We start from the raw sequence: 144,179 nt of genomic DNA, 5'->3' as shown, positions 1-144,179 counted from the left end.
AAGACACAACAAAGGGGAGAGGGATACAGGCTGCTAGATTGCACCTGTATGAGTAGACCGACACCAGATTGGCCCCTAACTTAGGCGCCCCTTTCGGTATTTCTTTATTGTTCAAAAGAGGGAATAAACGTTGTGGATCCCTACAAGCTGCCCCGCACAAACTCGGCTGAATTGTTTCGGCCCGATTTCGGCAGCATAACTGTACTAGGACCCCTCACTGTCAGTATTCCCACGCATTGACTGACTTTCCCGACGCATACGGGCACTTTGCAAAACCTGGCGAGAATCTGCAGCACGCTGAATTCTCTGTTTTCAGCCCCGAAAATGAGCCAGATCACCTGTACAGCGGTCCCCTCGCGTCCCCGAACCTCCTGGGGGTATTAGGGACCGTTTAGGGCTAAAACCCTAAACCTGCAAAAATACACAGCAGGCTGTAATTTACTGTTTCGGGCTCCGTTTCGCGTGCCGGTCGCATCCGTAGCAAGTCCTCGAGCTCCCGCACCTGTAAGGCTACTTGCCCTTTGAATCGGACGAGATTTCTGGCATGAAACCTCTCCGAATCCACCTGTACCTGCGGGGGATTAGCCGCTAGCTAATCCAGTACCTGTGCAAGAGGCTCTTGCCTCGGCAATCGCGCATGAACCCACACAACTGTACATTGGTCAAATGAAGAGCCCACTAGTGGGGCATAACATACTGCCATAGGGGAGAGAGGGCAGTGCGTAGCGTGCAGGGCATCACTCCTGGCACCGCACTGTGCATAAGAGGGAAAGCAAGCACTCCATAGCTCTTAACCTGTGACAAAAACTGAAAATGAGGCTCTCCCAGCTTAAAATTCAGCGCCACTTCTTGTTGCATGAGGAAAGTGCACCAGAAGGTGCCACTTGGCACATTTACAAGCATTTTCCCGTTTCGGGGTTGCCACCTAAAAATCTCCCAACTGGTGGCCCAGTTGACTTCACGGCAGAGTAAGAAAATGTTCCCCTTGTCATTCCGAAGGTAATGACGCAAACACATTTTCAGGTCCCAAAATAGTAGTTCCCTAAATTTTAGGAGATGTTGCCATTGTATCTATCTAGGTCATCCGACCCCCTTTGTACACTGCAGGCACACCCAAAACTGAAGTGTAGCCTCTGTAGCAAAGGATTCCACTTTGGCTAGTCAATGACCCCACTTTGGCTAACCATAGTCCTTGTCCAACCTTAGTGCTCTTTTGCCCTCAGGCCTGGACTCCCTCTGAACAGTTCCACACTAGCTATGCAATGCAGGGCAGTTCGATTTCCCGAGGGGTGTTTCCAAAAAGTGAAAGTAAATAAATAATAAGAAAGAAATCAACAAAAAGGATAGATAGTAGTCACACGCTGGTGACATACCCCCCTCTTGAAATCTCAAACGTCCTCATTTGCATCTATGTCGTACATGCTCATAGTCAACACTGATGTATTCAACACCTGTCGACACATATACGACACATACATGCTCATTGTCAACCCTCGTGTATTCAACACCTCGTCGACACATGTATTGCCTGCGTGTGAACCCTGTCCCAATGACATAGTGGTAGCTGCGCACTCTGCCATTGCTTTGAGTCACTAACTTTCCAATGACAAAATGGTAGCTGCACATTTTGCCACTGTCTTATAGTACACGTTGGATCCCGTAACACTTTCGAGCATACCCAAACCGACAGTTTAAGAATGCAGTTACACATGTACTCTTTAATAGAAGCAATTACTCTATTCTTGACAAACTGACAAGAAATACTCACTTCTATAGCACTAACCAAACTTTTGGACATTCCATAAGAGCAATTGCCAAACTGACAATCTGTACAGCTCTAACATTCATGTAACAGGTATTTCATTTGAGCTCACTTTAAATACCATGTACATCATTTGTTTCAGAAGCCATTGTCATACTGACAATCCATATAGCTTTGAAAGTCATGGGGTCAAGGTAGGTTGCAAATCAAAGGCTTCAAGGTAAAGTGATAACACAGTTGGTGACTCTGCAAGTTCACCTTCTTCCATCCACTTAGCATCCATTGGTGGATAGTTTCTGAACTTCACCAAGTAACGCCTAGCAACCTTGCCTTTCACTTTTCTTTCTTTATGTGCCAAAATCTGTTCCGGGACCAAGATCTCGTCAAGTTCCTCGACTTCCGGCTGATTTTCAGCTGGCATATCTTCTGGCACATCACCCACATAGGGTCTGAGAAGACTCACATGAAACGCATTGTGAATCTTCCAACTGTCAGGCAATTTCAGCCTATATGCAACATCACTGATTATGTCGCACACTTGAAAAGGCCCATAGTAACGCATGCTGAGCTTTGGAAACAGTCTTTCCTTGCCCTTCATCTTCTTTAACCTTGCCTTTTCAAAGCGTAAAAGCACCCAATCACCAAGTGAGTATACCACTTCACGACGGTGACGATCAGCTGCTTTCTTTTGTTTTGCCTGAGTCTTTTCTAAGGCCACTTTGACCTTCTTGTACATTTCATCCATGTCTTGAACATACTTATCTGCTTCAAATATCTTGTCCTTTGTATGCAGTATGGGAGGAACTTTCTTGCCACCTTTAACTATCTCAAAAGGTGCCTTGCCAGTTGATGAATGAACTGTATTATTGTATGCATACTCCACCAATGGCAAATACTGCTCCCACTTTCCTTTATGCTCTAACACATAGCACTTCAACAGATCTAGGACAATAGAATTTGCCTCTTCTGATTGCCCATCTGTTTGAGGATGAAATGACGAAGAGAATTTGAGCGTGGTGCCCATATTCTCAAACAAGCCTCTCCAGAACAAACTTATCATGCGTGGATCACGGTCGCTAATAATTGACTGTGGCATGCCATGATACTTGAAAATATTGCTCATAAACAAGCGTGCCATGTGATCTGGTTTTATCTTCTTCCTAACAGGAATAAAATGAGCCTGTTTGCTAAATCTGCAAATAATGGTCCAAATACCATCGTTTCCTGTTTGCGTTCTCGGAAGATCAAAGATAAAATCCATAGCAATACTTTCCCATGGTTTATCTGGAATAGGTAGTGGTTGCAATAACCCTGGTGCCTTTTGCCTGTCAAACTTGACCTTCTGGCAAATTAGGCATTCTCGCACAAAGGCATCCACATCCCTTCTCAATGTAGGCCAATAGAAGAATGTCTCAACCGCTTTAACTGTAGCATCGATACCACGATGCCCAGCATACGGTGGGACATGACTCTCTTCCATAACTTTGCATCGCAATGGCTTTGTGACACACAATCTGCCATGCATCATCATGAACCCATCTTTGAGAAGATAGTGTTCATGACGTTGCCCATCCATTAGCTGCTCGAAGACCCTTGCAAAATCTTCATCATTTGCATACTGTTCTCTCATATCATCAAGTTCATGATGATAAGAAATTGACACAGCTGAAATTTGTGGCTTCCTTGACAAGGCATCAGCCACAACGTTCTTCTTGCCTTCCACATGCACAATCTCAAAGTGGAACATGGACAAAATATTTGCCCATCGCATATGCTTCTCAGATAACTTTGCTTGTGTCAAGAAGTATCGCAAGGTCTGATGGTCCGTTTGGACAACAAAGTCTACACCTAGCAGGTAGTGTTTCCAACTTAAGAGCGCATGAATCACAGCCAGTAACTCTTTCTCATAGACCTGCATGGTCATCTCTGGCCCTTGCAAAATTCTGCTCTCATAGGCTACTACCTTGCCATCTTGCATTAGCACTGCACCAATGCTACTACCACAGGCGTCGCACTCGACCACAAATGACTTCCTAAGATCTAGCAACACAATGACTGGATCTGAAGTCATCTTTTCCTTTAAGAGATTAAAAGTTGAAATCTCTTTTTGTGTCCATCTAAAGGTGACTGCCTTCTTTTCAAGAGCATGTAAAGGTGAAGCAATCTCAACGAAATTTCGGATAAACCTTCTGTAATAGGAGCATAGTCCCAAAGAGCTTCGGACATCATGCACCGTCTTCAAATTTGGCCATGACTTGATCGCTTCAACTTTTGCAGGATCCATTCTGACACCATCCTTTGAGACAATGTGTCCCAGAAAGTGAATCTTTTCCAGAAAAAATTCACTTTTCTTTGCATTGACGAGCAACTTATGACTGCGTAACTCTTTGAACACAATGGCCAAGTGATGCCCTATGCTCCTCTTCATTCTTTGAGTAGACTATCATGTCATCAAAGAATGTACCAACAAACTGCTGGTGTGGACAGAAAATTCTGTCCATCATCCTATTGAACGTAGCAGGAGCATTTGTGAGACGAAAGGGCATCACTAAAAATTGGTAAAGACCAAACGTCGTTCTAAAAGCAGTCTTGTGCACATCCTCTGATCTAATGCGGATCTGATGGTACCCACTCTTTAGATCTATCCTGCTAAACATAGCTGCTTCTTCTAATTTGTCCATAATATCATCAAATCTAGGTATAGGGAACCTATTCTTGATGGTATTCTTGTTCATTGCACGGTAGTCGATGCACATACACCATGAGCCATCCTTTTTCTGCACCAACAACACTGGAGAACAGAATGGGGATGAACTGGGCTGAATCAGCCCCTTTTCTAACAGCTCCTGTACTTGGCTCATTATCTCTTTCTGCTGAGCCGCACTAACCCTGTACGGAGGCTTATTTGGTGGGCTACTGCCTGGCACCAAATCTATCGCATGGTCCTCGGGTCTCTCTGGCGGTAATTGAGACGGTAATGAATCGGAAAAACAGTCACTATACTGTTGTAAAAACATTGACCTTTCTTTATCTAGCACAGATAAATTTGATTCATCACAATCTGACACTTCACGTGCAAAAACCAAGTACGCAGAAAGATGCTTTTTCATTACAGAAGTAATAGCAGAAGCTGATACAGTGGGAATAGACTCCCCTTTAAGCTTTACATCCAGAATGTGAGTCTTTCCCCTGCTCTGTACAATGATCTTTTTGTTGTAGGCATCCATGATTCCCTGTACACGAAACAACCAAGGAATACCTAACAACACATCACATCCGTCCAGTGGCATGATGTAAAATTCTTCAGCATCTACATAGGACTGGATATGTAGACGCAACTTTCCGATGATGGGTGTCACAGCCTCTGTATGGCCAGGACATGCCAAACCTGCCTCTGCTGTATACCCCATCTCTTCAGGTCTGATTCCCAACTTTGAAGCCAATTCTGGGAAATAAAGTTGGCTTTGGCCCCTGGGTCAAACAAGATAAGCACTGTATGATCCCTGACCTTTCCCCATGCTCTGCAAAGCTCACTTGCATCTGAATTTGGCTTGTCGCCCACCATATCTGGCACTAGACCAGCCATGGGCTTCTTTCCTTTCTTGTCTTCCTTGTCATCAGAATCAGCTGGCCTTTTCTTTGTAGGACAATTGTAAGCAATGTGGCCAGGCTGCTCACATATAAAGCATTTGTTCTCTGTCCTTAGAACCTTCTTTTGCTCTTCTGACTTGCGAGGAAAACGTCTTTTCCATTTCTTTGCTGGTCCCTTTTCTGATTCAGCCGTAGCTTTATCTTTCCCTCCGTTGCCTGACTCCTGAGTCCCTTTAGGAGCCTCATTGGGAACGTGCTTCTTGGCTGAATTTTTCTTACCAGATCCTGCCTTGACGCCAGTGTTAAATTCACAATCTTCTCCCTTGAGCAAACCATTGCCAGTGTTTGCTACCTCGATGAGCTGCGTCAAAGTAGTGACTTTTGTCTTCGTACAGTACTTTCTCAATCCTTTAGATAGGCCACAACAGTATTTTTCAATCTGTTCTGTCAATGGTACAAACCTATAGGAAGTTACTGGAAGTAGAGCTTTCCAAAACTTCCGATTGTAATTATCCAGATTTCTGCAAGTGGCAGCATTAAGCTGGTGCCATTCTGTCATGACATCTGCTTCAAAGTCATCAGATAACCATGCTGCTGCAAAAATCTGCTTGAAGTAAATCCATGTGGACGGAGCTTGCCCTTCAAGCAATAAAATTGTCCACCATTGTCCTGCATTCCCTGTCAAGAAAGTGGCTACCTTGCGGACCTTTGAAGCCTCTGTAAAGTTTCCCCCTGCATAAGCCTTGTCAAACTGCTGGAGGAATGAGAGAGCCTTCTTCCTGTCATCAAACCCTTTAAACGTCGTGAAAGACACACCTTTGCCACCTTCTTTGTACGGAGTTGGCCTCTCCAGCGGCGTTAAATTGTCATATGGAAGTGACTGAAACATGGGAACACTATTAGGGTTCATCTGTGTTCCTTGGCCGCTATTAACTTGACCTGGAAATGCCATATTTCGCTGATGATTAGTAATTCCAGCCATACCAAAATTTGCCTGTGGCATCCCAAATTGGCCCTGAGTGCTCTGAAACCCTGGTAGCATGCCCGTGACACCATACATAGGGTTAGGCATCATCGTTTGAGCACCCCCAAATACTGTTCCTGGCATGTAAAACTGATTTCCAGGTGCATGACCAGCCATGCTCTGGAATACCGATCCACCTCCAAAATAGCCAGGGTGTACTAAAGGTGGTGGGAAGACCTGTTGCATAGCGTGTAGGTTGCTTCCCTGCCCATTAGAACCAGCTATAGGCTGCTAAAAAGTGGCTGGCTGAACTGGTACAGCTTGAAAGACTGGCATCTCAGCCACCTGTTCTTGCACCTTAGGCACAGGTTGTGGAGACTGCATGTTCTCCGTCAAGTGTACAGGTGTTTCCATTGACTGTGCAGTATGAATCACCTGTGCTCGAGCCTTAACAGGCTTTTGAATATGATCTAGTGACCCAACTTGCTGAGACGGAAGAGGAGGTTGCAAAAAGGCTAAAAACCTCGGGTTCTGCATTACTTGTGTGAACATAGCCACAACAGTAGCCAACTGGGTCATGAATCTATCGTCATCTGTTTGTGGTGGTCTTGAAGACTCACCCACTTCATGAGTCTATTGACCCTGTGAAGAGGAAACCTCTTCAGTCACATCATCTGGTCTGTCAGCCATAATTGCAATTCCCTGTGTCTGGTCTATGATCCCCTGTGTCTTCAAGCCCAATCTGACCAAGGCTCACTTCTATGGGAAAAAGTGATTTAATCCCGTCGATGGAACCATGAAACCGGCCTGTTCAATCCAAAAAGGGCGGTAGACTTTACTTCAAGCCTTGATTTAGCTTTCACCCATTATTAGTCGTCTATTGTATCTGTACTTTCAAGACACAACAAAGGGGAGAGGGATACAGGCTGCTAGATTGCACCTGTATGAGTAGACCGACACCAGATTGGCCCCTAACTTAGGCGCCCCTTTCGGTATTTCTTTATTGTTCAAAAGAGGGAATAAACCCTGTGGATCCCTACAACCTGCCCCGCACAAACTTGGCTGAATTTCAACTGTTTCGGCCCGATTTCGGCAGCATAACTGTACTAGGACCCCTCACTGTCAGTATTCCCACGCATTGACTGACTTTCCCGACGCATACGGGCACTTTGCAAAACCTAGCGAGAATCTGCAGCACGCTGAATTCTCTGTTTTCAGCCCCGAAAATGCGCCAGATCACCTGTACAGCAGTCCCCTTGCGTCCCCGAACCTCCTGGGGGTATTAGGGACCGTTTAGGGCTAAAACCCTAAACCTGCAAAAATACACAACAGGATGTAATTTACTGTTTCGGGCTCCGTTTCGCGTGCCGGTCGCATCCGTAGCAAGTCCGCGAGCTCCCGCACCTGTAGGGCTACTTGCCCTTTGAATCGGACGAGATTTCTGGCATGAAACCTCTCCGAATTCACCTGTACCTGCGGGGGATTAGCCGCTAGCTAATCCAGTACCTGTGCAAGAGGCTCTTGCCTCGGCAATCGCGCATGAACCCACACAACTGTACATTGGTGAAATGAAGAGCCCACTAGTGGGGCATAACATACTGCCATAGGGGAGAGAGAGGGCAATGCGTAGCGTGCAGGGCATCATTCCTGGCACCGCACTGTGCATAAGAGGGAAAGCAAGCACTCCATAGCTCTTAACCTGTGACAAAAACTGAAAATGAGCCTCTCCCAGCTTAAAATTCAGCGCCACTTCTTGTTGCATGAGGAAAGTGCACCAGAAGGTGCCACTTGGCACATTTACAAGCATTTTTCCCGTTTCGGGGTTGCCGCCTAAAAATCTCCCAACTGGTGGCCCAGTTGACTTCATGGCAGAGTAAGAAAATGTTCCCCTTGTCATTCCGAAGGTAATGACGCAAACACATTTTCAGGTCCCAAAATAGCAGTTCCCTAAATTTTAGGAGATGTTGCCATTGTATCTATCTAGGTCATCTGACCCCCTTTGTACACTGCAAGCACACCCAAAACTAAAGTGTAGCCTCTGTAGCAAAGGATTCCACTTTGGCTAGTCAATGACCCCACTTTGGCTAACCATAGTCCTTGTCCAACCTTAGTTCTCTTTTGCCCTCAGGCCTGGACTCCCTCTGAACAGTTCCACACTAGCTATGCAATGCAAGGCAATTAGATTTCCCGAGGGGTGTTTCCAAAAAGTGAAAGTAAATAAATAATAAGAAAGAAATCAACAAAAAGGATAGATAGTAGTCACACGCTGGTGACAGAGAATGTGGGGCAGGTTAAGAGATGACAAGGGTCTCAGTAAGCAAGAACAGTGCGGGGGAAAAGAAAGAACAAGGCCTAGATAGAGAGCCAGATATAACTGCTGTCAGAGATAGAGAATAACGATTTAGGCCTTATCTTTTCGGCTATGGGGTTTCATTAACCAGAACGGGCTCCAATTGACAGGAGGAAAACATCAGTGCTGAATCAATTTGAGGAGTCTTTTACAAGAGATAGTCCCAGAAGGCAAAGAGGGAGATTTGATAGTGAGAGAGTGCTTGTAAAAATTAGAGACGGAAAAGAGAGATGCAGTTGAGCTAGTTTAATCGTCTAACAATATCCAATAATCAAAAGATCTATTCGATGAGACTTGAACCTCGGAAATTACAGAGGGGGAGCAGAGACAGAGACAGAACAACAGTAACTGATGCATGCATTTAAACAAGGGGGGTTTTGAAAGATAAGAGCTGTCATGAGGAAGATTTGAGAAGAGGGGAAAATGGTAAGCCAGGGAGAAATACCGAACTGAGGAGGGAGTAATCATATGGTGTTGGAATAGCTATCATCAGTAGATGTGTATATAATTAGGGCGAGTGATAGCACTTAATCCTTGATCCGTTTACCAGTGGCAAGGGAACGCCTTCTAGAGTGACTAACTGGACTACCCCCTGTGGTAAAATCTCTTCCACCACGAAGGGCCCTTGCCAAGCTGGAACCAGCTTCTTTGCTTTTTTCAAATATTTTGCCTGATAGAGTAGCACCAGTGTGCCTTGCATTATTTTCGGCTTTCTGAGGTGGAGATCATGCCACGCTTTGCGACGAAGTTGCTCCGCTTGCAAAGCATGTGAAGGTAAACGGCGGCTTTCATCCAACAAGGTGAGACGGGATATAGAAGCAGATTCCATGCCCCAACTTGCACGCAGACTGCCCACCCTAGGGGATCCGGAGTTGAACTCAAATGGAGCTATGGCTTCCAAACCGAAAGCGAGTTGAAAAGGCGTGTGATTCGTTGTTGCTTTGAAAGATGTGCGGTATGCCCAAAGTGTGCCGTGCACAGCCTGAGCCCACGATGCTGGATGGAGATAACATGCTTTTCGCAGGAGGGCGATCAGAACCTTGTTGGTGCTCTCGGCTTACCCATTGGCTCTAGGGTAATAAGAGCACGACTTGCAATGAAAAATCTTATAATTGGCCAGCAAAGTTGAGATCATGTCATTGAAAAAATGACTGCCCCTATCACTGGTGATCTCTAAGGGACATCCAAATCTGCATAAAATATTTTCATATAAAAATTTGGCTACTGTATTGCCAGTGCAATCTACTGTCGCTAGTACCTCTGCCTACTTTGTTGCATAGTCTGTAGCCACTAGCAGATATTTGCGATCACCTGGTTGAGCCGGGGGATATATTGGACCCACAAAGTCCAAGCCCCATCTCTCAAAAGGTAGCCACGCCATCGAGACCTGCAGAGGACGGTTGGATTGCTTACTTGGCTTCGGCCCACAGTGCTGGCACACATCACAAACCTTAGAATATGCTATTGCATCCTTAAAAACGTAGGACTACCATAGACCACTCTGTAGAATCTTCTGGGCAGTGATGTGACCAAGGTAATGGCCACCAGTGGGACCATTGTGGACATCCTCCAGAATATGCTCCACCTCATGAGGCGAGACACAACGCTTCAGAACACCATCTGGTCCCGATTTGTAGAGCTGGCCCCCAATCAGAGTGAAAGGCCTGGACTTCAACAACAATTCCTCTTCTGCAGTGGAGATGCCTTCTTTGGGTACAGCACAGTAGATAGAAAATGTAAGACCTCGCCGTACCATTCCGGTGTTGTATCGATTTTAAAAAGACTGCTATCTGGAAAGTCATCCGCAATCCCGGTAGCTTCTTCACCTGTGTGAATGCGAGAGAGGTGGTCAGGCATTACATGATGCTTACCAGGACAAAGTACCACTTCAAAATCAAACTCTTGGAATAGGAGGAGCCATCGCCATACTCGACCTGCGACCTGAGGCTTATTAAGCAGATAGCGCAAGGCATGGTGATCAGTAATAATTGTGAAGTGGACCCCTAGCAAATAGTGACGAAATTTTTGTAGAGCATACACTATAGCCAAACCTTCCCTCTTTGTGGTGCTATAGTTGCGCTCTGCTTTGGTGAGCAGGCGACTTGCATAATGTACATGGCGATCCAAGTTAAACTCTTTGCTAGGCTGAGTCAGCACAGCACCCACAACCAGCAGACTGGCATCTGTATGCACATGAAAAGGTAGGGCCCAATCCGGGGCAACTAGAATAAGCGCTTCAGTGAGGCGTTTTTTGAGGTATGCAAATGCTTCAACCTCACGTGTTGACCACTGGAAGGGAACAGCAGCACTGGTGAGCCGGGTCAATGGTTGAGCCACCTGTGCATACATACGTATAAACCTGCGATGATAGCCGGTGTGGCCCACAAAGCTCTGAACACCTTTGGGATTTATGGGAGGAGGTAACTTCAAGATGGCCACTATCTTCTCTGGGTCAGGTGCTAAACCTTAAGCAGACACCACATGGCCCAACAGTGTGCCCTCGGTGACCAAAAAATGACACTTGTTCGGATTGAGCTTCAAACATGCCTCTCTGCACCTGAGGAAGATTGCAGAGAGCTGAGCAAGATGCTCCTTTAGATTTTCGACTGGGGTCGAACATTGAGCACCCGAGAAGGTGGAAAAGTCGTCCATGAATATGCGAAGGTGATCAATAAGCAGAGGACAAAAGTTGAGATATACTATGCGATTGAAAGAAAGCGGTGCATTTTTAAGCCCAAAAGACATTCTAGTGTAGATGAAAATACCCCAGGGAGTCACAAAAGCTGTTTTGACTTGGTCGTCAAGATGTATTTCTAACTCATTGTAGCTGCTGAACCCGTCCATAAAACTATACAGGACATGGCCAGCGACATCTTCGAGGACTCTCTCAGTGAAAGGGGTCGGAAATCCATCCGGGATTGTGACCTTATTCAGAGCTCGGTAGTCGACGCAAACTCGAATTTTGTTGGACTGCTTCTTTGGGGCAATAACCATAGGGGACAACCATTCTAAGTGCTCTACTGGTACAATAATGCCTGCTTCTTGCATTTTTTCCAACTCGATTTTGATTGCTTCTGCATACTTGGGATTCAGTTTGTAAGCCCGTCCTCTGACCGGCTTAGCCCCCTCAACCAGAGGAATCGTGTGGACTCCTAGCTCTGCTGGGATTCCTTCCAAATCGTGGTAAGACCAAGCAAACACATCCTTGAAAGAGCGCATGAAAGAGATTACCAGGTCGAGTAAAGCGGGGTGATCCCATAACCAAGCGGCTAACAAGATGGGCTGATGGTTGTCAGGGCCGCCTAGGTTGACCTCTCTGATTGGGTCAGGCGGTGCAGTGGGCGAGGCTGCATCAGGGAGAGAAGACCGTGCCGCCTCTGTGAGCTTCTGGACATTATGAGCTGGCGTCTGATCAATGTTGAAATCAGCATACTCTTCCTGCAACCATCCTTATGGAAGCTCTGCGAATGGTAAATCCTCAGATACCTCAAAGTGCTCCGGCATGGGTGGAGAGTCAGATGGAGTAGAGGCTAAGGAAGGAGCTGGGGTGTTGGCCAACTCTTGCAAGGGAGACTTTTTCCCCCTTCTATGGTGTGTTATAGGCTCACCCAGGCCGACGGTTTCCATCAAGGGACCCTCTGAAGGATGGTGACCAGAGACCGGTCCACTTGGTTCTGGCGCACTTGGCTGACTGGGATTATTGGCTTCAGGTGTAGCTTCAAGTGTAGGATCAGGGGAAGAGGGTGAATTTGTTGGCAAAGGTTGAAGAGAGACTACATAGCATGGCATCGAAGAGGTAGCTTCTAACCACTGCAGTAAGTCTTCATCGGACCCATCAGGAGGGACCGGTTGCTCCAAGTCAAGGTTGGACTCTACTAACAAAGAGCTATGCTGAACGACCAGATCCATACCTCCTTCGAGACGAATTTGTTGCATTGGAGAGCCAAGAGTATGTATCCACATGGCGTCGTTTCCCCAGTCGTGAAGTGCTTTCGTATGTCGCAACCATGGCCTACCAATCAGCAAGGGATAACCTCCCTCTACCTGGGGAAGATTAACTACCACAAAATCCAAGTTAAAAGTGAAATCTTGTACCTTCAGAGGCACCTTGTCGACTATGCCCACTGGGTAGACTGTTCTCTGATCGGCCAATGTAACAGTGAAAGGAGCACGTCGGGTAGGCTGTAGACCTAAGGCCATCATAGTGAATTCGGGCATCAAATTGATTCCAGATCCACCATCAACAATGACGCCGGATAGCTAGTGCCCAAGAATAGATACAGTGAGACGAGGACTTTTATAATCGGTGAGGGGAGCAGTTGGATAGGAAATCAAATAAGACTTTGAGGGTTGTACAGAGAGGTGCCCGCCACTAGGCCCAACCCCCGGGTACAGAGACTGAATGACTGACAGGGTGTCACTTCTGAGTGTTGCGTTGAGCCTTAGCATGTCGTATAGTGACACCTGCTGAAAAGTATTTTTTAAGATGGCTTCTGCTGTGGGCTTGGCGCCTTCGAACTGGGCTCCCTTTGGGACCTTAATCTGTTCCAAGTCAACCACTCCTTCCAAGAAGGCTCCATCAATGTCAGATAACATGGAAGTTGGTTTGCTCTGAGCAATTTTGAAGGACTCGTCCTTTGGGTCAGGTAGACCAGATTGAGGAAGTGGGGACTGGCTCGATGGACCTGTGGGCAGATTGAGACCAAGAGCTGCTCTTTGTGCCCGAGTAAGGACACCAGCAGGCTCTTCCACTTGTAGTGGCTTAACCACATGAGTAGCAGGTGATTGTTGAGGCACCGTGTTCACAGTAATCAAGTTTATCTTCGAGAAGGTGAAATCTTGCTGGTTCTGAGTCGAGCATGAAGACGTGGATGCCCTTTGTGTGGGACAATCCTTACTGTAGTGATCCTTCGAATCAGGGCAATGACGACAAGGAGGGGACCCCTCAGGTAAAGGACACTTTCTCTGATAATGCCCATATTCTCCGCATCTGTAGCAGAGTATGGGCCGATTGGAAGGACGAAACGGGGGACGAGGTGGTTGCTGCATGGAGTTGGAGGCTGAAGTGTAGAAGCTTTGAGGGGTTGAGGTGGCATTAGCATTATAAAAACTTTGAGTCGGGAAAGTACTTGACATACCTTGGACAGCAGGGGTATTGAGCAAAGGTGGCATGTAGTTGGGATGGCCGTAGTGGGAAACCATGTTGGATGCTGGGGCTAACCCCTGTTGGAGAGTAGGACCAAGACTTTGCTGTATTTTGTGCAATCCCTTTATATAGTAGCAATCCTTATCTTCATGACCCGATTTTTCGCAGAAGTGGCAATAAGAGCGAAGGGGACAGTCCTGTGGAGGGTGTCCAGGAGAGCGGCATGAACTACACCATACCATAGCCTTAGTCTCCTGCTGAGACCTGAGCTCTTCTAACTCTCTTTTAAGTTGATCATAAGCCTCTTGATGTGGAGGCTTCTCCTGTCTGAGAGAGAAGGATCTCTCTTCTTGAAGGGCCCGCTGTAACTTTAGGGCTTCCAGTTCCCTTCGTAAAGAAGTCAAGGGGTCTGATGAACTGTCCACGAGTACAGGGGCAATATCTGACTGAGGAGAGTCAGTGAACAGCCTTCTTGCTCCCTCTATTCTAGTAGCAGTAGCAACAAAGTCCTCCATACTGGCTTCAGGACGGAGACTTTCTCTGAGCTTTTGTTGAGAAGTCTTAGGCAGAGCCTTCTCTACTCACTTCTTCACCATGAATTCCCCTGGTTGCTGAGGCAGCTTGGCGACCAGGGACTTTGTTCTGGTCATGAGCTCTGCAAATGTCTCCTTGGGTTGGAGCAACAGGTTGGCCAACTCATCTAGAATCTTCTCTTGATAATCCCCTGGTCGGAAAGCTTCACAGAACTGCTGTCTTAACATAGTCCAAGTAGTAAAGTGGTTTTCAGCAAACTGACTGTACCATTTATCTGCAAGACCATCCAAGGTGGACGGAAAGAGCACCAGGTATGCCTCTTCTCTGTTGAGGCCACGACCTCTGCAAGGAGAGACAAACCTCCGAGCATGGTCGTATGCATCTTCTGTGGAGAGACCTTTAAAGGTAGGAAACTTGATGTTCACCTTTGCCAGAACACTTGTGAGCTCTTCCATGGCCTCTTGCTCCTGAGTCTGTGATGTGCCAATTACTGAATATTCCTAATTGGATGAGATTGCCTGGGTATGTAATTTTAGTGCATCAAGATACCCGTGGAAGATCAGTACGCTCTCGGTGTGATGGCTAATTTTACTACGCCGGAATATCAAGAGTTTCGACCTGGACGAAAGGAGAAGCTAACTCCTTGATCAAAAGAGCATAAAGAAGAGGCTAACTCCTTGATCAAAAGAGCAGAAAGGAGAAGCTAACTCCTTGATCAAAAGAGCAGAAAGGAGAAGCTAACTTCTTGATCAAAACAGCCGAAAGGAGAAGCTAACTCCTTGATCAAAACAGCGAAAGGAGAAGCTAACTCCTTGATCAAAAGAGCAGAAAGGAGAAGCTAACTCCTTAATAAAAAGAGCAAACTGATTATCCCTCGGAATGTCCCTCGAAAAATTTTGAGCTAACTTGAGTTGTTTTGTAGATATGCTATAATCGAGGACGATTACTCTCTTTCAAGAAGGGGAGATGTAACAAACTGCTGACGTGTCGACCTACTGAAGAACGGAGCTGCCGGCCGAGGGGCCTAAACCCTAAGAAGAACAAGTAATAGAAGAAGTGTCACTAAGTGATGACGTGGTTGCCCGAGAGCAAAAACCCTAACCCTAACTTTTGCAAAAACCCTAACTGCTGAAACCCTAATTCTGGAAACCCTAACCCTAAAACCTGCAAACCCTAATTCTGGAAACCCTAACTCTAAAACCTGCAGACCCTAATTTTGGAAACCCTAACCCTAAAACTGCAGAAATCCTAACCCTAACCCTAACCCTAAGGGCAGCAAAGAGATTTCCGAAAATTGCGTTGGCTGATGACGTGGCAGGCTGTACGGATTGCCGTGATTTACGCTGGCATCTTTTTGGCTTTGCTTTTGGACCAAAAGCTTTTGAGTTTTAAAGGCTTTTTACTGTAACTGCTTTTCAGGCCAAGGGCCTTTAAATATGAGGCTAGGGCTCATTCTCTGGCATGCTTCCTGGAGAAGGTGCAGAGTCTGGAGTACCGGCTTGTACTGTATTGATGCAATATAAAGAAATACCGAAAGGGGCGACAAGGTTTGGGGCCAATACTCTCTGGGGTGGAATTCTGCCAGAAACTTCCTTTGGTCGGGGCGTGACTCAGGTAGCCCGGGCCAAAGTGGCTTGGTAGGTCATCACTCTTCCTTGTTCACAGGGAGGGCTTGGGATCATAGACCGAGCACAGCAGAGCAGAGCCCTTCTTGGGAAGTTCATCGTCAGAGGACTTCTTCCAGGAGAGGAGCCCTAGAAGGAATTTTTGCTACAGCGGCTTCGTGCTAGGGTGCCTCAAGCAGGAGGCCCCTGACGACCTTTGACCAGATGGATCTTCACAGAGATACGGAGAGTTGGTTTGAGAAGGAGACTGGAGGACCGCTTCGCTGTGAGTTTGCTTCGATCTTGGGAGCGTTTGTGGCGAGGCTTGGAGCAGCGACAACCTACGTGCACGGAGGAGCGTCTGCGACAGCCCCTTGTTTGGAACCCCATGGTTGGCACTCAGAGAGGCCACTTGGTTGGTAGTTGGCGTCATGTTTCTTGGGGTCCCATGGCAGCGGGTCCAACACGCTCTTTAGGTGACTGGTTACAATTTTCAAGCTTGTCAGAGGAGCTACAGGGCTTTCAGCTACAGGGCATGAGAGGGGTGCAGAGCATGTGCCAGGACATCTTAGAGGCAATATCAGCTGAGTGGCTCACCTCTCGAGCCAGCAGCGCTCAGATGGCTAGGAGCCTTCACGCGACTCGGGGTTCTCATCTCAGTTCGGGCTTGCTCAGAGACGGTTCCCTCCCTGTTTTTTGAGTTACAGAGTGAGGGACGCTTATAGTGAGTTGGAGTAGAGGCCCCACAGGTGGCAGAGTGCTGTTTTCAGAGGATCCGAGTAATGGGCATTTGTGGGAGGACTTGTGTCATCGATCCTGACCCAGCAGCTCTTGAGTATGGACATTGGAGACTGTGGGCTTGGCAGTGCTGTCCACTGGCACGAAGTGGCTTTGAAGGAACCCTTTCTCTTCTGCAGACCACCCAGGCGTCCCATTCTTTCAGTACATTGTTCAAATGGGACGTCACATACAGGCAGCACAGAGAGAGGCTCGCCCTACTGTAGCAGCTCATTGGCAGGAGGAGAGTCTTACAGCTGAGTTCTTGGCAGCTTTTTGGGAGAGGTTGTGGGACTCCAGACAAACGAGGTGAGTCACTTTGTTTCAGTGGCTGGTCGCACAGAGAGCTACAGCAGTTGGGAGCTCGCTTGTGCATAGTGGTCTCTCGGCCGCATGTGCAGCTTGTGACCATCTTGTGGAGAGTCAGCGTCACTGTCTTTGGGACTGTCCTCTGGCACAGCAGGTGTGGCTTCGTGTTCTTCGGCTGATGCCTGCTCTTTCCACCGCTCGGCAATACAGTTGGGAGGCAGCTACTTGGTCCACTCTCATGGGCCTGGCACTTCAGTTTGAGCTATCTTCCACCAGCAGGATGATAGTGATATAGGGGGGCGACCTACACTCCAGCCTGCCATAGAGCTTACTCCACAAGAGTGGTGCAATGAGAGAGAGAGAGAGAGAGAGAGGAGTGCTGGGAGCTCATCAGTGGCCTGACACTCTGGTTCATCTGGCGGGCCCGCTGCTTCCGCATCTTTGAGGCTCGCCCTGTACCACCAGTAGAGATTGTTCGCGATCTTTGGCTAGAGTTGATCCACACTCTCAGAGGAGAGCTCAAGAGACTCGGCAGCTCCGACCACATGCGGGAGCGCAGAGAGGCATTTCTTCAACTGTGGCGTCCTGGGCCTTTCTTCATCATGGTCCAGGGTGCACTCAAATGGCACTACCGTCCACCTGTGTGGCTTTTCCGTCCTCTCATTTCTTGATTTAGCCTCGTTGTATATATGGTGCTTTTTCATTGGGAGAGTCTCCCCATCATGGTTGTTGTAGCTCTCTCTCGAAGAGGTGGTTGTAGCCCTATGGACACTTTCATTAAGTAATAGAAGGATCTTTTTCTGGAAAAAAAAAGAGGGTATGTAAACATCTCCTGCACAAAGAAATTTTGGTCATCTTTCACATCCCCTATAGTCACCTTTACATTTGGACAAGCTCCGTACAACTCCCCTGATGAGTTGTTTGCTGCACGAATCATCCATCCATGATTTATATCAATTTGGCCATTTTCCTTTTTGATAAAGACTCTTTGACATGAGGTTAATTTCTGACCCATGATCTATCAAAACGCAATGTATGGCTCTTCTAAGTCTCTCACTTTTACGAGGGTCTCAGTAGTTGCTCTTGCCCAGTGACTCTTCAAGTAGTAACTCTTGCGAGTGGTCTCATCATCGTTCCACTTGCAGACTGACAGGCAATTTGAGATTGCCAATTCAATGATTTTAGATTTATTGAAGTCTTGTATCTCGGATCAGAAGACTCAATGGGAAAAGAACTTATCTTTGGTGGAATTTGCCTACAGTAACACGATACACTCTTCGACGGGGAAGACGCCATGTGCGATTGTTGAAAGTGCTGCGAAGGTTCCATCCTTCCTGAGCACGAAAGATTAGATATTGGAAGCGGATGAATATTCGTGAGATTTGGATACGGCTTTTGCCAAGGTTCGCGAGACTTTGCCGGAGTCTCAAGAACGACAGAAAAAGGCAGCGGATCGCCGTCGTCGCGAATTGAAATTGAAGGAGGATGACTGGGTGCTCACCATAAACCTGTACTCCTTGTGTATTTAAAGTCTCTTGTACATGGATAGATTCAGTAAGAGACTGCCGCTTCCTCTTTATGATATCAATTATTTCTTCATGAAACTCCCTCTTTGCTATTCCAAGGACCTCACCCAAGGTAAATTATACCTTACTATTTAAAATCCTCTCTTCCAAAACCTTTTTGAGATCGGTTGCCGCCTCTATATTGGATCGGAGTTTGTAGGCCGGACCCTTTGCTTTAGATTTTGTTGCTTCCTTCTTCTTTTATTTAGAGGCTTCTTGCATAGGCACTTCGGGGACAGGCATCTGTTGCGGGGAAGGCGATCTGGGAGGCACTGTGTCATATCTGTCGCCACTCCTCGTCGCCCGTTTTGAAGGCCCTTCATTCCCATTCTCACGCCTACGTTTCTCTTCGACAATGGCCTCATTGGCTTGACATTTGGCAATGTATGCATGCACTGACAAAGAGTCCACAGGGTCATTCCAACCTGTTTCTAGCCGAATGCAGTCTCCAGCTTCATGTAAAACCTTTGTAGTCATTTTACCCTTCATAGCAGATTCTATAGCGCATGGCCATAGCTCTCCAATACCATTAGATGCTTCTTCTCCAACCTTAACTCCTCTTTGCTTTATAGGCTCCACCTTTAACCCATAGGCAGCTGCTTAAACCATTGAGATGGCATGGCTAGTAGCCATGTCCTCAACTAGCTTCTTCATCCCACCTTTGCCAAAGTTTGTTCCCAAAAGCTTACCTGTTTCACTTAAGTGAAGTTTTCCATCTTTAAAGAAAACAAGCTCCTTTGTCAAAGCGTCTTTAAAACTTTCACAATCCCTACTTCCATGGTCAGTACTATCACACCATAAACATCTATTTACAAAGCCTTCTCTGTTTTGAGATCTTTGCCTTGTAGATTGTCCTGATGGTTGTCCCTTTTCTTCTAGCCTTGTAAGCTTTAACTTTAGCTCTTGCATTCCCTTGACAATATCATCTAGAATGGACTTGTCACAACAGGCTTTATGGGACTCTAAGGAACGCTTGGGGATTGAGTAGAGTCAACTATCATCTTGTCTCTTCGTCGTCGTCGCTTAGCTAGAGGTGAAATCGCATCTTCAACCTCATTCCAATCAGTCTTCAAACCCTGTTCTGCATCCTTGTCCTCAAGTAATAGCTCTAACTTCTCTTGAATCTCTTTACCCGCGGCTTGCAAAAAGAGCTCTGTCTTCTTTGAGTTTAGCGTAGCCTTTTCAGTCCTTGACAATTGATCATATTGACGTTCCAATTCCCTTAGCAGTTCTGTAGACGAAAGACCCTCTTTTGGCCTAACTACCCACTCTAAAAAAGTCCTCTTTGTCACCCTTTAGGAGTCTTCCATGAAATACTCTTCTTTTAAGGCTAATTTGAATGCTTTCCAAGTTGCCCAATGCTCGTTTCTAATTCCCCTTACATGCTCTCTGATCTTGGGAACCACAGCAAGTTCAAAACTTTGCATCATCTCTGCTTTGGGCACTCGATGAAGCTCCATCTCCCTTTACATATCCACAAAGATACTTTATTACATCTTTATCTTTAAATTGGTCCATTTTCTTCACCACAGATTGAAGCGCTTTGGTTGAGGAAAGCTCCCTCCTTTCCGCAGCTTGCTGCTGCTGCATAAACACTGCAAAACATTTGCATTGTGACTGGATCAAACCGAACCCCCTGTTGCTCTTGTTGCTCCATAGCTTTAAACCTTTGTTTTGAGACCTTCAATGAAGCTTTTGAACCCTCACCCTAGCCTACTTCGAGTCGGGCTCACCAAAAATGTTTCAAGAAGTGCGCAGTACAACTAGGAAGGCGTTGGGCCTCTGACTGTGAGGATTCATAGCAAATTCAAGCAAGGCATAGATGATTTAAAGCCAACAATACACTAAAAAAGAACAAAACTCCAGCCATGAAAGCTCCACTTTGAAAATGAACCAAGATCGACTCAAAATTCTTGTGTGTGAAGATTAGGTGTAGCCTCCCTCCCAATTGCACAGATATAGTGCTCATTCGACCTATTAAAAACCCTAAATATACGGTTTGATTCTTCGTCATGACCGTTTCATGGAAGCTTTAGTACTTCATTGGAGAAGCCCAAGTAGTTATTTGAGGAGGGGAAACCCTAATTGGAGGCCTCACAGCCTCAACCATGTAGTGGAAGCAACACGGGATTGCACTAGCACCCTGTAAAGGAATGGTTGTATCTCCTTGCTCATGTACCCAAGGGCCAAATGAGCTCATTCTTGGCTCTAAAATTTCCCACACAACTTGAGCAACGACGGCATTGTCGTTGATGTGGCATTTTGAGCTACTTAGAGCTATTTTAAGGCTATTTTTGACCATTTATGACCATTTTTAGCCCAAAAATGCCCATTTTTGTCCGTAAAATACCCAAACGAGCTGGGAAAAATCCCTAAATTTGTGGAAAAATCCCATTGGTGTCAAATTTCATGTTTAACCTCATTTTTTCACTTGGTAAGCAAGACACGTCTTTTACGTCCGCGCACGAAACCATCTCGGCCCGCATTGAACTTTTTAGGCAAAACGAGCGTGCCACTTCGATACACTTGACATTTATACATTTCTAGAGCAAAATAGGCATATATTTATGTGAAAAAGCATGCCACGTCTAGGGCCTCGCGCACCCAGCAAGGTATGTACACGACTACAACCGTTGCATCTATTTTCGCATATATCACACTATGTACATTATAGCATTCGGTCCCACATAACAAAAGCATTGAGAGTGAAGTAAATATTTTAGTTTCACATTATAAACGTGCCACGGCACGACATCGGGATGAGAATTCTCTCTCTACGCGTCGCTTGCACATGGACTGACTTTTGCAAATCCCGCACGCGTGCAATTTCTCCTCTTTGCGTTGAAATTTTTTTTATGGCCTTTTCTAATGTGGCTAAGACATTTTTTCAAACAAGGTATGAAACATGTGCTTTAAAAAAACTCAGAGACTTGAGAAACTGATAGAGAGCTCACTTTTGGGTCCCTGGTCTTCTCCCAAGCCTCCTCTCTCCCATCTGCTCGCACTCCCGTCGTCACCTGCCCATCTCCGGTCGCTCACAGCAATGTGGAGAGCTTCCTAGAATTCAACTTTGCACGAGGGGAAAGTGCAAAGAAGGTCTATTTTCGCGTGGAATCGGCCCGCTTCCCACAAAAGTCCAAATCGCTGTCGAGACTTTCTTCGACACCAACTCTTATGGTGCTCAAGAGAAGAAGAAAGCCAAAAATGTTTTCATTGTTGATGCGGTGAAAAAGGGAGCTTCTTTTGGTTGTGGTCAGACGGGACGTCAAATTAAAAATTGTCCCAAAAAGAAGACCAAGAAACCACAAGGACGCCCTTCGATTCAAATTCACGAGATCTTAGATAACTTTGATTTTATTCAAGTTGAAATCCATCACTTACCGCATAGTTCACGTACTAATTCTACGTTTAGCATCAAAGTGTTTGATAAGCACCATCTTCTCCCTTTTGCTAGAAAGATCAATGCTCACAACGTGACCGTACTCCTTGATAATAGAAGCTCACATAATTTTGTGGATGCAAAATTGGTACAAAAATTGCAAATGCATACGCAAGACAATGACCATGAGTATCATGTAAAGATGGCTCGAGGTGAAGAGACGGATATATGGAATCAGATGGTTCCAAGCTTGGCGTTCGAGCTAAGTAATTACAAAGAAAACCTGGATTTCCGCATCATGCGTCTCGACAGAGAAGATGTCACAAACTGAGGACATGGTATGTTATAGGACTCTATAAAGTTGTTCCAACTTACGGCTCTTAGCCGAGGGGGGGACTAGGAGACATAAAGAAATAAAAAAAACAACAAACAGCCCAGCTGTACTGACGCTGCGAATCGCGCTGGCTATTGACGTGGCACAGCGTACGGATCTCCGCGTTTCACGATGAGTGTACGCATTTTCGAAAATTGCTTTTGGGACGTGATTGCTTTTGATTTACTGCTTTTGGGGGCTCTGCTTTTGGCATCCCTTTGTAGCGTTTATAAGTGACCCAAGGGACTCACTTCTTAGATCATCTGGACACAGAGTCTGAGAGCGAGCACCCGCGTGCAGTTGTACTTTGCTCAAAGATTAATATAAAAGAAATACTAAAAGGGGTGTCAGTCTTTGGGGCCGTGTCGACTCTCTCTCTTAAAATTTGTGAAGTGTTTTGAAGTGAATCTCTGCTGTGTCGCAAGAGAATCTAGACTTGGAGTGAAATTGATATTGAAGAATCTTCGTTTTGCGGACCCCGGACTTATAAGCCAATCCCACCCTTCGTACATCGCGCATCGGGCGCGTTCCCGTCTTCATCGCTCTATCTTATAGGGCATAAAGCCATGAAGAATCCCAGATTACACAAGGGTTCTCGTGAAGAATCTGATGAAGATAACACCTCTAACGTGAAGGCAAAGAAAAGTTGAAATCCGGAGCGGGAACTGAAGAAAAGAATGAAGATTTGGGCAAACTTTCTTTGGTAGAGAAGTTTGCCAGAGTAGAATACGAGCGTCCACTGCACATTGACATGGGTGTGAAAAGATTGATGAAGTACTCTATAGACCTGAGATTTGCAAAACACCTGAAGGTTATCCAATTGATGGGATTCATTCGAGATGGCGTGAGGCCATTGATTCCCCTCTCAGAACGAGACAAAAGTTGAAAGGACTAGGAGTGCAAAAAAAGCGGAAGCTTTACTCGCAGGAAGAGCTAGAGCAGAACTGTTGACCAAAAGATGAACAAAATACAAGAAGGCCATGTGATTGCTTATGAAAGCAGATTGTTTTCAAGACCAGAATTGAAAGCACAGATTTATGAGAAAGAGCTATTGGCAGTGATCCATGCTCTTACTCAGTGGCGACATTACCTACTCGGAGCCGATTTCACGGTATTTACTAACTATTAGAGTTTACGCTACTTCTTGTCACAAAAGAAGCTTTCGAAAAAGCAAATGCGGTGGGCTAACATCTTGTCACACTTTCACTTCCAAATTGTCCATGTTCACGGACACAAAAACTTAGTGGCATATGCATTGAAAAACGAATACTAGGCATTATTCCTCTGAGCATTGAAAAACTTAGGGGCTATGTTCGAGCATATCTATTCATAAAAAACATACCTTGACAAATGGTCAAGTTTTTTATGAATAGGCATCTTGCTAATTTCAGCCTTTACAGCATATGGCAACTCAAAGTGAAGTAATAAGGCCAAGACATCTCATTAACCCAACTGCTTGAGCAAAATTTTCCATTATAAGCTCAAATTATGTTCTTTGTTTAGTATATAGTATAAATATCCATGAGCTCTCCAGGATGGTTTTAAAGAAAAAGTACCTAGCTCTGCTGAAAGAAAGAGAGCCATGCTTCCACTTGCCTGGCTAAAGCCTGTCTGTAAAGCAGGTTTCACCATGTCAGGGAAAAACAAATTAAAATCAAGAAAGATAAGTCGCCGTTTCTGGAAATGAAAAAATACTTGCCATGGTTTGGAATTGTTCTTCTGTCACAAGAATGAAGAGATAAGCTTGATAGATAACAGAACTAGCTGCTGAGCAAGCCATTGCAACCTGTCAAAAGAAAAACTACAGATATTAAATAATGCATATAATACATGTAACAAGTAGATTTGAGACTACTTCCTATTATAGTCTAAATAACCAATTCTAAATTTGAGTCAGCACAGGAAAATTGAGATGCCGGCACTTAAAAGAAAGCTGAAAAATCCCAAAAAATAAGCTTTTTGAACTTTGTTTAGTCCTCCTGTAAACTTCAATTATTACCAGTAATAACATGACTCTTTTCAAGTCTTATTTTAATGCCAGCATTGTCATGATAAACTTCGAGTCAAAATTTGTGTCCTTTTTGGCTAAAGATGATACTGGAATCGAGCTAAGCTGGCGATTTTTGTACCACCATCATATATTTTCCAACTAAATTGATGCCTCTTAGAAAAAACGCATAAAAAACAGTCTTGGTCTTATCAACCTTTTAATACTAGGCATCGACTTGTTTATAGGTGTGTGCTTGTCACTCACAAGATTGTGTCATGGCATGCCCAATTTAAAAGATTGGCCGAGTGGACCAAAGAGTTAAGACTCTAACCCAGACCAACTTGAAGCCTGGCCAAGGGACCTAACCGCAACAAGAGCAGAACACGGAAATTACCATAGCATGTTGACGTGGCAGCTCAGCCCGTAAGTTGCAGAACTCTACTGACGTGGCAACCAAGTACCGATGGGCAGCTTTTGTCGCCAATTTGCTTACGCTTTTGGAGACAAAAGCTTTTGGTTCAGGAGCTTTGGGGGGATCTACTTTTGGGCATCCCTTGTATTGTTTGTAAGTCTCTCTGGGGGCCACTCTGGGAGAGCATCTAGACGAAGAGTCTCAGGGAGTTGAACCTTTGAGATCGGAAATCAATAAAGAAATACCGAAAGGAGCGCCGGTATTTGGGGCCAATGCATATGGGAACGAAACTCTACCGTTCTGTGTTGACTCTCCTCCTCTCTCTTATCTTTTCACGTTCACTTCAATTATTTGCACTTTCTATTCGTGTGTTGCTATTGATTTCTCACTTAGAATGTGCAAGCCTATAACAGTGGTATCATAGCTAGGACGATTCTTCTTCTACAGAGGATCCAATTCTTTTCTGCAGTGCACATGGGTTCTAGTAGTGATTCCGAGAGAGACGGCACCCCTCCGACTACTCGTTTGCCAAAAGATGAAGAAAATCCAAATCCCAGCGGTGAACAAAAGAAACCAATGGAGATTCCAATGGAAGCAAGGCTCTTTCTGATGATTTGAGAGACCATGGAAAATTTCCAGCACAGGATCTCGACAAGACACTACCAACGTCAATAGCACGTTGACAAGTGTGAAAAGATTGCACGAGTACTCCAAGGACCCGAAGCATTTGAAACATCTGAAGAATCATTCCCTTGGTGAGGTTCACTCAAGATGGCGGGAAGCCGTTTACTCACCTTTCAAGTAGGCAATGAAGACAAAAGTAAAGCAGAGTGCAAAAAAGCAGAAACTGTACTCGCAAGAAGAGTTTGAAAAAATGACAAAGCAGTTGATGAAAAGCAAAAAGCACTCTCGAAAGAAAAGCAAATCAACGGGTTACCCTAGTTATTTGGGCCAAAAGTCGACTTTCGAGGTGGTTAGCAGATTGAGAATAACCCCAATTTTTCTTCGCCTTCAAACAATTCCGGCAATTCTACTGAGGATGAGAAAAAGTGGAAGAAGCTGAGAAAGAGCAAGAACAGCAGGAAAAGCAGATCTGAGAAAGTAGCAGTTCAGAGGAGGAGACATCATCCTCTTCTGAGAGTTCAGACAGAGAGAAAAGGAGAAAGAACACCAAGGAGATCAAGGATGGGGGTCAAGTAGTTAAGTTTGACACGTTTTGAGGCTACAGGAATACCCATCGAGCCCTTGCTTTTATATAGCAATTGACATCGTCTTTTCGGGGGGTCATTTCTCGGAAGCCTCCAAGGTAAGAAGGGTGGTGTCCTATCTGAAAGGTGACGTTTAGACATGGTAGTTTACTTTGTTGTTGTACAGAGAAGCGCATAAGAAGTGGATCAAATTCAAGAGAATTTTCACTTCAGCTTGGTTAACATAAGAATATGAAGATGTCATCAAGGCTAGGCATCTTCTGAGGATGAAAAAAGAAGACACTTTGGGTGACTATTGCATGAGGTTTTGGCATACCTTTTTACTTGCATCTTCTTTTAGGAAGATCACTTTTAAGCAGTAGGTTGAGCATTTTTGTTGCAGCCTCCCAAAAGAGATTCGGTATATTGCATTGCCTGAACCAAAAGTCCAACTCCATTCAGAGAGAGACTTCTGGGACATGCCAAAGAAGGCTTTGATATGCATGCCGACACCCTAACCTATCCTATGAACAAGTTAGTGTCGACCTCAACGAGGCAAGAGTCTTCCAAGGGAAGGCAAAATCAAAAGAAGAAATCCATAGGACCCAAATTGACAGAAGGCAGCAGGTTGAGTACTTCAAAGAGGGCAAGTGTTATGGTTGTGGTGAACAGAGGCACGGCTTCGCGAAGCGTCCAAAGCAAGAACCAAGGAACCAGATTAATAGTTCATTAGAGAGTTCCAACGATTAACACTAGGTTGGTAACCTAACAGGACATAAAAGTGTCCTTTCAGGGTTTTGAAAAAAACCTCCAAAACCATAGTAGATCCACTCATTTTGTAAAATCCTTTCATGAGGTTATAGTTCAAGGCCTACTACACATGGAAAAAATAAGAAACTTGTAAAATTTCTCATCTTTTGGTCACACCCATCCTCCAAAGTTGAGGGACCATTGCATTTTCATCAAAACAGTCATTTCTTACGTTTTGTTGCATAAAAATAACATTAGGGATTTTTGTAGGACTTGACATAAATTCCCTAGTTAATTTCAATGGGTTGGTGATCAGAACATATGATTGCTTCTCACTCACTATTTTTTGTTTTCACAAAATAAATAGGTACAAAAAAGTTGAATTTTTATCATTCTGCAAACCTATCATCAAAGTTTCTATAGCCAAGCTCAATAAAAATAATATATGCATGTTTTCTTAGTTCCCTATTGTCCTTTATGTTCATAAGGAACCATGGATCATGTCAAAAGAATAATACATCTCTTACCAAGGGGAATCTTGGGGACAAAGATGAAGTGCTAAATATAGCAAACATGAAAAAATTGGGTTCAACATTATGAGTTGTAGAATCCCAAAAAAACTATTCAATATCTAGCCAAATTTGATCCTTATGTCTAGATATGGTTACTACCTACAAAATGCATGTAGTTGTCACAAGAAACGAACAATATTGAAAAAGCTATACTTGATATACTAGAATGTTTCGTTTTCTTCTATAATTAAAAACATCAACCATCGTTGTGTACTATGCAAAATAGGGTATTAGGTGCCCCAAAACTCAAGGAATATTAGCTTTATGTACTGTTAGAGTAATGTAAAGAAAGATGAAATGTCGGTGGCACTTTCTCTGATGAATGATTTGATGAACTTAGTGCATCTAGACATTTGTGAGAGATCAACAAGATCTAGATGTGATGGCTAAGTGAATGTGATTCTAGTGCATCAAGATTTCCATTTGGATTAGATGAATGGATATTGTTGTTAGCACATCAAGAGTTCCGGAAGGATGAGATAGCTACATAGAGATCTAGGTGCATCGAGAGTTCTGGACTAGATGAGATGACTAGATTGAATGTTTGCACCTCGGTAACGAGTGTGAACAAAGTGTTTTGTGGGGATGATCATGGGCATGGTTTGCTTGAGATGTGAAAGGGAATAAATCTGATAGTGATAACATCTAGTGAATCAAGACATCCGTCAAAACATCAGCATGGTCTGGATATGATTACTAAATATGTTACAAAGATCATGGTTGTATATGAGACACTCAAAAGAAATGTGATTGTTCGGTGACTAATGTCTTTGTGCTAGTGTTGGATGTGTGCAATCTGATGCATGAGTACTTACGAGTCAGTGTCTACTGAACTAGTTTCCTTTTGCAGGCATAATCCAAGGCAATTACAATTCTTTCAAGAGGGGGGTATGTCACAAGTTTGTGACGTGGCATGCCCAACTTAAAAGATTGGCCAAGTGGACCAGAGTTTTCAACTTTAACCCAAACCAACATGAAGCCTGGCCGAGGGACCTAGCCCCAACAAGAGCTGAAAAGGGAAATTACAGCAGCATGTTGACATGGCAGCTCAGCCTGTAGATTGCGAAATTCTGCTGACGTGGTAGCCGAGTACAGATGGGCAGCTTTTGGGCGCCAGTTTGGCCACATGCCACAAAATGATGACATGGCAACACTGCCTAGACACACACACAATGACCTGCGATAGAAGTGCCCACGTGGCAGTAGTAGTAATCCCGCAAAACGCGCTGACAAGCTGACGTGGCAGATTGTACGGAGTTCCGCGTTTCACAATGGCTGTTGACGTGGCAAGACAATACAGAATTCCGTAAATTGCACTGGTGCTTTTTGGATGTTTTTGAGGACCAGCTGCTTTTGGGACAGTTTATTTTTGAGTTTAACTGCTTTTTGGGACTCTGCCTTTGGAACCCCTTGTAAGAATAAAAGGAGCCCAAGGGCCTCACTCTTCAAGGCATCTGGATGCAGAGTCTGAGAGTCGAGGACCCGCGGGAGTCGTACTTTGATCAAGCATTAATATGAAAGAAATACGAAAGGGCCGCCAGTCTTTGGGCCCAATCTCTCAGGGCACGGAACTACGCCGAGCCATGTTAACCAAAATTGAACTGTGATTTTAAAGTTTCGAAGTATTTTAAGAGATTCTCTCATGTGCCGTGTGCCTTCTGACTAAGGCTAAGATATTTGCAGTTGATGAATTTGTTCAAGATCTAGATACCACTTATACGCAAGTGAAACGCACTATCCTTAGATCTCAACAAAAGCATAAGAAAGCAGTAGATGGTTCGATCCCCGCTTGCTGCTGCTGTCCCCCCTACGCTGCGCCATTGCCCCCCCCCCCCCCCCCCCGCGCTGCCCGCCTGCCCTCTCTGCCTCCCCGCTAGCCCTCGCTGCCCCCCTTGCTGCCCTGCTTGTCCGCACGCTGCCCCACCCCTGCTGTAGCAGCTCGCGACACTCCGCTGCTGTAGCCCCGCCCGCCACTGCTGCCCCCGTCGCCGCCGCCATCCGCTGCTGACCCCCTGTTGCAGCCGCTCCCACCATTGCCCCTGCCCGCTGCTACTAGCGCTCCCGCATTAGCCGTCCCCACCCGTTGCCGCCCCCCCACCCGCCCCGCCTGCTCTTTTTTCTCACAGTTGCATCCTGCATATCGGTACATATAGCATTAACTCCGTTTTGGGGCAGTGCTTTGCGTGCCAAGTTGCAGATTCCACCCGCCATCCTCTTCTTACGCCACAGCAGTAGACACAGATGGAGGCTCCGCCTTCGCCGCAGAGGGACTCGCCTGAAGCCCCCTCGCCCGACCCAGTTGAGCCCACCATTCGACTTGCTCTTTCGCCGACAGAGCAAGCGAGCCTTACCGCAGAGGTAGAGTGTTTGCAGGCGACTTCGGTCATCTGCAAGGTTCTCGGCACCCGACCTAGCAGAGGAGAGCTACGAGACCTTCTCCAGGCCCGCCTTCTCGCAGAGGTGGGCAAGATCTTGGATGTCCAGATTCTCGGACAGGGGTACTACCAGATCGAGTTCGAGACTTCCGAGATGGCCTCCAAGGTCATGGCTATGAGTCCACTGGCCATCCGAGCATCACGCGCCCACTTTCGACAGTGGCGACATGGTTTTGATCCGACTTCGGATGTGCTAGTAGAGGAGGCAGACATCCCATCTCAGTCTGCTTTCCAGGATTGGCTCAACCATAGGGACTGTCCTGGAGACACCTCGTACGACAGCATCAGTAGCTGCCAAGGCAGCTGGCATCCCTTCAGTTCGAGTTTTGGTCAGAGATACCCACACGCTCCCGAAGGTCATCCTTCTGCCTCGGGTGAGTGGGGGTTGGTTTAGACAGAGTGTGGAGTACTCGGGTCTCCCGAACCAGTGCTTCATTTGCAGACAGATGGGCCACCTAGCGAAGGCCTGTCCACGGAGGAGGCCACGACCTGCACCTCAGCCTCAGTCCCAGCCTGCCAAGGCTGGGCCGCAGCCACAGCCACTGGCACAGCGCACAGATTCAAAGCCACCCTCCGAGCCTGGGGCTCCAGCGGAGGAGGGGTGGCAGCAGACCCGTGGCCGTCGACGCCAGGGGCCACAGCGACAGCCTGGCACTCAGAGTGGCCCTCAGGTGCCTACTCAGCAGCAGTGGGTTCCCACGGGGAACCGCTTTGGTCCTCTTGAGCAGGAGGAGCCCCCTACGCCAGCCTCCACCTCCGCTTCACCCTCGCCAGCCGCCCCACCTTCAGGGTTCCCTTCCTCCTCCTCATCCCCCCCCCCCCGCCCTCTGCTCCCATCCACTCCCCACCTCGCCTCCCTGCCTCTATCGCCCCACCCCACTTCTCTTCTCCTCCGTCCCCCAGCTCCTTCTCCCCCTCCTCCTGCTTCAGTACCACAGTCAACTCAGGAGACTGGTCCCTCGCCGGCGGCTAGGAGATCTCTTGGCAGCGCCTTTGCCACGAGTCGCCTAGCGAGAGAGGGTCAACCCTTCTTGCGGCCCCCTCTGCAGATTCAGACATCTTCCCTTGCAGCTATCCCTCGTGGTCTGACGAGCATTGACCTCGGACGCCGCTGGGATTTCTTCAATTACGGGTTCACTCGCTTTCTCGGCGATTCCGCAGCAGACCACAAGGCAGCCTGCTTCAGGGTCCATGCTTTGTTCCTCGCCGCTAGGGGGACAGAGGCCTTGGACTCGGCAGTTGGTTTCTCCTTCCCCCTCTGTGGTAGGACCGAGACAGAGTGGTCCCTCGACTCAGTGGTGGGATGGTTGCATACACAGGTTCTCGAGTTCTCTCACCACATGGGAGAACTTGGAGTTACGGATTTGCTGCAGACTTTGTGGCCACTGGCAGCCTGCTTCAGGGTCCATGCTTTGTTCCTCGCCGCTAGGGGGACAGAGGCCTTGGACTCAGCAGTTGGTTTCTCCTTCCCCCTCTGTGGTAGGACCGAGACAGAGTGGTCCCTCGACTCAGTGGTGGGATGGTTGCATACACAGGTTCTCGAGTTCTCTCACCACATGGGAGAACTTGGAGTTACGGATTTGCTGCAGACTTTGTGGCCACTGGCCAAGTTTGCGGTGACACCCCCAGACGCAGCAGGATGTAGGCACATTGTGGTGTACTTTTTTGCTGATACGCAGTGTTTGCCTTGCTATGTATACATCCATGAGGACTCCTGGACAGAGGAGGTTGCTTTACGCACGACTCGCTCTGCTTGGGCTTGGGCCAGGCACTCACTGCAGTCTCGCCTATCTAGAGGACGCTCGGATGCGGATTACTCCCCATCCAAGCCAGCCTCGAAGATAGCCCGTCTTGCTGCTACGGCAGCATCTGTTCTCTCTCGCTCCCCATGAGGATCGTCTCGTGGAACGTGCAGGGACTAGGTGGGCCCAAGTTTCAGCGACAGCGGGGCCGATTGCGTCAGGAGCTTCAGCGTTGCCTTGTGGGAGGAGAGATTGATCTCCTTATGCTTCAGGAGAACCATTTGTCTGAGAGCCGCATTCGGAGATGTGGTGAGATTTTGCGTGGACGTTATGATACCTTTTGGTCAACTGCTTTTGGACCTGGAGGCATCCAGGGTGGGGTATGTATGACCATTGCGGACTCATTGTAGCAGGCCATTGTGGGCAGAGGGATTATTGTGCCAGGCAGGGCTCAATGGATTACTATGCAGGTTCAAGGTGGCCTTGTGGGCTTCCTGAACATCTATGCGCCCAATGTGGTGAGTGCTCGTGCAAAGTTTTGGTCACAGATTGTTGAGTCTTTGCAACAGGTTGACCATTGGTGTGTAGGAGGGGACTTCAACATGTTGGACCCTTCTGACAGGATCGGAGGCAGCCATGCTACTGTGCATGGAGTCGAGTTAGCAGCATGGGAGAGGTTGTGTATGACTTTGAGGGTCTCGGATACATGGCAGCATTCTGGCTTGGTGAGGCCTCCAGAGAGTCTTGCCTTCTCTAGATCGGACCGCAGAGTGGGAGGAGTGAATCTATCGCGGATAGATCGCTTCTACACTAGTGACCACTTCAGTGACTTGGGGGGATCAGTGGGCATCCTGGCAGGGAAATCCTTCTCGGACCATGCACCAGTGATCCTCACAGTGGCAGACAGGTAGAGGAGTGGGAGCACGATGCTTCGCATCCCAGAGCGGGTCTTGTTGGACTCAGCACTCAGAGAGAGGATAGAGGCTCTCTGGACAGAGGGCATGGACAGCCAGGCTCTACCTGCAAACAGAGTGGCCTTAGTCCTAGCTCAGCTTAGCCACTTTTTTCTCCAAGAGTCTCTGCTCGACAGGCTGCAGCGAGAGAGGAGGAGCAACGTCTCCGACGACGCATTGCTTCACTACAGAGGATGCAGGAGCACCATCCAGACAGTCCATGGTTGGAGGAGCAGTTACAGCAGGCTCGACAGGAGCTTGCTTGCACAGAGGAGAGGCGTCATGAGTTTGCCTTTCATCGACAGGCATCTCAGTGGACTCAGGTGGGTGACAGAGTGACACGTGCTTTTTTTGAGACAGTGGGACCTCGACACTCGCATGCCAAGGTCAATCAGTTGAGGAGACCCGATGGGTCAGCTGTTTGTGAGCCCGAGGATATGCGTGCAGTTGCTACTGACTTTTACCGTGAGTTATTGTCGGCTGAGCCCCAGTCAGAGCGACAGGATGCATGCAAGGAGCAGGTTTGGACACAGATGCCTTGTCTTGTGACTAAGGAGATGCGCCAGAGACTAGAGATGGCTCTTCAGCTTGAGGAGCTGCATACGGCTCTTAGGGCCCTCCCTCGTGGTAGCTGTCCAGGTGAGGATGGGCTGACTCCCAGCTTCTTCTTGGAGTACTGGGACCTGCTTGGCCCAAATCTTTGTAGTGCCTTTCAGTACATTCTGCACACAGGAGTGATGCCGGATAGCATGAGTGAGGGCCTGATTTACCTCATTCCAAAGGAGGGTGGCTCCTTGGATGAGATTCGACAGTGGCGCCCCATCACCATCCTCAACTCAGCCTACAAAATTCTTGCCAAGGCTCTGAGTTTGAGGATTCAGCCACTTTTGGAGAGCCTTATACATGGGATTCAGACAGGTTTTGTCAAGGAACGCAGTATCCTTGACAACATCTTCACTTTCTGGGAGGCTTCTGCCCTGGCACGGCTCCGTGGGGAGGACCTTGTGATTCTTCTTCTCGATTTTGAGAAGGCATACGACAGAGTTGACTTGGACTTTCTAGAGGGCACGCTACGCAGGATGGGCTTCTCAGATGCTTGGATCAAAGGGGTGTCAACTTCGTACAGACAGGCTCACAGTCAAGTGCTTTTGGCAGGAGGTAGAGGTGAGCGCTTCATGCTCACACGATCGATCAGACAGGGTTGTCCCCTTGCCCCCTTTCTCTTTCTGTTCTATGCGGAGGCGATGAGCAGATTTTTGGTGTCACAACAGGTTGGTCTGAGGGGCTTGGCACTCCCTATACGGGGAGATGAGCTTCTGGACGCTGAGTTTGCCGACGACTCAGCCTTGTACTTAGAGGGCTAGGAGGCCAATCTACACAGATATGAGCAAGCTTTGGAGACCTTCCGCTGTGCATCGGGCGCACTGATCAACTAGAGAAAGACAATGGCTTTCTCGGTTGGCAGTGCTCCTGTGCCAGATTGGATGCCAAGAGAGGGTTTCAGGTGGATTCCTCCAGGGACTGCAGTTCGGTACTTGGGTTGTCAGGTTGGTTTGGACTTGTCCCCCGAGCAGCAGATTGCTCCTCTTCTCCTGTCCATCAAGAGAAAGCTGTTACATTGGATGTCACGAGGACGTGGCAGTTATTAACCATGTCACAGAGATGTGGCAACTGCTAACCTTGGTTGTTGGTTTCTTTCCAATGGGGTTTATTTTATTTGTTTTGAGACCCTCTTTTTGAAGTAGCAAACGGTCGGACATTGTATCGCCAATGTGAACGGTACATTCACCCGCAGACGGGAAGTGGTCGGCACTAGAATTCGTATGGTAAGAGGATGTCTAGGCTCAGAGCAAGATCATATAGGTCCCCCCTCCCCGTCGCACTTAGCAAGTTGGTGGATACTAGGAAGTGAACTCAATTAAGGCGTAAAGTCAAGGTGGGACTACCATCTGAAAGTATCCAATACTTGGGCCACATTGCACTTTTGGATGCGGTCCCAATGAGGATAGATGGTCAGAAGACCAGTGGGAGCCCAACGGAAGCATCTCCTAAAATTTAGGGAACTGCTATTTTGGGCCGTGAAATGTGTTCGCGTCATTACCTCCGGTATGACTAGGGGAACATTTTATAACTCTGCCGCGAAGTCAACTGGGCAACCGGTCAGGATACTTTTAAGCGGCAAACCCGAAACGGGAAAATGCTTGAAAATGCGCCAAGTGTCAGTTTTTCATGGACTTTCCTCCTACAGAAAAATGGGCACTGATTTTTAAGCTGGGAGAGGCCTCATTTCAGCTTCTGTCAGAGGTTAAGAGCTATGGAGTGCTTCCTTTCCCTCTCATGTACAGTGTGGTGCCAAGAGTGATGCCCTGCACGCTACACACTGCTCTCTCTCTCCCCTACGAGCAGTATGTTATGCCCCACTAGTGGGCTTTTCATTTGACCAATGTACAGTTATGTGGGTTCATGCGCGATTGCCGAGGCAAGAGCCTCTTGCACAGGTACTGGATTAGCTAGCGGCTAATCCCCCGCAGGTACAGGTGAATTCGGAGAGGTTTCACACCAGAAATCTCGTCCGATTCAAAGGGCAAGCAGCCCTACAGGTGCGGGAGCTCGAGGTCTTGCTACGGATGCGACCGGCACGCGAAACGGAGCCCAAAACAGGGAATTACAGCCTGCTGTGTATTTTTGCAGGTTTAGGGTTTCGGCCCTAAACGGACCCTAATACCCCCAGGAGGTTCGGGGACGCAAGGGGACCGCTGTACACGTGAACTGGCGCATTTTCGGGGCAGAAAACAGAGAATTCAGCGTGCTGCAGATTCTCGCCAGGTTTTGGAAAGTGTCCGTATGCGTCGGGAGAGTCACCTATTGCGTGGGAATACTGACTGTGAAGCGTCCTAGTACAGTTATGCTGCCGAAATCGGGCCAGAACAAGTGTTTCTTAGCCTAGATTGTGCGGGGCAGCTTGTGGGAGATCACGGGTTTTATTCCCTTTCATAAACAATAAAGAAATACCGAAAGGGGCGCCAATTTTGGGGCCTACAGGTTGTCGGTGTCTGCTCGAGGCATTCTAGCTTCCGAGCCGTGAGTGTATTTAAGTGTTAATTCCCGTCACAGGTTCTCTTTGCAAAGTGCTCTGTGTGTGTGTGTGTCTAAAGTAAAGTAAAGAATTTCGGGTGAAAGCCAACGCATACCGCCCTACGGGCCGGTTGCACGGGAAAGTGCTTCTAAAGTATTCAGACACCCGCTTCGCATTCAACTTTCTTCTTGTGCGCAGGCTGTCTGAATGTCAAAATGCGGTCCGACAAGTCTTCATCAGTGATGAGTTCACCACCTCCCCCTATGCAAAGACAGTTGCAGGGATTTTGTGCAAGGATAAGGCAGAGGATCTTGAGTTCTGGAAGGAGCTCAAGAGTCTAGACGCACAGGTAAAACCGGTGGTTCATTTGCTTCGAGTTCTGGATGGCATGGATCCTTGCATTGGCAAGATTTATGAGGCAATGGACCGCATGATTGAGCAGCTTGCACAGCTTGAGCCGAACGCAGAGCGGTATGAGGAGATCCATGCGCTTTGCAGCTCAAGGTGGAATTCATATGCCTCTCCTTTACACGGGGCAGCGTACATGGTGGATCCAGAGTTCCAAGGTGCAGGGCAAGAGACAAATAGGGACGTCATGAACCAATTTACAGAGATCTTAAACAAGATGGTTCTAGACAGAGATGGTCGACGCATTGTCAGAGATCAGTTGAGACACAATAGAGAGATGCGGGGGTCATTTGGCAGTCCAGATGCTCAGATTGATCGCAGGAAGATAGGTTCAGTGCTATGGTGGGAGGACTATGGCTATGATGGCCTTGAGCTTCAGAGATTGGCGATCCGTATTCTCAGCTAGTCAGTTAGTACCTCATGCTTGGAGCAATTGTGGAGTACCTTTAGCCACATTGCTTCCAAGAAGAGGAATCGGCTTGGAGTGGAGAAGGCTAATGATCTTGTCTTCGTCAACGCAAATTTGAAAATGCTTTGCAAGAGTACAGACAAACAGACAGATCCTTTTACACAGTGGAAGATGGAGCAAGAGGCTCCTCAGGTAGGTGGAGATGCACATCCACCAACACCAGGTACTTCATCCGTGGCTGAGATTGAGCCGGACCTAGAGCTCGATGATGAGGAATGGGAGGATGTGCATGATTTACAGCCGGCTACTACGGATTGGGAGGCCTCTCAAGCTAGTGGCTCTTGAGTCTTGAGTCTTTGCCATTTATCCTTACCTTTTTGTATGGCTGCTTGAGGCTTGTCCTCTTTGCCATTTGTAGCTACTAGCATCTTTATGGTATTTGTCACCTTCAGTCTTTTGGTATTGTGGTCAGTGGTCACTGGTTTGCCCCCCTTTGTTTTTATTGTAGCACCTTGGCAGCCCTTGAGGCTTGTTAGCCATAATTAATTCCAAAGTGTTATCTCTGACTACTACTCTTGCAATTATTTGAGAGCATTGTGTATGGGCATTGTGTTTGCTCAATGTTGTATATGTGTTATGTACTCTGGGCAACGCACATCCCAATCAAGTCATAATAAGGTTGAATGGTCTTCGAATCGTGTTTTTTGTGGGTATTAGAGTCAAAGGACTCTAGTACTACTTGTATTCAAACACATAACGCTAAAAAAAACAATATTTGGGTGTTGTTTTAGCCTCCCGTTCCGCGCCGTTCCCGTTCCGGGCCCGTTCCCGTTCCCCCGTTCTGCAGGGAGGCCCGTCGCCGTTCCCGTTCCGCGTTCCGGGTAACTTTGACTACAGGGCAGCTCCGACCGCATGCGGGAGCGCCGAGAGGCTTTCCTTCGACTCTGGCGCCCTGGGCCTTTCTACACCATAGTCCAGGGGGTGGGTGCTCAGATGGCACTACTGTCCACCTGTGTGGCTCTTCCCTCCTCCCATCTCTTGATTTAGCCTCATTGTATATATGCTGATTTTTCATTGGGAGAGTCTCCCCATCATGCTTGTTGTAGCCCTCTCTTGCAGAGGTGGATGTAGCCTTATGGGCAGTTTTCATTAACTAATAGAAGGATCTTTTTCTCGGAAAAAAAAAACAAAGCAATAGATAGACATTGTCGTGATCTCAAGCTAGTTGAAGGCCAAGTTGTTATTCTCAAGTTTAACAGAGCCATACTTAAGAAACAAGACAATCAGAAACAGAAAGTTGTACAACTTTTCAACAGATATTATGGCCCGTTTAAGATTACAAAACTGATAAACAAGGTCACATTTAGACTGGATCTTCCATAGGCTTGGAAAATCCATGACGATTTTCACATGAGTCTTCTATGACCTTTCATTGGAGAACCTCTTGCAGAACCAGTTACAAAAGATCCTCCTGAGATAGATAAAGCTGAAGAGATAGTTCTTCCAGAAGAGATTATACACCATTAGGAGCGCCAACTAAAGTCTAGAAGGACTCATCGTATGTACTTAGTGCAGTTCAAGAATTATTCCCCTCCAGATGCTCAAAGGATGACAAAATCAAAATTGAAAGATCTTCTAGACATCTTGCATAAGTATCATGAAGCCCTACGGTTCAAGACAACTGTTTAAAAGCCAAAGGGATGTAATATTTTTAGCTAAGTCTATAAATGAATGAAAATGATTTTTGAGCACACAAAAGAGATTTAAGAATTTATTCGTACCAGTGAATAAATTAAATAGACAGGTAAATTTTCCGATGCAATGTGCCATTTGATAATATATCGGTGTCCAAATAATATGATAAGTAGAACAGTAGACAAACGCAGTGCAGTACACATCAGGCCAAGCACATAAATAAGATGGTGTCCCCAATTCGCTCAGAAAAGGATAGAATTTAACCTTTTTACTACGACTACGCAAGAAAGTGGCCGACCGAACACACAGTAATTATGTCCAAGCAAGAGCAGACAGACTGAGTCGAGAGAGGCATGGAAACAATAGAGTTAATAATGCTCCAGATTGGTCAAAAACCCTTGTTTTAAGGCTCGTTTTAAAGTTTAAAGGTTTAAAGCCTTTAAAAATGAGTGGTCGGGCCAATCTGAACGCAATCAAATTTAATAATATTAAATTAAAGTCTAAAAAAAACTCAATTGAAGCGTGGAGTTTTCGAAAGAGCCAGCATTGGCAACTTTGCGAGCAACTTTGCGAGCCTTCTCTCTCTCCCCTAAGCACCATCTAGCATGGAAAAATCCTAAGCTATGCAATAAGAGAAGTGGCGCTACCATTGTGCAAGGGCTTGCTCAGCAGAGAACACATGTAGAAAATTCTCTCTCTCTCTCTCTCTCTCTCTCTCTCTCTCTCTCTCTCTCCGGCTTCCATGAAGGCTTCCCAGAGGCTACAAGTGTGTAGCCGAGGTGAATGGAAGCCATAGGAGCTTGGGTGCATCCTTGTGGAGACTAGCCGCACTCAAACAAGCAGAGTTTCGACTACCACGTGAATTTTCAGCACTCCGTCGAGTACTAGAAGTGACTTTCAATCAGCCAAGGCGTACTCGCTTGGGCATCCCCTAAGCGAGCAGTTAACGGTAGGGACCTCCCTCGCCAAGAAGACTCGAGAAAGAAATAGACATAGCCGTTCTCCGCTACAAGTATATCAAATTTCAGCCAATAGGCTCATGATTTACATGCATTTTTATGCATCATGATAGACTCTGGGACAAAGAATAGTGCAAACTATTCCAGTTCAAGTGTCTGTAAAAGTTCAGTATTAATAGAAAATATCCTCAAGGGGGAGACTAGCCCATCTTCTAGTCCCTAGTGTCATGTTCTCTCTCTATGCATTATTTTCGAAGTGTTGTTCCGTGTAAGATTCCTACACTATTATAATTGAATAATCACAAACACGCTTCCGTTTCTGTGACAATTTCTATTTGTGGTGTTGCTATTGACTTCTCACTTGGAATGTCCAAGGCTATAGCAAAGTGCTTCTCTTTCTGTTTACCCTAAAGCTTGTTGTCCATCCTCAAGGAGGATCTTAGCAAGTCCATTGGTGTTTTAAAAGCCTGATTGTGGTGTGAAGAATCATTGGATAGTGCTTGAGAAGAACATGGGCTAATGGAAAAGTAGGTCTAACTCCATTTGTTGCACAAGCAGCAAGATAGGTGCTATGGCAAGAGAGAACACAAAGGGATGCAATGGCGAGAGGCGAGAGGCCCTCTACAACCATTTCAATTTGAAAGGGATGACCCACGAATTTGCTTTTAGAGGTCATCTCCTACGTTCCCATCTAAAGTTTGTGAGGGAGGGATCCTCTATAGCTGTGCACGGCATTGCGAAGCTTTTCTAGAGTATAGGCATCATGGGAAATTTTTCCAAATAATTTCCATTAAGCCACTTGTGGCCTTTTTGTTGGGCTCCCATTTATTTGGCATGGGTTCTTTAGGTCGGGTATTTTTGTTGCTCCCTTATATAGGGAAAGGGAGGAGCCCCCATTCCGACATATTGTATATGTTCCAGCCTTGTTCTCTTTTGAGTTTGTAGAGTTTGTGCCCCGCAGACTCTTTCTCCATCTTTCCTCTCTAGCGTTTTTCTCTCTCCTCTTCTCTCTCCCCCACGTGTTTTGTTGCCACCACACCTTCCGCTGCACTTTGACATGGTATCAGAGCCTTGGCTTGACGACGCCTAGTGGATCCAAAGCACGAGAAGTGGCTGTTGGAGGCTGCGTTTTTCAGCCAGCAAGAGGGCAACTTGTGGCTGTGTATTTTTCAAGGAGACTACCATAGATCCAACATTTTTGCATTGGAATGGGGCTGATCAAAGTGTCCTGCGTTTCATCACGAAGAACCCTTGTATACCTGCATTTTTCAGACAGTAGAAGACTCAGGAGTGTTGCTGATTTTCAGCATGGAGTTGGATGAGATCTAGGGTGCGTTTTGAAGACCCAAAGGTGATTCCAGTGAAATCACTCATGCCCGTAACAAATGTAAATTTTCAACCAGTTGGTTGGAGACTTTTGCGCAACAAAGGGGACTGATTTTGGACCAATTTCAATTGGTGTACCTCCCTTGCTGAGGAGATTGGAGATCCCTTTCGGTGGGAGGTTGCTTGCAGCTCACAGCCCAGTTTGCACCTGTCTAGAGTGAACTTTTGCTCATGCCTTGGCATAGACTTCATATGTCGGAGATGGACAGTGGAGAGTTTATGTTGCAGTATACCAACGGAGACATGGTAGATCTAACTTGAATTGAGTTCTCATGGTCTTCTCAAGTGGATGTGTCACGAGGACGTGGCAACTGCTAACCTTAGTTGTTGGTTTCTTTCCAATGATTTTTGATTAATTTTTGAGACCCTCTTTTTGAAGTTGCAAATGGTCAGACATTGTATGGCCAATGTGAACGGTAGTTTCACCCGCAGACGGGAAGTTGGTTGGCACTAGAACTCGTAAAGTAAAAGGATGTCTAGGCTCAGTTCAAGATCATGTAGGTATCCCCGTCGCACTTAGCAAGTTGGTGGATACTAGGAAGTGATCTCTATTAAGGCATAAAGTCAAGGTGGGATCACCAACAGAAAGTATCCGACAGTTGGGCCACATTGCACTTTTGGATGCGGTCCCAATGAGGATAGATGGTCAGATGACCAGTGGGAGCCCAACGGAAGCATCTCCTAAAATTTAGGGAACTACTATTTTGGGCCCTAAAATGTGTTCGCGTCATTACCTCCGGTATGACAAGGGGAACATTTTATTACTCTGCTGCAAAGTCAACTGATGCACCAATTGAGAGATTTTTAAGCAGGAAGCCCAATGCGGGGAAATTGCATGTATGAGTGCCAAGTGGCACTTTTTGGTCGATTTACCAAGTCTGGGAGAAGAGAACTCGTAACTGACTTTTTGGAGCAGTTTTGGAGGCTGATAATTGTGATTTTTAGCCATTTCTCTCCATATTTGAGCTTCCCATGACCTTATCTAGGACCAAGGAGCTCATTTTCAGCATTGGAAGGCATCAGATGCGTGTTTACAGGGCTGTTTTGTTGCATTTTCAGCGATACGCAGGTTTTGGCAGCCATGTAAATCTTCCCCTTTTGCATCTATTTGTTCATAGATGCATTACAAGTTAAGGGCAGAAGAGGGGACGCTCGATTTATGCTGGGGGGATGCTTCATTGAGAACCTATCACAGGTTAAGAGCTATGGAGTGCTTGCTTTCCTCTCTATGTACAGTGTGGTGCTAAGAGTGATGACCTACACACTACACACTGCTCTCTCTCTCTCCCTTACGTGCAGTTATGTGATGCCCTACAAGAGGGCTCTTCATTTGACCGATGTACAGCTGTGTGGTTTCATTCTTTTGTGCTGAGGCAAGAGCCTCCTTGAGGAGGAACAAGGGTAGCTAACTGCTCATAACCTCACCGTACAGGTGCAAATTCAGCGCTGTGTATGCGCAGAAAATTGATTGTTTTCAAGCCATACAGATGCTAGAACCATTGGGAATCGTGCCCCACTAGCAGAGGACAGTTAGGGGACTGTTTGGGGATGAAAACAGGGCAAAAACCAGTAAATACAACGAGCTGAATTTACTGTTTTTGGGCAGGAATCAGAGGGTTTACGCCAATGCAAGTGAGATCCAACAGGGAAATTGATTTCGCCCGAGTTTTGCGGCTGTTATGCTGCCAAAATTTGGCCAAATCAGGTAGTATATAGTGTGATACAGGTAAAGGATTCCCAAGGCTCTACTTTGTAAATTTACCCTCTCAAAGTATAAAGAAATACCAAAAGGCGCGCCAATTTTGGGGCCTACAGGTTGTCGGCGTCTGTTCGGGGCATTCTAGCTTCCGAGCCGTGTGTGTATTCAAGTGTTAATTCCCGTCGCAGGTTTCCTTTGCAAAGTGCTCTGTGTGTGTGTCTAAAGTAAAGAATTTCGGGTGAAAGCCAACGACTACCGCCCCACGGGCCGGTTTCAGGATGTGTTGCCAAAGATAGCTGGATGTGGTCTACACCCTTGTACTTGTTCTCCTAGGAAGGTGATGAGTTTTTTCATATCCCGCCATATGTGGCCTCTTGGTCTCAGGTGGAGAAGCTTTTGGCTAGAAGTGGTGATGTGGAGTGGATCTTGGAGGTGCTTGTCATCTAGTCCCAGTTTTCTACACATCCCCTTGTTAACCCTTGGATGGTGGTCCTAGATTCTTGTTCAAAAAGGAGGATAATTGTGTCACCTATGCCTAAATGGAATGGCTGCATTGATGATACTAGCTGGGAGGTATTGGGACTACCTCATGACCCATGCCTTATTGTCAGGTGTAGCAGAATTGAAATGGTCACAAGATCTAGACTTTACACTCCCACAAATCTTTACTTCTTTCCTTGCTTGAACGTGTGCTACTTAGCATGAATGATGATCCCTTTTAGATAGAGAATGAGAGAGAGAGAGAGAGAGCGTAACAAACTTGGACACTCCAAGTCAAGAATCTACCACGACAGCACCAAATAACTACTTCAAAACAGTTCACAATTCACCAAAGATATTGGCCCCAAAGACTGGCGCCCCTTTCGGTATTTCTTTTTGTATTAATGTGAGTTCAAAGTACAAGAGTGCGGGCAGGCGCTCACACTCGGACTCTGCGTCCAGATGCTTTGAGTTGTGAGTGGTCTACCCACTTATTTAAAGAGTACAAGAGATGCCAAAAGTAGAGCCCCAAAAGCTGAAAATCAAAAGCTCAAAAGCTTTGCAAAAATAAAGCAATTTCTCTTTCTCTCTTTCTCGTGCTAAAATAAAGCAAAGAGGCTTTTCTCTTTCTCTCTCTCTTGCTTAATCAAATAAAGCAAAGAGGTTCCCTCTTTCTCTCTCAACAATTGCGTGGAAAAAAGCATGGCTCAAAAACTATCAAAAAGCTACCAGCACAATTCACGCCGCAAATCATGGAGATCCGTACAGTTGCCTGCCACGTTAGCAAATTCAGGATTACGGTTAGGGTTAGGGTTAGGGTTAGGGCAGAATTAGAGTTCCTGATTTTAGGGTTAGGGGTTCAATAGAATTAGGGTTTTAGATTTTTTTAGGGTTAGGGTTTTAGCAGAGCGGGCAGCCATGTCATCACTTTGTGACATATACCCCCTCTTGAAAGCATTGTAATCGCCCTTGATTACACCTGCAAAACAGACAGAGGCCATAAACCGTCTTAGCAGACACTGATTATTAGTACCTACTTACTAGGAACACATATCTAGCACATGTACCAATCGACAGTCACATCACATGACATTCAACATTCATTCAGATCGTAGACCATGATTTATCGGCAACGTAGCTAGCAACCGCATCTAGATCCAATCGGGCCTCATAGTTGTCCGATTGACTAACCCCTATTGCAACCATGTCTATTCGAGATCAATTAGACCAAAATCCTACAATCATTTCGTCTATCAGTTCCTGCACTTAAAAACAAGTCAAGAACAAATCAGTTTCATATTCCGGAATTTCATTTCATAAAGTCATATTGTCAGCTCTCAGTATCCCTGAAGCTCAAAGAGACATCAGTGACTCTGGTGTACAAAAATCAAGGCATCTGTTGACAAAGAAGTGGAGTAACTCCCCTCTTGTGCATCCCACTGTACCAGATCCCCGGCCAAGTTGAATTCTGGGTTCCATTTGGAATAGACTATGCTAAACCAAAAGCTTCGAGGTAAAGTTTCACAATCTGAGGAGTATCTGCTAGGTCCTCCTCCTCCATCCACTTCGCATCCAATGCAGGATAGTTCTTGAATTTAACCAAGAACCGCCTTCGAACTTCACCTTTATTCTTTGTGTCCTTATGTGCCAAAATCTGTTCAGGAACAAGGATCTCCTCGTTTTCCTCCACTTCGGGTTGCTCATCAAGCTCCCCATCGTCGGGCACATCACCTTTAAAAGGTTTCAAGAGACTCGCATGAAATGCATTGTGAATCCTCCAAGTGTCAGGCAGTTTCAATCGGAAGAAAACATCATTGATCTTTTCAGAGATCTGGAAAGGTCCGTAATATCGCACACTAAGCTTTGGAAAAAGCCTCTCCTTTCCCTTTTTCTTCTTAGACCTGCCTTCTCAAAACGTAAGAGCACCCAATCATCCTCCTTCAATTTCAAATCACGCCGATGGCGATCCGCAGCCTTTTCCTGGCGTTCTTGAGATTTCTGCAAAGCCTCGTGGACCTTGGCAAAAGCCGTGTCTAAATCGCGCGTGTATTCATCCGCTTCAAAAATCTTATCTTTCGTGCTTAGGAAGGGTGGAACCTTCACAGCACCTTCAACAATCTCAAATGGCGCCTTCCCCGTCGAAGAGTGTATCGTGTTATTCTAGGCAAATTCCACCAAAGGTAGATACTTTTCCCATTGAGTCTTCTAATCCGAGATATAAGACTTCAATAAATCTAAAACGACTGAATTTGCAATCTCAGATTGCCCGTCAGTCTGTGGGTGGAAAGATAACGAGAACTACAACCGCGTGCCAATGTTCTCCCAAATTGCCTTCCAAAACAAACTCGTAACTCTAGGGTCCCCGTCGAAGACAATCGTCTCAGGCATGCCATGTAATCTGAAAATCTGGGCCACAAATAGTCTGGCTAAGTGATCCGGCTTGACTGTTTTCTTCACTGGAATGAAATGAGTCTGCTTGCTAAATATGTCAATAACAGTCCAGATACCATCGTGACCACTCTGTGTTCTCGGGAGATAAAAAATGAAATACATTTCAATACTTTCTGGGCAGGTGGGTATGGGCAAAGGCTGTAACAATCCCTGTGCTTTATGCCAGTCAAACTTGACCTTCTGGCATACCAAGCAACTGCTCACAAACTCTTCCACATCCTTTTTGAGTCTTGGCCAAAAGAGGTGTCTCTCTACCCCTTTCATGGTGGTGGCAATGCCGCGGTGACCCGTAAAAGGTGGACATTGGTATTCGGTCATAACCTTTTCCCTCAACGGCTGTATAACGCACAACATGGTTTTTCTCATCAAGTAGCCATCCCGAATGGAATATCCCGCTATTGTCTCCCCATCCCGTATCCGTGTGAAAATGTCTGCAAAATCCGTATCCGTGGCATATTGGTCGACCATATCCTCGAAGCTCCTATGATGTATCGCGGAAAAAGCCAGGACCAACATTCTCCTGTCCCTGAACATGGACAATCTGGAAGTGCAATTGTGACAAGATGTTCGCCCACCGCATCTGCTTTTCCGATAGCTACTTCTGTGACAAGAAGTAGGCAAACTCTGATGGTCTGTAAAGACAGTAAAATCCCCTCTGAGTAGGTAATGCGGCCATTGAGTAAGAGCTCTTTCTCATAAATCTGTGCTATCATTTCCGGCCTAGAGAACATTCAACTCTCCTAAGCAATACCATGGCCTTCTTGCAGTAAGACCGCACCTAGACTACGACACAAGCATCACAATATACTTCAAATGACTTCTGCAAGTCCGACAAAGTCAAAACTAGTCCCATAGTCAATTTCTCTTTCAATGTCTGAAAGGCAGTCACCTCTGTGGGTCCCCACGAGAAAGGGACTCCTTTCTGTGTCAAGATATCCAAAGGGGAAGCAACCTCTGCAAACTTTCGAATGAACCGCCTGTAGTACGAACACAGTCCCAAGAAGCTTCTAACTTCATGGACATTCTAATAATCGGGCCAATCACGGATAGTCTCTATCTTGGCTGGATCCATTTGCACTCCTGCTGTTGACACAATGTGTCCCAAAAAGTGTATCTCTGGTAGGAAAAATTCACTTTTCTTTGCATTAATCACTACCTTGTGATCTCGTAATGCCTGAAAGACCTGAAGCAGATGATCTCTATTTTTTGCCTCATTCTTGAAGAAAACAATGATATCGTCAAAGAAAGTGCCAACAAATAGCCTGTACTCTCGAAAAATCCTGTCCATCATCCGGTTACATGTCGCAGGAGCATTGGTTAAGCCAAAAGGTATCACCAAAAACTCAAATAACCCAAAAGTCGTCCGAAATGTTGTCTTGTAGACGTCTCCCGACGCGATTCTGATCTGATGATATTCACTCTTCAAATCAATCCTGCTAAAGCACGAGGATCCCTGTAATGTGTCGAGTATATCATCGATCCTAGGAATCGGAAATCTGTTCTTGATGGTGATTTTGTTGAGAGCTCTAAATCGATGCACATTCTCGAAGATTCGTCTTTCTTCAAAACCAACAACACTGGAGAGCAATACGGTGAAGTACTAGGTTGGACAAGACCCTTTTCCAAGAGGTCTTTCACTTGGTTCATAATCTCTTCGTTCTGTGCTTGGCTCACACGGTAAGTTGACCAGTTCGGTGGTGTGCTTGCAAGAATCAGATCAATGGTATGATCCTCAGGACGAGGAGTTGGTCACTCGCCTGGCAGGCCCTTTGAGAAGCAATCGGCATGAGAGTGGAGAAAATCTTGGCGTTCTTTATCAAGTTTAGACATATTTGTCCTATCCTCATCACTCGACTCTTTCATAAAGATCGACTAAACAAACAGACTGAATTTCATTAATTTAGAAATGGCCGAAGCCGATACAATAGGGATAGACTCACCCTTCAGTTTTATATCGAGTACAATGGTTCTGCCCTTCTCTGTAGTCAATGTTACTTTCCTTGCCCGATAGTCGACCACGGCGTTGTTCTTGTGGTACCAAGGAATTCCCAAGAGAACATCACAACCTTCCAAAGGCATTATGTAAAAGTCCTCATGCCCCAAATACTCCTGACAATGCAACCGAAGTTTGCCAATGACAGGTGTAATGGCTACGTCCCTCCGGGTGCTGCTAGAACTGCGTCCGCAAGTGGTCCCATCCAATCGGGAGTGATCTCGAGCCGCGCCGCCAATTCCGGTGAAATGAAGTTGGCCTTGGCTCCTCCATCAAAGAAGATCAGGGCCTCTTGGTCTTTCACTTTGCCCCCAGCTCGGCGAAGTTCTGTACTCTCGTCCATCGTGCTGGGATCAGTACCCACGCAATCTGGAACCAGTCCTGTTTTCAGCTTGCCTTTTCTTCCACGTTCCTCAGCTACTCTCAAACTCTCAGGCCTTTCGTCGTCCTTGTCATTCTGTTCTTTCTGTGCCTTTTTAGGGCACTTCGCGGAGATATGTCCAAGTTCGTCGCATCCAAAGCACTTCCCCTCTCTGATGAAGCGAGCTCGCTCCTGAGGAGTAAGCTTGGGTCGTGCATCTTTCTTTTCTGAGTTGCTCTTTCTCTTTCTACGTTCATTTATCGAAGTTTGTTCAGCTCTTGTGTGTCATGATCTCAACGGTGGGGTAGGTCAGACTGCCAGAGTGAATGGCAAAACTTTGTTTGCCATGACTCATCAACTCCTGAATAGAAGCTGACTTTTGTTCCAAGCAGTGATCTCGGATCTCTGTAGATAGACCCAAGGTAAAACGCTCAATCTGTTCCTTGAACGAGATCTTCTTAAATAAAGAGGCGGGTAGAAAAGAGCTCCAAAATCTCTCGCAATAAGCGTCCACTGTATCTTTCTTGGTCATCCGAACATGGTTCCAAGCAGTTCGTATATCACTTTCATACTCTCGAGTCAACCAAGAAGAAATAAAAAGCCTCTTGAATTTCAGCCATTTAACTAGCGCAGTCTTGCTTAATAGAAGCGTGGACCACCAAGTTCGAGCATTTCTCTTAAAGTAAGAGGCAGCTCTTTGAATCTTAAGAGTGCTCAGAGTAACGTACTCCCGCGAAAGCGATGTCAAACTGTTGTACAAAAGACAAAGCCTTTGAAGCATCTCTATATCCCGAAAACGTGTCAAATTTAATTGACTGTCCACCTTCCTTAAACTCTCGGACTTTCTTGCTTTTGTCTTCGAGAAAGTCATACTGGTTGGCTTTGTAAAAATTCTTCTTCTTTGCATAAAAGTTGCTCTCATCAGAGTCTGAACTGTCTGTAGACGAGTCCTCTGTAGAACTGTCACTCACTGGGCGAGATTTAGACTTCTTTGCCTTTTTCTTGCCCTTCCCAAAGGGTTGTTTCTTGCTTCGCTTTTTGCCTTTTCGGTCTTTTTTTGCTGGAGTCAGATGAGCTAGAAGAACTGCCAGAAGAAGAAGAAAAAGAAGAAGAACTGGATACTTCTTCAAATCAAAGACGCTTCTTCTGTTTCTTTGCCTTTTCAAATGTCGACTGACGACCCAAATAGCCCGAGAAGTCGGTGCCTTTCTTTTGCTTTTTGCCGTGCTTTTTGGCTTTGGTTTGCGCGTCAAAAAGCTGAGCAATCCGTGCATCAACCACCTCTTCTAATTCCTTCTCTGAATATTTCTTGTGAGCAGAAGGTTTCTTCAGAGCGGGTTTTGGGGGTGGTGGTGTGGTTTTCTGCCACTGCGAATGCACTTTCTGAAAAGAAGTCTCGCTCATATATCTTGCAAATTTTGGGTCCTTCGCAAAATTGAGCATCATCTTTGTTGCATCGCCGATCAATTGACGACGCTCCATCTCTCGACATTCCGCCTGAGTAGGCCGAGGCGGGCCATACTCCTTGCCGGAATCTTCGTTGTGATTCCTTGCCGCATCTTCAGATCCAGCAGGAGTCGACTGATCCTTGCCTGAAGCCATAGGTGCCGCGGAAAAAAATTTGGGATCAGATTTCCCATAGAAGAGAAATCGGCCGTGCTCTGATACCACTATAACAAACTTGGTCCAAGTCAAGAATCTACCACGACAGCACCAAATAACCGCTTCAAAGCAATTCACAATTCACAATTTAATTCAACACTGGCCCGGCGGAGTTCCGTGCCTAGAGATATTGGCCCCAAAAACTGGCGCCCCTTTCGGTATTTCTTTTTGTATTAATCTGAGTTCAAAGTACAAGAGTGCGGGCAGACGCTCACACTCAGACTCTGCCTCCAGATGCTCTGAGTTGTGAGTGGTCTACCCACTTATTTAAAGGGTACAAGAGATGCCAAAAGCAGAGCCCCAAAAGCTGAAAATCAAAAGCTCAAAAGATTTGCAAAAACAAAGCAGTTTCTCTTTCTCTCTTTCTCTTGCTAAAATAAAGCAAAGAGGCTTTTCTCTTTCTCTTTCTCTTGCTAAAATAAAGCAAAGAGGCTTTTCTCTTTCTCTCTCTCTTGCTTAGTCAAATAAAGCAAAGAGGTTCCCTCTTTCTCTCTCAACAATTGCGTGGAAAAAAAAGCATGGCTCAAAAAGTGTCAAAAAGCTGCCAGCGCAATTCACGCCGCAAATGACGGAGATCCGTACAGCTACCACATGTCAACTGCTACGTCAGCAAAATTCAGGATTAGGGTTAGGGTTAGGGCAGAATTAGAGTTTCTGATTTTAGGGTTAGGGTTTCAGCAGAATTAGGGTTTCAGATTTTTTTAGGGTTAGGGTTCCAGCATAGTGGGCAGCCACGTCATCACTTTGTGACACACACACACACACAGAGAGAGAGAGAGAGAGAGAGAGAGAGAGAGAGACCTGATGGGGTCCCAACCAACCCTCTCAAGGGCCACCCCCCCTCCCCCCCAACCGTTGCCAATGTGGTACTTGCTTTTTCATTGCGTAAATGGAATGTACACACATGCAATACCTCAATGCAGACTCTACTAACTGGAAGGGGGATTGTCACCACGGTAACTCTTCAACGTGAAGCACCTCCGGGGCTGATTTGATGCACCTTTGGATTCGTCTCGATGTGTGAAGAAAGACGTATTGACGTTGCTCCGCTACCCTGGAGAAGCCGGCTCAAGAATCTCACTGACTGCGAAGAGTATGCAGCAACTCTGTTCAAATGGCTGTCAAAATGGTGGACGTAGGGGAGGATTGTGAGCCCAGAATGTGGGCACATCAAGCCTTCCACATGGTCCAAAGAGTGATGCTGCATATCTGGGTCTCGCTGGCAAAAATCCAACTGGTGACTTGTATCTGGGATCATCTGTAGAGTGCTCGGTCTATAACCCAAGAGAGTAAGCAGGCAAGCCTTAAAAGAGGGTGTGAGGATTCCGAAAATTGCAAAAGTCGCAACTGCCCCCCACGTCATGAACCCATTATGGATGCTCACTCTAATCAACAAACAACAAACTGCCATTCACACTGGTTGTGCAAAGGGGAAATCCAAAAACAATGCCTCAATGGGCAGTCAACTACTAATCACGCGAAACCTCACCCTAAAACTCCAGTCTGATTGACGTCCATGATGGCCAAACTCCGTAATGCTAAAGACGAGATTTCTTTGCCGAGCAACAATCCTGTCTCTGGAGTGAGAATCGAAGTACACCGACCAACCGTGATGAGAAGGTCTCTCCCCGGATGAGGACGTGTGAGTCGGGTAGAATAGCCTTATCAATCTCTCTCATACGCACAGCAACCCCTCTACGGATCTTGTAGGTAAAGCCAATTACCTATGCCCCAACCAAGGAAGCATCTGACCAACGGTGTAAAGAGCCTGTTGGCGCATCATCCCATCTAGCCAACTCAATGTGTGTCCTTTCGCCTAGCTGGAAGCCTTCTCAATCTGTCACATATGCATTCCATACGAGTGACCCTCGCTACCTCCTCGAAACTCGAAGGTGGATAGCAAATTAAAGTAAGACGTGAATCCTTCCAAATCCGCTGCAAGCAAGCATAAATGATGACAAATGAAACGTACCCAAGGGTCCATCTGTGAAGATGAATATGATGTACTGGCGCCAAACACCTGCAAGTTACCCGGAACGGGGAACGGCAATGGGCATGAAATGCCATTTCCTGTTTTGGATACTCACATGAAATGAGGATTCGGAAGGGGCACGGGGAACGGAGACTTGAAAATGGCCATTCCTTGTATCTAAAGATCCAAAACGAGGAGAGGTATGAGACAAAGCATGGTGCAAAAAATGTTTCCAAGGCTTTGCCTGTGGAAACAATCCGCGTACTATGAGCTTCGCAAGCAAAGCCTTGCTTTGCATCTATAGATCAAGACTCTCCAGTCCCCTCTCATCTCGAGGCAAAACGATTGTCCCAATGGACTCTTGGTGGAGTGTTAGTAGAGCAATCTAGACCAATCCACAAGAAGTTGCCTACAAGGCACTTCAAACGCGCCATGATGCCTGAGTGAACAGTCATGGAGGATGTGGTGAACCAAGCGGTCACAAGAAGAACCTCATTCACCTCAAGGGCCCTGCCAGTTAGACATAAATGCAAGGATGACCAATGGCAAAGTTTCTTCCTAATAGTCTGTAGTACGGGTGCAAATGGCTGCTCAACTGACACATCAATGCCAACATGGAAACCCAAAAATCTGCAAGTCTGCCATCTAGGTTGCCAAGTTAAATTATAATGGGCACCCCACTGACAATCCCCATCCACTCCTACAACAAGACCAAAACACTTGTGCCAAATTCCAATTTATAAGGGCACCACTCCCCAAGCAAAAGGTGGCAAGAGCATGCCGTAGATTGTCCAAGGTGGGTGCATCATATTGTACAAAGAGCATAGTGTTGTCTGCATAATCCTGAGCCAACAAATTTGGCAAGTCAACCAAAGGCATAGTCAGACTCTCAAGTCTCAACTATAGTGTCCTGCAGCACAAGAAGAGAGACGGGGCATTAGCAAAAAACAAAAAGAAGTAGGTTGCCAGGTGTTACGTCCCCAAACATCAAGATCGGTGCCTACAATCTGTCCGGCCAGTGTGAACCTAGCCCTTTGTTTATGAAGTCCTATAAATAGGACTTTGGTCTCATTTGTAAGACATCTTGTGTGATCACCACACTTGGACTCTAGGCCCTTCGCAGCTCTACCCACACACACGTATTGGTGTGGGCCTGGTGGTACGGGCCACCTTATAGGACTTCATAACCAAAGGACCAGGTTCACACTAGCCGGACATACTACAGGCACCCATCTTGATGTTTGGGAATGTTACACCGAGCTAAGAGGACATCCCTGTCGGACTAAGCACGACAGATGGAAGCGACGTCCAATGTCGCCTCTAATCGTGACAGTGATAGTAGTACGGTCTAATGCAGATAGACCTCTGATCCGCTTCAAGTCCTCAGAATAGTACCCTCCAAGAAACCCCAATCTACTCTCTCTCTCTCTCTCTCTCTCTCTCTCTCTCTCTCTCTCTCTCTCTCTCTCTCTCTCTCTCTCTCTCTCTCTCTCTCTCTCTCTCTCTCTCTCTCTCTCTCCCCCCCTGAAATAGGAGTTGTATTCCGTGTACATAAGAGACCTCTAGAGATGCTCAATTGTGTATCACCTAGAGGAAGCGCAAAAGTGGGGTAGCAATGTGTAGGCTATGTAAACATCGAAATGAACCACTTTGGGGGTGCATAATGTCATGTAATGTGGCCATGATTCCAACTAAAAGGAATTGACGACCTCGCCATGTGTGAAGAAAGACGTATTGACGTTGCTCCGTTGTCTCGAAGGAGTAGGCTTAAGAATGCCACTGAATGCCACTGATTGTAAGAGTATGCAGCAACTACGTTCAAATGGCTATCAAAATGGTGGGCGTAGGGGATGACTGTGAGCCCCAAATGTGGGCACATCGAGCCTTAAACATGGTCCAAAGTGTGATGTTGCATATCGTGGTGAGATTTTTATTTTTACCAAGAAAAAGATCCTTCTATTAGTTAATCAAACTGCCCATATGGCTACAACCACCTATACAAAAGAGGGCTACAACAATCATGATGGAGAGACTCTCCCAATGAAAAAACAGCATATGTACAATGAGGCTAAATCAAGAGATGGGAGGAGGGAAAAGCCACACAGGTGGACGGTAGTGCCATCTGAGCCCACCTGGACCATGGTGAAAAAAGGCCCAAGACGCCAGAGGCGAAGGAGAGCCGCTCTGCGCTCCCGCATGCGGTCAGAGCTGCCCTCGAGTCTCTCGAACTGTCCTTTGAGAGTTTGGATCAGCTGTAGCCAAAGATCCCAAACAGTCTCTGTGGTACAAGGCAAGCCTCGAAGATGCGGAAGGAGCGGGCCCGCCAGATGAACCAGAGTGTCAGGCCGATGAGCTCCCAACACTCTCCTCTCTCACTGCACCACTCCTGTGGAGAAAGCTCTATAGCAGGGTGGAGTGTAGGTCGACCCCCTTGCATCACTATCATCCTGCTGGTGGAGGATAGCACAAACTGAAGTGCCAAGCCTGTGAGAGTAGACCAAGCAGCTGCTCCCCATGTGTACTGCCGAGCTGTGGAAAGAGCTGGCATCAGTCGAAGAACACGAAGCCACACCTGCTGTGCCAAAGGACAATCCCAAAGACAGTGACGTTGACTCTCCACAAGATGGTCACAAGCTGCACATGTGGCCGAGAGACCACTATGTACAAGCCAGTTCCCAACTGCTGTAGCTCGGTGTGCAACCAGCCACTGGAACAAAGTGACTCGCCTCGGCTGTCTGGAGTCCCATAACCTCTCCCAAAAAGTTGCCAAGAACTCAATTGTGAGACCCTCCTCCTACTAATGAGGTGTTGCAGCAGGATGTGCCTCTCTCTGCGCTGCCAGTATGTGACGTCCGAGTCGAAAAGTGTACTGAAAGAAAGACACCTGGATGGTCTGCTGAGGAGAAAGGTCCCTCCAAAGCCACTCTCCACGATCCCATTGTACTCGTGCCAGTGGACAGCTCTCCCAAGCCCACAGTCTCCAGTGGCCAGTCTCAAGAGTTGTTGGGTCAGGATCTATGACACAAGTCCTCCCACAGATGCCCACCACTCGGATCCTCTGAAAACAGCACTCTACCACCTGTGGGGCCTCTACTCCAACTTTGTGTAAGCGTCCCTCACCCTGTAGTCAAAAAACAAGGAGGGTATAGTCTCTAAGCAAGCCCAAACTGAGATGAGAAGGAGGGTATAGTCTCTAAGCAAGCCCAAACTAAGCAAGCCCTCCAGTCGCGTGAAGGCTCCCATCCATCTGGGTGCTGCTGATTCGAGAGGCGTGAGCCACTCAGCAGGTACTGCCACTGAGATGTCCCGACACATGCTCTGCACCGCTCTCATGAGTCATGCCCTATAGCTGAATGTCGTGAAGCTCCTCAGACAAGCTTGAAAACTGTAGCCAGTCACCTAAAGAGCGTGCTGGACCCTCTACCATGGGACCCCACGAAACATGAGGCCGCCTACCAACCAAGTGGCCTCCCTGAGTGCTAACCATGGGGTTCCAAAAAATGGGCTGTCTCGGGCGCTCCTCCGTGCAAGTAGGCTGACGCTACTCCAGGCCTCTCCGCAATTGCTCCCAAGATCGGAGCAGACTCACAGCAAAGCGGTCCTCCAGTCTCCTGCTCAAGCCATCTTTACGCATCTCTGTGAAAATCCATCTAGTCGAGGGTCGCCAGGGGCCTCGAGCCTGAGGCACCCTAGCACTAAGCCGTGGAAGCAAGAACTCCTTCCAAGGCTCCTCTCTTGGAAGAAGTCCTCTGACGATAAACTTCCCAAGAAGGGCTCTGCTCTACTGTGCTGGGTCTACAATCCCCATCCTCCCTAAGAACAAGGAAGAGCGATGACCTGCCATGCCACTTTGGCCCGGGCTATTTGAGTGTCACGCCCTAACCAAAGGAAGTTCTTGATCAGCCTCTCTACCTGGCTGATACAAGAACTCGAAATGATCCAACAAGAAGTAATGTACCACATAGTAGCCAACAACACCTGGTTGGCCACTACAACTCTGTCTGCCAGAGAAAGTTGTGTGGAGCTCCAATGTAACAACTTCCTCCTCATAGACAGGGGGAGGGGAGCAGTCTGCTGCTCGGGAGACAAGTCAAAACCAGCCTGACAGCCCAAGTACCAAACTGCAGTCCCTGGGGGAATCCACCTAAAACCCTCACCTGGCATCCAATCAGGCGTAGGAGCACTACCAACCGAGAAAGCCACTGTCTTCTCCAGTTGATCAATGCGCCTGATGCACAACAAAAGGTCTCAAGAGCCTGCTCACACCTGTGAAGGTTGGCCTCTTGGCCATCCAAGTACAAGGCTGAGTCGTCTGCAAACTCAGCGTCCAGTAGCTCATCTCCCCGAATAGAGAGCGCTAAGCCACGTAAACCAACCTGCTGTGCAACCAAAAACCTACTCATCGCCTCAGCATAGAACAGAAAGAGGAAGGGGGCAAGAGGGCAGCCCTGTCTGACCGAACGTGTGAGCATGAAACGATAACCTCTACCTCCTGACAAAAGTACCTAATTGTGTACCCATCTGTACAAAGTTGACACCCCTCTGATCCAAGCATCTGAGAAGCCCATCTTGCGTAGAGTGCCCTCCAAAAGGTCCCAGTCAACTCTACCGTAGGCCTTCTCAAATCGAGAAGAAGAATCACCAGATCCTCACCACAGAGCTGCGCGAGGGCAAAAGCCTCCCAAAAAGTAAAGATGTTGTCAAGGATACTATGCTCTTGACAAAATTTGTCTGTGTCCCGTGTATAATGCTCTCAAGAAGTGGCTGAATCCTCAAACTCAGAGCCTTGGCAAGAATTTTGTAGGCTAAGTTGGGGATGGTGATGGGCGCCACTGCCGAATCTCATCCAAGGAGCCACGCTCCTTGGGAATGAGGTAAATCAAGCCCTCACTCATGTTGTCAGGCATCTCTCCTGTGTGCAGGATGTATTGAAAAGCACTGCAGAGATCTGAGCCAAGCAAGTCACAGTACTCCAAGAAAAAGTTGGGAGTCAAGCCATCCTCACCTGGACAGCTACCACGGGGGAGTGATCTAAGAGCCGTGTGTAGCTCCTCTAGCTGAAGAGGCAGCTCAAGCCTCTAGCGCATCTCCTATGTCAAAAGACAAGGCATCTGTGCCCACACCTGCTCTCTGCATGCAGCCTGACACTCTGACTGAGGCTCTGCAGACAATAAATCACGGTAGTAGTCAGTAGCAACTGCACGCATGTCCTCTGGCTTTGAAGCAACTGACCGTCAGGCTCCTCAATTGGCTTACCTTGGCATGCGTATGTCGAGGTCCCACTGCCTCAAAGAAAGCGCCTATCACTCTATCACCCACCTAGGTCCACTGAGATGCTTGTCAATGGAAAGCAAACTCATGGCGCCTCTCCTGTGCTAACGAGCTCCTAGCGAGCCTGCTGTAATTGCTCCTCCGATCAAGGACTGTCTGGATTCTGCTTCTGCATCCTCTGCAAGGAAGCAACGCCCCGTCGGAGACGCTGCTCCTCTCTCGCTGCAGCCAGGCGAGCCGAAGACTCCTCAAGAAAGATTCGACTAAGCTGAGCAAGTCCTGAGGCCACTCTGTCAGCAGAAGAATCTTACATGTCTAAGCTCTCTGTCTAAAGAGCCTGCACTCACTCTCTTAAGCGTCGAGTCCAGCAAGACCCTCTCTGGGATGCGAAGCATCGTGCTCCCCCTCTGCCTATCAGTCACTGTAAGGATCACTGTTGCATGGTCCGAAAAGGAAGTCCCTGCCAAAATGCCAATTGTCCCACCCAAGTCACAGAAGTGGTCACTACTGTAGAAGCAATATATCCGAGATAGATTCACGCCTCCCACTATGCAATCCGAACGAGAGAAGGCCAGGGTGTCTGGGGGCCTCACAAAGCTGGAATGCTGCCACACATCTGAAACCCGCAGTCATACAAAACCTCTCCCAAGATGCCAACTCAACTCCATGCACAGTAGTATGGCTACCACCAATCTTGTTGTCAGAGGGTTCCTCCAACATGTTGAAGTCACCCCCTATGCACCATTGCTCTGCCTGCGGCACAGACAACAATCTGAGACCAAAACTCTGCACGTGCACTCGCCACATTGGGCGCATAGATGTTCAGCAAGCCCATGAGACAACTCTGAACCTACATAGCGATCCACTAAGCCCTGCTTGGCACAATAATCCCTCTGCCCACAATGGCCTGCTGCAAAGAATCCGCAATAGTCATACACACTGCGCCCTGGATGCCTCCAGGTCCAAATGCAACTGACCAAAAAGTCTCATATCGTCCACGCAAAAGCTGACCACAACGTCTCATGCGGCTCTCACACAGATGATACTCCTGTAGCATAAGAAGGTCAATCTCTCCTCCCACAAGGCATCGCTAAAGCTCTTGACGCAGTCGGCTTGAAACTGGGACCCACCTAATCCCTGTACGTTCCATGAGACGATCCTCATGGGGAGCGAGAGAGAACTGATGTTGCCGCAACAGCTAACCGTGCTATCTTCGAGACTCGCTTGGATGGGGAGTAATCCGCATCCGAGCGTCCTCGAGCTAGGCATGACTGCAAAGAGTGTCTAGCCCAAGCCCAACTATATCGAGCCGTGCGTAAAGCAACCTCCTCTATCCAGGAGTCCTCATGTATGTGTACATAGCATGGCGAGCTCTGCGTGTCAGCAAAAAAGTAAACCACAATGTGTCTACATCCTACTGGATCTGGAGGTGTCACAACAAACTTGGCCAATGGCCAAAGAGTCAAGCAAGTTTGTAACCCCTAGGTCTCCCATGTGTTGAGAGAACTCTAGGGCCTATGTCTGCAGCCACTCCAACACTGAGTCTATAGTCCACTCAGCCTGGTCCCTGCCGCATAGAGGAAAAGAGAAGCCAACCGCTGAGTCCAAGGCCTCTATCCCGATACCTCCAAGGAACAGTAGATGAACTCTGAAGCAGGCTGCCTCAAGGTCTAGTGAGGGGTCGCCCAGAAACCGTGTAAAGTCGTAGGCAAAGAAATCCCAACGGCGACAAATGTCGAAGCTCGTCAAACCACAAGGAACTGTTGCAAAGGGAGACGTCTGCACCAGAAGAGGGGGTCACAAGAAAGGTTGTCCCTCTCTCACTAAGCAACTCGTCGCAAAGGCACTGCCAAGAGATCTCCTAGCAGCTGAGGAAGGCCCTGCCCCCTGCGACGGTTGCAGGACTGGAGCGGGAGGAGGTGAGGGAGAAGGGGGAGAGGGGGGGCGAGGGGGAACGGCAAAGGTAGGAGGGCGAGATGGAGAGGCAGAGGCAGAGGGAGGAGGAGGAGGAGGGGGTTGGGGGGCAGGGGGGAGGGGGGGGAAGGAGGGGCTGTCGAAGGTGAGGCTGAGGTGGAGGCTCAAGCAGGGACCTCATCCTGCTGAAGAGGGTCGAATTGGTTCCCTGTGGGAGCCCACTCAGGAGCCTAAGGACCACTCTGAGTGCCAGGCTGGCACGGTGGCCCCTGACAACGTCGACCACGAAACTGCTGCCAGCCCTCCTCCCTTGAGCCCCAGGCTCGGAGGGTGGCTCTGCCTGCGTACTCTGTGACTCTGCCTGCTGTTGTTGGCTAGCCCTTGAGGGCTGGGGCTTGGGGCCTGTGGTGTAGATCGGGGTCTCCTCCGTGGGCAAGCCTTCGCAAGATGGCCCATCTGTCGACAAATGAAACACTAATTCGGGAGGCCCAAATACTCCACGCTCTGTCCGAACCAACCCCCACTCACCCGAGGAAGTAGGATGACCTTCGAAAGAGTGTGGGTGTCCCTAGCCAGAAGCGGTTGTCAGGAGTTTTTTTGAGCAAGGGATTGCGCATATGTTCATACACATGCATGGTGCATCGAATAAAGGATTGCCCAGTTTCCAAAGCCAGGTGGTTACGTGGGGCCCACATGTGTACAGGTAGGACAGGGTGTACATAGTGCATCGATTTTCACTATTACCAGTACCACTGTGTTTTTCTACAATAATGAGGAGTTTATAGCGTGTAAAACTTCTCGAGGAAGCTATCCGCGGGCCGACGACATGAGGTCAGCAGGTGCGTCATATGGCATCTAGTGGCGTCAGGAGGGCGAACGAGGTCAATATTTGCACGCAGATGAGGACGGACACAACGTGGGTGTTTTCTTGTGAGAGTTACGCAGAAAGGTCATCATTAGGACCACTTTTTGGGGCCACTTCACGTGGTGGCGAGATGCATTATTGGAAAAAAGCTGAGTGCCAGGTGTGCGGATGATGCAAAAAGGTGACAACTATGCACTGTGAGGTCAGTTTTTGGCCTGTTCGGGGTCCGTTTGAGGTCATCTAAAAGGCCAAGGGTGCCCAAGTAATAAAGCTAAGTGTGGGAACTGAAAAAACAGAGAAAAGACCAGAAAAAACGTGGAGAAGAGAGGAGGAACAGCCGCAGGTGTGTTTTTTGGGTTTTTGGAGCCTGTTTTGGCCGTAAACTGCTCATCCGAGGTCGGATTTGAGCACTTTGACATTGTAGACTGGGGTTTTGGGCCGTTACGGACGTGATGGCGCTGTCCATTTTGCCAAATTCCTCACTCTTTTCCTGCTGTTTTTCTGTGTAAGTTTCTCCTATGAGCGAAGTTTCTGCTCTAGTTTGTGATTGTATCTGGCTTATTTTACCCATATTGTGTGAGCTATTTGCTCCATTGCTGTTGGCCCAAGCTCAATTGTATCTAAACATCAGAAATTCTCCTCTTTTGAGCTGAGTTTTTTGGGTGTGTGTGTGTGTGTGTGCGTGTGTGTGTGTCTGTGTGGAGTGGGCAAGTGGATAGTCTCTCTCCTCTCACTCCAGAGGTGTGTTCCCTGTCTCGGCTAGGTGTGTTGTCTAAGCCGAGTGGTGCCTCCTAGTGTGTGTGTATCTTCCCAAGAGTGTGTGTCGGGTCGTTATAGAGGCGCTGTGTGTGTTTTCATCCCGCCCACATTCTTTTGGCGCCCCCACGGAGGATCTTCTTCGAGTACCTTCTGCTTCGAGCTTCGAGCTTCGAGATTCAGGGCTACAGGTTACAGGTTACAGGTACAGGTGATTCACACAGGTACACGTAGCTGGAGTACGGTGATATACTAGCAGTGATGTCACTTGCAGTTGTTGTGGGTATGCATCACTTGGCGCCTATTTGAGCGCATTGTCTGCTGGATTGTACGTTACTTGTGGAAACTGCCATTGTACGCATTTGTGGAGCCATACTTGGTTGTATTTGGCAGTCCCAGCCATTTCTGAGACTTGGTCTGGAAGATAGTCATTTCTGAGACTTGACTATACGCGATTTACATTAGCCTTCGTGTGAGGGTCGATAGCGTGAGGTTTTTATTGAGCTGGGGGATTCTCAAATGTAGAGATCCTTTCGGTGATACAGGTAGCTGGAGCACCCTTTTTGTGACCTCGCCATAGGCTATGTACTAGTGAGTCCTACTTGATGCTCGGGTTCTATTGTTGACAGTTTATGCATACATATACAGTCTATATTTTGGGTTCCTACTGCTCTATTTCTGGGGAAACTCTGTCGAAATTTTTCCAAGTTATGATGGCTTGTTTTTTGGTCTTTTGAGCCATTTATGCTGTTATGCTGCTGAAATTTTGGCAAAATCAGAGGTTAAGTCAGGTGTGCCTTCTTGGGAGCTTCATGGTTGGATTTAATGGATGATCAAAATGGCCCTCAATTCACTCCATTTCATTTAACTCAAAGAATCCAGATAAATGTTCATGTGTCCAGGAAGATTTTTTTCCAGCAGCGCATAGTCTTTATGTTCGGGCCAAGAAGATTACGAGAGATCTTGGAATGTCCTTTGCCTGTTGTAATTCCGATGATCAACTATGAAAACTCATTTGATGTGCATGTATTTGTCCTTATCTAAAGTTGAGCTCCATTGAAGTTTCTGGGGATTGGGTAGTGAAAAGTTTTGGGTTCTTGCACGTGTGTTCGAAGGGGTTCTCAAAGCATCATAATTTGGGTAGCCATGGCTTTCTCTTATCCAGGGTTTCATGGAAGAAGTGATGAAGATGTGGAAGAATTTTTGGAAAAGATGGAGGTTGCCTGCATTAGCAACCAGATTCATGACCCTACGCAAATGTTACGCCTTCTCCAAATTTGTTTGAAGAGTGATGCACGAGTTTGGTCTAAAGCATTTGAAGAGGAGTTGCGTGTGGCTGATCCACCTGTAAGGTTGAGTTGGGACAATCTACGACATGGGTTGGAAGTGGAGTTTGTGAAGATAGAAGATCCTAACAAGGTGTGGCAAGAAGTACAGGCTTTGGTGCAAAAGGAAGGTGAGCCAGTAGATGCGTACATACGTAAGTTTTCATTGGCATGGGAGCGAATGTGCAAGGCTTTAGCACCACAGGTACCCCTGCCTGACATGATGAAGAAGGACAGGTTCTTGGCTGGTCTTTGGGAGAATATACGTTGGAGAGTGGAGCTAAAGAAGCCTAGGACATATGAAGATGCACTAGAGGTATCAAGGAACAAAGAGTGGAAGTTGAGGAAAATGAGCCAGTTAGGGGTGGAGTCTTTGCCCATGAGGTCTGAATTTCAGCTTATAGAGTCTTTACAAGGTCGCATGTCAGGGGTTCATCACGAACCAGTGGTTCCTGTTACTACTCAGGTTATGCCAGCAGTGGTCACTACAGCAGTGCAAGATGATGGGCTAAGGCAAGACATGAGGCAAATGGTAGATTTGATGAAGAATCTCAGCCTAAACATGCTAGGTCAAGTGGGAAATAATCGAGGTCGAGGGAGGTTTGCAAATCAGCAAGGAGGTGAAGAAAGGCCTAGGAATGGTGTTGGACAAAGCAATGGTAGGTTTTGGAGGCAGACGCCCACATGTTATAATTGTGGAGAGTTGGGTCACATCAGCACGCAATGTGATAAGCCACCAAGGATGGGGGGAGACATGTATCCATTGCCAAGACAGGTGTTAACTAGGTCAAATGATTATGGCATCGAAATTAAGGGAGACGAAGGAACCAGTGGACTGACCCAGGAGGAAAAAGAAAAGACAAAAGTGCTAAGTGTAGTCACCTTGGAGAAGGCATCAAAGCTAGAGGATACATTAGTGATGCCTATTGGGAAGAGGACCACAGAGGAAAAGGAAGGAAGAAGTGCCCCAGGTCCTAGTAAGAAGAAAGGAAAGAGCCATGAAGGCGAGGATGTCAAGGCCAAGAGGAAAAGAAGAGCTCGTCGAAAGTTTCATGTTTCAGATTTTCCACTAGGGGATGGGCAATTAAGCTATGACTTGAAGGAGGATCTGACGAGCAGGAAGGCAGATGTTACTTTTGGGCAACTTATAGAGATGGTGCCTAAGCTAAAGCGACAGTGGAAGAGGATGGTTAACCCAATGGAGAAAGAGCCAGAGAGAGGTTCAGTGAAGGTGTTGGCAATGGACGAGCTACCAGACATTTGTCCAATAGTAGATGTGTGGCATAAAAGGAAAAATTTGGGACAAGGTTATGTGGATGGCGGAGCCCAAATATGCGTCATAACACACTCATGCGTTGAGAAGATGGGTCTCACAGTGACTGGGGTGTCAGGTTTTCGGATCAGATTGGCAAACCATCAAAAAGTAAAATGCTTGGGTGTTGTAAAGAGCTTAGAAGTGGAGGCATATGATGCAAAGGCAGTGGTTGATTTTCATGTGATGCCAGCAGGGTTGGGAGCATATCCTATTATACTGGGCAAACCATGGTTACGTGCAGTGGGAGCTGTTCAAGATTGGCGACATGGTACGATTAGCCTCTATGGAAAGACAGGTACCAAGAAGCTTTATAATATGGACACAAGGAAACGATTAGAGGAGCTTTATGAAGATGAGGATGAGTCTAGTAATGAAGACTCTTCCACGGTGACAGATGAGGACAGTGATAGCACTACCAGCAGTGATGAGGATGGTGATGTTGCATTTCTTTTGATGGATAAAGAAATCCAGGAGTGTGGTTTAGTCGCATTTGCGAATGAAGTTGAAGATGGAAGTGAAGGGCCTTATGAAGTGATTGAAGGGCTGATGCAAACCAAGGTTGAGTTGTCAAAGAAGCAGGAATTAATGACGCAAATGATTAGTGGAGACCTCTCAGCTATGGAGAAGGGAATATATTTGCACATGCCGGTCTATGCCAAAGTATTTGATGCTTTTCTTAATGCAAGATTGATATATGGAATCTCTACATGTTTTCCTTGGGAACCAGGTGGAAGTTGGATTAAGTTTTTAAGGCAGGGAATACCAAGTGTTTTTGTGTGGGATCCAGGTGGAATGAATATCTCTTTTTGTTGCTGCTGAGCATGAATGCTCTAGCAGGCTAGGGGATGGGCAAATTATGTCAGGAGTTTTTTTGAGCAAGGGATTGCGCATATGTTCATACACATGCATGGTGCATCGAATAAAAAATTGCCCAGTTTCCAAAGCCAGGTGGTTACGTGGGGCCCACATGTGTACAGGTAGGACAGGGTGTACATAGTGCATCGATTTTCACTATTACCAGTACCACTGTGTTTTTCTACAATAATGAGGAGTTTATAGCGTGTAAAACTTCTCGAGGAAGCTATCCGCGGGCCGACGACATGAGGTCAGCAGGTGCGTCATATGGCATCTAGTGGCGTCAGGAGGGCGAACGAGGTCAATATTTGCACGCAGATGAGGACGGACACAACGTGGGTGTTTTCTTGTGAGAGTTACGCAGAAAGGTCGTCATTAGGACCACTTTTTGGGGCCACTTCACGTGGTGGCGAGATGCATTATTGGAAAAAAGCTGAGTGCCAGGTGTGCGGATGATGCAAAAAGGTGACAACTATGCACTGCGAGGTCAGTTTTTGGCCTGTTCGGGGTCCGTTTGAGGTCATCTAAAAGGCCAAGGGTGCCCAAGTAATAAAGCTAAGTGTGGGAACTGAAAAAACAGAGAAAAGACCAGAAAAAACGTGGAGAAGAGAGGAGGAACAGCCGCAGGTGTGTTTTTTGGGTTTTTGGAGCCTGTTTTGGCCGTAAACTGCTCATCCGAGGTCGGATTTGAGCACTTTGACATTGTAGACTGGGGTTTTGGGCCGTTCCGAACATGATGGCGCTGTCCATTTTGCCAAATTCCTCACTCTTTGCCTGCTGTTTTTCTGTGTAAGTTTCTCCTATGAGCGAAGTTTCTGCTCTAGTTTGTGATTGTATCTGGCTTATTTTACTCATATTGTGTGAGCTATTTGCTCCATTGCTGTTGGCCCAAGCTCAATTGTATCTAAACATCAGAAATTCTCCTCTTTTGAGATGAGTTTTTTGGGGGTGTGTGTGTGTGTGTGTGTGTGTGTGTGTGTGTCTGGGTGGAGTGGGCAAGTGGATAGTCTCTCTCCTCTCACTCCAGAGGTGTGTTCCCTGTCTCGGCGAGGTGTGTTGTCTAAGCCGAGTGGTGCCCCCTAGTGTGTGTGTGTATCTTCCCAAGAGTGTGTGTCGGGTCGTTATAGAGGCGCTGTGTGTGTTTTCATCCCGCCCACAACGTACTGAGGGAATGCCGGCCGCCTTGGCAGACTGAGGCTGCCATGCGAGGTGTCTCCATGACAGTTCCAATCTTTGAGCCTATCCTGGACAAAAGTGGTAAGTACTCCCTCCTCAGACTAGGAAAGGAGACGGAGATGGGAAGGTCTATCTCTTCTACTAGAACATCTGAAGCTGGATCAAAACCACGTCTCCACTATCAATGGGTCGAACTGCTCGGATGGTCAAGGGGCTCATCACGATAAACTTGGACGCCATCTCAGAGGTCTCAAACTCTATCTCATAGTAGCCACGTCCAAGGAATTGAACGTCCAAGATCTTGCCCACCTCTGCGAGAAGGCGGGCCTAGAGAAGATCACGTAGCTCTCCTCTGCTGGGTCTGGTGCCGAGAATCTTGCATATGACGGAAGTCGCCTGCAGGCGAGCCTCCATCTGTGTCTGCTGATGTGAAGAAAAGGCGAAGAAGCGTCGACGAAAGGGGAAACTCCTGTTGACCGAGCACGTCGAGGGTGCTGGCGAGGCCCGACAAGCAGGAGTGGCTAATGGCAATGTGCAGGCAGGCGGGCGGAGCAATGGGCTAATGGCAGGCAGACAAGGCAGCGGCAGGGGATGGGTGGGCAGGGCGATGGCCAAGGTTGGGCAGCGGGCGGGGCAGGGCAGCGCGCAAGAGGTGAGGGCGAAGGGGCTACGCGAGGGCGGGGGGGAGCGATGGCGAGGAGGGGGAGCGGACAGCACAGCGAGCTCCGCCACTTTAAAAATATCGTGGTGAAAATTGTGCGTCACTTGCAGAAATCTAACTGCTGACTTGCATCTAGGATCATCTGTAGAGTGCCCGGTCTATATCTTAAGGGAGTAAGCATTAAGACCGGATCTATCGACAAGCCCTAAAAAAAGGCGTGACCCCGCAAACTGAAGACCACTGATGAATGTTATGTTGGTTTGTCTAAGGGGAGAGACATTCATAAAAGCTATTGACAGTTCCGGTGCTATTGAAAGAGACAAACATATTGCTAAGGTGTTGATTAATGTAATTAAAGAAATCAGCGTTGAACATGTCGTTCAAGTAGTCATGGACAATGCAAAGAACTGTAAAAATGCTGGTAAGATAATCAAAAAGTGCTTTTCGCACATTTATGCCAATGGTCACAATATGCACAGTTTGAATTTCGTGCTAAAAGATTGGTATAGTAGTGAAGAAACTACATGGTTTACCAAAATAATTGACGTAGCACGGTAAGTTGTGAAATTCATCTTGAAACGACAGAGTACTTGATTTTTACACGATGCCCATGTCAGTTATGTTAAGATTGTGTGTTGATACCTCAGTTTTGCACGCACTATTCCTCTAATCAACAAACAACAAATTTCCATCCACAGTACATATAGGACAAACCCAAAAACCCTGGCTCTAAAGTACGTCTCTAACAAGTCGGATCGTGACCAGTGACTACCGACCAAGTGCCAAAAGGAAATCTTGTATGTGTTATCATCAACATGGAAAAACATATCCTACACTTGATCTAAAGGGTCCACATGCATGACCAAAAGTGTCGCTAAACAGCCATACCTCTGACGATGTGATGGCGGGTCCACAAAAGAAGCCTCCTCCGAAGGAATACAGTGTGCTCAAAAAAGGATAGAGGGGCTCCATCATTGTTCAACGAAGGCCACTGCCAATCACCACGATCCCAGTACAACTGAACAAGAGGTTTTCCCTGCCAAATCCAAAGTCTCCAAAGTGGTGCCTCTTGAGTAGTGAAAAAGGGTCTTAACACATGATCTCCTTTGGAAAGAACCTACGACTCTAATAGGCTGCCAATAGGCAATCAATTGCCGATCAGGTGGAACCTCACCCTGAAAGTTGAGTCTTATGTGACATCCATGATGGCCAATCTCCACAATGCTAAAGACTAAGTCCACTACTGAACAACAATCAAGTGTCGATCCATGATGGCCAATCTCAACAATGCTGAAGACTAGAGTCCCCTACCGAACATCAATCGGGTCATTATTCAGGAGGGTAGACACCATGGTAGGAGGATATATTGTAGCTTTGTGGATTTCCGCAAAGCCTTTGATACAATGCCACGAGCCAGACTCATACACAGATTGCAAGACATGAGGGTGCCCAGAGAGCTGATCTGGGGGATCTTAGCTTTATAAGGATAGTGGTAGGACAGGTACGCACTACTCAGGGCATGTCTGACATGGTTCACTCCACCACTGGGGTGAAGCAGGGTTGTCCCCTATCTCCAACTCTCCTTGGGATATATGTAGATGAGTGTTCAGATTATGTACATACAGAGGGTGATAGAGGTGCTCAACTTCCAGGGACATGGATTCCGTTGCTATTATATGCTGATGATATTGTGTTGATCTCCGATTCTCCACAGGAGATGCAGCGTCATTTGGATGCATTGCATGTATTTGCACAGGACAGTGGATTGTCTATGAACCTTGGTAAGATCAAGGTAATGGTGTTTACCACCACAACGCAGCGGGTAAGGAGGTCCGCCCCCACTTTTACATATGGTCGAGAGACTGTGGAGTATGCAAATACATACAATTACCTTGGGGCAGTTTTCAGTGGTCGAGTATTTTCCCTAAGGCGTGCAACATATACGCGATTGACCAAAGCCTTTGCAGCATTGGAGAGACTTGAGAGGATATATTCACAGGTTCAGTTCCAGGAACCTTGGACAAAGCTTTGGCTCTTTGACACTTTGGTCACTTCGGCCATGCTGTACGGAGTGGAGGTATGGGGCCCCTCAGTTGATCATAGCAGAGCTGGCAGTACTGATGGATGGAGATGTATGGAGAAGCCCTTGGTATCTATGATTTCTCGGATGATTAGGGCCAAGGCCTCAATACCACAGGACATTGTTAGGGCGGAGCTCGCTGCTCCTCCATTAGTAGTGGAGGCACTCACTCGATCAGTTTCATTTATGCATAGCACTTGGGCTCTCCCTAGAGACAGATATGCTCGATTAGCACTAGTCTTCGCGACAGCTGGCATTGCAGGGAGATAGATCATGTTGGTATGCAGAGATGGCATCTTGGTTTCAGTTACATGGCTTTAGTATGGACCGGCTACCCCCATTTCAGTACTCTCTAGATGCACCCTCCATCTCACTCACTAGGACAGAGATTACCAGGCTCATCAGACAGGACTTGATTCAGTTGGATACGGAGAGGACATGGATACAACCTACACATGAGCTAGGTACGAAGATGAATTTCTATAGAGAGCATCTTCTCCAACTCACGGAGGATGGTTTTGTGATCAAACCAGGATACATGGATACTCATCTATCCCACGGGATACGATGTGCTATTGGTAAGATACACACATCATCACATCAGCCAGAGATCGAGACAGGCAAATTTAGAGTAGTACCCGCTCAGTCCAAGATTTGTCAGGTGCCAAATAGAGCCAGAGACAGAGCTACATCACATATGTCACTGCCCAGTACTATGAGATACGACGCTGCTTTCACTATCTATTCAAAGAGGGTTTTGGGCCATTTTCTAGAGTCATGAGATACCAGGATCAAAGATGCCTCGGATTATACTTACTGGAGATTCGCAAACACAGAGAGGACCTCTTGAAGAGGGGCACAATGAGAGAGATCCAACGACAACGGAAGATTAGAGATCTCTTTCAGTCACAAACAGAGGAGTTCGAGCAGTCCCCCACAGCATAACAATACTAGAGGCACCGCTTGATCGTCGCCCACGGATGAGGGGGCCCTCTCGATATTGACGCAGATTGCGACAGAGAATCCATACCATAGTGGCGTGACCTAGGAGCCGTCCCGGATACTGATGTATATGTATATGATACCTCGACTGTCAGAAAGCTCCATTGTATCAGCTCACCCTTTGTATTTACTATTCCCTTTGTATCAGCTTTCACCCCACCCCTACCCATTATTTTCTTTTCAGTTCTTTGTACTTTTTGTACCCAGACCTGGTATTATATTCACAACATATAACCTTTTGGTCTCATAGGTCATTTTGGCCTTTTGAAGATGTTAATATTACATTTCATCTCTCTCTCTCTCTCTCTCTCTCTCTCTCTCTCTCTCTCTCTCTCTCTCTCTCTCCACTTTCCACTACCATTGAAAAAAACCTTACACTTTCTCTTTTGGTAAAAACTTCTGATTTAATTTCTTGAAATATAACAACCTTCAAACATGTGCCTTCAAGGTGTTTCAAAAAAGAAAAGAAATGGAAATGAAGCTATCATCGGTACATAAATCATTTCTGATAAAATACTATATACTGCTAGCCGTTTTTCGGCTCTCTGTAATTGCCATAGTGAGTTATCTCACCCTATCAAATCACTCAAACACTGTGGTTACCCTCACCCTTTCACTGTATATAGCTACGTGTGAGTTAGGAGACTTTTCCCATATCTCCTTACTGAAATAAAAAACCCTCAATTAGCTAGTCATTGGGCTAGTTGAGCCAAAAAAATAACAAATATAAAAAATATAAGTATATTATGGCCCATGCGTATGTAAATATTTCTTTGTATATAGAGCCTAAATAAAAGATTTTTTCATAATTATTTTGGTATTTATTTAAATATTTCTATCTAGGTGTGTGTTATTTATGCTCTGTACATTGTCTCACCATTACCACAATTTTTCTTACCATTTTTCATACTCTTTATTCCATATAGAAATATTTTCATGTAAGCTTCTCTTATATTTGGTGTAACTCCACCCCAACAAAAATCCAAAAAAACTAGTTTTATTTATGTGTATATTTTTTCACTATTGTGATTTTTCCTTTCCTACATCTATTTTGTTTTTTTTCTAAAAAATTAGAACACCAAAAATATTTATCTTTTTATGGTAGCCTCACAATGAGAGAGATTTCTTTTGACCCCTTTATATTTTTTCCACTTATATTATTTATATTTGACATGTACATATTTTTTAGACCCCTCAATATTTGATTTTCTTAGTTGTACTATTCACTTATATCATGATCTCAACAATATCTTCAATTATAGACCTACCAAATAAGGTCAAGGGTAGGTGGCATGCATACATGCACTATGGAGGGCTCACTCTTGGGAGGTATTCAAAAGAATCATCCAAAGAAGGACCCCACAAGGACCTTGTGCAGTGGAAAAAAACGGTCGGTTTTGTTGAATTTTTAAAGTTCACTTGCTCTCCGAATTTGAAAAGGTGATACAAACAAAAGTTGTAGCTCGTGAGCTGAACTTTTGCCTCAAATTTTTTCATATTTTTTTGAGCTACAAGCTGTGAGCTATGATTTTATTAGTGGACCCCAGTTTTCCCATGCTATACAGCCACACTCTCTCTTCCACTTTATCATTTTCCTCTTTCACACACACTTCTCCACTCATCATCCCCACCTCTCTCACCACTCCTCTCTGCACCCTACTCACCTTCTCCTCAACCTTGAAGAATAAGAGAAACCATGGTGAACTCATACCTCCCACACACAATTCCATTCCAAAATTGACCACCTAGTCTCATTTTTCCTCCTCCAATTTACCCATATCTATCAAAAAAACCACAAAATTCAGCCTCTTCTCTTAAAAGACAGCATCATGGTGGTTGATTACTCAGCTTCAATTACCTTGTCTCTCAAGGAAAGTCAAGAGTGGAGAAAAAATGTACCGTCAAAGCTAGTGGACCGTCAACAAGCGTCAAAATTGGCCCTACTCAAGACACTTGGAGCATCAACCTTGTAAGAAATCAACCTTTTCTTACCTCTTAAGAGTTTTTCTTCCTTATCCTACATGGATACTCCCATTGTAAATATCCAATTCCATTTGTAAATTAATACTAACTCTACTAACACTAACCCACTATGAAAAGTCCTATCACCTCCATTTCTCTCCTCTCTCTTTCCCCGCCAACTTCATGATAATTCAAAGCAAAAGAAATTAGATAAATTGCTGAAAATCTAACCCAACCATGGTTAGAGGAGTAAACCTAGCCTTCAAAATTGCTATAAAAGAAGGGTGTAGCTAGCACAACAAGGGGGAGCCATAAGCAAGAGCACTATGCTATAGCTTGAGAAGCCAAGCTCAACCGCTGTAGAAGGAGCTCTTGAGTGGTAGCTCATTGTCTTATGCATGTGCATGTGTTGTAATAGGGGATTAGCAAGGGAACTCTATGCCATTGTAAGAGAGAGAGTGATCATTCAATTGAGAGTAGTAAATCTATCATTTCTCCTACTAGTGTAAGCCCAACATTTGCTGAATCAAGGAGGGTGGATTTGGACTAAACTTGGATACTTTGTCTCCCTTCCAACGTGAAGTAATGGACAACAATGATGCGTAAGTGTCTTGGTGTTTTTTGTTAAGTTCTTGATAGCTTGTCTCTGGTGTTGTCATCAATCTAGCCATAAATCCCACATACTGTAAGAGGGCGACAGGGTGGAGAGGACTCTCCTGGCCTTAAGACAGTGATTGGGGTGGCTTTTCTTGTGATGTGTTGTGGTGAAATTTACGCAAGCTATGTTAAACAAATACTAATCTCACTTTGATTTGTCATGACAAATTTGTAAGAAGGTATTAATGCAACAAGCACCCCCTCCCCCTTTCTCTCTCTTTCTTACATATATATATTTATGTTTGCTTGATTATTAACGATACACTTCAAAGCAGCCCGAGCACCATCTCTCTCTCTCTCTCTCTCTCTCTCTCTCTCTCTCTCTCTCTCTCTCTCTCGTGTTTTAGTGTGTGAGTGTTTCATTGGTGTTAGGGTTAGTGTAAATTCCTTGCTTGTTTGTGGGTTGCTCTAATGATTCTCCTCTTTTGCGTCCTAGTTCGCTCTTAAACTAGGTGGTGCCCCTTGTGTAGTTGGGATTTGGCTGGGGGTTTGTTGTTTTGGTTTGTGTTGTGTTGTGCCCCAGCCCCATTGAGCAGCACGGGAGCCTTGAAGAGTGTCTAGAGGTTGCTCTTCTTGTTGCCCGCCCCGGACCGCCTCAAAATACCTAGATGATTGAGGATAAGCCCAACGTGCAAGGTATAGACTCATGATAGTCACCCACAAGACAATATAACCATCAGCTCCATCATGCATGGTATTGACAAAATACTACAACATCGCCACTAACGTCATCAATGCCCTATACTGGGTGTAGAACTAGGTACCAATATATGCTCCCACACACACACGAGCATACATCAATACAAAGATCTGTGTATTGAGTTTACTGAATGATCTTCTCAAAATGAAAGTTCTCAAGAAGAATCTTCGGTACATAAATCATTTCTGAAAAAATACTAAATGATCCTCTCAAACTCAGAATACTCACCTCCATTAAATACAGAGAAAATATTGATGTCCCAAATCGTATCAGCAACAAAGACAACAAAGATGTAAAGCTACCTACATGACCAGGACCAAAAGTTAAAACAAGTTGCAACAACGAGATTCGATAGTACATTGTCAAATGCATTTACCTTGCAAGATTTACCTACAAAATATTACAACTCAAAATACCCAAAAATTGTCTCTTATTGCACATTCTATCTAGCAAAACAAAACAAGCTCAACGACAAGAAAGTAAAAATAATTGGAAAGGTCTGGCACATGCCTTCAAATACGTATTGACATCAACATGAGAACCTGAAACATGTCCAACAAGTGTGAACTTGCCTTGCATATGAGCGCATCCTTAGTTCAAGGGAGGTTAAGGAGGAGGTTAAGTGTCACGTGCACATCTAACCCTATGTGCATGTGGACAAGCTAACTCCTACTTCTAGGGTTTAGGACAGCCTAGAAAGTTTTCTAGCACCCTTTACACAGGACCTGCATGCCCAGGCATTTTAGAATAGTTGCATACCCTCTGATTGTGCATGAGCACCACCAATTGGCATTTATCCAGCATTTGCAGAATCGCCGGGTTTTATTAAGCCTTGCCCGACCCAACATTAATTACATCTAAAAGTGACCCCAGAGTCACCATTAACACATCAGAAGTCAATATCCCATGGCCAGCCAGCCCAGCAGTACCCTCATCCCCCTAGTGTTTTTCAAAGTGGTAGCAAAACCAGCCATCGCCCTCAAAGAACAACAAAATCAGCTTGGCGTTTTTGCAGAAGTATCGGGTAACTTCAGTCAAAAGGATACATCATTTATCTTCTCCTGAATCTCAAAAAGGCCATAATATCTCATACTCAACTTTGGGAAAAGACGCTCCTTATCCTTTCATCTCTGTAGGCGCGCCTTCTCAAACCGTAGAATCACCCAATCATCTTCCTTCAACTGCAAGTCATGTCGATGCTTGTCCGTTTCCTTCTTATGCCTTGCTTGAGACTTCTCAAGAGCCTCGCGCACCTTTGCAAAAGCAATCTCCAGATCCTGAACATACTGATCTGCTTCGAAAATCTTACCCTTGGTGCTTAGAATAGGTGGAACCTTCTTAGCACCCTTAATGGTCTCAAATGGCGCCTTCCCCAATAGACTGTGTTGTTGTAGGCAATGTTACGGGGATGGGCACTACGTGCCAGCGGAAAAGAACAGACTGAACAACTTTAAACAATTCAAATAACAACGAAACAGAAAGAGATGCACGACACGAGACAGGGAGTGGTGGAGTTCCACCCCAAGAGAGCACTGGCGGCGCCTGTCACAAAATGGTGACCTGGCAGCAGACCCCAGGACACACACTGACACGTGGTAGTACAGACCCGCAAAAAGCACCGACAAACTGCCGTACAGATTTCCGGATTTTGCGATGCAAAACGCGCTGACAGCTGACGTGGCAATGTACGGAAATCCACTTTTTGCGGAGATGCTGATAACATGGCAGCGTACAGAAATCCTGCTTTTACGCTAGCTGAAGTTCGTTGGCTGATTTTAGCAAGGTTTTGGGACAAATTGCTTTATTTTAAAAAAGATTTTAAGCTTTTGATTTTGGGCCTCTGCTTTTGGGCCTTGCCCACTTATTTGTTGTTACAAGGCATCCCTTGTAACAATAAATAAGTGGGCAAGGCCTCACTTCTCAGGGCATCTGGACGCAGAGTCTGAGAGTGAGCACCTATCCACTCTCTTGTACTTTGAGCACAAATTAATACAAAAAGAAATAACGAAAGGGGGGCCAACCTTTGGGGTCAATATCTCTAGGCACGGAACTACGCTGGGCCGTGTCGACTCAAGTGTGAATATGAACTGTTTTGAAGTGAATCTCTGTTGTGTCGCGGTAGAATCTTGACTTGGGGTGTCCAAGTTTGTTACAGTGGTATCAAAGCACAGAAAGATTCTTCTTCTACGGAGGATCCGACCCTTTTTTACAGCGCACACAGCTTTTGGAAAAGAATCTGCGCGTCCCTACCCCGGACTTATTATTATTAGCCAAAGAGAAATACCGAAAGGGGCGCCGGTCTTTGGGGCCAATATCTCTAGGCACGAAACTACGCCGGGCCATGTCGACTCAAGTGTGAATTGTGAACTGTTTTGAAGTGAATCTCTGCTATGTTGCGGTAAAATCTTGACTTCGGGTGTCTAAGTTTGTTACATTGGTATTAGAGCACAGAAAGATTCTTCTTCTACAAAGGATCCGACCCTTTTTTGCAACGCACACAGCTTTTGGGAAAGAACCTGCGTGGCCCGACCCCGGACTTATTAGTGACTCCCACCCTTCATACATCGTGCATCGGGCGCGCTCCGGTCTTCATCGCTCTGTCTCTCAATGGGAAGGCAAAGAAAAGTTGAAAATCTGGCGCGGAAACTGAAGAAAAGAATGAAGATTTGGGCAAATTTTTTGCGGACAAGTTTGCCAGAAAGGAGTACAAACGTCAACTGCAGATTGGCATATGTGTGAACAGATTGATTAAGTACTCCATAGACTCGAGATTGGCGAAACACCAAAAGAATTACTCGATTGATAAGATTTACTTGAGATGGCGTGTGGCCATTGCTTCTCCTATCAGGTAGGGAGGAAAGCTAAAAAGACAGACGAATGCAAAAAAGCGGAACCTGTACTCGCAGAAAGACATGGACAAGCACTCTTGAAAAGAAGCACTTCTACAGAGCCAACCAATATGACTTCCTCGAAGACAAGAGGAAGAAAACAAAAGAATTTAAAGAAGGTGGATAGTCGATTAAATTTGAATCCTTTTCTGCGTTCCGAGATGCTCCGAGGAGGGCTTTGGCCTTCATTCCACAGTTTGACATAGCCTTCTCCGGAGGGTACTACTTAGAGCACTCCAAGATTAGAAGGGCTGCATCTTTCTTCAAAGGAAATGCTATAACATGGTGGTCCACTCTTCTTTTGAGGAAGGAAGCTCCAGTTAAATGGTTGAAATTCAAGAGGCTCTTAATTTCTTCTTGGCTGACACTAGTTCGAATAAGATATACGAACCACTTGGAATCATCTTCGGATGACCAAGGGAAATTCTTTGGACGTTTATTGCGAGAGATTTTGGAACTCTTTTCTACCAACCTCTTCATTTATGAAGGTCTCTTTTAAGGAAGAGATTGAGCGGTTTTGTTGCAGACTCTCTACAAAGATCCGGGACTACTGCCTGAAACAAAAGTCGAATTCTATTCAAGAATTGATGGGTCATGCAAAACGGGGTTTTGCCATACATTCAGGCAATTTGACTTACCCCACTCATGAGATCTTGACTCAAAGAACCCAACAGCCTTCTAATAATGAAAGTAGAAGGAGAAAGAGTTTCCATGAAAAAGAAAAAAAAAGATACACATCCCCGACTAACTCTTAGAGAAAGGGCTATCTATCTCAAAGAGGGGAAGTGTTTTGGTTGCGGGGAATTTGAACACGTCTCTGCGAAGTGTCGTAAAAAGGCGTAGCAAGAACAAAATGAAGACGGGTCAAAGAGTTCGACAGCAGCTGAGGAACGTGGCAGAAAAGGCAGATGAAAACAAAACTGGTACCACATTGCGTGGGGCCCGAACCAAATCAGATGAACGAAAGTACAAAACTTTGCCGAACTTAGGGCAAAGTAAAAGATCATGAAGCCCTCATTTTTTCTTTGATGGAGGAGCCAAGGTCAACTTCTCTTCACTTGAATTGGCGGCTCGACTTGGAATTATGTCCGACAGGCTGAGGCGACGAGTGGAGGCAGTTCTAGGGGCACCCGGATGGGATGTTTCCATTACACCGATCATTGGCAAACTTCGTTTGCAATGTTAGGGGTATTTAGGACACGAGGACTTCTACGTAATGCCCTTAGGAAGGTTGTGACGTCCTCCTCGAAATCCCTTGGTACCACAAGAACAACGCCGTGGTTGACTTTCGGGCTGAGAAAGCGACTATAACAAATGAAGGACAAAGAGATTGTACTTGATGAAATTCAGTTTCTTTACTTGATTTTCTGGAGAGAACTGAATGATGATTGAAGGTCAAATACGTTTTGACCTTGATAAAGAACACCAAGATTTTTCTCCACACTCATGCCGATTGCTTTTTTAAGGGCCTGCCAGGCGAGTTTCCACCATCTCGTCTCATGAGGATCATACTATTGATCTGATACCTGGAAGTACACCACCGAACCAGCCACCTTACCGAGTGAGCCGAGCTCAGAATGAAGAGATTATGAACTAAGTGAAAGACCTCTTAAAAAAGGGTGTTATCCAGCCGAGTACTTCACCCTTCTGCTCTTCGGTGTTGTTGGTTTTAAAACAAGAGGGCTCTTGGAGAATGTGCATTATTTATAGAGATCTCAATAAAATCACCATCAAGAACAGATTTCCGATTTCGAGGATCGATGATATTCTTGACAGATTACACGGATCCTCTTGTTTCAACAGGATCGATTTGAAAAGCAGATATCATCAGATCACGCGATGTCTACAAGTCAGCTTTTCGGACGAGCTTCGGTTTATATGAATTTTTGGTGATGCCTTTTGGCCTTACCAATACTCCAACCACTTTTAACCGAATGATGGACAGGATTTTCAAAGAGTACAGATCTTTTGTTGGCACTTTCTTTGATGACATTATTATCTTCTGCAAGGATGAGGCAAAACATAGACGACATTTGCTATAGGTCTTTTAGGCATTGCAAGATCACAAGTTGGTGATCAATGCCAAGAAGAGTGAATTTTTCTTATCAAAGATACACTTTTTGTGACACATCGTCTCAGCAGCAGGAGTGTAGATGGACCCGGCCAAGATTGAGACTATACGTGATTGGCCCGATTTGAAGAATGTCCATGATGTTAGAAGCTTCTTGGGCTTATATTCTTACTACGGACGGTTCATTAGAAAGTTTGCAGAGGTTGCTTCCCCTTTGCATGTCTTGACACAGAAAGGAGTCCCTTTCTCGTGGGGACCCACAGAGGTGACTGCCTTTCAAACTTTGAAAGAAAAATTGAGTACGTGACCAGTTTTGACTTTGCCGAATTTGTAAAAGTCATTCGAAATATATTGTGATGCTTGTGGTCGTAGTTTGGGTGCGGTCTTAATGCAAGAAGGCCATGTCATTGCCTATAAGAGCCAATTATTTTCAAGGCCAGAATTGACAACACAGATTTCTGAGAAAGAGCTTCAGCTGTTATCCATGCTCTTACTCAGTGGCGACATTACCTACTCGGAGCCGATTTTACGGTCTTGACTAATGATCAGAGTTTACACTACTTCTTGTCACAAAAGCAACTATCAGAAAAGCAGATGCAGTGGGCTAACATCTTGTCGCAGTTTCACTTCCAGATTGTCCATGTGCAGGGACAGAAGAACTTGGTGGCAGATGCTTTGTCTCGGAAGCCATTGGTCTTGGCTATTTTCATGATTCATCATAGAAGCTTCGAGGACATGGTTGATCAATACGCCACAGATCCAAATTTTTCAAATGTATTTGGTCGAATACAGAATGGGGAGGTAGTAGCGGGATATTCCATTCGGGATGGTTATTTGTTGAAGAAACGATGTTGTGCGTTACACAGTCGTTGAGGGAAAAGGTTCTAACCGAATGCCATTGTCCACCATTTACGGAGGAAAGCGTGGAGATTAGGCGGTTCTTGGTTAAATTCAAGAACTATCCTGCATTGGCTGTGAAGTGGATGGAGGAGGAGGACCTAGCAGATACTCTTCAAATTGTGAACCTTTACCTTGAAGCATTCGGTTTAGCAGTCTACTCCGATAGAACCCCAATTTCAGCATGGGCGAATCTAGGGCAGCGGGTTTGCACAAGAGGGGAGTCACTCCGCTCCTTTGTCAACAAATTGCCCTGATTTTTGATACAGTCACTGATGTCCCTTTGGGTTTCAGGGATACTGCTGAGCTGACAATATTCTGCTTTATGACTTTATGAACTGGAATTCCCGATAATGAAAATGATACTGATTGATTTATACTCGACTCATAAATCTCTACAGACATAATTGCAGTATGGATTAACGCATCTGAGAGGTCCTGACTGGATCTAGATGCGATTGCTAAATACGTTGCCGATTAATCATGGTCTAAGATTTGGAATGATTTTTAAATGTGATTTGTCATGTGATGTCATGTGATGTCAAGTAATGTCCTGTGATGGCCTGTGATGTGAATATCGATTGGTACATGTGCTAGATGTGTTGTTCCTAGCGCATCGGTACTAACAGTCAGTGTCTACTAAGACAGTTTATGGCCTCTATCTGTTTTGCAGGCATACTCGAGGGCGATTACAATGCTTTCAAGAAGGGGGTATGTCACAAAATGATGACGTGGCAGCAAACCTCGGGACACACACTGACACACGTGGCAGTACAATGCGTCGGTACTAACAGTCAGTGTCTACTAAGACAGTTTATGGCCTCTGTCTGTTTTGCAAATGTAATCGAGGGCGATTACAATGCTTTCAAGAGGGGGGTATGTCACAAAATCACGTGGCATCAAACCCTGGGACACACGCTGACACGTGGCAGTACAAGCCCGCAAAAAGCGTTGACAGACTGCTGTACGGATTTTCGGATTTTGCGGCGTAAAACGCGCTGACAGGTTGACGTGGCACAGTGTACGAAAATCCGGATTCCTCATATGAATCTGATTTTTGTGTGCTCTCTCATGTGACTGCCTTGAACCCTTTAATTTCTATCGTTGTGGGCTGTCCACGGGGGGGGGGGGGGTGTATTTTCAAATTTTTAGCAATAGGCTGCCTGTAAACGAGAGGAGAAGTCGGGAGAGGAGAGTTTTATTGAAGTACCTAATGAAGTTTGGCATGAAATATTGGGGAATACTTGATGACGTGGCAGTGTACGAAAATCCTGCTCTTACGCTGGCTGAAGTTTGTTGGCTGATTTTAGGAAGGCTTTTGGAACAAATTGCTTTATTTTATTTTATTTTTAGCAAAAGTCACAATTGTGAGTGGATTATATTGAGCAGCCCAAAAAATTACAAGGTTATCAACATTTAGGGATCAAAATTACAACGGCTATTAGGGCAGCCACCCCTACCACCCCGCCTCCACATCCTTAATACACAAAGCCCGTGCTCGTCATTCTGAGATCTTTTATTTACTGATGGCCAAGAATTGCCCCCATCCTAGGCATTCCATCTGCTGACAACAAGGCACAAGTAGTCCTAGACCAATCCTCCGAGTGATGCTTGCGCCCGAGTGCCCATATTAGCACTTTGCTTTCTTGTATATTTCTGTGAAGCTTGCCACCTCAGATCCTCCTTCAAAAACACGGCGGTTCCTTGTCTGCCATACATTATGAAAGAAGAAGTATCTGACGATCTGAGTGCTAACGAGGAGTGCAGGACTACCTGAATTTTTACTTCTAAGACATAGATCAGTCTTGAAAAAACTAATTTTCCATGTTCTCTGGACCCACTTGCATACTTTCCCTGCTAGGCCTTTTACAGCTGGGCAGTCCATGAACAGGTGGCCTAGATCTTCACTAGCTAACCTGCACCCCAAGCATCGATCTGACCCAATCCCTCTCTCATGAATCTTCACCCCCGTTGGTAGAGCACCCCAAATAACCTTCCATAAGAAAACCTTCATGAACTTTTAAAAAGCTTTTAAGCTTTTGATTTTGGGGCTCTACTTTTGGGCATCCCTTGTAACAATAAATAAGTGGGCAGGGCCTCACTTCTCAGGCCATCTAGATGCAGAGTCAAAGAGTGAGCACCTACCCACTCTCGTGTACTTTGAACACAGATTAATACAAAAAGAAATACCGAAAGGGGCACCAATCTTTGGGGCCAATATCTCTAGGCACAGAACTACGCCAGGCCGCGTCGACTCAGTGTGAATTGTGAACTGTTTTGAAGTGAATCTCTATTGTGTGGCGGTAGAATCTTGACTTGGGGTGTCCAAGTTTGTTACAGCGCCCCTTTCGATAATTCCTTATATTACTTGGACTCGGTACAATGCCGGTACTCACGCTCTCCACCTTCACCCGGAAGAGTCCCACAGAATAAGCCCTCTGCACGTGTTTAGAGGCCCTTGGCCTTGAAAGCAGTTACATGAAAAGCTTCCAACTCAAAAGCAGCTGGTCCAAAAACTGCCAGCAAAAAGCCTGAAAATCTGTACAATTTGCCACGGCAATTCATACAATGCCACGGCAATTCATACAATGCCACGTCAACATGTCGACGTGTTTTGTGAGGCATCCGTACAGCTACCACATCATCACCAATTTTGCAAGAGATTTAATGTGTGTGTGGTCCCGCATTATTTTAACTTCTTTAGCTTCTTTAGTCACTTGGCCCCCATCGAACAGGGTCCCATAAGTTGGCGGGAACTCTTCTTTAAAAATAGGCCGCTCGGCAAGACTATGCAAGTTGGTAAAACTGCTTCTGCTGCTTCTAGGGTTTAGGCCCCGACGGTCGGGATGTGCAGGTTGGCTGCCTTCTTCAACGTCAACAGTTTGTGACAGGCAAACTCCACCAAGGACAAAAACTTCTCTAGCTTTTTAATCAGAGTTGTAAGACTTCAACAAGTCCAGAACTATTGAATTCGCAATCTCCGATTGCCCATCACTCTGCGAGTGGAAAGAGGACGAGAATTGTAACTGAGTACCAATATTCTCCCAGATTGCCCTCCAAAACAAGCTAGTAAAATGGAAATCTCTATCTGAAACCATAGACTGAGACATACCACGAATTTGAAATATTTGCGAGACAAATAGTTTAGCCAAATGATCTGGCTTAACCGTCTTCTTGACTCGGAATAAAGTGAGCTTGCTTGCTAAATTTGTCGATGACTATCCAGACGCCATCGTGCCAAGATCAAAAATAAAATCCATCGCTATGCTTTCCCAAGGTCGGCTAGGTATAGGTAAAGGTTGCAAAAGTCTTGGCATCTTATGCCTATCAAACTTGACCTTTTGGCATATCAAACAATTGCGAACAAACTCGTTCACATCCTTTTTGAGCCTCGGCAGTAGAAAAATTGTTCCACATTTTTCAAGGCGGTCTCTATGCCACGGTGGCGTAGAAAAGGTGGAGAGTGGCACTCTGTCAAAACCTTATTCCTGGGTGCTTGTGTAACACACAAGAAGTTCTTCCACATCAAATAGTCGTCCTTGAGGGAATAGCCCGTCACTACTTCCCCACTCAGCAGCCGATCAAAGATGTCTGAAAAATCCGGATCTGTGGCGTACTAATCTATAGTATCCTCGAAGTTGTGATGATGAACTGTCAAAATAGCCAAAACCAAAGGCTTACCAGATAGTGCATCGGCCACCACATTCTTCCGTCCCTTAATATGCACAATCTGAAAGTGAAATTGTGACAAGATGTGTTTGCCCACCGCATCTGCTTGTCCGAAAGTTGTTTCTACGACAAGAAATATAGTAAACTCTGATTATCAATGAACACTGTAAAATCGGCTCCGAGTAGAAAGTGTCGCCACTGACCAAAACGGGTTGCACATCTTGATGGTGATTTTATTGAGAGCCCTATAGTCAAATGCACATTCTCAAGATCCATCTTTCTTTAGAACTAAAAGCACAGGCCAACAAAATGGTGAAGCACTAGGTTGAATCGATCCTTTTCCAATAATTCTTTGACTTGGTGCATCATCTCTTCATTTTGGCCTCTGTTTATTGTGTAAGGTGGCCAATTCGATGGCGTACTACCTAGAATCAAAACCAATCGTGTGGTCTTCATAACGTTGAGGAGGTAACCCCCTGGTAAGCCTTCTGAGAAGCAACCAGCTTGAGCTTGCAAAAATTCCTATCCTTCCTTCTCAAGGTCAAACAAATTTGACATTTTCTTGTCATCTATCTCATTTAAGAAGATCAAGTAAACAAACAGCCTTGATTTCATTACTCTGGAAATGGCCGAAGCCGACACAAGTGGGATTGAGTCGCCCTTCAATTTTACATCGAGTACTATTTCTCTATTCTTTTCAGTCTTCAGAGTTGCTTTTCTTGTGTTGTAGTCGACCACCACATTGTTCTTATGGAACCAAGGGATTCTTACAGGACGCCGCACCCTTCCAAAGGCATGATATAGAAGTCCTCGTGCCCCAAATACCCCTGACAATGCAACCTAAGTTTGCTTATGACAGGTGTAATGGAAACATCCCGTCCAGGTGCCGCTAGAACTGCCTGAGCTGGTGGTCCCATTTCCTCTGGCGTAATTACTAATTCCAATCGAGCCGCCAGTTTAGTTGAAATAAAGTTGGCGTTTTGGCTCCTTTGTCAAAGAGATAAGGGCTCCGTGATCTCATACATTGCCCCACGCTCTGCAGAGCTCCGTACTTTCATCCTCTCGAACTCTCAAGCTCGTCCTCTGGCTACTCTTTTGGTGACTTTGTCACGAGACGGGCACCACGTGCCAACGGAAAAGAACAGATTGAACAACTTTAAGCACTATAAATAATACTGGATTGAAAGCGACGCACGACACACGAGACGGGGAGTGGCGGAATTCCACTTCAAGAGAGCACTAGCCCAAACGTTGGCGCCCCTTTCGGTATTTCTTTATAACTCTGTCAACACCGGTACTCCAATCCTTGCACCTTCACGAAGAAGCATGCGAGAGAATGAGCCCAAGGCCCATATTCTAAGGCCCTTGGTCTATGAAAAGCGATTCACATGAAAAGCATCAAACTCTAAAAGCATCTCGCCTAAATGGTGTCAACACGATTTGCGGAAATCCGTATAGCCTGTCAACGCAAAATCCGGGGATGTCCGTACAGTCTGCCACGTCATCATGCCAACGTGAAATCCGAGTTTTTCGTACAACTGCCACGTCATCACATTTTGACAGAATTCTTATGTATGTGTGTGTGTGTGTGTGAGAGAGAGAGAGTAAGTGGGTCCAGCTTTGTGTTAATGTCTTCAAGTCACTTGTGCCTCATCGGACGGGGCCCAGGAAGTTGATGAAAACTCGTCTTTAAAAACAAGCCACTTGGTAAGACTTTGCAAGTTGGTAAAACTTCTGCTGCTGCTGCTTCTTCTCCTGCTACTGCTTCTTAGGGTTTAGGCCCCTAGGCTTGGCTGAGTTCTTCAGTGGCTTGACGCATCAGCAGTTTGTGACATCCCACCTTCTTGAAAGAAGGTAATCGTCCACGATTACAGCATATCTACAAAATAACTCAAGTTAGCTCAAAAATTTCAAAGAGTCATCACGAGGGACAATCTATAGGAAAATCAGTTTTCTCATCCCAAATTAGAGCTCTTGATATCCTAGGTCATTGGCTTCCCAAAAAAATCTCATCCAATAAGGAGTCTCTGTCCAGATTGGAGCACTTGATATCCTGGGTCGTTGGTTTCCCAGAAAAATCTCATCCAATAAGGAGTCTCGCTCCAAATTGGAGCTCTCGATATCCTAGGTCGATGGTTTCCGAGAGAACTCTCATGCAATAAGGAGTATTTCAATGGTTGGCACTTCATAATGCAGCACAAATGCTCACATATGCATGTTACAAAACATAGAAACATAAAGCCGCCGATGAACACTCTCTCCACAAATAACCATCTTGGTCTGCGCCATGAGTTGTTCAACGACTCACTCATCACTCCTCTCCTAAATAACTTAAAAAGGTCCGGGCCATGAGATATAGAGGCCTTTTTCACATAGTTACCCGGAACGCGGAACGGGAATGGCGACGGGATCCCCCGGGGAACGGGGGAACGGTGATGGGTCCGAAACGGGAACGGCGCGGAACGGGAGGCATAAAAGCACCCAAATAATGTAATTTTAAGCTCTGTGTGATTGAATAATAGTAGGGTCAGAGTCCTTTGACTCTAATACTCACAGAAAACTTGATTTGAAGACCACTCAAGCTTACTATGGCCAACGTGTGTCATATAGACTTGAGAGCTTGAGGGGGGAGGGACGCGCGGAGAGAGAGAGAGAGAGAGAGAGAGAGAGAGAGAGAGAGAGAGAGAGAGAGAGCTTAAAAGTTGAGAGAGGGAGACTCGAGAGAGCTTGAGAGAGTGGGGGAGAGGGAGAGAGCCTTGTCGACTCTAGAGTCTAGACTAAAAAGGCTAGAGCTTGAGAGTCAAGACTCGAGACTCGAGAGGGTAAAGCTTGAGCTTTGACCCTTGAAAGCTTGTGTGCACTGTGAAGGCAAGGGGGTGGGGGGAAGGGCATTTAATAAGGGGGAGCCTCACAAGATAAAGCTCATAAATCTGAAAATCTGCCATTCCCAGCCGTTCCGGGCAAGAAAACCCTCCGGAACGCCGTTCCCAGCTCACAAGAGGGCATTCCCTGGTAACTCTGCTTTTACAACCAAACGCCCCCCAGACCACAGCCTGCATCGTTTGGAGGTGCTGAGCGTAACCACTTCTCAGACTTCTTAATACTCCCCCCACATATAACCATCCAGGTCCGGGCCATGAGTAGCAACAACAATACTCCCCCTGTAAATAACCACAAGCGTCTCGGCCATGAGTAAAAACAACACTTTTCAAACATTCAATACTACCCCCACAAATAACCACAAGGGTCCGAGCCATGAGTATGTGCAAGCATTTACCCGGGAGTTGATCACCAAGCATCGAAACCAGTATTCAAACCAAAGTCAAACAGTTCAAATCAGCACCAAGATAGGTTTAAAACAGACACCATCCATTTTAAACATATTCCAAACAGGATCATCAAAGAAGTTCTCAAACAAAATTTAAACTTAAAAAGCAATCTCGACATCAATCGAGCTCGAAAAGACTACTGGCTTTCCATCCAAAAACCTACACCAAGATTAGGGTTAGTTTTCTTCCATAAGGTTGTAACCGACCGCAGCATGGTTCATAAACTCTTGAATAGTCGAAACAAGTCTTTGACACAGTCTTCCTGTGGCAGTGATGGTAGCCCCAAGATATACCAATCACACTAGACCTCCAAGGTTATCGGTTCGAGAAGAGACACCTACTGAGAGATGTCGAGAAATTTCAAGTTGTAATCTGCTAGGTTTTCTATGGCAAGCCTTTCAAGATACCCCACTCTGCCAAAAGCTGCAATCCAAAGGAAGATGTTTGAAGGCATGTAACTTCGGGCAAAAATTTTCTTAAAAACTTGCCAAGTACTTGGAGTGGGTGGCTTGGTAGCTATAGACTTCCATCACTGCATGGCAGTGCCTTTGAGAAAACTAGTGGCTCGAAAAATCTTTGATCCTTCTCTTGCAAGTGATATTTATGGCTTATGCCCAATAAGACATAACGATGAAGACGGGAGCGCGCCAGATACTTGATAGAGTAAGTGTGGGAGTGGCTAATAAGTCTGAGGTCAAGACACGAAGATTCTTTAAATAATTCCCGATGAAACTTAGAAGCCCACCTTGCTTTGTTTGCTCTTTGGTAGGACCGGTACACTTTCAGAAAAGCACACTCTTGAAGCTCTGATACCACTATCACGAGACGGGCACCACATGCCAACAGAAAAGAGCAGACTAAACAACTTTAAGCACTTTAAATAACACTGAATTGGAAGAGACACACGACACACGAAATTGGGAGTGGCAGAGTTCACCTTAAGAGAGCAATCGCCCCAAACGTTGGCGCCCCTTTGGGTATTTCTTTATATTCCTTGAGCTCAATACAATGCCGGTAGTCCAATCCCTTCATCTTCATGCAGAAGGATGCCAGAGAATGAGCCCATGGCACATTAAAAGGCCCTTGGCCTATGAAAAGCAGTTTACATGAAAAGCTTCAAACTCTAAAAGCATCTGGCCAAAAGCTTGCGCCCAAAAGTTGTCAACCCGATTTGCAGAAATCGGTACATCCTATCAACGCGAAATGCGGGGCTGTCCGTACAGTCTACCACGCCATCATGCCATCGCAAAATCCGGGTCTTCCGTACAGCTGCCACGCCATTACGTCCACAACCGTAACACTTAACCCTCCTTTTAAGTATTCAGCCAATTGTTCGGCCAATGGTCAAGAGCCTAAAGGTCTCTTCTTTCGTTGGTTTCCCTTCCTTTTGTTACTGTTGTTCGTATCTTGTCCGGTCCGAGCTATGATTAATCTATTTGTGGGGTACGTAAGAGTGCCCCCATGCATTGCAAACCGTACACTGCTATGCGGGGCTGTTCGTACAATCTACCACGCTATCATGCCATCGCAAAATCCGGGTCTTCCGTACAGCTGCCACGTCATTACGTCGACAACCGTAACATTTAACCCTCCTTTTAAGTATTCGGCCAATTGTTCGGCCAATGGTCAAGAGCCTGAAGGTCTCTTCTTTCGTTGGTTTTCCTTCCTTTTGTTACTGTTGTTCGTATCTTGTCCGGTCCGAGCTGTGATTAATCTATTTGTGGGGTACGTAAGAGTGCCCCCATGCATTGCAAACCGTACACACTGCTACATCAACAAGTTAACGCAAAATGCGGAGTTCCGTATTGGCCTGCCACATCATCAGCCTCCAGGCAACTTGCAATCTTTGTCTGTGTGTGTGCAGATCGGGGTCCCGTTAAAAATAGGCCACTCAGCAAGACTTTACAAGTTGGTAAAACTTCTTCTACTGCTTGTTCTTCTTAGGGTTTAGGCCCCTCGACCAAGATCGGCAGGTTGGCTCCGTTCTTCAGTCGCTTGACACGTTAGTAGTTTGTGACATCCCTCCTCCTTGTAAGAAAGTAATCGTCCGCAATTACAGCATATCTGCAAAACAACTCAAGTTAGCTCAAAAATTTCCGAGGGACAATCTGAGGGACAATCTGAGGGACAATCAGTTTTCTCATTCCAAATCGGAGCTCTTGATTTCTTGGGTCATTGGTCTCCCAGAAGAATCTCATCCAATAAGGAGTCTCATTGCAAATTGGAGCTCTTTATATCCTGGGTCGTTGGCTTCCCATAAGTATCTCATCCAATAAGGAATATTCAGTGGTTGGCAGATCACAATGCAACACAAATGCTCACATATGCATATTACAAGACATAAAAACATAAAGTCGCCGATGAACACTCCCCCCAGGTCCGGGCCACGAGTTGTTCAATGACTCCCTCATCACTCCTCTCGCATAACCTAAAAAGCTCCAGGCCGGAAGAGAGAGGCCTTTTACAACCAAACGCTTCCCAAACCGCAACCTGCGTCGTTTGGAGGTGTTGAGAGTAGCCACTACTCAGACTTCTTAATACTCCCCTCGTAAATAACCATCCAGGTCCGGGGCATGAGTAACAACAACAGTACCCCCCCCGATCCCCCTCGTAAATAACCACAAGGGTCCGGACCATAGTAAAAGCAGCACTTTTCAAACATCAAATACCCCCCCCCCCGGTCGTTGGCTTCCCAGAAGTATCTCATCCAATAAGGACTATTCAGTGGTTGGCACATCACAATGCAACACAAATGCTCACATATGCATATTACAAGACATAAAAACATAGTCGCCGATGAACACTCCCCCAGGTCCGGGCCATGAGCTCTTCAATGACTCCCTCATCACTCCTCTCGCATAACCTAAAAAGGTCCGGGCCGGGGCAGAGAGGCCTTTTACAACCAAGCGCCCCCCAAACCGCAGCCAATGTCGTTTGGAGGTGTTGAGAGTAGCCACTACTCAGACTTCTTAATACTCCCCTCGTAAATAACTATCCAGGTCCGGGCCATGAGTAACAACAACAGTAGCCCCCCCCCCCCCCCCCCCCCCCCCCCCCCCCTCCCCCGGCAAATAACCACAAGGGTCCGGGCCATGAGTATGAGCAAGCATTCTCAAACATCATTTCTCACTACTACACCCGAGAGTAAAATCACCAATCATTGAAACCAGTATTAAAACCAGAGTCAAACAATTCAAATCGGCACCTAAACAGGTTCAAAACAAATACCATCCATTTCAAAAAAATTCCAAATAGGATCACCAAACAAGTTCTCAAACAAAACTTAAACTTAAAAAGCAATCTCGACATCAGTCGAGCTCGAAAAGACGATTAGCTTTCCATCCTGAAACTTGCACCAAGATTAGGATTAGATTTCTTTCATAAGGTCGTAGCCGACTACAGCATGGTCCATAAGCGCTTGAAATAGTCGAAACAAACCTCGACAGACAATGTTCCTCTGGCGGTGATGATAACCCCAAGGTATTCCAATCATACTGGACCTCCTAGGGTATCATCTCGACAAGACGCCTGTTGAGAGATGTTGAGAAATTTCAAGTTTTAATCTGCTAGGGTTTCCGTGGCAAGCCTTTCAGGATACCACACTTTGCCAGAAGTTGCAATCCGCAGGAAGATGTCTGAAGGCATGTAACTTCCGACAAAAATTTTCTTGAAAGCTTGCCAGTCCTTGGAGTGTGCGGCCAAGTAGCTGTAGACTTCCACCACTGCAGGGCACTGCCTCTGAGAAAACAACGGCTTAAAAAAAAAGAATCCTTGATCCTTCTTTGCAAGTAATCTTTATGGCTTATGCCCTGTAAGACACAACGATGAAGATGAAAGCGCGCTCGATGCGCGATGAAGTAAGGGTAGGAGTGGCTGGGAGACGAAGATACTTCAAAAAATTCCAATAGACTTTGGAAGTGCCATTTTGCTCTGTCTGCTCTTAGGTGGGACCAGTATGCTTTCAGAAAAGCACATGCCTGAAGCTCTGATACCACAGTCACAGGGACAAGCACCATGTGCCAACGAAAAAGACCATATTGAACACTTTTAGCACTTCAAATAACACTAAACTGAAAGAGAGAGAGTGCACGGCACACGAGTGTTACCGAAAACATGTGGTAGTAATGTGTGTGAACACATTAGGACCATCGAGGCATTTTTTCCCTCTTTAAGAGGTTTTTCCCCCGTGCATTGTACATACATCCATCACTCTAGGGATATCAATCTTTCCAATGCACACTAAGTAACACACTCTATTGTGTGCCTTGAGCTTCCTTCGTCTTCTCCAAGCTGTGTGCGTTTCCTTACAACCCTAATTCCAACAATTGGTATCAGAGCAGGTTGCGTCCTCCCGGGCTCAGTCGCCAGCAGCTCCAGCACACGCCTGCTCACTTTCTCCGATTTCTGTGAGCTTTGGCGAGCGTTCGTAGGTCGACAAAAATTTCGGGGCAACTCGTAGAGCTTAGTCAGCTCAGATTTCTGATTTGGACGCATTTCGGCCGCCATTTCCACTACAGGCAGTATTGCACAGGCTATTTCGTCATTTTGTGCAAAATTTCTGTCAGTGCCGTTTTCTGTATAACAGGTGCCTTACAGTCTTCTACGGTTTGTGCTATATAGCACGTGTTGTTCCCGCTTCGTTTCTCCTCTTTTCGGGCAGTTTTCATATCAGGTGCAACATTTACCATGGTTGACAACAGCACAAATGTGTTCAAGATGTTTGCTGTTGAGGACAGATTGGATGGGGACAACTACCCTATGTGGGCTTACATGATGCAACATGTTCTTGTGTCAAAGGGCGTCTGGAATATTGTGTAGGGCATTGATGTACGTCCTGGTTCTGAGGATGCAGGCGATGTTGAGGATGTTGCAGGTCTTGCTGCTATTAGAGTTGTTTTGCTTACGGCAGAACAATCTCGTTGGGATGTAAAGGATGCACAGGCTCATGCATTGATTGCATTGTCTGTGAAGCGCACCATTGTTCCTCACATTCTTTCAGCAAAATCTGCAAAACAGGCTTGGGATATATTGGCTGGTCTTTATGCAAGTCGCAATGAGGCTAAAATTGCTTTGCTGCGTAAAGAGTTGGAGTCGAAGATTATGAATAAGGAAGATGATATGGACACTTTCCTTGCTAGTGTCAAGTATATCACTGAGCAACTTATTTCTGCAGGTGAAGTCATTTCAGACAGTTCCCTTGTGCAGACTGTTCTTGATGCCTTACCAGATTGTTACCAAACTTTTGCTAGTACTTGGAGACTTATGACCCAAGGAAATCCTGAAGTTGTCAAGTTTGATGCATTATGCACATTGTTGTTGCAAGAGTCACTTTCCAGAAAAAACAAGACTAGGCAACGTGCAGTTGAACAAGCTTTTATTGCTTCTCAAAGAAAGGGTGGTAACAGCAATGCAACCACTTCTTATGGTTCTGTTGCGGGTGGCAAAAATTTTGTTCCTAATGCTTCTGCTAGCAGCAATTCGTTTGGAAATTCTCGTGATAAGGACTAAAAGAAAATGCGTTCCCAGTATTATAAAGCTAATGATCACTTGATCAAGCAGTGTCCTAAGTTGAAGACCAACGAGACTAAGAAGAAAGAGGTGACATAAAAACGCGTTTCATGCAGATGAAACCCCGAAACCTATGAAACGTTTTGCCGAAACGCATGAAACAGACAAGCATTTTTTATGAAACGTTTAAAATTGGGGCTTTTTTCATAGAAACTTTATTCAATAGAAGTACTTTGCTAAATGAATCAATGATGCATCAGTTATGATTCATGAAACTAGTGGCTGTGTTTTAACTTTCATCAATACTAAACATCTCTTTGATCGTGCTCGCTTGAAGTCGCTTCTAAGCAGTGAGCACTGAGCAATGAGCACGTCTCTCTCTCTCTCTCTCTCTCTCTCTCTCTCTCTCTCTCTCTCTCTCTCTCTCTCTCTCTCTCTCTCTCTCTCTCTCTCTCTCTCTCTCTCTCTCTTGTGGACATTAAAGTCTAGAGTCATGTGTGCTACATTATATACATATTTATCATATTTTATTAATATATAATTTAATGTCGTTTATGAAACCTGTTTCATGCTTTTAACGCTATGAAATGAAACGTTTCAAAACCTCGAAACCCCGAAACGACCGAAACCACCAAACGTTTCATGTCACACTGGTTCCACTGCAAATGCTTGGTTCCACTACATATGCAGCCATTGTTGAGTCTTCTGTGAAAGGAGACTACGATGTTGATGCTGATGTTGGTGCACAATGGGCTTTTAGTGCAGAGTGCACTTACAATCCTGCTCTCCATGATGCATGCATGTCAGTTGCTGCAGATTCACATGTGTGGTATTTCGACAGTGGTGCTACAAAGCACATTACCTCACATCGTGAATTGTTCACCTCTCTCGAGTCTGTCCCTCATGGAAATTCAATCACTTGTGCCACCAATGCCTCTTATCCGGTTCAGGGAGCTGGAAAGATTGTGCTTATTACTGCAAATGGCAGTTCTTTCACACTTGTTGATGCACTTTATGTACCTGGGGTCAAGAAGAATCTTTTGTCTGTATCTTTTGCCAGATATTCAGTTTGCAGTCTCACAGGTCAGCAGATTTATGCATAGCCCAGGGTCTAAGCATTGGCAAGCTGTCAAGAGGATTTTCCGCTACCTTAGTGGCACTTTACATCTTGGCTTGTTTTATCCCAAGGGGGGATCATTGCCGCCAGACTTACATGCTTTTTCGGACTCAGATTGGGCTGGTTGTTTTGACACGCGAGTGTCCACGAGTGGTTTTTGTTTCATGCTTAGCAGTTCATGTATATCATGGTTGAGCAAGAAGCAACCTACTGTGGCCACTTCGAGTTGTGAGGCTGAGTACAGGGCAGTCTTCAAAGCTACGGTTGAGTGTGTATGGCTCAGACGCCTTATGGCTGATTTGGGTGTTGGACAGGACACTGTCAACACTATCTACACTGATAGTCAGAGCGCATTGGCAGTTGCGAGGAACCCAGTTCTTCATGCTCGCACAAAGCACATTGAGGTGCATTACCACTATGTCAGGGAGAGGCTCTCACCAAGAGAGATCAGCTTGGCTTATGTGCCAACACAGGACAACCTTGTAGATCTTTTCACAAAGGCATTGTCTCATGAGAAGCTTGAAGCTTTCCGCAAAGCTTTGGGCTTACTCCCCTTTGTGGACTGATCATGTCCTCAGGGCATGGCATTTCATGTGCCAGCTCTCCTTCACCGCATCACTCTAGGGGGATTTGTTACCATATATATGTAGTAGTGATGTGTGTGAACACACTAGGACCGCCAGGGTATTTTTTCCCTCTTTAGGAGGTTTTTTCCCCGTGCATTGTACCTACGCCCATCACTCTAGGGCTATCAATCTTTCCATTGCACACTAAGTAACACACTCTATTGTGTGCCTTGAGCTTCCTTCGTCTTCTCCAAGCTGTGTGTGTTTCCTTGCAAACCCTAATTCCAACAACGAGATAAGGAGTAGTGGAGTTCCACCTCGAGAGAGCACTCGCCCCAAACCTTGGCACCCCTTTCGATATTTCTTTATTTTGCTTGAACTCAGTACAATGCCGGTACTCGTGCTCTGCACCTTCACACGGAAGAATGCGAGAGTGAGCCCTCTGCACATATTTAAAGGCCCTTGGCCTATGCAAAGCAGTTACATGAAAAGCTTGAAACTCAAAAGCATTGGCCCAAAAGCTAGCACTGAGGCGATGAAAATCAGCCAACGTAAATAACGAAAATCCGTACAGGCTACCACGTCAGCAAGTCAATTCCGTGCTGGCCTGCCACATCATCAAGCTCCACGCAAGTCTGTGTGTGTGTGTGTGTGTGTGTGTGTGTGCACGCGTGTGTGTGTGTCCTGCATTATTTTAATGGCTTTAGGTCCCTTGGGCCCCATCGGACGCGGTCCCGTAAGTTGGTGGGAACTCGTCTTTAAAAATAGGCCACTCAATAAGACTTTGCAAGTTGGTAAAACTTCTTCTGCTGCTTGTTCTTCTTAGGGTTTAGGCCCTTGACCAAGATCTGCAGGTTGCCTCCGTTCTTTAGTGGCTTGACACGTCGAGGGTGGCAAGAAGGTTCCACTAATCTTATGCATCAAGGACAAGATCTTTTAGGCTAATCATTTTGTAGAGGATCTAGCCACCGCTTTTACCAAAGTTAAAGAGGCTTTGCAGAAATCTCAAGAACGGTACAAGAAAGCAACAGACAAGCATCGACGTAACCTACAATTAAAGGTAGGTGATTAGGTGCTACAATTGAGAAAGATGAAATGTAAGGAGAAGCTTGATCCAAAGCTAAGTACGCGAGCCTTCCACATCTTGAAAAAGATCAATGAGATACTCTATAAACTAAAGTTGCGACGTATTTCTTGTGAGTCTACTACGATCTTTCAAGGGTGAGGTGCCATAGGACAAGGAACCAGAGGAGACATTGGAGGTGGAAGAACTAGGAGATGCTTATACCTCGAGGCTTTTGGTTTAGCTACGACTATTCCAAAAGTGCACATCAATTCAACGAGTTGAGTCATGATGCAGTGTGTGATGCACAAGAAGAGCCACTCCACTTATTTGTCACAGATTTACGCCAGATTGAGATAGAGTCGACAATTTTGTCTCTTTTACATTTTCGGAATACTCATGTGCTGACAGTACTCTATGTGGTGACTCCTATATGTACTCTATGTGGTGACTCCTATATGTATGTGCATATATTGTTTACCATGATATGTGATGTTATGGTTGGAGCTCCAAGAATGTGAAATTGAAGTGTTTGAACAAAAATTAAGTACTCTTGCAAATGTGAGTAAGTGAGGTAAAACCAGAGTTACCCGGAACGCGGAACAGGAGCGGCGACGGGCCTCCCTGCAGAACGGGGGAACGGGAACGGGCCCGAAACGGGAACGGCGCGGAACGGGAGGCTAAAAAAATACCCAAATATTGTTTTTTTTAGCGTTATGTGTTTGAATACAAGTAGTACTACAGTCCTTTGACTCTAATACCCACAAAAAACACGATTCGAAGACCATTCAACCTTATTATGACTTGCTTGGGATATGCGGCGCCCAGAGTACACAGCACATATACAACATTGAGCAAACACAATGCCCATACACAATGCTCTCAAATAATTGCAAGAGTAGTAGTCAGAGATAACACTTTGGAATTAATTATGGCTAACAAGCCTCAAGGGCCGCAAAGGTGCTACAATAAAAACAAAGGGGGGCAAACCAGTGACCACTGACCACAATACCAAAAGACTGAAGGTGACAAATACCATAAAGATGCTAGTAGCTACAAATGGCAAAGAGGGCAAGCCTCAAGCAGCCATACAAAAAGGTAAGGATAAATGGCAAAGACTCAAGACTCAAGAGCCACTAGCCTGAGAGGCCTCCCAATCCGTAGTAGCCAGCTGTAAATCATGCACATCCTCCCATTCCTCATCATCGAGCTCTAGGTCCGGCTCAATCTCAGCCACGGATGAAGTACCTGGTGTTGGTGGATGTGCATCTCCACCTACCTGAGGAGCCTCTTGCTCCATCTCCCACTGTGTAAAAGGATCTGTCTGTTTGTCTGTACTCTTGCAAAGCATTTTCAAATTTGCGCTGACGAAGACAAGATCATTAGCCTTCTCCACTCCAAGCCGATTCCTCTTCTTGGAAGCAATGTGGCTAAAGGTACTCCACAATTGCTCCAAGCATGAGGTACTAACTAACTGGCTGAGAATACGGATCGCCAATCTCTGAAGCTCAGGGCCATCATTGCCATAGTCCTCCCACCATAGCACTGAACCTATCTTCCTGCGATCAATCTGAGCATCTGGACTGCCAAATGACCCCCGCATCTCTCTGTACTGTCTCAACTGATCTCTGGCAATGCGTCGACCATCTCTGTCTAGAACCATCTTGTTTAAGATCTCTGTAAATTGATTCATGACTTCCCTATCTGTCTCTTGCCCTGCACCTTGGAACTCTGGATCCACCATGTACGTTGCCCCGTGTAAAGGAGAGGCATATGAATTCCACCTTGAGCTGCAAAGCGCATGGATCTCCTCATACCCCTCTGCGTTCGGCTCAAGCTGTGCAAGCTGCTCAATCATGCGGTCCATTGCCTCATAAATCTTGCCAATGCAAGGATCCATGCCATCCAGAACTCGAAGCAAATGAACCACCGGTTTTACCTGTGCGTCTAGACTCTTGAGCTCCTTCCAGAACTCAAGATCCTCTGCCTTATCCTTGCACAAAATCCCTGCAACTGTCTTTGCATAGGGGGAGGTGGTGAACTCATCACTGATGAAGACTTGTCGGACCGCATTTTGACATTCAGACAGCCTGCGCACAAGAAGAAAGTTGAATGCGAAGCGGGTGTCTAAATACTTTAGAAGCACTTTCCCGCCCGACCTCTTGAGGTACTCACTCCGAACCAAGTTGTGATTGTTGATGAAAGTAATAATCTTCACTGCATCAGCAATGACTGGAGCGATCCAGTCTAGCTTCTCGATGTCTTTTAGAAGGTTGTTCAAGCAGTGTGCCATGCAGAAGCACACTGTCACATGCGGATAGTGGCCCTCTATAATAGCTATTGATGCCCTATTTGATGCCTCCCCATCTGTGACAAAGGCCACCACGTGTTGCTCACCGATGGTTTCTATGGCCGCTGTCCACTCTGCAGAGAGGACATTGGCGGACTTGCCACTCTCGGTGGCATCATGAGAGTGCACAAAGTACATTTCTCCACTCGAGTATGCGACGAGACCATGGATAGATCTCTTTCTTGTATGGCTCCGCCCGTCGGCAATGAGGGAAACCCCATGCTTTGCCCAAAGACGCTGAATATTGAGGGTTGCTTGCTCCACGATAGCCTTCTCTCGATCGAGCAAAGTGGTCCGGAGAGCCTCTGAAGATGGCGGCACATAGCCGGTGCCATACTCTCCTATCCGTTGCACCATATGACTTTCCAATACTCCGACATATTTCGATCAAACATAGAAGAGGTTAGTAAAAAGGTGGAACCAACGATAACGGAAGAAATGAGAGAGAAGATTGATAAATCATAAAACAATGAACATACCTCGCCGCGACAAATGGGATATGGTCGTGATAGAAGAATCGAGCCACGGCCGCATCCACCTCTTCCTTCTTCTTTGGGTCCCAAGAGGTGGCAAGGGTCCTTTGGCGACGTTTTGGACCTTGTGAAGATGCACCAACACCTACACCGGGTAGAGAGGAAGAAGGGAAAATGAGGGTCTTTGGATCAATACCTTTGCGTGCGGGCTTGGCTTTGTGGTTGAATTCCCGATCCTTTTCCTCGAGGTCCTTCCTCTTCTCGATGGTTAGGTTGGAGCAAAATCTAACCTCATGTCCCGGCACTCGAAGAAAGTGTGCCCTCAATTTGTCATGGCCCCCTTTCCGCGTGTAAGAGCATAGCTTGCATGCCCATGCACGAGAACCTCCCGCCGCCGACAAGGTGCCCTCCGAGGTCACTTCATCCCACCACGACCATGCCTTCGCCTTTTGAGTGTTGCCCGCATGAACGGAGGGGGTTGTACGAGAAGAAGAAGCCATGGATTATCCGTGAAAGAGAGAGAGCTTGATCTTTGAGGATTTGAGAGAGAGAGAGATAGCTTGAGAGAGGGCTTGAGAGAGAGAGAGGCTTGATTCCGTTCTTGCTTGAGGCTTGAGCAATGAGAAGTTGAGATAGAGAGCTTGAAAGAGAGGCTTCACCTCTTGGAAGTTGAGACCGAGAGAGAGAGTTTGACCCTTGAGCCTTGAGGGTTAGCCCAAGAGAGAGAGAGAGAGAGAGGTTGAAACTTGAGAGCTAGAGGCTAGGCCCCTATGGCTTGAGAGTTGAGAGCAAGGGAGAGATGGCCCCCTTCAAACTTCCTTGATGCTTTGGTGAAGAATGGGGGAAGGGGGGATTTATATAGGGCTGTAAATGGCCGTTGGCTGCCCAAAAGTCCCAAACAGCTACATTTTTAAAAGTTGAAATCTGCCCGTTGCTGCCGTTCTGGCCCGTTCCAGCCGGTCCGTTCCGGTGATGGCATGTCTGTCGGAACGGCAGTCCGTTCCGATGCGTTCCAAGGAATTTTGACCGGCCGGAACGCTCCGGCGTTCCAAGCCCCCATATTGGCGTTCCCCGATAACTCTGGGTAAAACGTCTGCAATATTTCACGGGTAGGGGTGATACTGATGATTGACATGATGAATTAGGTGTATCTCGCCATCTATTAAGAGGTCAATGAGGCCTAGATGCGATGGCTGCATTATTCATTTGGATCACAGTTTGCAACGAGGACAAAGACGTGAATGTGATTGCTATTTGTGATGTATGAATGCATGCTTTGAATTTGTATTGTCCAATGAGTGATGATCAAATGCTTGCCTGCATGGCGTCAATGTCTATTGAATCCTGGTTTGTTGTCTATTTTGCAGGCATAATCGACTCTCGAGAGTTTGAATCACATAAGGTGACCCGTCTTTGAACCAATGAGAACATGAAACGTCACGTGAAACCCGACGGGATTCATGGCATGAATCGTCGGCTAAAAACATAGCAAGCCGACATGGCATCCAAATGATGCTGACGTGGGCCAGCTATGAAAGCGTTTACATTTTGGGCGTCAGCTTTTGATAGCAAAGCTTTAGGACGTCAAGTTAGCACTTGTTTTTGTTAAATTTACACCACTCTGCTGCTTCACACGTCTAGGGCATACATGTACAACTAGTATGTCTTCGGGTTGGCCACCATAGTCTAGTTGTACCCATCGTCTACTTGTACCTGGTCCGGCCGCCCGAGTTTGGGGCCGGCCGCCCACCTTGTTCGGGCGCCCTTATATATATTGCGCCCTTATATATATTTCTTTTCTTGTTGGGTCGTGGGGGATTTTATATGGCATTGTCCTACCTCCCCTTGGGGACCTATTTATGGGGCCAAGGGGTACCCACTTCCATCATCTGCTGGTTATTGTGTATTGGGTCTTCTGCTCATGGTAGTCATGGGGGCTGATCGCCCCCTCTTCACCATATCTTGCGTTTGTGCTCCATCTCTCTCTCTCTCTCTCTCTCTCTCTCTCTCTCTCTCTCTCTCTCTCTCTCTCTCTCTCTCTCTCTCATGGTATCAGCAGTTTCAGGCTCTTCATGTCCCGCGCATTACCCGCATTAGGTTCCTCTCCAAAAGAATCAGATCTGCCAGCGTTTCAGCCAGCGATCTCCTTCTGCAAGGCCAAGCACTAGCTTTCTGCAAGTTTTCGTCGCAGGAAAAGTGCAGAGTTGCCTAGCGTTTTTCAGCACCATCAGCGTTTTTGGTTCAGGCTGTGTTTTTTGGCCCTGCTTGCTGCGATCTGCAGCTCCGTCTCTTGGCGCCCCCTCCCTGCAGAAAAACGCACCAACCAACATCAGATCAGCCTTGCGTTTTTCAAGGCCAGATCTGCGTTTTTCTGGCAGCCTTGCGTTTTTGTCTTGCTGCTGCGTTTTCAGCAAAACACTGAGCATTGGCATCAAAGGGAGTCTCCAGATCTTGCCTTCCACAGCGGCTTGGCATCCGGTGCCTTGCCGGTCCCGTATCCTCTCCGTCTTCATCAGATTTCATCCATTAACCCTCGCTGTTTTCTCTGTTTTCATCCCATCTGGGGCAGTGCCAGTGATTCACCACCCTTCCCATACTCCTCTGCATCGCTCCGGAACCTGCTGGGAGCATACTAGCACGCTGAAAATCGCTGGACAGCAGCATTTTCATCACCTCGCAGTTGCCTTTTCGGGTGGACAGCAGCCTTTTGGTGGGGTTGGTCAAGTTACCCAAATGTATCGAGAATCCCCGCTTAGCATGTCCCATTAGTTATTGTATGGACTTAGACTTTTGTTCAAGGCAGTAATCTCGGATCTCTATAGGGAGTCTGCAACAAAACCGCTCAATTTGCTCTTTGAAAGTGACCACCTTAAACGAAGAGGTCGGTAGAAAAGAATCCCAAAATCTTTCACAATATGCGTCCAAAGTGTCACCCTTGGTCATCCGAAGATGGTTCCAAGCGGTTCTCACATCTCGTTCGTACTCCTTGGTCAACCAAGAAGAAATAAAGAGCCGTTTGAACTTCAACCACTTGGTCGAGGCTTCTTTCCTCAGAAGAAGAGTGGACCACCATGTTCGTGCATTCCCCTTCAAAGACGATCCTGCCCTCCTGATCTTGGAGTGCTCTAAGTAATGCCCTCCGGAGAAGGCTATATCAAATTGTTGAAGGAAAGCCAAAGCCTTCAGAGCATCTCCGAATCCAAAATAAGATTCAAATTTCACTGATTGTCCACCCTCTTTAAATTCCTGTCTTTTTGTTCTTGTCTTCAAGGAAATCATACTGGTCGGCTCTATAAAAGTGTTTCTTCTTAGCGTAAAACATGTGATCGTTAGAGTCCGAATTGTCAGTGGATGACTCCTACGTAGAACTGTCAAAAAATGTGGTCTTCTTTGCCTTTTTCTTGTTCTTTCCAAAACTTTGTTTCTTGCTTTGCTTCTTGCCCTTTCTTTCCTCCTCGCTCGAGTCAGAAGAGGAAGAGCTAGAGCAGCAGTCGGAAGAAGAGGAGGAAGAACTGGGTAGTCCTTCAAAACGCACATGCTTCTTTTGTTTTTGTGCAGATGCAAAAGAAGATTGACGGCCCAAATATCGGGGTAGTCAGTCCCCTTGTTGCGCTTCTTCAATTGCTTCTTCGATGGCTTCTTCATGTCTAGAAGTTGATTGAATCGGGTCTCGACAACATCATGAAGTTCTTCTTCATTGAAGATCCTCGGAGTAGGAGGTTTCTTGATTGCCGGTTTGATTGGTGTCTCAATGCCTTTCTGCCATTAAGTACGCACTTCATCCATCGAGTGCTGGGTCAAAAATTTTGAGACGACCTTGTCTCTGCCGAAGGCGACATCATCTCAACACACATGGCTGGTCTCTTACGATTCAAGCTTTCCCCATGCTTTGATCCCTACTTTCAAAGTTTGCTCACATCTGAACGTACCTCTTTTCCCACTTGGGACGAGATTCTCCCTTCCCTCAGACAGATTGAGGGGCACTCCGCATTCAGAGCAGGAGGTGCTATTGATGCAGAAAAAGCTTTGATCGCTCAAATAGGTAACAAGAAAGGCAAAGGTAAGAAGAAGAAGAAGAAGAAGAACAAGGACATCGAATGTTACCACTGCCACAAGAAAGGGCACAAAGAATCAGGATGCAAAAAGAAGAAGTGAGAAGAGGCCAACAAGGAAAAACAGACAGCCTCGACTCCAATTGTATCCTCTCACGAGAGAGGAGGGACCGCTCTTGTCGCGACGGTCATGACTCCCCAACAGTCTTGGTTTAGCTCTCTCTCAAGGATACTCATAGGTAGACCATCACTAAGGGTGACAACCACGAGATTCCAGTGTCTGGCACAGGCCAGATTACCCTCTTTCGTTCTACCTCGAACCCAAAGTTGAGTTCAGTGGAGACGCTCTATGTTCCCGACATGGCCTTCAACCTCCTCTCTATGTCGAGTTTGGACTCTCACGCACCGTGACCATTTCTGATTCTACGACGGGTACTATTCTTGCACGCAGTGAGTGCAATGGATCCCTATACTGCCTCACTGCTCTTCAGTCTCGGACCTCGGAGTCTTCTTCTCTATGGCATGCACGATTTAGACACTTATGCTATCAGTAGCTCCAACAGGCTGCAAGGACCTCTCTCATGGAGGATTTACCCGCCATACGCTCTTCATCAGGCATGTGCGAGGCTTGCCAGTTGGGCAAGCAACACAAGGTTGCCTTTCCAAAGCAGGCATCCAACAGAGCTTCGGCACCACTGGCACTTGTTCACATTGATCTATGTGGCCCGATGAGCACTCCTTCATTTTCTGGCTCACAGTTTTTGCTTGTGCTTGTGGATGATTTCAGTAGGTACACTTGGGTTTCGTTCTTGAAGCTTAAGTCGGAGGCTTTCAGCTTCATTCAAAATTGGAAGATGATGGTCGAAAAGGAGGACTTGAAAGGACTTTGCACAATGGTGCAAGTCAGAGGGCATCCAGTGCCAGTGACTACTCCTTACACTCCTTCCCAAAACGGAGCTGTTGAGCAGAAGAATCGGACTATCATGGAGATGGCTCGTGCGATGCTCGCACATGCTTCTTTACCTTGGATTTATTGGCAAAGGCATGTAACACGGCGGTTTACATCCATAACCGTTCTCCTACTCAAGCTTTGCAGGACATGACTCCCTACCAGGCTTACTACGGGCGAAATCCCTCAGTCTCACACTTTCGATTTTTTGGATGTTCGGCCTTTGTCCATGTGCCAAAGGAGAAGCGACAGAAGTTAGACTTCAAGTCGAAGAAGCTCATCTTCCTGGGCTATTCACGAGAGTCTGACGGATACCGACTTTATGATCCTGACGCCAAGGCCACCACAGTTAGCCGTGATGTGACTTTCATGGAGTTTTTCAGCACACCTGCAGAGGGGTACAGCATCCAAGCCTATACCTTCCTTACCTCCTCCTCACCTGATCCTAACCGTGTACCCTCTACTCCGCAGCCAGTTACTTCACCCGATCATGACATGTCAGATTCAAATTCTGATGTGGATGATGGTTCTCCTCCGGTGAAGGCGGTCCCACCTCACGAGGAGAAGTTAGTACCTGGTTGGCTCTACTCTACGGTTTCTTCCTCTGGACTCACGAAGTTACCAGACTCGCCAAAACCTTGACAACCTCGACGTTTTGCACGCCTCAAGCAGAGGCAAGTTTATGACAGCGCAGAGTTCGTGAACTTTACACTCATGTCCCAAATTCAAGCTTCACGAATTGAGCTTTCCTCGGTGGAGGAAGCACTCCAGCATGATTGCTGGAAGCGTGCCATGCAGACAAAGCTGGACGCTATCTAGCGGAATAAAACCTGGACTTTGGTTCCCAGGCCCAACAAGTGGAAGTTGGTTGTTTCTATGAAATGGATTTTCAAGACGAAGTACAAGGCCAATGGTGGAGGAAGCACTCAGCATGATTGCTGGAAGCATGCCATGCAGACAGAGCTGGACGCTATCTAGCGGAATGAAACCTGGACTTTGGTTCCCAGGCCCAACAAGTGGAAGTTGGCTATTTCTATGAAATGGATTTTCAAGACAAAGTACAAGGCCAATGGTTCCCTCGACAAACACAAGGCGAGAATTGTTGCTCAGGGCTTCACACGACGACCAGGCGTGGACTTTGACGAGACCTTTGCTCCCACCACTCACATGACTACCATACACACAGTGTTCGCTCTCACAGCCAACTTTGGTTCGCCGATCTTCTAGATGGATGTCAAAAGTGCTTTTCTGAACGGAGATTTGGATAAAGAAGTTTATGTGGAGCAACATCCTGGGTTTCGTATAGCAAGCAAGGAGAACTGGGTTTATCAGTTGTGGAAAGCATTCTATGGACTGAAGGAAGCTCGACGACAATGGTACCTCACACTTGACTAGTTTATATTGTCTCTCGGGCACGCTCTTGTCTTCATCGCTCTGTCTTACAAGGCATAAAGCCATAAAGAATCCCACATTACATATGGATTCCAAAAAGAATCAGTCGACCTCTTCTTCCACCGCTGAGGCAGGAGGAGGCAATACGGAAAATTTAAGCGGCTTAGCAAAAAACAAGTACGGGCCACCTCGGCCCACGCAGTATGAACTCTTGGAGATGCAACGTCGACAGTAGGTTGACGAGTGCACAAAGCAAATGCTTCAGTTTGCTAAGGATCCCCAATTTGCAAAAATTTTGACCCAGCACTCGATGGCTCAAGTGCATACTCAATGGCAAAAAACCACCGAGCCACCAATCAAACCGGCAATCAAGAAGCCTACTACTCCGAAAATGTTTATTGAAGAAGAACTCCATGATGCGGTCCAGGCCCAAATCAATCAGCTTATGGACACGAAGAAGCCGTCAGAAAAGCAACTGAAGAAACGTAACCCCGATTACTTGGGTCAAAAATCCACTTTTGAAAACGCCAAAAAGCAGAAGAAGCGTGTACGCTTCGAAGGATTGCCCAGTTCGTCCTCATCTTCTGAGAGCTCGGACAGCTCATCTTCTTCTTACTTAGAGTGATGAGGACAGAAAGGGCAAGAAACGACGGAAAGATCACATGTTTTATGCAAAAAGAAAGCATTTTTACAGAGCCAATCAATATGATTTCCTCGACGGCAAGGGCAAAGAGCCCAAAGAATTCAAAGAGGGAGAACAGGCAGTAAAGCTTGAGCACTTTTCAAGGTTTCGAGATGCTCCCAAGGCTTTAGCCTTTGTCCAACAGTTTGACATAGCATTTTCTCGAGGCTGCTAAACAGAGCACTCCAAGATCAGACCGGCCGCATCCTTTCTGAAAGGCAATGCACGAACATGGTGGTCCACTCTGTTGTTAAGGAAACAAGCACCGACAAAGTCGTTGAAATTTAAGAAACTCTTATTTCTTCATGGCTCACACAAGAATACAAACGAGACGTGATTACTGACTTGAACCATATTCGGATGATCAAGACAGAATCTTTGGATTCTTATTGTGAAAGATTTTGGGGAACTTTTCTACCTGTTTCATCCTTTAAGAAGATCAGTTTTAAGGAGCAGATTGAGCGGTTTTGTTGTGGAATTCCCAAAGAAATTCGAGACTACTGTCCGAGTCGATACAACAATTGATGGGACATGCAAAGCGGGGATCTGCTATACATTCGCGTAACTTGACTTACCCATCAGATGAACCTTCAACAAGTCATGGTAGAAACAATTGACAAAGAGATAGACGACCTTCACTGACAGAAGACCAAAGAGATGAATTTTTCAAAGCAAGAAAGTGTTTTGAATGTGGAGAACAAGGACATCGCTACACGGTGCCCCAAAAAGGCACAAGAATCAGAATGACTCACAGATTGAAAGGACATCAGAGCGAGGTGATACTCGTTCCTAAATAGAGTTTAGATAGAAAATTATGGATGAACTAGCATAATTTTTGCTTTATGAATTAATGAAATAATATATACCTAGATAGATCCAAGATAAGCCCAGATTCACCCTTGAAGGAAAGTGCAAGGTTTAGACCCATGGTAGTCACCCACAAGACAATAAGACTTTTTAAAGATGATTTTAGATTTTGAATAAAACTAATAAATACCTTCATAAGTTCAAAATAGTCTGAACTCACGAATTATAAGAGGGATTTTAGATTTTGAATAAAACTAATGTTTTATCAAAGAATCTGTTAATTATAGACAAAGAGCATAATTAAGAATGAGATGATGATTTTGGAGCAATGACAGCTCCCGAATAAACCTCATAACGAATCATGAATCACGACTGATTCAATGGAATGAATGACTGGACCACCCTGTTCAATATGAGTTAGTGATGGATTGGGATCCCCGGAAATGATTCTCACACACGACAATGCTTGAGCCGAACGATTCTCGCACACGAGAGTGCTTGAGGCGAATGACTACTTACACATGACAGTGCTTAAGTCGAAAATCTCTATAGACATGATTGCAATATGGAATTAGTTAACCTGACATCAGTGAGGTCCAGATTGGATCTAGATGTGGTTGCTAAATACGTTGCTGGCAGTCATGGTCTGAGATTTGGAGTGAATTTTTTTCTGTGATTTGTCATGTGATGTCGAGTGATGTCATGAGATGTCAGAGTGATGTCCTGTGATGTGACTGTCGATTTGTACAAGTGCTAGATGTGTCGTGCCTAGTGCATCCGCACTAACAGTCTACGTCTCCTAAGACAATTTATGACCTCTGTCTGTTTTGTGTAATCGAGGGAGATTACAATTCTTTCAAGAGGGGGGGGTATGTCACAAATTGATGGCGTGGCAGTGCAACCTGAACACACACACGGAAAAGTGATGGTACGGACGCCCGAAAAACGCGCTGACAGGCTGACTGTACGAAAATCCGTGAAACGCGCTGACAGCTGCTGACGTGGCAGGACTGTACGAAAATCCGTGAAACGTGTTGACAGCTGCTGACATAGCAGAACTGTACAGAAATCCGTAAATTACGTTGACTGCTTTTTGGGCAGTTTTTGGAGCCAGAAGCTTTTGGGACTTATTTGCTTTTAAGTTTGAAGCTTTTAGGACTATTTGCTTTTGAGTTTTGAAGCTTTTGGGGCTCTTCTTTTGGCATCTCTTATAAGAATAGAAGAGCCCAAAGGGCATCACTCTTCATAGCATCTGGACGTAGAGTCTGAGAGCAAAGAATCCCTATGGGAGTTGTTGTTTGCTAAAAGATTAATATAAAAGAAATACCGAAAGGGGCGCCAGTCTTTGGGGCCAATCTCTCTAGGCACGGAACTACTCCGGGCCGTGTCGACTCTTGTGATCTGTGAATAAAGTTGAAGTGAATCTCTACTATGTCACGGTAGAATCTTGACTTGGGGGTGTCCAAGTTTGTTACACAATATGGCTACGGAGATTACTAGGAGAGTTGTGTTTTCCCCAGACTGCTATGACTCGTCTTTTGTGCGACAACCAGAGTTGCATTGCTATTGCCAAGAACCCTATCTTTCACGCTCGGACAAAGCACATTAAGGTGTAGTACCACTATGTTCGAGAGCAAGTTTTGGCTGGAGATCTTCATTTGGAGTATGTCCCCACCACGGACAATGCAGTAGACATCTTCACAAAGGTTGTACCTCAACAGAACTTGGCTTCTCGCCTTCGACTCATCTGTGTTGTCTCAGCATCCGGTGTCCGGTCTTGAGAGGGGGTGTTAGAGTTACACCACCGTTGCTTCGCCATTTTGTACGGCTAGTGATTGTCCCGTGCTGCCCACCCATCGCACATCATGTAGGTTGCATGGACAAACTTTAGCATGTGTCTAGCCGGTCATTTTCTGAGCCTGGCAGGGTGTAAACACATTTTTAGCGGGCTTTTACACATTTTGCCCTACCTCAAGCCAACATTCGATAAAAGCAATGCTTGGGGGTCTTGTAGTCATACATTGTGTATTGAGAGCATCATTTGCAGAGCACTTGTGTTTCTCGTGTTTTCTCTCTCTCTCCCTCTCCCTCTCCCTCTCCCTCTCCCTCTCCCTCCAGCGTTTCCGAAGCACGTGGCTCTCACCCTCTCCGCTACTCACTCTCACACATCTAACACTAAAGAGGTGGTGTTGGAGATATGTGATCACCAGATGGTGTCATTCTAGGTTGCGCATCATGTTTGTATGGCCACAATGGCCCTGCATATGCATTTTTAGCCCATCTTGCCTATTTATTAGCTTTATAACTAATCTCGTATAATTTTAGTTTAGATGGCTGACCACTTTGTTATCATTTTTATGATGTGGCAGTCTCTCTCTCTCTCTCTCTCTCTCTCTCTCTCTCTCTCTCTCTCTCTCTCTCTCTCTCTCTCTCTCTCTCTCTCTCTCTCTCTCTCTCTCCCCTTGTGTATCACATAAAAGGCAATTGCCAGTTACAAAATACAGCCGTAGACAAACGACCAAGACATAGCCAGAGCTGATTAAAAAATTAAACTCATAACACAAGTACAAGGCTGCCGGGAAACCCCATAGCCCAATACAATTTTGCAAGGGATACAGATACATGTAGACGGCGAAAATGGGAATCCGAGAAGCACTGAAGAGCTCATATTGAGAATCTTGAACAATGGAGAGAGTGCCTCTGAGAATCATCATATGGAAGGCGAGAGTGAGCCTCCAACCACCTCCACGAGCAATCAACCAAGCTGTGGAAGCCACAATCTGCAGAAGCGGCTGAAATCCCCATACGATCACCCCACAACCCCAACCATGCCAACATCATTCCCTCTATATTGTTTTAACTGCTACACTAACAGAAGAAACAACATGGAAAACATGCAAAAACAAGCAGCGGGCAGACAAACACACCCATGCCACTCACTTGGAGCCACGCAAACCGCACACAGTAAAAGAAACACAAAGAGACCAAGCACCAACATAGACAAGCAGAAGGGCAAGTATGGAAAGAGACAACAATGCAACCAAACCAGGCACCCGCAATCAAAAGCTTTGCATTGAAGTCAGAAAATAAAAACAAAAAGCAACGAATTATTGCAAAGAGACAAGAGGACCAGCACATCAACAAAAGAGACAGTTTTACAATACGAGGAACCATAATGAAAGCCAAGCAGTTTTCCAACTTCCGGTAGAGCTTGCAAGCACGTTTTTTGATTTAAAGATTGTGAGGCTTAACCTTACCATGTGAATATCCTTTTATCATTTTTGTAATAGTAAAGTTACAACTGCCCACAAGACTGTTAGCACTGCCCTCGTTCCATAAGCATGGTCCCAAATTTAAGAAACATTATGCAATTAAGTTGGTGCTTCCAGTATTGTACACATACCCACAATAATTATTGTTTTGCAGGTGAAAAACTCGCAAGCAGGTGCTGCCAGCACTGTACACACCAATGTCGCATACGCATAGATAGGGAGCACCTGATTTGTTATCTGAAACAACCAAAACTGAGAATCACTTTGGTCGCCAGCATATAATTTCAGGCTTTCCTGTAGCTTTACAGACAATCAGTACTATAGTGCAGTGTAGACTTTCCAAAAGCAGCTAGGAAACTAAAATCTTTAAAAGCATGGGGAACCATAACATTGGATATGCTCTTTTGAAAAATTCTCCTAGTTTCCTGTGCCTTATGCAAGAAGAATAAAAGTCACTTTTAATTTTAAGCATGAAGATGAGAACAAGAAACTTTTGCTGATGTTATGTTCTACGGTCAATGAACATGATACAAATCCCACCTGAAAGTTGGTTAAGCCTTTCACTTGCACCATGTATGGTACCCAATAAGATATAATAGGACTGAACGCCTTGAAAAACGAGAAGCCAATGACCAGAAACAATAATCTGGTTTCTATTTTGTGAGAGGGCATCTTTTCTGATGAATGCAACTTCATTGCCCTTGCAGCATGAAAAAACCTTGTGAAATCAAAGGCATCACTCACTTTTGCAATACTTTTAATTTTCAGTTTAGAGACACTAGGTATAAGTTCCGGAGTGAATTTAAGAGATGACCCTATGTGATTTTAAGGATCAAGCAAGCAATATACCTAATTTTCAGCAAGTGCTTTCAATTTAGAGGGCAGCATGTGCCAGGTTGTAGAGTCAAGGTTTTGGTGTCTAGATCAAACATACAATTAATCACAAATTCTCTAGGGATTCAATCCCTCAAAAGTCGGTCCATGCCGATCTCAAAGTCATGTGCCAGGTTCTAGGGTTAGGGTTTTTTTGTCTAGGTCAAACATGCAATTGATCACAAATTATCTAGGGATTCTCCCCCTAGAAAGGTGGTCCATGCCAATCTCAAATTCATAGCAAGAATCCTCCTAACTGCGCACTGCATCTCTCTAAATTCTCCTCTCTAGAAAGGTGGTCCTTGCCAATCTCAATCATAGCAAGAATCCTCCCTGATTCTCTTTAAATTCTCCTCTCTAGAAGTCAAGAACTTTGATCTCTCCCTTGGCAGAATTTTCTCTCTATAATAGGCTGAGTTTCTCTCCAGAATTTCTGGCAGATTTTCTCTCTAAACAAATAGCAATTCTCACTAAATAGTTTACCCCGCTCTTGCTCGGGAGATCGAGACGACCACGACCGAGACACAGGAGCACACTCCATCGACGGAGACTCCAACAGAGGATCATAGGCATTCTAGCACGACACCCAGATTGTCATTGAGGGCCTATTTTACATTTCACATTTCACACTCATTTTCAGTTTTCATTTTTACTTTCAGTATTTTTTGTACTTGTACTTCAGACGTTGTATTAGATTCACCACTTTGTATCTGATGGTCTCATAGGTCATTTTGGCCTTTTGAAGACGTTAATATATCATTTCATTTCATTTCTCTCTCTCTCGCAAAGAATGGGGCTGATTTCTATTCCTTGAAAAATCCCCGAGGATGCCCAAATGGTGCCGATTCTGAGGCAAGTACATCATTGATCACAAAGCATGGCCAAAGGCAACAATCTGGAAATTGCAAAAACTAAATACAACTAGCCACATGGCAAACTAGAGCAAACTGAAAGCCAAGGTAAAAACTTCTCCTAAAGAGAACAAGGAGGAGCCCTGGCAAACTAAGTGGCAAGAGGATAACACGAACCTCTGAAAGATAGGCACTTCCATCAAAAGCATACTCTACTACAGTATTTCAAAAACCTGAACCGCCAAAAGCCCCTAACGATGACGACAAAAAAAAAACCACTGGCAAGAGCTCGAACATCAGGCATTGCCCGCCAACTGGTATAATCTAACAACAAAAGGCAATGGATAAGCAGAAGAGAGAACAATCGATAACGAAGATGAGGGAGAAGAGGCAACTGAAATCACCAAGAAACTACAAGGAGGCCACAAGATAAGCAACAAAGCACTGCACTGGAGCTGACAATGTGCTATCATCCAAGATAGAAATCAATCCACTTGTTGAAGGTCTCCCAAGGACCAAAGCTAGACACGAAACTACAGGAAGACAATGGAGGTTCTGATGACAACCACCTTGTGGAGCCTGATGTAGAAACCCGATAGAGCTAGCAGAGAACAAAAAATCAAGCCAACTAACACAACCCAATGCAAAGAACACAAGAAATCAAGATAGACAAAAAACTGTAAAATAATGACACCAATAAAAGAAAACCAAAAACATGCTCTAAAAAATAACTTCACCCACGTACCCCAACACACACACCCACTCGAAAGGGAGATTTAAGAGCACAAGGAAAACACAGCATGCAAAACCGAACACTACACATAGAGCAAAGCAAGGAATGCAAGCTAAAAGAAATGAAAAACAAAACAAGCAAAAACAAGAAGACAAACTAAGAAAAGCAAACCTGCTCATCAATCTATACCGGCGATTCACTAGACTAAGCAACTTCTGCACCTCTACAAAGACTAGCAAACGCCACTCGATGTAGGGCCCTTTGCTTGCAAGGTTCATTGCAAGCCCATTGGCTGAAGCAAGACTGGGGAGCTCTTCCAAGTGGTGTCCTCTACACAGCACGGATGAGGCCATCAACGCAACATAATGCTGTGGGTGTCTAACCACGAAACAAAGTGGCGACGACAGCAACCACCTGGATAGAAGACGGAGTGTGCCATAGCATGCGTTGCAAGGCAAAAACCACCCGAGCTAACCAAAAACTGAGATAGGGAGTTGAACAAGCAGCACATCAAGGAAATTGAAAAGAGTTGTAGCACCCTCGGCCCAGCTGTGAACTGGTTCAAAGGTGGGAAACAACCCTAACGATGGAATCTCACTCTGAATCTCTCTCTCCGAATAGCATTTACTTTAGCTTTTCCACAAAAATCAATTGCTTTTGGGTTTTCCACGAAAAGCTCGCTTTTGTTTTTCTACTTTTGGTTTTAGCATTTTCACTTTAAAGCATAGTGTGTGTTTGCTAAAAAGCCTAAGGCTTTCCAAAGAAGTGAAAGGATCACGACGGCTTTCTAAAACAATAAGAAAGTGATAAAATCAATAGGTTGAGTTTAAATGGAATCAATATTCGAGAAAGGATTATCTCAGCTTAGCCTTGAGCCGATTAAAATCGAGATTAGCCGGTTGCAAACCATGGTAAATGAAAGAAAAATTGATCAAATATGTGAGAAAATAGTTCAAAAATCCTATAAATTTTAAATTTATGCTATTATTTCTAGTTTGCTTCTTTGTGAGGAGAAAACTTGGCCAACGCTCACTTAATAAAAAAGACTTTCCCAAATATTGACTAGAATTAAGTTATAGAATGCAAGAAAAATCAAGCCATGTGAGACTGTGGAATGAAATGTGAAATAAAAAGAGCTCATCTATATATATATATATATATATATATATATATATATATATATATATATATATATATATATGTGTGTGTGTAAATATAAAAATAAATATGTATGTGTGTGTATATCTATACTATTATAAAAGGGGGAGAGATTTCCTCCCTCCCCGCGGCACGTGGTTGCACCTCCTTGATCAATCATGTGTGCCCTGTGGATCTGGCTATAGAGCGATGCAACGAGAGAGAGAGAGAGAGAGAGAGAGAGAGAGAGAGAGAGAGAGAGAGAGAGAGCTCTTCGACTGCCGGTCGTACTAGTATCCATAGAATTTACTTAAATTATGAAGCTTCAACATTTCAAAACAATAGAATGCAAGAAAAATCAAAACATGTCAAGATGTGAAATGAAAGGTCAAATAAAAAGATCCATTTACTATTTTAAAACTGAAATAACATTAAGATAAGTCTCAATCATCAAGATGTGAAATGAAAGGTGAAATAAAATGATCCATTTACTATTTTAAAACTAAAATAACATTTAAGATAAGTCTCAATCATCACTGAAAACATTGAAAGTATGCCTAATCCAAAAAAGCCAATAAAAAAAGTTTCCTCATAATTTTGAGTCTATCATGATTAAAAAATGGATCCATAAATTGTCCTCTTATAAAATGGCATGTTAACTTAGAAAACAAGGTGAAAATTCACTATGGCCTACATAAGGCTATTTGAGAAGAATTTCATAATAAGAGCTTCTTTGTGAGAGAGAAATATGAAGTGACACTATTATTTTAAAACATGTAATATCACAATAAAATATTGTGTTTTTGAAAAAAAGTATAACGATGAAAAATACAAATTACAATACATTCCAAAAGCATAAAAAATAATGTTTGACACAATACTCAATGTCTCTCTTTAAAGAGAGAGGTACACAAATATCAACAACCTCTCTCAAGGGCCTTAAAGAAATTTTTGTAAAAAGTTTATTATTATTATCTTTCCATGTGACACTAATCCGTTAGCTTTATCCAATGGTCTAGAGATGCACCCAAAAACCAACCCTTTACTAAGGCCTACTTATGTAGTCCAAAAATAGTGAAGCTTAGAAAAACAAGTAAAAGGGTCACGGTGAAACGATAAGGAAGTGATAAAATCATTAGGTTGAGTTTAACTAAAATTATATAAAGTAAAACATTGGTTCGAGAATGTCTCTTTTATTAAGCGACTGAGTTTCCTCCTTGCAAAGAAGGAAGCTGCAAACTAGCAAATTTTACCCTTTTTTTTCCTTTACCATGGTTTGCTCAATTATATGTGTGTGCATGTAAAATATAAATAAATAAATGTATGTATGTATATAAGTATACAATTTACTAGAATTATGCAAGGTGAAGCTTCACTTTAGCATTCTAAAAGAATAGAATGCAAGAGAAGTCAATCCATGTGAGGATGTGAAATGAAAGGTGAAATATAAAGATCCATTTAATATTTTAAAATGAAAAGAACATTTAAGACAAGTCCAAAGTATGCCTAACTCAACTCTCCTCTAAGGCTTCTTTTAGAAAGCCAAAAATCTTTTACTTCTAGCTTTTCACTAGAGCCAATTTAAGAGTTTATAGAGGTGCACATTAGACTCAAGTTCACACGTAGACAATGACACTTCAAGGCGAGTGTCTCTTGCCCACCATTTTTCTTTCATATGAATAGGGCTGTTCTCCAACCCTTGCTGGGTCAGTGTTCTCTCCCAGTGGTGTTCCCAAAATGTCATTCTTGCTATGTGCCATTTCAATCACCTGTTCAAATAAGAACCGCATTCTTACTATTGTTCTTATTGTCAAAGGATCCTTCTTTGGTTAGAAAGTGGCCAACAAAGTGTTTTTCAAGGATTTTGCACACAACCACTCTGTTTGGTTCATTTCATTTTGCCATTTTTGATGCAATTTGTGACCACTAACGCTTGGTTCCTCATTTGACCCCAGTTTTCCCCATCTCCTTGAGACTATCTACCCCTTCCCTCCCCTCCCCTCCCCTCCCCTTTCCCTATTTCCAATCTCCCCTTTAACCTTTCTCATTCATGTTTCTATTCCCGGTTCCAATTACCAATCTCCTTTTGCATTCTGTGTCACTATGCTTGCTTTTCCAATCCTTCATTGGGAACATATGAGCATGAGCTTCAAGCAAGTCAACTTCAATGAAGAGGTTTGAAGAAAGGGCAAGGAAGTTGACAAAATTAAGGGGTATCATGAGTTTGAAGATGGAATTTTCTTTAAGTAAGACATCTACAATGACAAGAGAAATGAAATTATCACACTATTCTCCATTCTAAGTAGGAACCTCCACTCAAACACACTAGACTGTAGGCGCCACCTTCGGCAACGGCACCTCTCTCCCTCTCTCTCTCTCTCTCTCTCTCTCCGGGCTGCCCAATGCACACTGGCCTGAAGGCGTCGGATGCAAGAGAGTATGACACGTGGGGGGAGGGGGCTGTTGGAAACAACCAACCCACACACACACACCCGCCCCCCCCCCCCCCTTCCTCCTCTTCATATATTGTATAGATACATTAGAAACACTAACAAAAAAGTAGAAACTGGTTACAGCAGAGATTTTAACACCTTAAAGAAAAGAAACTGAAAGAAGCTTCCGACTACCTGTGCAACCAATCACTTTCAGTTCCCAGCTAAGATAGTCACTTCTGATTCTCGACTATGACATTGATCAAAGTTGGAGAGAGACAGAAGAGAGAAAATATATCTACAAGACCTATTATCCTACCCACATATCCATTGCTTCAGCTTAAGGACAGGTTTTCTGATGGTTGCATTGCCCTTACAAAAACAGTGATCTCTCTCTCTCTCTCTCTCTCTCTCTCTCTCTCACACACACAAAAACAGAGAGCTGAAGGAGAAGAATACCGCCCAAGAGAGGTGGGGGGATGGTGGCCTGCGCTTCTCGGCGACGGCTGGTTTAGCCATTGCACCTTGGCAAATGCTGCGTGTATAGGTGCGACCACCACTAAGCTACGTGGACGTCATGCAAAGTCTCCCCTGTATTCAAAATGACTAGGGCCTAAACAAGGCGTACGTTGGCATTGCCCTTGATTCCAATTGGAGAGGGGGAATATGTCTGGACGTTTTTGAAAAAATACTGAATTAGAGGGAATGTTTACTTGGTGAGCCAAAGGTGCTCTTTCCAGTTTCTGAACGCATAAGGCACCACGTGGCATTAAAAAAAAAGCTCATTAAAAAAGCTCCCGTCAAAATCTCTTTAAAAAAAAACACTGCGTGCGCTGCCATGAAAAGCTCTACGGCTAGTTGAATCGAATAAAGCTCTGGTCGCCCCTGCTTTTTTCAATTCTGCTAAGAAGCAAAGCGTTGGTTTGCCATAAGGAGTTCGGAGCTTGTTGGTTCGCCATAGGCAGTTTGGAGCTTGCCGTTCCTGCTTTGCTGAATAGCGCTGACAAGGAGTTCGCAAGTCCGTAGGAGCCACGTCTGCAGCATCCACGTCCTCAGCAGCAGTGCTTCAGGTTTGCAAGGTCTCCATGAGAGAGAGAGAGAGAGAGAGAGATTTTATGCCAGCTTCAGGTTTGCAAGTTCGCCATGAGATAGAGAGAGAGAGAGAGAGAGAGAGAGAGAGAGAGAGATTTTATGCCAACTGAACCGTAAGCATTGCGAAGCAAAAAAGTGAGAAACAATAAACGTTTGATGAAAGCCTTCTGTGAAAGCTATGTCGATAACAACGGCACAAGGAGATCCGCAGCACAAGGAGTCGATTCATGCAAAGAGGAGAGCAATCTAATACTGTTTTCACTTGCGTTTTACTGTCGAATAAGAAGCGAGCAGTGCGTGAGCCACCGCAGACCTTGACGAGTGTGCGGTTTTGCAGTGAAGGACAACCTCAAGTAATACGTAGCAATGGTGATGGATCAACAAAGCGCCTTTTCAGTACCCTCCTCGACTTTCTTCTCTTCAGGATGATCATACCCGATTCTGAGTTCTTGAGAAAGTCCGAGTGCACGTTGGATAAGCCATGGGATGAGCTCGTGGCATTCTGTGCAGGCGGGGATTGGCAATGATAATCATGATGATGATGGCATACAGCAGTGCGATAATACTAATGATGGCTGGGGTAAACGTGGCCATGCCGTGTGATAAGGAAAGCAAAGCAGAGCAACGTGAGTTGATGAGAGTAATCACGCAAAGTGCCGTGTGATAAAAAGAGAGAGAGAGAGAGAGAGAGAGAGAGAGAGAGAGAGAGCGAATTACGCCAACTAATCATGCCTACTTTCATAAATCATAGTCCCTTGCCTTTGAATCGTAAGCATTGCCAAGCTTCTTTTTCAACTATTCACATTATGTAACCTACTAATATGGTTCAGTAGCACTAGAACAGGCCTGTGCCACAAGAGAGAGAGACACAGAGAGAGAGAGAGAGAGAGAGAGAGAGAGAGAGAGAGAGAGAGGATTATGCCACCTAATCATTGATCCATATCTGATATCTTCTGTTTCAATAGCACTAGACCAGCCCTGTGCCATGAGAGAGAGAGAGAGAGAGAGAGAGAGAGAGGAATATTCCAATCAAACATCGATTCAAATGTGAAATCTTTTATTTTAGTAGGACTAGACAGACCGATGCCATGAGAGAGAGAGAGAGTCATGCCCGTGTCTGTTACTATTGACTCGATTCTAGATTATGCCAAATGACCATCGATTGAAATCTGATATCTTCTGTTCCAATAGCACTAGAACAGACCTTTTCCAGTCAGAGAGGATACATAGGATTTTGCCAGTTAATCATCGATTCAAATCTGACATCTTCTATTTCTGTAGAACTAGATCAAACCGATGCCATGTGCGAGAGAGAGAGAGAGAGAGAGAGAGAGAGAGAGAGATTCATGCCCGTGTCTATTAATGTTGACTCGATTGCCAAATGACCATTGCATGAAATCTGACATGTTACATTTCCTTGCATGCCCTGTATTATGCTAATGCGTATTTTGTGTCCTGCAGAGAGAACATATACTCACAACACTGGACATTTGGATTGCAGCACAACCGGTACCCTAGCTGGACTACACTGCAAGGTTCGTTATTTCCATCCAACTCCCCATGACTATGCGTTTGCTTGGCGCAACACATAAACGCTACGGGGCAGGGCACGGCTTCCGTTTCTTATAACTTTTGGAGAGACCACAGTGCCAACTCTCCACCATACTTTTGTATGGCACTTCTGCATGCCGTGCACTGTTTACTTAATATCTTCAATTTATGGCACTTCACTACAAGATGAAATGTTTAACTATTCACATTCCTTTTCTGTAGCTCGAGCCAAATATCGGCGTGTAGCTTGGACAATCCGAAAACATTTGTACCGCATTTCAGGTCAGTGAAGCACTTCATTTTAAATTGCAGTCATTGATGCTGTATCGATTTGCTTGTTTCAGAATTTTGTAGCTTGGTTCCTTCAGTTTTCTTTACTTGCATACTGCTTTCATAAGTATACAATCGATGTCGACCAACATCTATATATATTAATTTTACATACAACTCTTTGACTAGTAAACACATGTAGTATATTGCAATCATAAATCCAAGTTTTTGCATCTTCACTTTTCACCTAAACAATTGATGCCATACTATATTTGTCCTCATTTCTCCCATACTAGGTATCAATATGAAGTTCCCAAGGCCTGCAAGGTTACAGTCCAAGTGTCATGATGCCAGGAAACGAACTGCAGCCAAGTTGAAAGCAGCTCACCGTCCATATGCTAGGTCATGGTTTGAAATTACTCAGTTATATAAAGATTGGATCATGCAATGTGACATCCTCGCTCACAATCTAGAACTATGTCCTTCTTGCGCGGTGACAAACCTCACGTACAACGACAAACGAGGCCATGAGACACATGAAATAGACAGTCCTGCTGCACTCACTTCAGTATTATTGTTGAGCGCTTTGGAACACGCAGAAGTCAAATACTCATGGACGACGTGTACTTCTTGTAAAACAACTAATTCCCATCAAAGATATATTGCCATTCATGCACTTGATTACATAGAGCGTATTCTCTCTGCTCGACAAATACACACACAACTGCTTAGCATTATAGATGTATCAATCAGTGTGACAAAAACTACACATGCAATAGCGCGAGGATCACTAGAGCGGAGGTCATTGCTAGATAACCCACTAATATCTTGGTAGAGTGCTGCTAGTCTACACTCTACAAGTCATGAGCTATCCTCCTCAAGCATTTCAGATGTCCTGGCTTTCAATATCAAGAACAATCCCATATTGCAGAGATATAAGTGCATGGCCGAATGACCACACAAAAGAATAGGGTTGTGCATATTGTCTGAAGAGGTTCTAGGAGAAATAATCCGTCGTCATTCAAAGGTACAACCCTTCGACTTGATGGAGCAAGCCCAGAATGAAAACAGCTTCTCGATTTTGGAAACATTGGCTGAGCCATCCAGACGGCACGCATATACTACGTACGACACGCATGAGTTTGGTTCCATACAGCTCCGTAACGGAGATATGCTTCTCAATCTTGTTGCTTCCTTCATGTACAATGGCTTGCCAAGCCAGATATCAGATTTCAAAGACATCACAATAGAGTCAGCTCTTTTTCCGTTCTTCTTTCCTTATGGACATGGCCAGTACAATGGGCAGATTCGATTCAGTGACTACATTCGAATGAGAATTCACACCCTATTCTCTTTGTATACATTGTACAAGCCATACCTCCTGCTAATGTACCAATTGAAACAGGCAATTTTGATCGCGAACAGTACAACAACCACCATTCTGCAGAGAGATATCGACAAGTACAAAAGAGCACACAAGAATGCAAACGACGAGGAAGCCATAAGGAACATATTCCGCTTCAATCTCCCAGCGACAATTGCTGGCAGTCCATCCTGGTATAGACGTTCATTAAAGGATTTGATCACCATGGTTGATGCATGGGGTTTGCCAAACATATTCATTACTTTCACAGCTGATGAAGTCACCGCCACAAAATGGAATGAGATCCGTACAATCGAGATGATAGCTCGGGCATTCAACGCTGAGTTCTCTTGGAAAGATTGTCCAGTTGAATGTGCATCGCTCTTCCACAATCGATTAAAACACTTCATGAATTGCTATATCTTACAAGGAAACCAGATCCTGGGCCGAATTCATCACCACCTTGTACGGTACGAGATCCAAAACAGAGGATCCCTTCATGCCCATGTCATCGTATGGGTGGATGAGAACGACATCGAGCAAACAGCAGCAGAGATTTCTGCTCATATTCCTATTTCACTTGCTGATGAAATACATGCAAGCACACTTCGTGAGCTCGTCCTTAAGAAACAAATGCATGTATGTCGCGATGCATGTCACGTCCATAGCCACAACGGCAAATGCAAGTACGGATTTCCATACGACATTCAGCCAAATCCTTGTCCATCTCTAGATTCCCATTCCTTGAAGTGGATGTACTATCGGCCAACTCACGATGCTCGGAATGTGGTTCCGTACCATTCAACTGTTCTTCTACTTTGGGGTGCTCATATGAATATCCAACGTGTCACAAATTCATCTTTGTCGTATTATCTACTCAAGTACACAATGAAGACTGAAGATATTGGACCATTGAACATATCTGCAGAAGCAGCCACAAAATTGGGTTTGGAAGGCCTCGACAAGATTAAACTACAATTGATAGCTGCTGCTCTTTTGACTAAGCCAATTTCTGCCACAGAAGCTGCGTTGAACTACTTACAGATTCCAATCATAACAAAAAGCGACGCTGTATTCTACATAGATTCATCGCCTCCAGAACTCAGACAACATATCATGTCCAAATCACACAATGTTGTGATGCATCCTGTTGACTTGTATTGTGCTAGACCAACCACCCTTGAAACCTTGACATTCTTTGAGTACCACAAAAACCACATTGTCGAAAAACGTCGGCAAACTGCACAATCTACACCTTTGTTGGACAACTATGGCAATGCCATTAAACATCAGAAAAGATTGGTGAGGTTCACCGAATACCATCCAGGACACCACACAGAAGCCTTCTTCTACAACATCTTGCTACGTCATGTATGCTTCCGAAGAAAGACAGAGATTCTATCAGTTGATAATACAATGGGCTCTTACTTCGTAGAGTGTCAGACAAGGGATTTGATCCAAAGCAATGAGGACTTGGAGATGTACATTACAGAGTACACACAAAGAAACATGCTAGTCAATGAACAAATCGATCAGGTTGTCCATATGATACTTCAAAAAATTACATTGCGAAGAGCAAATGAAACAACATCTTCAACAGATAATGACCCAGGCATGGACCACCATCGACTGAAGTCGCTAGCCATATTGAAGGAGTTCGCTGCTGTCAATGACTCAGAACTCACAACGGAACAGTCCAATGTATACAACAAATTGTTGAATGCCAAGAATGGCTTGCATGTCGTCACAGGGACATTGGGGAGCGAAAAAACACATCTTATCATATATTTGACATATGAGTATGTCAGACGGAACATGAGCGTCATACTTGCTGCATCAACCGGAGATGCAACAACAAGACTAAGCAGCATTGCATCTACAGTCCATTATCAATTCAAGATACCAACAAGAAATCAACAGTACCCTCTCTCTATTCATGAAACCGACGAACGATATTTGGATATAAAAGAGGCAGATATTATAATCATAGACGAGCTATCTATGTTAACACGAACCACTTTTGACCTTATCATAAGACAGATTGTCAATGTAAGAAGCGGCACATTGACAGATCCCTTCAACAACACATGTATTCTCTTGCTCGGTGACCTTGCACAGTTGCCCCCAGTTTGTAACCACGCACGGGACCTTTGTGAAGCATGCCATATCACAAGCTCGGTGCACTGGCTGCATGCAACTTTCTACAAGATGTCATGCTCCGTATGGCATGCAACGGACCCTGAACTCCTCCAATTCTTGACCATTATTCGTGAAAGAAGACCAACCATAGATGAGATCAACTGTACCTTGGGAGCATGCATTATAGATGAATCACATGTTCATGACTACATCAACGACTCCACTACAATAATTTGCACTCATAGATCAGACGTCCAACACTACAACAACCTTGCCTTGAATAAGTTGTACAATCAAATTGACATTACAAAAGTTGACCTGAAGACGAACGCAGGTAACATAAATGTACTTCAGCAATGGCTCCTAGACCCCAAGTTCAACGAGCTGGACTCAATCGCAATTGGGGCTCGTTACATGATCACTGAAAACATCGACTTAACAATCGGTGCAGCAAATGGTGCAACATGTACTGTTGACGCCATAACGCATAACAACGAAGGTCAACTTATATGTATCTTTGTTCTCATTCATTGCACCGGTAAAAAGATGGCACTTTGTCGAACAAAGCATAAACGAACTGCAGTCAATGGCGCATGGTTTCACAAATCCACATTCCCCTTGACACTTGCATACGCCATGACTGGACACAAGGCACAGGGTGCAACAATTTCTACCAAAGTTCTTCTTATCTTCAGAAATGCATTTGCACCGGGGCTTGCATACGTCATGTTATCGCGAATCACAGATCGACGAAATCTCCGAATTCTCAATCTACCGACTCCTGATATATTTCGCCATGTTCCACTCCATGTTATACACGGATCTCATTAAAAATGTTTTGGTGGCTAGTGAATTATGTACTCTAATAGTTCATAAAATTTCCATATGCCTTTGTTTTCCAGCATCTGTGCAAAAAATAATCTATAAACATATAACTGATGTCTCAAGAGTTCTTCCATTTTGATCTTTCGAAACTGTCATTAACTTGCACTGCACTCTTTTTGTAGCGTTATCTTGCACTCTACTTTTGTCTCGATTCTTATGAACACTTTCTCATCGCTTCTGCACAATTCTACTATTCGTTTCTCCAGTATGAACTCTAGCCATGTCACCATTGCAGGCAACATAAACAACGAAGAGGATAAAATGAGCAATTCAAAGGTATACTACTCTATAAACCATATCACATTATGATCCTGCAATGCACACAAAATACTAATCGCATTTGTATAACCTTGCAGAGACTTGTTACCCTTTTCAAGCAAAACATTGCCTCAAAGAAAAAACCCCAAATCGAACCACGTCAATATCCAACAGAGAGACAAATGCATCTGCTTAACCTGGCAGGTTGCCGGCCGGACACTTACGTCAACGGTTTTGCAAACTATGCTGAACTACGATTGTTAATAGACAGATCCGTAAAGCAGCTCGAACAAAACAAGAGCATGGGTATTAAAAGAGCAACATGTCAGCTCTACATGCATGAAATTTTCACTTTTTTTTTTCCTTCTTCTCATTGCTTTAAACATTTAAAAAACTTGCTTTTTTTCAAGAAATACAAATTTGCTTGTCCCTTCTAATACTCCTTTTTCTTTCTAGGTCTAATGAAAGAGATCATTTGCAAACTATCTATAGAGATTGACGTGCCCGAGGATCTCATGACAGTCGAGGATGGTAATCGTCTGCTTCAATTGAAGACACCAATAAAGCCCTACATTCTTGAGATGTTGCACTATGGCTACGATGTCGCGCTCGAGGACCTCTTGGATACAACGAACAATGACGCAAGTGAGATCTTCGCAAGCTTCAAGAGACAGTGCAACGACGAGCCACCATCAATTACAGAACAAAAGCTGACGTGGCAACACAGCAAGGATGTTTACAAAGCACTCTTTGGAAGTGACTATCCATACGCTTTCATCAACATTGACAACCCACCCATAGGTGACACCACCATGAAAAAAAAAAATCAAGAAATACCCCGCTCGATTATATAGTCTAATACTGTCAAGCTTCAGCATGCAATCTTACATTAATCCTGTTCCTTTCTTTCTTGCTTTTTCTGTGCAGAACAGGACAACAAGCCTCAAGTTCTGCTTCTTGACCACGACAATCAACCGAGCAAAAAACAACGGACATTGAATACACAGTCTACTCCATCACATGCCGCCAAAACGGATGAAAGTACATAGGTGTCACAAACAATTTTGAAAGACGAAAGGCAGAGCACATTAGACAACCACCTTCAAAAATGCGATCCGACGTTGATCGCTACCAACCATTCGAGGAAAACTTCATTTTTGACATACTTTCCGTCTCCAAGAATTTACATGTAGCACGTGCATTAGAAAAAACATTCATCAATACACATAGTAGTACAAGTTCATTTGGATATAATATTCTACGAGCTCATCCCCCTCACTGCAAGAAATACATGTTCTTGAAACAAAAAAGAAAGATCTAAATTATCCTTGTCGTTGTCGTGCACGTCTCAATGAAATCTGATTTTTTCTGTCCGCTAACACAACATCCTTTTTCTCTCTTTTTCGTCAATTACTCTGCACAAAAAAACATTCACAATATTCCTATCAAGTACTATTATTCATTCATTGATAAAAAACTCATATCAATCTCTATTGTTCCATATTTAAATCAATTTTGGGTCCTCCCATTTAAACTAAAAAAAAAACCAAGCGCCATATTCTCGTCACAAAGAAAAAAATGTACCATTTCTCAATCTACATATGCTTTTCAAACAGTGCGAGCATTGGCAAACTAGTCATGCTCCTTCTTCTTCCATATGTTAAATGTCAATTTCCATATGTGCTACTGTATTCTATAGATGTTACATAGCAAAGGCCCACCAAGCAAGACTAGTTTTGGAATCCATTCTCTCTCTCTCTCTCTCTCTCTCTCTCTCTCTCTCTCTCTCTCTCTCTCTCTCTCTCTCTCTCTCTTTGAGGGTGCAGATGTCGATTTTTCAGAGCTTGTCCTTCTCTCTCAAATTACTGTAGGTGGCGCTCGCTCCAAGTCTTTCGCGGCAAAGCGACGTAGGGTTGGCGTCGTGCTGTGAGTCGTGTCTTCAGCTTGTGTGACGAGGGAGGTCGGCTTGGTTGTGGGGCGGTTGTCGCTATAGGGTACCCAAGGGGACACGATGCGGAGGGAAGAGCAGAGATTCGGAGCAGCAACTGAGGGAAGAGGAGGGGTCGAGCAAGGGCGGGGCTTGTGGGAAGCGGGAGGCGCAGAGGACCAGCGAGCTGACTTGGGAAGGGGGCAGGACTGAAGGAGGGAGCTGGGGAAGTGGAGGGGGGTCTCTCTCTCTCTCCGCCCCACGTCGACATTCCTGCAGAGCGTGCAGGGCCAGGCAAAGGGGATGACGTGGATTTTTAGGGGGAGGTAGAGCGGGGAGAGAGAATATCCTAAGGGTATCTCGCTAGTTGGGGGTTGTAATTTAGAATGAGCCAGTATGAGTAGTAGCAGATTTGAGAGAGAGAAGAAGAAGCAAAAAATTTTAACGTCCTACGAAACTATCCCAAGGGACTTATGTGAAGGGGGGGGGGAGCCAAGAAGGCAAAAAAGAGAGACTATAGGTTATGTATGCACCGCAAAGGAAAATCGATGCTTTTGAAGATTCTCTTTTCTCTCTCTCGATTGGAAACGAGCAAGCCTCTCTCTCTCTCTCTCTTTTTCTAATATGGAAGGAGCCGCGTTAGCAGCGCCAATGGCTCTCTCTCTCTCTCTCTCTCTCTCTCTCTCTCTCTCTCTCTCTCTATAGCAGGGGCAGTAGGAAGGAGATCACACCGTGCACGAGGGGGGAGGTCATGCAGGGTGGCCACCTCATTGCTCACTAGCTAAGGCCAGAAGGTTTTTCTTTTCAGTGGAGGGGAGGCAAGGGGGGGGGGGGGATCTTGTTATTGATAGGGATTTAATTTCGCTCAAGCCATGATGTACATTAAAGAGGAGAAATAAAGCATACCTTCCAAAATTTGAAGGGTGCTCTGTACAAACATGAGCGGCATACACCTTCCCTTTTTGCCAAATAACTCACCTACTAGACAAGAATTCCATTAGGCCGGTTACATACTATCACCCTGCTGGCAATTTCTAAACGCTAGTGCCAATATGAAGCCAAGTCAAATTAGGCATGGTGTCTAATTACACACTGCCATATGCAAGCCGACGCCATATCTGAGCTGGAAGCTAGCTCGACACCCAATCCTCTCTGAATTTGGACGTCGACTAGGTGCTGCCCAAAGATGGGCAAAGCTCTTCTCCACCAATCACTGCAAGGGTAAACCCTCTTGATTTATCGCCCTGTCGTTCCCGTTTTTCCTATTTCAAGCTAGAGGAAACCCAAGCTCATCAATTGTTTGCAAGCTTCCTTATATTTGTAGCTACCACTGATTTACACAAGCATCAGTCTTTTTCTGTTGGTGTGCAGCAAAGGTTAGTTGATATTCTCAGGTTCTTCCATGCTTTTTTCCACCGATTGATTTTTTGCATGTAGATTTCCATTGCTTATGTGTGCACCCTCCATGCATAGATTGATTCCTTGCATGCAGATTACCATTTGCTTATGTTTTCGCAGATGGGATGGGGGGAGGGGGGGGGGGGGGGCATCTTGTTATTGATAGGAATTTAATTTTGCTCAAGCCATGATGTACATTAAAGAGGAGAAATAAAGCACACTTTCCAAAATTTGAAGGGTGCTTTGTACAAACACGAGCGGCATACACCTTCCCTTTTTGCCAAATAACTCACCTACAAGATAAGAATTCCATTAGGCCGGTTACATACTATCACCCTGTTGGCAATTGCTAAACGCTAGTGCCAATATGGAACCAAGTCAAATTAGGCATGGTGTCTAATTACGCACTGCCATATGCGAGCCTACGCCATATCTGAGTTGGAAGCTAGCTCGACGCCTAATCCTCTCTGAAGTTACAACAATGTTATTTTCTCACAAGCATTTTTATTACCTGGCTATGGAAGGGCTCGAGTTTTGATCAGTATGTGTGCAAAGAGAGGCTTGTATTTGCATGGGCTTTGCATCTTGTTTTCCTTGAATTACCTAGTTATTGAATGTGTCTAGGAGCTTTTAAAATTGAGCTTAGGTTCATTATAGTGGCATACAATGCATCAATCGCATTTCGAACATGCTAAGACATGTGCCCATACACATCATTGACTTGTATAGATTACCACGCTCGTATGTTTGCTGCTTTATATAGCCCATGATGACCTTAGGTTGCTTAGTACTTGATTTTTGTTCGGGTTCTCTTGCTGAGTTCCAAGGTTTGAGTCGTGTGGTCCATGCATCAACTTGTAACACTAGGAGTTCTACCCATCGATCAACTTGTAACACTAGGAGCTTATTTCATCACGTTTCCAGGACATGGACTCACAGAGAAGCACTCAAGCTCAAGATTTCTCCTCTATATATGGTGCATTCTCGCAGTATGGCTTCTCCTCCTCTAGGCCACATGTTCAACGGACCCTACCCCCCTCTCTTAGTGGTGTGCCAATTCATCCATCCCCTACAAGGACAAACTTTACCTCTCAGTGTCTGAACACGACCAAAAATCACTTGTCAATGGTTTGATATCGTGGATCAGTATATGTCGAACAGAGCCATAGTGGTGGGGCTTTCCAATCAATGAGCAAAGAAAACCGAGCAAAATCAATTTTCGAGCGAATATGAGCAACACCCTTGAAAAATTGATACAAAAAAATATATTGAAGAAAATAATATTCATGCTCGATTCAACCAGCATCGCAACACAAAATGGTTGTACATAAAAAATTACCACAAAGCAGTGAAGGCTTCAAAATCTCAAACCTCCTTACATATTCAGGCCGTAACAAAATCCCAAGTCACAAACGTGCATATAAAGCGTTTAATTATGGATACATCAAAAACATAAATAAACGTTATAACTAATAAACTTCCGCAAGTATATGAGGCCATGTAGGTACCTACCAAAGCTTGAAACAACTCCACCTTTGTGAGTGCAACCTGATGCAAAAACTCCAAGAATCCCCATCAAATTGTTTTTCCATACCATACATGCTTGAGTTATCATATTGTGGTGACATCTCAAAAGCAATATATCCATCATAATGTAATAGAGGTGTATCCGAAAAAGCACCTTTAGTCTTTGGCCCAATAAAATAGTGCCACCATTGATAGCTAAGGTCTTGTGCTCTCACATATGAAATCCTTTTCCTCATCAACCGAAGCTTGGTTGTTCTTGAAATTCTACCTTGCATTGAATGGGAAAAAAATGTGCATATCGACCAACAAAAAGTATTGCATGTTAGAACCTTATAGAAGTGCAAAGATTTTATGGGTTGACATGATGGACCTTTTTTTGAGGCTAATGGAAATCTTCCTTTTTACTAGGACATGTAGGCCAAGTTCTTTTTCTTGTGGCCTGGTGATAGCAGTCGACGTCGAGGGAGCCTAGACGAGTAGCGAGCTTCTGTTAACTCTTTCCAGGCTTGCAGGTATAAATTTAATGTACTTGTTATATATGCAGGCGTACACACACACACACACACACACACACACACACACACACACACACACACACACACACACACACACACACACACACACACACACACACACACACACACACAGAGAGAGAGAGAGAGAGAGAGAGAGAGAGAGAGAGAGAGAGAGAGAGAGAGAGCTATACCTATGGAATCGATCGTAGACATTGTCTTCTTTCCTAGGCCTCTACTTGTCTGCTCTCTCACTATCTCCCTCTTCTCTCATTAATCTTCTTCCTCTTCTTCTTCTGTCTAATATGGTATTATGACAACAATAACCTACAATGATCAATCCTAGACATTGTCTTCTTGCGTAGGTCTCTACTTGTCTGCTCTCTCACTATCTCCCTCTTCTCTCATTAATCTTCTTCCTCTTATTCTTCTGTCTAATATGGTATTATGACAACAATAACCTACAATGATCCTGTCACACCTGCAAGGAGCAATCCCACCATGCCTTTTGCGAATAATATTCCCTTGCTTATATCACAATGAGACTCATCGTTGCTCATCCTTGCTGCCCTGCAACGAGCCTGCCAAGCCTCTTATGGATCCTCTACTAATATGGCGAGGTATCCCAATTTTGCCTTGCTACCGTACAACACCTCAGAGCTCTCATATGTATGAGCCATACATCCTCCCAACACTAAAGCTCTTTTAAGGCTTTTTAAAATTGAATTCCTCGATGAAGGCCACGTCACAACTAAATCGTGCAGCTGCTCTCAATGTACACTCTCTAATTGGTCAAACATTTACAGGACGCATTTTTTTGGTTGCGTTGTAACTGTAGTAGTAGTTGCATGTGATTAACTTATCAATGGCAAAAAAGGAGTTGCATGCATGAGACACTTCTTTGGCGAAAAAGCAGCTACACACGATTAGCTTGTCAATGGCGATGATTCTTTTGCAACTACATGCGATTAACTTGTCAATATGATGAACATGTCAATGACGATGATTCTTTTGCTGCATCGAGCTGTACGTACTTCTTTGGCAAAAAAGCAATCGCATGTGATTAACATGGCTGGCTTGAAAGCATGAAACAATATAGTGCTTGACATTGGACAATGCTTTGGTTGGCATGCATGTAAACTGAGCTATAGAGAGTTTCCGATCAGAAGGTAGCTCTCTGATGTGAACGCCCCTCAAAATGCTTGAGCTCTATCGACTGCAATACATAATATCTCCTTGAAACCTTAAACTTATGAGTATCTTAAGCTACAGTACATTGTGAGTATCCTTGGTCCGTGGGGTGCAGAAGTCCTGGCTTGTCAGACAAAGCCGTTTCATCTCCTGCTCGACATACTTGGGTAGCCCCTGATCTGGCCGTAGGTTCTTGATGAGGAGGCAAAGCTTTACAGCACTGATGAGCGAGAACCACATGGCTAGTGGGCCAAGTGACGCTCACAGAAGCATGCTTTGTGCAGATGCGAGCCTTGGCCTCCCCGAAACAAGTGACAAGATGAGCTTCCTCTGCCGGCGCTAGGCTGCATATCAGTTCTGCCCTCAGGTTGTCCTCAATTTGTAGCTGAGATGATATAGAATTAGCTTGTGAGGCGAAATTATCTCGGCTTGTGCAGCAGCCACCATCAACTCGCGCTTGCACCAATAGCTCCAAGTCTTCCCCTTTCACGATTATCTTCAGAGAATATTTTGCTCTTTGTCGAGTGGTCGTGTGGCGATTGTTCATGCGAATGAAGCTCGCCAAGTGCTGGCTCCAATTATGCCGCGATGATAATCGTGTCTGCTCTTTAAAGCTCAGCACCTTTGAAACCTCTCGCAACCAGTCCGCGCCGGCGCGGACTGGTTGGAGCAGGTTCAAGAATCAATGACAATGCAAATGTTGTTTAATTAAAGAACTACCTATAAAGCGCATCAGCTTTTGAAACCTCTCAAAACCAGTCCGCGTCGGCGCGGACTGGTTTCAGCAGGTTCCAAACGATATTCTATCTACAGAGTCAACTTAACAAATTTGGTTAATTTTTAGATTTCCCTCACATATACCTTGCCCCCACATATACCTTGCCCCCCTCTATCTTGTGTGGCCTCATTTGCACCCTCGACATCTCAACACGTGCATCCCGCCTTTCCTCCACCCCTCCAATATCTTGTAATTCTATGTCTAACAATCTCATCGTGAATTCTCTCTACGATAGATGGAGAGAGGTAGAAAGAGAAAAATCAAGCTTGAGAGAGAGAGAGAGAGAGAGAGAGAGAGAGAGAGAGAGAGAGAGAGAGAGAGAGAGAGAGAGAGAGAGAGAGAGAGAGAGAGAGAGAGAGAGAGATTCTTAAGAGAGAGAGCCACGTGGGCATCTAGGTAGATTCTAGCCTTCAAAGTTTTTTCTTAAATCATAGAGACATACTCTCACAATATATAAAGCAGTTTTTTTGTTCTTTTTTTAATAAATTTGGATCTAGAAATCTATACAAAGCTTGATAATCACCACATTATGGCTTTGGTGAAACTCATCTAAACCTATCGGCACGGGCAGTGACCGGTTCCAAGATGGGGCGGGTGCCACAGTTAAGTGACAACGGATCTTGGCGGTGCAACGACGAAGCTAGGTACTGCTGTGACAATTTTTCTTTTGTTTCATTATAAAATTTCCTTCTTGGTTAAATTGGGTCACATTTATATGAAAAAAAAATGCCGCTTAGCATGTTGGAGAAGCCAGACAGAACTTTAACAGTCATACATGTTGGAGTAGATTCAAAAAGCCCTCTTGTGGCTTTGATTCAAAACAATCCAAACTTTCTTGACCACTCCCTGCTAGAACTAGTAAAATTGATGATTAGGCAATTGTAGGGAGAGCATTTGTAAGAAATGGCCCATAGTTCCCTATACATACCTTTGTTGTTCTACCTTTCATTCATACATTCCAATAGACTGAATCCTAGGCATGACAATGTGTAAACACATTGGTCTTTCATATGTGCAAGTCGATAGATACTTTGTCAAGTACAACTATTTATTTCACAGATATCTTGAATGTTCTTGCACACTTACAAATCTTGAATAGTGCCTATGCATAGGAAATGCAAGAGTAGATGAGTGCATCTACAGACACCGTCTCCACACTATTGTTGTAAACTACCTAGTGGTGTTTGGCCTTAGAGAGCATGGCATATCCTCTAGTCAATGCAATCAAAGAGATGACATCATTAGTATAAAGCTCTCATCAAGAGCTATATATGCTCTCTAAATTAAATGACTTTGGGCATATTTGGTTTTTTTTAAAAAAATAGGCAATCGATGGCAAGTGAACACTAGTAGTTCTTAGAATGTGGGGATGTAGGATATAGCCAGCAAAGGGAGTGTCAATAAGCTCTTTGTTGAAAAATTCAAGAAGAAAGAAGGCCAACCTTCTCTCTACATGATATTAGATGAGAAATTTGATAGATAATAAATTCTTCTCAAATTATTTTTCCCTCTTATGGCATTGCAGAGTAATTTTACACAATCTACTTCTACTCAGATTTAAAGAAAACATTTATTACCAAGATCCCTAAATTGAGCTACATGATGTGTGGCCAATATAGACATGGACAATTGTGTCTTTGCTATTTTTAGTGAATGCTACTTGAGGGTATTTTAGAAGATGACAATATCTTTCACAACAATTGGGATACCTCGCCATAGTAGAGGATCCACAAGAGGCTTTTGAAAATGGTCTCGAATTTCGCCATACGGTCTCTTTTCCCTTATCACTTTTGAAAATGTCTCTAATTCAAAAATAATTTTATTGAGATATTCGCTCATTTTTTTCATTGCTCGAAAAAACTCGCTCGCCATCTTGTAAGACTCCATAGTGGTGATTGATGCATCTGCATCTGCCCACAAAACTAGAGAGGAGATGAAGAAGGTGAGCGTTGAGGAGATCATTTACAACCAAGTTGAGGAGAATTGTGGAGGGAAGCCAAGCTGGATTCACAGTCCACAAGGTCGTTGCAAAGGTGAATGCTCCAATGGGTCGACAGAAGGCTTTGAAAATCACAGATTCCATGAGTGAGGTGACCTCTTCCTCCAAGGAAATGCTTCAACAGATGAAAGAGGAAGTCAACGAGCACGGAAAATGATAAAATGCACTTGTTTGGTCAGCTAGTTGGCACTCTGAGGCATGTTAAATGTAATGAAAGCTCTTACTAAAGATTATTGATGTAATATTGAGTCTTAAAAACATTTTCATGGTTTTAATGTTGTTGCATCATGGAGTCTGGGCATGTGCCTAATTTTTTCCAGAGTTCCTCTTAAATTTTTTCCATAGATAAATCAATTTCTTGGACTCTTGCAACTTCAATTGAAGTAATTTTAATGTTTGTTAGTATGTCAGTCTTTTGCTTGTTGTGTGCCTCAATTTGTAAATGTTTCCTTTCTCTTCACCATGCAAATATGGATCACTCCATGGTGGTTTCATTTGTGTCATCAATGTTGTCTCGGTTTCCATTGCCTTGATTGTGGTGTTGGAGACATTTATGGCTAATGATGCAGATGATTGGTGCAATCGTAGTGTGGTGCAAGCTCCATTTGTCATCTATGTGGGAGCTATGCATGGCATCTTGACTCGATGGGAGCATATTGTTCATCGACGGAGAGCATGTTGGGCATATTCCAAGCCACACATGTTCCTAGAAGGATTGCTCATGCCATCATACTCATACTATATGTTCAAGAGCAAATTACACATCAGTAAAATCACCTACAAGGTGCTTGTTGCTAGGTTGGGATGACCCATTTGCAAAGGAAGGACACAAGTTTCAAGAAGGCTATACTAGTGGAAAAGCGAGTTGCATCTGCTTTGCATTGCCTGACAAGTGGAGCAAATTTGCAAGTGGTTGCAAAACTATTTTGCATCTCAGTAAAATATTTCTCAACTCTTGGTTATGCCATCCATAAGTCTGGACTGCATGATCTTTACGTCAAATGGCCATCAATGATACAACTGCGCTCCCTCATAGACGAGTTTCAAGATTTTCAAGGCACTTCAAATTTTATTGGAGATGTTGATGGAAGCCACATCCCTATTATTGCTCCACGCTGCCATCATAAAGAATTACTTCAACCACAAAGTTTTTCACAATATAATCTTGCAAATGGTTTGTCACATAAAAATGCATACTGTGGGACTATCACATTGGTTGGTCAGGGTCAATGCACGTTTGGAACACGTTCCAATGTACATACTTGGAAAAAAAATACAAAAATGGAAACATTGAAACCTGCTGCTTGCTTGGGGATTGCACCTAGTCGCAAAGGTTTTGGATGTTTCCTCCTTTCAAAGGCAGTAAAGAGGACTTTACTCAAGAGAAATCACATTGGAACTACATTCAATCAAGCTCTCGGATGCATGTGGCACGAGCTTTTGGAATGCTAAAAAGTAGGTTCAGAATATTATTGAAACATTTTGCACTAACCTTGAAATTAGTATCTATGCTTATCTAAGCAATCTTGGATACACAAAATTCATGGATGAGAGCAAGAAACTGATACATCTAGATTATGATTCCTTGTAAGTATAAGAAAATTTATCGTAGCAAGACGTTGATATGCAATGGAATTCAGTTGCATGCACCCAAGAGTCTAACCCATATTGAACCCTAAGGTTGCACCAGCCTTCCCTACAACAAAAGTATTAACAGTTGTTTTCAACTTGCAATACAATTGAGGCTTTCTTCAACCCAACTCTCACCTCTCCTTTAGGGTAAATTCAAGGAGTGAAAACTCCTTCTTTTAAGACTAGTTGTGAGCATAAGCCATGAGTATTAATGTGGCACAATGTTGCTGTGATCACACTAACATGGCACTACCACATGGTAGCGATTATGTGAGGTAGAAAGAAAAGTGGGTTGTAGCTGCAACACATGCCACAAAGAAGAGGACGAGAAATCCAAATTAAAAAGAAGATAAGAACTAGTCACATAGTATAAATGGCCTTAATTTGTTTCATCTTTGCAACTAACATTTAACAATACCCAATCTTCTCTAGAATCAAACTCACAAGGTTTGCCCAAGTTGCTTCCTCTACATGGGTAGAAAAGTTAACAAACTAGTTAGCAAGTGTGATTTTGCATGGTGGTTCATGAATAAGCTCAAGCAATATGGCCGATTTCCTCTTCAAAACAGTACAAAAACCAAAATGGTAGCCAAATCAACTAAATTGCTATAAGACATGGATATTCATTTCTTATGCTAGAATTGTTGCAAATACTTAGACTAATAGGTGATTTCTTTTGCTAATAGAAATGACACAAATCAATATAAATTCCTCCTTAGAACCTATTAAAGCAATTGATATAGGCACAAAAAATGTTTTTTTGTGAAATGTGAAGAAGTATAACAATGTAGACATCCTCTATACATGTAGCCATACAGACTCCTTGCCCAAGCATATCGATGCTCCCACATGCATTCAAAATTGGTATAATTTTTTTATGTGAAACAATTTGCAAGAAATACGAACACATCTATGCTTATGCATGTGCATGCACACACACTTGAGCCCTATATGACACAACCAAGCACCTATTTGTAATGCTCAATGCCGGCAATCACACTTGTATGCAACAATAGTTGATTTGTGTTACTTGTAAGGATGCAAACTTAAAAGGTGATTCTAGTTGGAAGACTCCATCTAAAAGTCAGTAAGCTAGATTGTAAATGCATCTTCCCCCCCACAAAAACTCCATTCAACCCATATAGTAAGGGAAATAAGCATTTCATCCCTACACTTCACATGAGTGCCATCTGGAAGAACACATCGCTAGCAACAAGCTTTCCATCCTGTTTTCCATCTTCAAAGACTCAAGACCTAAGCTGTCTCACTCTATGTGGAAATGTTGTTGATGATATTCAAACTCGTGCATTTATTATCTCAAGTTAACTTACTCTTGGAACTATTGGATAGAGTTGCAACATCTCCGTCATGGGAGCATACAAATAGTGGAGTTGGCTTAGTGTCTCGTACAACAATCTCTTCAAAACCTCCACAAAACTATAAGTACGTGTAATTTCTTGTAATCCTAAAATCTCCACTGTCTCTTTAAACACCCTATCTACCATGTGTTGGCTGGTTGCACACACAATAAATGAAATAGGATAGATCACCAAGGTATCTCACCTTGCATTCACACAATTTAAGATAGCGTTCCATAGCTCCTTATCACCAAAAGCGCCTGGCTGCTGTTCATTGCACACCATGAACTGTGACAAAAGGTCTAGTCTACCATGCTTGCATAATGGAGCAAGCTCCCTTCTCAAACACCATAGCATTTTCAAAGAAGACTGAAAGAGCATGATAGTATAACATGGATGATTAAAACACACACATACATGCCACAACAATTTTATCATCAAAATTCTATATGTAAAGCATCACATGTATATATTTTCTTTCATAAAAAAAGAAACACAAACACAGTGCACAACAACAACAAAAATAACAATTTTTCTCAGAAAATCTGGAAGTAGGCACATTGTTGGCCGCAAAAGTGCAGCCGAGATGAACAAGGTAGACAACCATCCAAGCTCGCTAATCAAACATGCACAAGCCATCCAAGCTTGCTAATCAAACATGCACTTTACACAAATGAATCTTAGATTTGGACCACTCTACCCTCAATGCTCCTTTTATAGGCATCCATAACGATCTACATGCATCACATTATGTGTGTGCGCGCTCGTTGTGTGTATGTGTGTGTGTGTGTGTGTGTGTGAGAGAGAGAGAGAGAGAGAGAGAGAGAGAAAGAGAGAGAGATGGAGCTACATGGTGACACTAGAAATTGTCTACCGCAAGCAAGTTCTACATTCGCAAAACTCCGATAAAACATTGGCATCAAGATTCAGTATCACACTGAAAAAGTCATCCCTAATTTCCTGCAAGGGTTGAGCATGTGACAATGTCATGGTAGTGAATACAACCATAGAAAAATCCATGGCCCGCTCTTTCTCATAGGTGGTGAACTTGTCCACGTGGTCAGAAAACACAATGCTACAAGTAGAATGCGGTACATAGACTACTAGAAAAGACACTTCACCATCAACAACCCATTGCGCATCGTTGGCTCTCTGCACTGCAAGCTCAAGACTCAAAGTCCCTACACATGCGTTCATGAGGATCAACCACACCGTCTAACATTGTGACATGGATCAAACTATTCCATCCACCACAGTTGTTGCGTGATTCATCACACATTTAGTCGATGCGTCAATGTGATTTAGAAAATCCATTTACATTTATTTTTTATTCATAAATTTTTTTTGATAATAGAATTGAATTAAAAAAATCAATATAGACTTTGTAAACTATAAACTTTAATTTGACTCATTCAAACACACACACACACACACACACACACACACACACACATGAAATTACATAAAAAATGTAGCCATATGAGCTCAACTAAATCTAACTTGAACTAAATATTCTAGTTGCACATGACATATGCAAACAACACAAGTGCAACTGAACAACTCCCACCACGGGTACCTACGCATGACTATGCCTAGCTCTGGGAACCCTCGTTCATTAATTGGAGAAGCCTATAAAAGTTGGTGGAAGTTGAATTGTTTGGAAACTATTAGTTTTCCATAGCTATATTTGGTTAAACTTGAAATATTTTGGATCTTTTAAGTCATGGACATTTACAGCTTAGAATACTAGGGATAACCGATTATTGATTTGATTTGTCGCTTCAATAATATTCCTTACTCTGCACCTGACGAGTCGGCAGAACTGACGACGTGTGTAGGCTAGCTATTCTACAATGTTATAATAAGGATCATGCATGAGAATGGAGACTCTGGGACAGTGTGAAGATCCTTACATCACCTCAAACTTAGACCTTTTTGAACCTTCAATAGAAAGAGGTGAGTGCTCTCTCTACTACTCGCGTAGCATTGTTACTATTTCTTGTCAATCTTGTAGGATCCTTCTACTCTACATTAGTGATTAATAGAATTCCTAAGGGGAAGGAAACGATGCAAGTGGTGGAGGCTTCATTTACACCAAACCTACAGGTTTTCTGGAAAAGAAAATTCTTTCTAGTTTTTTTTTTGCATAATTGTTGAGGCCAAGCAACAGTTGCTACGAGTTTTCAGATGTACACTTTGGCAGGAAGTAGTCAAGTTATTCCAACCTCACCCTGTACATCATTTTCTGCCTAAGATCACTTTTTGGTGCCCAACGAGCAATGTAAATTACCGAGCCATCTTTTTGTAAATCCTAGTTTGCGGTGAATCCAAGGACACGAATGAGTAAATAATGTCATTGGATTCACTCTCAATTCCTACTTTTTGTAAAATCTCATACTTTTTATCCTCACCCCATCTCTAGCCCTAGATATATGGGAGAATGCATCATTTTTTTGGGGATACAATCATTGTAACTCACTTGAGAGCTCGTGGTGACCAATGGCCTACGCTTTCACGCTCGCTACGCATTGTATTGGTAAGAGTAGCTAATGAAACTTCTTGGTCTCCTTCTCTACACTCTTAGCACTGTATTGATGGTCGTCATGGTGTGTTTGAGTGTGCGTGTGCAACGCAATGAACATTCTTGGCTCTATGTTGCTTCGTGTGTTTAATCATTCATTACGGTTTGTTAATGATGTTTTTGATGAAATTAACCATGGATAGAGGTAAGTAGGCCTTGAGCGAAGACAAGCGACCCCTCATTCGTCATTTTTGGTTGAGGTTAAATGTGGCGACGATCGCGGTCACTCACCCACCCGACCATAGGAACAATGGGACTAGATGGTAGCACCATGTTGCCTATAGTCTAGAGGCCTCATATCTTAAGTTTCATGTCGTTAGGACTTTGTTTGACATCATTACGACCATATGAGTGTTAGTTAGACTGCACGAAAGACTTAGGCATTTTGGTTATTTTCTCATCTTACACGCTCGTGACACCTCTCTTCTCAGCGCATCGTCGTTAGGATATTGCATTCCACGTTTCCATGCGCTAGTCGGGTTAGTTACGTCCTAGGATTGACATATTTATGTTGGTTTGAGTTCTCGCTACGCTACATGATCCGATCACGACGATCCACCAACATTGGCACTATTCTTGGGGACATAGGACTTACACTAGCGGAGGAGGTTGCAGTGAGGTTCTTCTTTACCCAGTCCTTGAGTGTTATAATTCATAACATTTACCTTTAGGTAGGAGAGGCAGTGAGGCATGCTGATTTCTCAGGTGGACCGAGGAGGCGTGCGTTCTCTTTTGGTTGCCTTATTAGGTTAGGATGACCTTACTTGTGGGTTTTAGTGCATTTTGAGTCTTGTTGTAGTTTGTGTTTAATAGATGGTTGCGTTGAGTTGTGATTAGACTTAGAAATTCTTCTATCCTAATTTACCCTCCTACCACTTCATTTTATACCGTTTTGCTTTATGTTTTGTTACCTTATTGTTTTAGATTGCAAATAGGAGTATTATTTAAGTTAAGACTTAGTTTTGATGTTGCAAAGATTAGCCTAAGGTGCTTGTGAATGCCATATTGCGATTTTTGATAGTTAAAGTGACTGAACGGGCAAGAAATGTGTATAAGTCGAGAATGGGATGTGTAAATTGAGAAATTCTTATTTGTGCGCTTGCATATCCCTTAAAAGGACATATCTGGAAATTTTGGTTTTTGTTTGAGTCATTAGCTATGAGTTAGGGTAGATTTTGCATTACTGGGCTAAGTTGGACTTAAAAATGTGGGACAAAGGTTATTAAGTGGTCATTTTAAGTGATACAGGGTGTCATTAGGAAGCCCTAGAGGTAAGGAACCTACATGAATTGATTGGACATGATATAGTTACCTTGGCAGCTATTGCGGTTGTTGGCACCCGAGACATTTTCATCTCAAAAGCATACCAAGAGGATCCTCAAGCCTTGTACTTGCCAAATCCACTTTCCACATGTCAAAAAAGTTTAAAAATTGGGTAGAACCAGCCAAAATTGGCTAAGTGACTGAGGCTTGGAGAAACAAAGTGCCTTTTGACGAGTCAAACTTCAAAATTTTTAGGTCACCCATAGGTGCAAAAGACTCTATAAGGGATAGGGAAATTGCAAGAAGTGTCAGAATTCAAAAATCATACCAGTGACACCAACCGCGATTGCTACCATTTGTGTCAGACTGAGACCAGCTTGGTGCCATTTGATTCCTAGCAGTACAAGGATCCCAAATAAACCTTCCTTGACTCATTTGGACTAGTAAAAGCCCCTACACTCACCCAAAAACTGAAGTCTAAAGCCACATTCTAATAATTGGACCAAACAGAGACCAAAATGCATCCAAACACCTCATAGAGAGTGTATATAGACTCACCAGATAGTGGCCAATCAACAGGAAGTGACCAGGCTTAAAAATCTCACAGTGGCATATATCGTGGTCACTGTCACCTAGCCTAGATTGAGTATTTGACCATACCAGTCTATAGGCCACCCTGCAAGGTTTCCAAAAATATATTGGTTGAGCCAAAATAGACTCTAGAATCACTCTTAGAGACCCTGTGGAAGTTAGTGCTTGAATTTAAGATTCAAAATTTTTGCATTTTTGTTGCGATTCATGTGCGGCAGTGTCTAAACCCATGCAAAGAGCCATAGTACCCATGGCATAATTTAGATATTGTTTGTTGTAACATAAAAAAAAAGATCATGTGTGTAGACAGTGATAACGATGCTTTGTCAATGGGATTTTCCTTTACTGATGAAGTTCTCATGTTTGTTCCCCTTCATCTTCAATCGACATCTATCAACTCAAGCCACTTTCTTTAGTTGTTGATATTATGGCCGTAGTGATAGTGGGAAAGCTCCCTTATCTTGTAGAATTTCTGCAGGTGACACCGACAGGAGTTAGAGAGCTGAGCCAGCTAGCGTAAGTCTGCAATGGAAAGGGCCATTGGTTGCACTATGCAACCGTTGTTGACGTCGATGGGAGCTTCATGGTGAGGTTCTGCAGCTTCATGGTGAGGTAGGCGAAGGTGACAGAGTTAGTTGCCGGGCTGCAGATGACGAAGATTGCTTCTGACAGGTGTGCGCCAGTGTTGAAGATGAACGTGTCTGGGTGGCTGGCGTTGTCATTGAAGAACCTTTGGAGACCGTCTTTGTATGAGGCGTTCAGCAAAGAGTCTAGCCCCAGCCAGTTTCCCATGGTTTCATGATGGCCGTTGAAGACGTACGACACTTGCAGCGACTGGTCCGGTGGTCAAGGTAAAGAAGGTAAAGCAAAGATGAAGGATAGCTCTAGCATGGATGAGTAGGTGGCACAACTTGGGGTAGCTAACAGAGTGCGGGCACGAGCACGAGCACGGGAAGAAGTTGTGATGAGCCAAGGCGAGTAGAGCGTCATCAAGTTGAAAATTGTGGGTGGCTACGAGCTCAATATTGTGCGAGCTTGGCTTTGAGAGACCGACGACAGCAACTGGCGGCTGTGCAAGGGCAATGGTGTGATGAGTTGCAAGTAGGAGCAATAGCATGTGCTAGCGAAGATAATAATTGCTGTCCGTTGATGAGGGAGTTCTTGGAGTGAGCAAGTCTAGCAAGGCCAACGTGTCGACAAACAACTTTTACTAAACAAAACAAAAAACATGCAAGCCTCCATTTGTCCTTCCCAAATAAAACCTTTCAAAATAAACTTATTCCATGAGTAAGGTGGTCACACTATGACACTTAGCTTATGAGCTCTTTAATATCTAACATGCATGTACAAGGAAACACCTCAATAAAAGGATATTTATCATAAAAATAATACTAATAATAAACACAGTGAGCCTCACAATAACGCTCTGATACCACTTGTAAGGCTAGGGCAGATAGACAAGAGATCCGTTCATGTTGAAAAAGATGCTTTTACTAGATCAAAATACATTTACAAACAACCTCATATATAGGCATGGATGGTGGTGTAGCTTCTTGACACACAAGTTAGCACATGGGCTTCTAGGTGTCGTGACATGCATAGAATTTGTGGATTTGTTACACATGGATGTCAAGGTGTAAGAGGGCTTGCACACATGAGTGGATGAAGATGGGGTTTACCTTACAACGACAACAGGAGTTAACATCATTTTTGTCGACAAGTACAGACGTGAATATGAGCCAATCCATCCAGGGGATGTAGAAAGGGTGATAACTCCAAAATTGTTAACACAGGCTTTTGAAGAGAAGAAAAAGCCCATACACCCCCCGAGTAAGTCCACAAATCCTTTCTTAGATAATTATGACACCACATCACATACAAATAGACAACCATTGCCCAACCCTCAAGATCAACAAGCAACACTGCCATCATTGCAAGCATGGCTCCAACAATTTGCAACATCAGAACTGAACGTGAATAGAGGTGGTTATCAAGCCATGACATGGCTAGGAGCAGCAGCAGTACTGCCACCACCACTCCATCAGCAGTACCAATATGAGATTAGAACAATAATGACAAATCTTGCAAGGACAGAGAAGGGCCACATCAAGAATGGAAATGAGTAGAAAGGGTCCAAAGAGAGGAACATCCACCTGTGAGACCAACCAGGAATTGTGGACTAGGAGAGCCTCTAGGGGCAGAACCCTTACTACACCTAAGACCAAAAAGAGCTCATCGAGGAGGATTGGGAGACGCTATACTTAGGTCTGTAGATCATCGTAGGATCCAATCATTCCAGGTCTAGAAGTTAGTAAAAAAGAAATATTCCAAGAATAGAGATCCCAGGGATCACGTGGCAGCCTTTGTGCGTGTAATCAGAGCTAACGCAGTTCGTAGGATTAGGAATAACTCTAGAAGAGGGCGCGGCCACTTGGTTCGATTCCATGGAACGTAGGGATTTCAAGTCGATTGAGGAGGTGTTTGATGAGTTTATTGAGGAATTCTCTCAAAGAGGGATAGCTCATAACACCGTCTCACAAATCCATAAATTCAAGCAAAAAGAAGGTGAATCTATATGAAAAGCAGCCTTAAGGCTAAAAAGATATGTGAAGATACTCTAGTAGAAGAACTTCCAACCTAGTCAAGGGTAATGCTCATTTTTATCCAAGGACTGAGGAATGTAGATCTCTAGAAAGATTACACATGAAAAAGAGCACTACATTGAACGAATTGATGAAAGAAGCCCTCTACTTGGCAAATAATTGTGATGTCTACAAGGAAGGATAATGTAAGGATTTAGATGATGATTCCTCGTCACAACATAGTGGATCCAAGTCTGCCAAGTCAACACAAAAGTCCAAATCTCTAAGAAATCAAGAACAACTCATTGAAGAAGTGCTCAAGAGGATTACTTCGTTTGTTACGCCGCAAGTTAAGTAACCTTAATGGTGTGCAATAGAACAAAATTGGACAAATCACATGGCTGAAGAGTTCTATTACAATAAGGGTTATGTAAAGGAATGCTAGTATGCCTTGCAGGCCCAAATAGCACAAGCGCAAGTCCCACCAAAGCCAAGATACACAATAGGAATTCTTCCGGGACCAATAGGAGTTGAAAGACCGCAACCAATCTTTGAATAACAGCCGCCACTACCAAGAATGAGACCTGAAGGAGTGGGATATACACCAACTATAGAAGAGTGTGTGGAGAAGGCACTTGTGCCAATTCCAACATATTACAAGGAGCCTAATGGATATATGACCAATACGGGATATTATCCACTTGAAGAACCTAAAGCACCTGAACCATGGAGAATGATTAGATCGGTTGGACCACTGAATGCTCCACACGCTTTTGGGAAAGGAAGATACAGTTTGGACGAATGCACTGTCCTCACACAGAGATCATAAGAGTGAATTCATGTTTTCCTGATTGTGGGATCACTCATTTGATTTTTGATTGCCCAAAAAACCCTAACAAAGGAGCAAAAGTAATGTTGAACATACTAGAGGCAATGCCATCTGGTAGTGAATCAGAAAATTAAAATGTGATACCAATCAGGTAATCATGAGAGACAATCCAGGTAATCATGATAGCACAAGCTCAATAAATGGCAAACGGACCCATTGTAGAAGAACAAAAAAAGAACATGCCTAGTGTTGAACGTAAGAGTCAACAAAACACATGGAAAACTAAGAAGGCTAGGACGAAAACTAGGAAGGAATGTGAAAAAACTTCCTTAGCTAAAGAACTAGAGCTAGGCATAGTCAGGGACCCAGGAGCGCTAGTTCAAGAGGATCGGTTTTGGTACAGAGGGTTAACAAACCATTAGATGCCCTCCTTAAAGCCTATGCCGCATGGCTCAAAAATAATCAAACTCAAGAACAAAGGTGATTGACATATCCATATGTGGAACTAGAGAAGAAAAGGCTTGAAATGTGCCAAAATTTTATTTAAACATCCCAAGCTTTACTAGAGCCTCCAGTTGGTAGAGCTAAAGGTGTGATATTGTCCCACCAGCACCAATAATCCCACAAAACCAGGAGCAAACAGATCCAGATTCTAGCCAAAAGCACGAAGCAGAAACCAAAACACCGACACAAGGGCCAAAGATTGTGATGAACACGACGGATTAGTCTTCCAATGGATTCTACCCAGGCATGCCAGAGGAGTGTAGAGAAATAGACGGTCTTGACGAACTGTGGAAATAGATCAAAGAGGCCAACAAACCTAATGAGCTGAGCCAATGTGTAAATCAAACTAGATGGGAGAGGAGTGCTTCTTCCATCAATAGAGGAATTTGATACAAGATCTCAAACAAATCTAGATATGCAATCGTATTAGGGAGACCAAGGATCCATTCTATCTGTAGACAATCGACCCCATTTTCTAGGAACACTACCTTCCCATACAAGAGAACACGAGGAAAAATTAGATATTGTTGCAATCCCATCACCAAGACTCTCTTCCAAGAAGGTCATTGACTCTTAAGGGTCTAATAGACATTTTGTCCACACTAGTGACATGTACGATAACGTTAGCTAAGTTATTACAAATATGACCTAACATGTGGAATATGGTAGGACACTGTCAAGAGGGAATTCGAGAACTCAAAAAAACTCACCTAAATACGACGCATGTAACATTAAACAAAGTTGGGGAATAGTATGAAGGAGAAGAGGCAAACACGACTCTTCCTGTGGATTTTCTAGGTGTCATCATCATGGAAATGCTTGACAGTGGAGCTTGGGTGGCCATTGCTATGAAAGAGACATGGAAAAAATGGGAAAAATCTGCTTTGAGAGCAACCTACAATGAAACTATAGCTCATGGATAGATACATGGAGAAAACCTTAGGACTTTGAGAGTGCTAAAATATACATGTGGTAGTGATGTGTGTGAACACACTAGGACTGCTGGGGCATTTTTTCCCTGTTTAGGAGGTTTTTCCCCCCGAGCATTGTATATATGCCCATCACTCTAGGGCTATCTATCTTTCCATTGCATACTAAGAAAACACTCTCTATTGTGTGCCTTGAGCTTCCTTCGCCTTCTCCAAGCTGTGTGCCTTTATCTACAACCCTAATTCCAACAATTGGTATCATAGCAGGTTGCGTCCTCCAGGGCTTAGTCACCAGTTGCTCCAGCACACGCCTGCTCACTTTCTCCGATTTTAGTGAGCTTTGGCAAGTGTTCGCAGGTCGACAAAAATTTCGAGAAGACTCGTAGAGCTTAGTCTGCTCAGATTTTTGATTCGGGCTCATTTCAGCCTCCGTTTCCACAACAGGCAGGTCTACACAGGCAATTTTGTCATTTTGTGCAAGATTTTTGTTAGTGCCGTTTTTTGCATAACAGGTGCCTTATAGTCTTCTACGGTTTGTGCTGTATAGCACGTGTTGTTCTCGCTCCGTTTCTCCTATTTTCGGGCAGTTTTCACATCAGGTGCAGCATTTACCATGGATGACAACAACACAGGTGTGTTCAAGATGTTTGTTGCTGAGGACAGATTGGATGGGGACAACTACCCTATGTGGGCTTATATGATGCAACATGTTCTTGTGTCAAAGGGCGTCTGGAACATTGTGCAGGGCATTGATGTACGTCCTGGTTCTGAGGATGTAGGCGATGTTGAGGATGTTGCAGGTCTTGCTGCAAGGATTGCTACTATTAGAGTTGTCTTGCCTACGATAGAACAAGCTCGTTGGGATGTAAAGGATGCGCAGGCTCATGCATTGATTGCGTTGTCTATGAAGCACACCATTGTTCCTCACATTCGTTCAACAAAATCTGCAAAACAGGCTTGGGATATTCTAGCAAGTCTTTATGAAAGCCGCAATGAGGCTAAAATTGATTTCCTCATAAAGAGCTGGAGTTGAATATTATGCATGAGGAAGATGATATGGACACTTTTCTTGCTGGTGTCAAGGATATCAATGAGAAACTTATTTCTACAGGTGAAGTCATTTCAGACAGTTTCCTTGTGCAGACTGTTCTTGATGCCTTACCAGATTCTTACCAGACTTTTGCTAGTACTTGGAGACTTATGACCCAAGGAAATCCTGAAGTTGTCACTTTTGATGCATTATGCACATTGTTGTTGCAAGAGTCACTTTCCAGAAAAAACAGGACTAAGCAGTGTGCAGTTGAACAAGCTTTTATTGCTTCTCAAAGAAAGGGTGGTAACAGCAATGCAACCACTTCTTATGGTTCTGCTACTGCGAGTGACAAAAATATTGTTCCTAATGCTTCTGCTGGCAGCAATTCGTATGGAAATTCTGGTGATAAGGGCAAAAAGAAGATGCGTTGCCATTATTGTAAAGCTAATGATCACTTGATCAAGTCGTGTCCTAAGTTGAAGGCCAAAGAGGCTAAGAAGAAAGAGGGTGGTTCCACTGCAAATGCTGGTTCCACTACAAATGTAGCCATTGTTGAGTCTTCTGCGAAAGGATATTGTGATGTTGATGTTGATGCAGAATGGGCTTTTAGCCCAGAGTGCACTTACAATCCTGCTGTCCATGATGCATGCTTGTCAGTTGCTGCAGATTCACATGTGTGGTATTTCGACAGTGGGGCTACAAAGCACATTACCTCACATCGTGACTTTTTTACCTCTCTCGAGTCTGTCCCTCATGGGAATTCAGTCACTTGTGCCAACAATGCCTCTTATCCGGTTCAAGGAGTTGGAAAGATTGTGCTTACTACTGCAAATGGCAGTTCCTTCACACTTGTTGATGCACTTTATGTACCTGGGATCAAGAAGAATCTCTTGTCTATATCTGCCCTTGCTAGACTTGGACTTGTAGTCAAATTTGTGGATGACAGATGTACAGTTCATGATCTCAATTTTGGTGATGAAATTGTTGCATTTGGCCTTTTGTGCTGTGGGTTGTATAAGCTCACTTTGTATGACAAGTGTGGACAAAATTTTGCGATTGCAGTTGCAGATTCAAGGTCTATTTCAGATGCAAGACTTTGGCATGCACGTTTTGGTCATCTGAATTTTGCCAGTTTGCTGCGTTTGCAGAAATCTGATATGGTTGCTTCTTTGCCGCCTCTTGAAGCACTTGTCAAACATGTTTGTGAAGGCTGTATTTTAGGTAAGATGCAGCGTTCTAAGTTCCAAAGGATGGTTCAGTTCGGGCCACATGCAGGTTGCAGCTTGTGCATAGTGATGTTTGTGGGCCCATGCAAACTCCGTCCTTGGGCAATTTCCTGTACTTCGTGACTTTCATTGATGATTACTCCAGGCATGCATGGGTATTTCCGC

General features: G+C 44.8%; 3 protein-coding genes and 1 pseudogene across 3 annotated transcripts; 2 read left to right on the top strand and 2 right to left on the bottom strand.

The window, feature by feature from the left end:
• Positions 1–23,827: 23,827 nt before the first annotated feature.
• On the bottom strand, positions 23,828–107,158 carry LOC147447507 (uncharacterized). Its single transcript, XM_086524341.1, has 5 exons — positions 107,111–107,158; positions 106,702–106,807; positions 71,714–71,787; positions 24,050–24,140; positions 23,828–23,961 (listed from the first exon to the last, which is right to left on the bottom strand). The coding sequence occupies exons 1-5, from the start codon at positions 107,141–107,143 to the stop codon at positions 23,828–23,830; spliced, it is 438 nt and encodes a 145-aa protein (XP_086380467.1). The 5' UTR covers positions 107,144–107,158.
• Positions 107,159–116,554: 9,396 nt separating this feature from the next.
• On the top strand, positions 116,555–119,842 carry LOC147447506 (uncharacterized). The gene is made up of 2 exons (XM_086523628.1): positions 116,555–119,174; positions 119,346–119,842. Exons 1-2 carry the CDS (start codon positions 116,555–116,557, stop codon positions 119,840–119,842), a joined length of 3,117 nt encoding a protein of 1,038 aa, XP_086379754.1.
• A 210-nt stretch (positions 119,843–120,052) lies between these two features.
• On the top strand, positions 120,053–121,008 carry LOC147447505 (uncharacterized). The gene is made up of 3 exons (XM_086524340.1): positions 120,053–120,172; positions 120,253–120,358; positions 120,611–121,008. The coding sequence occupies exons 1-3, from the start codon at positions 120,053–120,055 to the stop codon at positions 121,006–121,008; spliced, it is 624 nt and encodes a 207-aa protein (XP_086380466.1).
• Positions 121,009–126,779: 5,771 nt separating this feature from the next.
• Positions 126,780–127,701, bottom strand: LOC147447504 (uncharacterized; annotated as a pseudogene).
• Positions 127,702–144,179: the final 16,478 nt, after the last annotated feature.

This window comes from Adiantum capillus-veneris, chromosome 11 (genome assembly GCF_014529385.1).
Source record: "Adiantum capillus-veneris isolate H3 chromosome 11, ASM1452938v2, whole genome shotgun sequence".
NCBI classification, from domain to species: Eukaryota; Viridiplantae; Streptophyta; class Polypodiopsida; order Polypodiales; family Pteridaceae; genus Adiantum; species Adiantum capillus-veneris.
The sequence above is the reverse complement of the archived record's forward strand: the minus strand, read 5'-3'. Positions and strand labels throughout refer to the sequence as shown.

Excerpts from the sequence above, each read along its gene's own strand:
- LOC147447507 (XM_086524341.1), bottom strand. The coding sequence starts at position 107,143 with ATGGTGCAAGTGAAAGGCTTAACCAACTTTCAG. Across the intron at positions 71,788-106,701 it reads CAAAACAATAATTATTGTGG|GTAGCTTTACATCTTTGTTG; the intron begins GTATGTGTACAA and ends CTGGTCATGTAG. Across the intron at positions 23,962-24,049 it reads ACAATTCCAAACCATGGCAA|GCTTTAGCCAGGCAAGTGGA; the intron begins GTATTTTTTCAT and ends CTTTACAGACAG.
- LOC147447506 (XM_086523628.1), top strand. The coding sequence starts at position 116,555 with ATGGAGCAAGCCCAGAATGAAAACAGCTTCTCGATTTTGGAAACATTG. Across the intron at positions 119,175-119,345 it reads AACCATAGATGAGATCAACT|GTAACATAAATGTACTTCAG; the intron begins GTACCTTGGGAG and ends AGACGAACGCAG.
- LOC147447505 (XM_086524340.1), top strand. The coding sequence starts at position 120,053 with ATGAACACTTTCTCATCGCTTCTGCACAATTCTACTATTCGTTTCTCC. Across the intron at positions 120,173-120,252 it reads ATAAAATGAGCAATTCAAAG|AGACTTGTTACCCTTTTCAA; the intron begins GTATACTACTCT and ends ATAACCTTGCAG. Across the intron at positions 120,359-120,610 it reads GCATCTGCTTAACCTGGCAG|GTCTAATGAAAGAGATCATT; the intron begins GTTGCCGGCCGG and ends TTTTCTTTCTAG.